Source organism: Poecile atricapillus, chromosome 23, assembly GCF_030490865.1.
Source record: "Poecile atricapillus isolate bPoeAtr1 chromosome 23, bPoeAtr1.hap1, whole genome shotgun sequence".
NCBI lineage: Eukaryota > Metazoa > Chordata > Aves > Passeriformes > Paridae > Poecile > Poecile atricapillus.
In genome coordinates, this window is record NC_081271.1 from 454623 (window position 1) to 569534 (window position 114912).

General features: G+C 49.2%; 1 protein-coding gene across 1 annotated transcript; it reads left to right on the forward strand.

Annotated features, from left to right (window-relative positions):
• The first annotated feature begins 10362 nt into the window (after positions 1-10362).
• Positions 10363-110933, forward strand: KCND3 (potassium voltage-gated channel subfamily D member 3). The gene is made up of 8 exons (XM_058855983.1): positions 10363-10421; positions 15674-16858; positions 85664-85826; positions 99348-99449; positions 104737-104829; positions 107304-107360; positions 108222-108469; positions 110713-110933. Exons 2-8 carry the CDS (start codon positions 15750-15752, stop codon positions 110894-110896), a joined length of 1956 nt encoding a protein of 651 aa, XP_058711966.1. The 5' UTR covers positions 10363-10421; positions 15674-15749; the 3' UTR covers positions 110897-110933.
• Positions 110934-114912: the final 3979 nt, after the last annotated feature.

The window sequence follows — 114912 nt, forward strand, 5'->3', positions numbered from 1 at the left end:
CCACTGGAACAGGAGAAACACCACTGGAACAGGAGAGAGAAACACCACTGGCACAGGAGAAATGCCACTGGAACAGGAGAAACAAACACCACTGGAACAGGAGAGAGAAACACCACTGGCACAGGAGAGATAAACACCACTGGAACAGGAGAAACAAACACCACTGGAACAGGAGAGAGAAACACCACTGGAACAGGAGAGAGAAACACCACTGGAACAGGAGAAACATCACTGGAACAGGAGAAACACCACTGGAACAGGAGAAACACCACTGGCACAGGAGAAACACCACTGGAACACCAGAAACACCACTGGCACAGGAGAAACACCACTGGAACAGGAGAAACACCACTGGAACAGGAGAAACAAACACCACTGGAACAGGAGAAACACCACTGGCACAGGAGAAACACCACTGGAACAGGAGAAACAAACACCACTGGAACACAAGAAACACCACTGGAACAGGAGAAACACCACTGGCACAGGAGAAACAAACACCACTGGAACACAAGAAACACCACTGGAACACCAGAAACACCACTGGCACAGGAGAAACACCACTGGCACAGGAGAAATGCCTTTTATCCACGGATGGAGGCTGCAGCCAGGGTCTGCAGGGAACCAGGGTATGCAGGGAGCCAAAGTGTGCAGGGAAACAAATCCTGCAGGGAACCAAATCCTGCAGGGAAACAAACTCTGCAGGGAACCAGGGTCTGCAGGGAGCCAGAGGAGGTTGGGTGCTCACAGGGGACTGGGGACAGCGCTGGGCCAGCACTGCCCTTCCCTCCAGCTGAGCCAGGCAGGCGGGCAGAGCTGTGCCCTGCTCGTCCTTCATCCTCAGGGACAGGACAGGGACAGGGACAGGGACAGGACAGGGACAGGGACAGGGACAGGACAGGACAGGACAGGGACAGGGACAGGGACAGGGACAGGGATGGGACAGGGACAGGACAGGGACAGGGACAGGGACAGGGACAGGGACAGGACAGGGACAGGGACAGGGACAGGACAGGGACAGGACAGGGACAGGACTGGACAGGACAGGACAGGACAGGACAAGGACAGGGACAGGACAGGGACAGGGACAGGGACAGGGACAGGACAGGGACAGGACAGGGACAGGGACAGGGACAGGACAGGAACAGGACAGGACAGGGACAGGGACAGGACAGGAACAGGACAGGGACAGGACAGGGACAGGGACAGGGACAGGACAGGGACAGGGACAGGGACAGGGACAGGGACAGGGACAGGACAGGGACAGGACAGGGACAGGGACAGGAGCAGGGACAGGGACAGGGACAGGACAGGGACAGGACAGGGACAGCTGCCCCCACGCCGTGTGCTGGGGCTGGCACAGGCTCCAGGGCACTGCAGATCCCCCCTGCCCAGGGCAGGAGCTGCCCCAGGGGCACGGAGTCACTGAGGCTGGAAATGATCTCCAAGCTCCTCCTGCAGCCTTTGGCCAGCACCCCCTGCCCACTGATGGTGTCACATCAGCCCTGGTTTTCACATCTTGCTCCTCATTCCTCTGCTGCTTTGCTGCCCTCCTACCCAGCACAATCCCAGCACTTTTATTTGTCTCAATATGAAGCAGGAAGGGATTTCATAAATCGCTGGATTTGGCATGTCTCATTTGGAGAACACTGCAGAACAAACAGATGTGAAGGGGGAGCTGCCCAGAGGTTACAGCAATAACAATAACAGGGTCAGAAGGTGATTTCTGACCGTGCCTTGTGGTGCCTGAGCCCAGCAGGGAGATGCTGGTGGCACCAGGGGACGCAGTCCCAGCACTGTGTGACTGCAGTGGGAACAGCTTCACAGAACTGTGCAGAGAGGTTGGAAAAGACCCACAAAATCATCAGCTCCAGCCTTTGACTGAATGCCACCGTGCCAAATAAACCATCAGCATCGCCCTGAGGAAAAGGGAGATGCCAAACACCAACTTCTGCTTCACCACAGAAAGGTTTTAGGATGATAAAATGCTGTTAGAGAATTCCGAGGAACTCGTAATACATTGGCCACGTTACAAAAGCGTTTGGGTGATGAGCTCCTGAAAGGAGACATTAATCCACTGGAGTGAGATAATTGTGGGTTCACTCTGGTACGTGCTCTTTCTGCATCTGATGACTAATTATCAACATCTAATAGGAGAATGTTATCTTTAAATCATGGAAAGGGTGAATGCTTTTACGTGATGCTGGGGACTGCCCACATGCAAAGGCTGAACATTTCTTTTATTGCCATGTTTATCTGTTTTTATCTGTGTTGAGTAGAAAATATTCTGCTTTAAAAATACATTGTGGCTTCTTTGATTTCCTAAATAGATTTATAATTATCTCCAAATTGAACACACTCAGCTTCTGTCCAAGTAATTGCCAGGCACTGTCCTTCGCAGGAAGTGCAGCCCTTGGCAGATTTTCACGGGGCTCTTTGGATGCAGGAAATGAGGGGGAATGAGATAAATCAGTGCAGCTCTGGGGTGAGGGCACACACATGGGCAGGCACTCACAGAACTGCTTTGGGTGTTCTTGCCTCAGACCTGACCCCAGGAAAATTCAGGACTGCACTGGACAAGGCTGGAGCAAGGGCTGGGGACAAACTTCAGCTCCTCAGGGTGGCTTTTCTCTCCCACATCACTGAAAGCTCTACAAGATCCTGATCCCACAGAAACTCTTTCCCTGAGGTGTTGCTATGCCAGGAATAATTACAAAACCTCTCTCACTTTGCTGAATACCCTTTTATACTTCTAATAATGTCCTTGTACAGCAGAAGTTACCTCCTAAAAACCCTTTTCCAAAAAGACACTCAATATTAGTCAGACACACAAAGAAGTAGAAGAAGAAAGAACAGAAAGTTATTCGGTCTCACCATAAAATTCTGAGCATTTGAGTCTTTCTGTAATTTTGGGTCAGGGCTGTGTCTCCCATCCCATGGATCCCATCCCATCCCATGGATCCCATGGATCCCATCCCATCCCATCCCATCCCATCCCATCCCATCCCATGGATCCCATCCCATCCCATCCCATCCCATCCCATCCCATCCCATCCCATCCCATCCCATCCCATCCCATCCCATCCCATCCCATGGATCCCATCCCATGGATCCCATCCCTGAGCCTCCAGCAGGATCCTGCCCTTGAACCTTCCCACAGCTCATCCTGGATGGGAAATGCTCCATTCACACCAACAAAGGGGCAGGAAAAGTGGAGTTCTGGGGAGGGGAAAGCCAGAATTGCTCCCAGGTAATTCTGGCCCTTGTTGGGAAGAGCTGAGCTTCCTGGAAGAGATCCCTCCTTCACATGATCACATCAGTGTCACAGCCCAGCTCCATCTGATCTCCCTGTGCTTTTCTGAACTTTTCCCAAATTATTTATATATATATATATATATATATAGTGATCTAAGGTTTAATCCTTCAGTGCAAGTGGCTCACAGCCAGCTGCTTCCATGCCAAGTTTAGGAATAATTTGTGTAATTCTCATAACTTGTGAGAATGTTGTTATCTTGTCCTCAAAAGAAATAAAGCAAAATAACTACAAGGTAGAACAAAATAACATAAGCAGGCTTTGATTCTGCAAAAGGTGGGGAATTAAAGCTCCTGTGTTTAAATAGCACTCAGTGCTGTTAAATGAAACACACTGCCAAAGGAAAGGTTTTCTGAGAGCAAATAAGAAAAGAATCACATCTAAAGCAAAGGTGTTTGTGTCAGGGATGCTGCAGAGCCCCAGTGGCAGCGTTCAGCAGGGACATTTCTGGAGCCAGGAGTCGGCCAGCAGAGATGGCAACAGCCAATTTGTGGTTTGCTGGAGTTTACACTTGTTTACTGCCATGGAAGTAGAGCAGACACTGAGCTAAGAAACTGGGAGGGAAATTGAGCCAAGTGTGTCCTTGTCAAGAGAATGGTTTGAGTCTGGTCTTTGTGCCTCTGCTGTGGGCAGGCGGCAGAGCTGAGGCTGAGCTGGGAACGAGGAGGAGCAGCAGCTCCTGCAGCACAGCCTCGCTTCAGCCTTCATTTCAAGCTCACACTGGACATCTGAGTGCCTTTTATCACAGAATATTTTAAAAGGAACAACATTTTCTGACATAAATGTCTCTGCTAATGACGAAGACCAGAAGTAGCTTGTGGCCAAAGAATAAATGTTTTTCTAAAGCTTAGCAACAGCTCACGCTCTGAATGTCATCATCCTCCGGGAAGCCTGTTGCTGTATTCTCAGGATCAGGTGAAATTATCCCGAGCCCTGCTTGCAGTTTTTGTGGCTGTGCATCTTATCCCTCTGTCTGAAGGTCAGATGAGAATCCTCCACCCCTACTTTTGTTCCTGAAGAGAAGCAATGAGTGGAGGTGAGGAAGTGGTGATTACTTTCTCCTAATAGCACATTTTGTTACTGTAGCACTTGCGAAAACTCCTGGAATTTAAGTGGATGCAGAGAAAAAGGCTCTGTGCCTCTGGGCAGGGCAGATTGATCAGTCCCTGAGCCAGATTCCCTTCTCTTCTGCTCTGATATTCCCTGCAAGAATCTGGATTTCCATGGAATTGGGCTCCAGAGGGGAGATCTGCACTAAGCCTCACCCCTGCAAGGCTCTGTGTCCACAAAGCAATTGTTGGAAATGTGATCCCAGCCCCTGGAGCAGCCAGCGGCTCAGAGAAGCGATGCATACTCTGCTTTACACAACATTCCTGCACTAATTACAGCCTAAAGTCCTGCTTATTGCCTGATTTCATTTTGTTGTTCAGCCCTGCATCCTCTGCCAGGGGCTGAGTGCCCCCAGCCTCTCACCCCAAAGCAGCCCCAGGAGGGACTCCTGGAAATCAGCAATCACAGGAACTCAGCGAGCAGATTTCCCCCTGCCTTGGCCTGTTTGAGTGCTTTAGATGATTTATCTGCTCAGAGGATTATTTTTGAGCCTCCCTTTGCCAAAAAACGTAAGCCTTATCAAATGGAAATCAGAATCTATTGTTCGGATCAGCAGCCTGGATCACAGCTCAGGTGGAAAGCAGGTCACACAGAATCAGACCTTTCATGAATATTTATCTTGCTTTTCGTTAAGCTTTACAGCTGCGGCTCTGATCCTGGAGCCAGTGAGTGCCTGCACAGAGAGCTGCCTGTTTCCAGCCCCTAACGCAGCCAGGGAATAAGGTACAGGATTATTTGGATCTAGAACATATGGATAATAGAAATTAATTCCTTTCTTTCTGCTGCCATCTGCAATAGCAATAAAGGAATTGTCAGATCCAAGTTCCTGATTGCCTGTGTCGTTCCTCCAGGGTGATTTAACCCTCTTTCTCAGCTTCCTCATGTAGATGAAAGTTGTAACCCAACCAAATTTGTTGCCTTTGCAACAAATAAACTGTGGGGAAAGGTTCTTCAACACTTTGAAAACTGAGAAGATGAGGAATTTAATCTGCCTCCATTTCTGCCATCGATAGAAATAAAGAGTTGCTTCTCTCAGTCTGAGAAACTGAACAATGTCTGCAAACTCAAGAGATCTCCAAACTAAAAGTGGCATAAACTGAGCGATTCCATCAAGAGCAAAGCCATCATTTGGATGGAACCCCATTTAAATGTTATTACATGGACTCATTGCTGGCCATTTCAACATTTGCTGTATTCCTGTTGGATCTGTTTGTGTTGTCCTGCTCTGTCATCCCAGCCTGTGCTGGGTTCTGCACCTTCTTCCTTGTACACAGGGGTGGGAAATGCATTATCTGAGCATTCAGCTACAACAATAAAGGTTATCTCATCTAATTGAACAAAGGAGCTGCTGTAACTCCTTCCTTGGTGAGCAATATGAGTTTTCATTACAGAGGATTTCCTGCTCAGAAACATGAGCACAGTGATTTGGACAAATCCCATTCTTTGGATGTGCCAGCTTCTCCCCTCACACAAACCCAGCATTACCAATCATTTGGGCCTGAAGTTTGCTGTGAGCAAAGCCAGTTGTATTTAACAAGATGTGCCAATATGTCCTGATTAACCTCCTGTCTCCCTGCAATAAAGGTAACATCATTCAACACCGGAAAATCTTGCATTTTGGGTGATGTGACACATTTTCCTAACAAGCCTGGCAGTTGTGTCTTTTTACATGAAGAGCAAGAGCACCTCCTGCTCAGATAGATGTTTGCATAAATATCCCTTTTGAGCTCCTTGAGAGGCTTAGATGAGAGATTTTCCATTCATGAAGAGCTTCCTTTAGCTCTGGACTATCCAAAAATACTGACTGAATTTACTTTCAAGCTATCAGCTACTGCTGCTGCTGTGAGCAAGTTTAAATTAATGCATTAACAAAAGCTTCCTTTCTCTCTCAAAGGTCTGTACTGAGGATTAAGATCTGAATTCCAGGTTAGCCCTTAATGACACACAGATGCACCTTCCCTTTAGCTGGGAGACTACATCCTGCTAGAGCAAGGCAGAAATAATGATCTTACTGGATTCAATATTAAGAAAAATCAGATTAAGTTTGAATTCTAGTTATAGAATTTGTCTGCAGGTAAAGTTATTTTTAATCTGTTCCAAGATAAAGGAATAAATTTATTTCTGCCTATTAGAATTCTCATATATAGAGAGGAGTTTGGTATGACAAATTGGTTTGGGGCTAAATCCACCTCTTGGGGTTTTTTTTCCTCAGCAATGAGTGGGGACCATCCACTCCTGACTGGCAGGAAATACTGGGAGAAGCCTGTCCATGTGTGGAGGTCCAGGCTCACCTGGTGGATGAACATGGACAATCTCCCTCCCAAATTTCTTCTCCCTTCCCCCATATATAATAACAATAAAAAGGAATGATGATAGTACAGGACTCATTCTCCAGACAATAGCTAGGCAGGCTGTGTATTGCTTTATGGCTGTTGACTTGATTTAAAATGCACTCTTAAAAATGAAAGAACAACTCCTTAAATTTGCAGTAAATGTATGGTTCCCCAGATCTGATTTACTGGTTACAAGCCACCAAAAAACTGCAATTCCAATTTATCGTGTTGTTTACTGTGGCAGCAAAACCCTCAGCGTCACTGGAGCTCTGGTGAACATTCCAAAGCTGATCATTTAACATTGATCATTTATTTGGGGTGCTGCTGTTCTTCAGCTGGGCTCTGCCCTTGCAGCATTGCTCTGGGGGTGAGGGACAGCTCTGGGAACCTCACAGGGACCCCTGGACATCCTGCTCTGCTCCCCAGGGACCCCAAATACATCCCCAGCCCTTCTCATCTCCCTCTCTGCCTCCTGCTGCAAAAGGGGCCTGACAGTGACTCCTTTCCCTTGGAGGGCTTTTGAAGCCAAGGTCCCCTTAAAAACTCCTGAGGGATGCTGAGAGAATCTGGGATATAATTGCACACACATCTCTAGCAAATATTCCCAGTATTGGTCCAAGAAAATTAAAGCAGAACCTTATTATGAGAGGCCATTTCTTAGGGACACTTTCACGATTCAATATTCTGGTTTTCCTTATAAGGAAGCCAAAATAACCCGAAAGTTGTTCAAAAAGTTTTACTAAAAGGTATTATTGAGGCAGTAGAACTGAAGGACTTTTCCTAGAAGAGAGAAAGGAAAAGGCAGAATGAGAGAGCAAAAGGGAAAGAGGGAAAGAAGAGAGAGTTAAAGAGAAAAGAGAGAGAAAGAAACAGAGAAAATGCATAGATAAAAAAAACAAGACAGAAGAAGGAATATTTTCACTTCAGACTATCTGCAGCAAGCTTGCTTTTGACTTTCATACTCTATTTAAAAATACAAAATTGGGAGCATTGAGAAAGAGCTCCCAAATTAGCTTTTTAATAGAGATGGGAAGTTAAAAGGGGCCGAGTCATGGGGGAAAAGCGATTCAGAATCACAGCCAGGGCAGCCCTGGCAGAGAGTGAGGCCAGAGCACGCCCCAGAGAGAGAGGAGTCAGGAAGTTTTATGAAGTGGTGACACTGTAAATCACAGAAAAATCTCTTATAGCAGCAAAAGCCAAATGACATTTCTGGTTCTGCTTTCTTCTGAGCATCTGCAGAGGGAAAGAGCAAGTGGAGATATAGGGAGGGTTTAAAAGTGGAAAGCAGTTCTAAGGACATCTAATAAAGATGGATTCAGGATGCTTTGATATGTTCAAATTCTTACAGCCACTGCAAGTTTCTCACCAAAGTTTTAGGATTCACTTTGCACACAACTGTTCAGTCCAGCATACAACTCTTAATATCCAAAATCTAAAGATTATGATACACTCTGGGAACTTGTTAGCTCCTCTGCAGACACTGTAATGCAGATTACAAATGTTATTGGGGGAGGCTGCCTTTGGGGAGGGCTACTCAGGGCCTGACATTCAGAAATTAGTGTTGTTTTTTAATAATTGCATTGAATTGTAGGAAATTAGACCCTGAATTGGATGGATCTGCTTGAGGTTCAGTTGTACCTTAGGACAAATTTCACCACTGACCGTGTGGTTAAGCATTGGAACAGGCTGCCCAGGGAAGTGGTGGAGTCACCACCCCTGGAAATGTTCCAAAAATGAGATGTGGCACTTTGTGATATGGTTTAGAAGGCATGGTGGGATTTGGTCACAGGCTGGACTTCATGATCTTGGAGTTCTTTTCCAACCTCAATAATTCCATGATAGGGTCCTGGTTTCAGAGTTTCCAGAACCAGATCATTGATTTGTTGAAATGTTGAGGATTTGGAGATCTTTCCCTATTTTTATTTGTTTGTTTGTTTGTTTTTTCTCTAAGAAGGTCTTGGATTTAGAGCTCTGGAAAAACGACCCCTGGTCACTGCTGGCTGTACCAAGTCCCTGTTTCCCTTATTTAAAGTACCAGAGGCACCTCAAACCCCCCAAGACACAGCCCATGCTCCCAGTGATGCACCTGCAGGAGCATCTCCTGCCCCTGGCAGTGCAACCCTGCAGGACCCCTCCTTTCATCCCCCTCTTCCCCAGCACAGGGAGCCGGCTCCGGGTCCCCATTGTGGGGCTGCTGTGGCCACCAGCCACCCCCAGCCTGTGCTGCCCTGCCCATCGCTGCATCCATGGATTCCATCCATCATCCATCCATGGATTCCATCATCCATCCATCCATGGATTCCATCCATCCATCCATGGATTCCATCCATCATCCATCCATGGATTCCATCATCCATCCATCCATGGATTCCATCCATCATCCATCCATCCATCGCTCCATCCATGGATTCCATCCATCATCCATCCATGGATTCCATCCATCATCCATCCATCCATCCATCCATGGATTCCATCATCCATCCATCCATCATCCATCCATGGATTCCATCCATCATCCATCCATGGATTCCATCATCCATCCATCCATGGATTCCATCATCCATCCATCCATCCATGGATTCCATCCATCATCCATCCATGGATTCCATCCATCATCCATCCATGGATTCCATCCATCCATCCATCCATCCATCCATCCATCCATCCATCCATCATCCATCCATGGATTCCATCCATCCATCCATCCATCCATCCATCCATCCATCCATCCATCCATCCATCCATCATCCATCCATGGATTCCATCCATCATCCATCGCTCCATCCATGGATTCCATCCATCATCCATCCATCCATCCATTCATCCATCCATCATCCATCCATGGATTCCATCCATCCATCCATGGATTCCATCCATCCATCCATCCATCCATCCATCCATCCATCCATCATCCATCCATCATCCATCATCCATCCATCATCCATCATCCATCCATCATCCATCCATCATCCATCCATCCATCATCCATCATCCATCCATCATCCATCCATCATCCATCCATCATCCATCCATGGATTCCATCCATCCATCCATCCATCCATCCATCCATCCATCCATCCATCCATCCATCCATCATCCATCATCCATCCATCCATCATCCATCCATCCATCCATCCATCCATCCATCCATCCATCCATCCATCCATCCATCATCCATCCATCCATCCATCATCCATCCATGGATTCCATCCATCATCCATCATCCATCCATCATCCATCCATCATCCATCCATCCATCCATCCCGGGGGTCCCACACCCGCTGCCCTGCCCAGCGCTCCATGCCGAGCTCCGAGCTCCGCTCCCGGCGCCGCTCGCTCCGGGTGACACCTGCCGGCGGCTCTGCGGGCGGGCGGCGGGCGGGGACGCGGCCGTGTGCGGGGAGCCCCCGCCGCCCCCCGCCCCGCGCCGCCGCCCCTCCGCGCCGAGCTGTCCCCGTGCCCATCGCCGCTCTCCGCCGCTCTCCGCCGCTCCCCATCGCTCCCCATCGCTCCCCATCGCTCCCCATCGCTCCCCATCGCTCCCCATCTCTCTCCGCCGCCGCCCCGCGCCCGCGCACTCGGCGCAGCCCCGCGCTCCGCTCCCGGCAGCCGCATGGCCGCGGAGGCACCGGGCGGGCGGCCGCGGCCGGGAGCGCCCTGCGGAGGTGAGGGGGTCCCCGGGGAGGGCGGGGGGCGGAAAGGGAGCGGCCCCGGGGGGTGCGGGGGACACCGGCCCCGGGGGATGCGGGGGACACCGGCCCCGGGGGGTGCGGGGGACACCGGCCCCAAAGCTTCACCTGCGGGCGGGGCGGGGGCAGCGGGTGCCCCCGGCCGCTCCCACTCCTGCTCCCCTCCCGCCCCTCGCCGCTACCGGCCCCGCACAGCCCCGATAGCCCCGCACAGCCCCGCACAGCTCTGATAGCCCTGATAGCCCCGATAGCCCCGCACAGCCCCGCACAGCCCCGCACAGCCCTGATAGCCCCGCACAGCCCCGATAGCCCCGCACAGCCCGTTCCAGCCCCGCACAGCCCTGGCGGCCCTCGCTGCCGGAGGGAAGCTCGGGGCTGAGCCGCCCGGGAGCCGAGGCGATGGCGAGGCAGGCGAGGCAGGCGAGCCCCGCTCGCTCGTGTGCGTTCTGCTCTGACTTTATGGAAAGCATCAACTATCGCTGCGGCGCGTCAGTCAGCGCCGGGAGCTGCCCGGCAGAGCAGGGCAAGGCTGGCTCGCTCTGATTTGGGCTTATGGTTATTTACTTAATGGAAACTCGACAGCAAACAGATAAATGAGAGAGGCTGCCGGGTCTCTGAGCGTGCCGAGTCCAACTTCTGACCGTGGATGAAAGAGGGATGCTGAGGTGGTGTGGAGACAGGACTGGTAAGAGCTGCCAAGGAGCAGGGCAAGCCAGAACAGCAGGACGAGGGGAAAAGGGAAAGGTGGTGGGAAGGGAGAAAGGAGAAGAAGATAGGGGAAAGATCGGTTTAAATCCGAACGATTTCTTTTTATTCCTGAATGTAGCCTCCCGCCCTGGCCAAGGTGTTGGGTGTAGGTTTGTGATGCTGGAGGAATCGCTCGTTTTCTTGCCCAGAATGAATCCCTCCTGCCTTGTCCCCGCCTGACCGGGAGCCAGCAGGGACACGCAGGGAGCTCCGGGATAGAGCCGTGAAGTTCATCCCATACTTTCCCCCCTTCATCTCCCCCTTGGCACATTAGCATGCAGGGTAGGCTCTGGTGTGTATTTAACGACTCCATTTGCCGGCGCTGTCAGCTCACCCCGCCCTTCTCAGCCGCCTCCCGGAGCAGCCGGCTCCAGCCCCGGCCCGGCCCGGGGGTCTCCGCTCCCCGGGGCCGCTCCCAGCGGGGCTGGGGCTCTCAGCGAGGGCAGAGCGGAGAGCGGGGCTGGAACGGGAGGGGGCAGCGCCAAGCGAGCTCAGGCGAGAGACGCGGAGAGAGCCTCCGTCTCGGCAGCGATGAGCGAGAAGCTGTTTAGTCATCTCTCTATATATACTTTCACAATGATGATCACATTTACTGATTGCTTCTGACTGCAATTTAGAGAGGGAGGCAAGAGGCAGGCAGCACAGTTCACCTTTTATCCTGAGGAGTGGCTGCTCCCCCTTCCTTCCCGTTGCCCACATTTAGCCCTACTTTGGGCGCCGGGTGTCTTTCCTCTCCAGGTAAGGCAGCGCTGCGAGCCGCCAAGATGGGGCTCTCCGGGCTCGCTGGGAGGGAGGGAGGGGAGAACTTTGCATGCATTTATCCTACGCCTGTTGCTTTTGCTCCTAAATCTCCCCAACAGACGGAGGGAGTGAGTGTTTTGCAGAAAGTTTCATTTTCTGGTGTTGCTGCGGAGGGGAAGGAATGTGTGACTGACAGAAGACACCGAGGCTTTGGCTGACATATTTTGCTTTAAAGCAAAGGTCCCTTTGCTGCCTGAGCCTGGCCCAGCAAGGACAGGAGAGGGAAGAAGGAATGATCTCCAGGCTCCTCACTCCCATTAGCAGTGTCTTCTCAAGAAACTCGCAGTATGTTTATCGGTCCGATTTCAGAACAGCCCTGGCTGCTTCTAGAAAGGGACACACTGAGATTTTTGCTTTGTCTCTGCTCTGTTGAGGTGATGAAGAGACATTGATCAGTGTGGTATTGCCGTGGGAGCTGAAGTGGTAAGAATCCATCCTTTATTTCTGGACTCTCTAGGTGAACAGTCCTTACTGTTCTCTACCAAGTTTTCCTCCTGAGCTTTCCTGAGCTCTCAGGGTTTGCTCCAAACCGGGTGAGACCTCGGTGCCCCCGGAGCGGCCGCAGCGGAGCCAGCGCTGGTCGGGAGGGACCCCGAGGAGTCCTGGGAGGGGACAGGGGGCTCGTGCTCAGCCTTTTCTATCAAATTTCCTTGGCTGTTTCATTGTCCCCATAGTTATCTAAAGAAAACAGATTCTTTTCTCTACAGATACTTTTTTAAATCAGGAAGAAAATGATTCTATTTTGTGCACCAGGTCTTCTAAATGTCATCAGCAGGGTGCCGGTCTGCTGTGAACCAGTTCCTTTTAAATTACACGCAGAAATGATGGTAATTAAAATTAGAAATATGGGTATAGCTAAATATATGCTTGTTAGAATTAGAGTGTGTCTGTTTTCTATGAGAGCTCCAGAGACTGTCAACAGTACATTAGATTTTGAGTCCAGCCAATTGCTTTCCAGCCTAAACAGACTGGTTAGCAGTCACCAAAATCCAAGCAGGCAGAAGAGGAGGATTCTTTCTACATTCTGGAATTCTGCATTCTAGATAAATGAGTTACTTCATCTTTTTTTGATTCAGGTTAGGTTGTGCAGGTCAGAATTATAAATCCAGTCCTCTCTCTGTCTCCCAATTTTCTTTCACTTCCTTCAGGGAGTAGTAGAGTTCCAAGGACTCATGGACAAGAAAAAGCAAAACCTCTGCATTTCACTTCTCACTCTGGGTCCTTCAGATAATTTACAGCTGAAAAAGCCTCCTCTTCCGTGTGTTTTGAGGATCAAATGGGACAGATTCAATGTAACTCTGAGAATGAAGCTGGCTGTGCTCTGTTGTTCTAACCAGCTGCATCTCTTGGACCCAGAGAAATGGGAATTAAATTTCCACACAAGAATTCCCCTTTCTTTCTCTTTTGCTTTAATCTCCTGTCCCTTTCATAGCTGAGATATTTATAGTTTCCCCACATATACTGCCAGCATGAAAGGACCCATTTTATCTTTTAAAAATTGATTTAAAAATGTGTAAGTCACTTATGAGTTACCAGTGCTTTATTGGAACAATTATATGTGAAGTATTTATAGTGCCTCAGCAGCTAATGTAGGTAACCTGGAATCTACAACCAAAGTTATCAAAGTACAGAAAAGGTTTCTAACGTGCTTCCCCTGAGAAATCAGGGGAGATGAGGATCCAGTGTGCTGAAACTGGTCAGGTCACCAGTCAGTCCTGGCAGAAGGACTCTGGTGACGGTGCTAAGGGAAATTAAAAGCCAGGGAAGACAGTTTGCCAGCAGGGAAAGCAGGAGCAAGATGCCTTTTCTTGGTTTCTCAATTATTTGCCTGTATATATTTGGTGACTAATGGATGAAACAGTTCTTATTTTGCTGCCTCCTGTTCTTAAGTGCTTCATGGGAGTTGAAAGATCCACCACTGGTGGTAGAAGGCTGCAGTGTGAGCCCACGGAGCCCCTGGAGATGCCCTTTCAGCTGAGGGTGGGGGAGCTGCTCAAAGTCACGCAGAGAGAGTTTCTGGTCCCCAGGGCGGCCGGGCCGGCGCCATCCGCGCAGGAAATTCCTCCTTTGGGGGAGAGAAAAGAGCGCTGCTTTAACTCTGAACGATTCTTCAGAGGGAAACACTGGGGGATGTTTGCTCCAGTGCCATGTAGAGAAGCAAAGTGTCTCCTTGGGATAAGCATCACTATGGGTTATTACATGTTCAGTAATTACCGAGGCTCTTCAGCAGCAGTTAGACGCTCGCACGAGGGATTTCAATTGTCCTTTAGACACTCAAATTGCACAGGAAGATGCTCCACATTAAGGTGATGAATGTTAATTTGCCCCAAAGAGGAAGAGCATTTCTCTGAGCACTTCAGGCATTTTCAGCACGGACTGATTCCATCATTTTTTATTCAGTGTTTTGATGGCCCATTGGAATCAATAATGCTGCAGCCTTACCGGCTGGAATGGCAGCTTTCATAGAAGTTCAGAACTTCAGAGTAAAACTGCCTACAAAGATACAATTGGGCTTTGAGGCAGTGGAATCAATGGAATTGATAAATTGGCTTTTGATAGGGCTCCTAATGCACCTTGTATGACCTTTCTTCAAATAATTTCATGGTAGAATTAGAAAAGCACTAGGGAAGTGAAAGTAAAAACAAGTTAAAACAAAAGTTAAAGACTGTAAGAACTCTGACCAAAGATCAAAAAGATAAATTCATGGCTAGATCAGAATGCAGAAACTACTCAAACTTCAAGAGAATGTTGGCCTCTGGTGGCTGAGGATCTGGACAACTTGGGATATTCCTCATCTGAAAATCCAAGCGTACAGTGAACATATTTTGTTTCAGCCTAGGAGTCCTTCAGTTCTTCAGCTGAAGGATTCTTCCCCTGCAAGCCAGGAAAAAAGCAAAGCAACTTCCTGCTGGGAAGAAATTCTCCAGCTTTGGAGCCTTCCTTCATTCCAGTGTTCTTGGTATTTGTTACCTTAATCCATCAGCCTTCAGACCTGGGATTGAAGCTTACGGGTGCTCAGGTATTCTGAACAAGGTTTCCCCAAAATCAGAATTTTCCTCTGCTCCAGTGGAGGGCTGCAGTACTTGCCAAGAGGAAACCCCACCTCTCAATGAAGGAGAGCAGCAGAAAACTGCTGCTGAGGCCAGGCCTTGAATTAAAGATGGAAGATAGCTGGTGAAAACCAGGGAAATATTTCCATTTCTTTCTACTAAAGATGTTCTTAGTGCAAGATTCAGAACATACTGAACTTGTTTAGGACTGGAAATGCAGCTAAGCCCAGTCATGGGTTTTGGTGGTGTACGATTCCACTGCAGGCTGATTTCACTGGAGTTCCCAGCTCTTTCTTGACAGCTGTAGTTAAACTGATGAGCACAGGAGGCTTACACCTGGGGAATTATGGATTAGTCTTGTTTGTGAGGAAGCAAATATAAATTACTGTGTTTATGCTACTTTTAAAATGCTTTTAATGAGGAATCATTTGCTATTCAAAATTTCAATCTATAATAATGCCATAACCCCGCTGAGCTGATTATCATGTGCCTTGTTCGACATCATTCTTCACCTGGGAGGTGAGGGTGAGCCAGTGGTGTGAAACTCTCGTGTCTGTGCTCGTCCTGGGCTCTTCCAGCCAACGGGGCAGGCCCCGTGTGACTGTGTGCTGTGTTCTCTTTGTGTTCTAGATGGAACTGCTCTGACTCCCAGCAGGTCCCAGGAGCATCCCAAGCCTCATCTCCAGTAACACGGCCCGGGCTCACCATGGCAGCAGGAGTGGCAGCGTGGTTGCCCTTCGCCAGGGCGGCTGCCATAGGATGGATGCCGGTGGCCAACTGTCCCATGCCACTGGCTCCGACGGAGAAGAACAAGAGGCAGGATGAGCTGATCATCCTCAATGTGAGTGGCAGGCGTTTCCAGACCTGGAGGACTACACTGGAGAGGTACCCGGACACTCTCCTGGGCAGCACGGAGAAGGAGTTCTTCTTCAATGAAGACACCAAGGAGTATTTCTTTGACCGGGACCCCGAGGTCTTCAGGTGCATCCTCAATTTTTATAGAACTGGCAAACTGCACTACCCCAGGTACGAGTGCATCTCTGCCTACGACGAAGAGCTCGCCTTCTACGGGATCCTTCCCGAGATCATCGGGGACTGCTGCTACGAAGAGTACAAGGACAGGAAGCGGGAGAACGCGGAGCGGCTGATGGATGACAACGACTCGGAGAACAACCAGGAGGGCTCCATGCCCTCGCTGAGCTTCCGGCAGACCATGTGGCGAGCCTTCGAGAACCCCCACACCAGCACCTTAGCCTTAGTCTTTTACTACGTCACCGGGTTCTTTATCGCCGTGTCTGTGATCACCAACGTGGTGGAGACCGTGCCCTGCGGCACTGTGCCGGGTAACAAGGAGCTGCCCTGCGGGGAGCGCTACGCCGTGGCTTTCTTTTGCCTGGACACGGCGTGCGTGATGATCTTCACCGTCGAGTACCTGCTGAGACTCTTCGCGGCGCCCAGCCGCTACCGCTTCATCCGCAGCGTGATGAGCATCATCGACGTGGTGGCCATCATGCCCTACTACATCGGCCTGGTGATGACCAACAACGAGGACGTCAGCGGGGCCTTTGTCACGCTAAGGGTTTTTAGGGTTTTCAGGATTTTCAAGTTCTCCCGCCATTCCCAAGGCCTGAGGATCTTGGGCTACACTTTGAAGAGCTGTGCCTCCGAGCTTGGCTTTCTCCTCTTTTCCCTCACTATGGCAATCATCATCTTTGCAACTGTGATGTTTTATGCAGAGAAAGGGTCCTCGGCAAGCAAATTCACCAGTATTCCTGCTTCCTTTTGGTACACTATTGTAACCATGACAACACTGGGGTGAGTATTACTTTTCCTTTTCCTGAGCAGCAGGCAAGCATGTACTGGGAGCTTGACTTCAGCTTCTTCTCAGCGTTTTCCTGGGTGCATGTTCGAGAAGGGGCTGGAAGCGTTGAGGGTTGATTATTCTTTGCCTTACAACTTGTGCAATTTGTGTGCAGTTGTATAAACCAGAAAAAGCACTTACACCCACTTGACAAATGCTCAGCACCACGGTAAATGAGTGCAGGGGGAGCAGAGTGGTGGAGTAGCAGGTTGTGATTCATTCCTGCAGGAGGGAAAGGCTGACCCGACTGCAAGGGCTGGGAGAGAGAGCTCTGTTCTCTCTGACATTGGCTCCAGCAATGTTCACACAAAGCTGCTGATCTATCTGTTGTGTCTCGTTGCAATGTCACTCCTTGTTTCTCCCCTTGGCCTGCCAGCAACTACAGATTTGCTGAATTCAAGTGGATGTTGTGGGTCACTGTACTGGAATGCTCAGTGATGGCCAGGACATGATCTGGTTTTTACTTAATCCAGCAGGATTGGGGTTTCTTGTCTGTGTTTAGCTGTGAGTCTGAGAACTGGGCGTGCTGTGGTGGTTGCAGTAGAATTTCAAACATTCCCATGGACAGGTACAAAGATAATGAAATCAAAGCAAGGGGAATGTAGCCTGGAGGGCACTTTTCCCCCTTGGATTTCATTTCTGTCTCACAGATATTGCAACTAAGATTACAGATTTGTGCTTCTGCTGCTCTGAACTAAAACCTCTGCGAGCAGAATGGCCAAACCCTCACCCTGCCAAGGTTATGTAGAGGAAAGTGGGCATTGCAGGCTGCTGCTTCAGGCACATAAAGCCAGGAGCGAGTGCAATCTCCTCTTCCCACACATCACAACAGTACAGGAAGTTTAGAGTTACTTTGCAAAGAGTTTTCCCACTGGAGATTTCACACAGTGTAATATTCAGATGTAGACAATTCTCCTCCTTGTAACACAGTGACCACTTTTTCTCTAAACTGCTTTTGATTTTAAACACTTCTCTGTGCGTATTACACAGGAACAGGCTCACAGTAGCACTTTTTAATTATTAAAATCATAATTCAGCTGTCAGAAAGCCGCCGAATCTGGGCATATGACAACTGAAAGCCTGAATTTCTTCATTAAGTGCAAATGTAGAACCTGTTTGTCATAGTCACCTACAGATCTCTTATTCTTCCTTTTTAATAACTAAGCAAAGTTTGCAAGTTTATGGAAAAAGCTGTTCCTTACTCTGGGAAAGGCAGCACTGGGAAATCAGAGCTGGGCTTTGCATCCCAGCACTGCCCCACGCTGTGGCTCAGCTTTCCGCATTCTGACTGCTCCAAACTGGTCAGTTCCCCTCTCCTGACCCCACCACTGCATCTGATCAGCTTCAGAGGGACCCCTGCCTTGGGTGGCTCCTTCCCGTGTCTCTGGACAGGGGGAGATGTGTGAAAATCCAGTTCTATTTTCAGATTCCCGTTTAATAATGATCCCATCCAGCCCTGCACGGACACAGCCTGCACCCGTTCACGCCTGTGCTGTCACAGCTCTGACAGGAGCCTCGGGGCCAGGGGCCATCCTGGCTGGCTTGGGAAGGGCTCCAGTACGTGCAGAATGTGCTGGAGAGCAGCTGGGGCTCTGCTCCTGCCTCGGTTTGGGTCCCTTTCCCTCCCTTTCTGAGCACAGGGACAAACCCAGTGCTCCCAAGGACCTCAGAGTGTTCTCAGCTTGTAATCACAGAAATCATAGAGGAACAAGTGCTGGGAAGGAGCTGACATGGATTTAAGAAATCAGATATTTAAACATGGCTTTGTCAGGGTTCATTGTGAGGGGACCTATAAAATGCTGTCAGTTTTAAAACTGAGACTCCTGGTATTACTGGTTTGGGTTGTTTGACTGATTTTTGGGTTGTTTCCACCTTCCTGACTCCCCCTGTGTGGGGTGAGGGTTCACCTCCTGGAGTTCACCATCTAGGGCTAACCCTCCTGGCCCCTTCATCTCCCCAAAACTCCTTCCAGTTCTGACAAACTGGCACTTTCAGACAATATTTCATATACATCTTTCTCCAGAAGTCTTTTCAATCTGTTTGGAAGGATCTTGTTACTAACGAGAGTCCTGGCAATTCCAGCTGCACAGAAATGCAGCCAAGGTCTCCAACGTGCTCCTCAAGCCATCAGATCCCCTCCTCTGGCCACTTCACTGCTTGGATTTCAGCAGCACTCAGAGCTTTCACAGAGATCTTAAATATGTCCTGCCTTTTGCCCCTAACAGTTCAGCCAGCATCTAAAACAAGAAGCTATGAAGCACCACAGTTTTTAACTCAAAACCATAGATATATATCTATATGTAGTTTGTTTTCACCACCAATGTGTTTAAATCCAGATAAGTGAAGGTTTCCCCGAGGCTGGAATGCCACCATTGCTTTGACAGAGAGCCTTAGAGGAGTGGTCAGGAATGTGCAGGAAAACTTTTTCCCTGATCCTAGGATTAACTCCATTTGTGTAGAACAAAAGTTTACTTACAGCAAACAAGCAAACAAAGCCAAGAGTAGGAGACCATTAACCCTCGCACTGTACTGTGCATCAGCTGCTCTCCCAAATTCCCAGGTATCTTTGGGATACAATTACACTTCCAGACTGACCCATAAATAAAAGGCAATGCAAATGCATTTCTTCTTGAAGGTGAAGCCCAGCATCAATAAATAACCACTGGTTTTGGTGGGGTTACCCTGCAAATCAGTTTAGAGAAATTTAGGATGACTTGCAGGCTCCTTAGGCACTTAACAGGGAGCCAGGTACAGCAGCTTTTCTGGAGTGGGAAACAAAGCAAAGGAATTAAATTATACTGACCCTGCATCTCCAATCCCTCTGCTGTGCTCATCAGCCCTGGTTTAACAGAGGCTGTTTTTAATTTAACACAATTTAAATTTTGCTCAGGAGGCTTTCTAATGAAAGCATTATTCTTGGGTGCATCTTAAATCAATCTGAATTACTGAAACAACTATTCAAAATTAATTCAAAATCAGCTCTCCTATTCATGCAGAAACATTTTTCTCGAGAGGCCAACAGCTCCCCATCTCCTCTCGACAGCCCCAGTGCCACGAGCTCTGCCTTTGCCAGCCCCTTGCTGTGTCCTGCAGGAGCTCCTGAGCCCTGGCCCCCAGCTCAGGGGTGCAAGTGCTGCCAAGAGCAGCAGGGGAGCGGTGCCAGGCCCATCCATGGCCCTGTCCTGGCTTTTAGATAATTCAGTATGCAATCACTGGGTTTACATCTCTATGGAAATGTGTTAATGAGAGTGAATTTGGTTCCCTTGGTACCAGTGCGTTGGTTTTCATGGAATCACAGAACAGTGAGGGTTGGAAGGGACCTTAAAGCCCAGCTCATTCCAACCCCCAGCCATGGGCAGGGACACTTTCCACTAGCCCAGGCTGCTCTATGCCCCACCCAGCACTCAGTTTAATTCACTTTTAGGGAGCGATATGGATGGGGAAGCCTCAGGTTCTGCTGCTGCCCCTCACGTGCAGCACAAACACAAAACCTCTGTCATCCCACTAAACCCCATGCCAGTTTTGCCCAGAGAAAGTGTTTTCTAAGCTTTTTACAGCTGTTTTCATTTCATCTGACAGCAGCACTATGTTTCAGACTCCTAGGCAGTGTCTATGACCTGCAGCAGAGGCATCAAACTGCAGCTGTGAAAACCTGAGTGCCACAGGCTGGACATGACAGCCAGGCCACCCTCAGTGCCCCCGAGAGGGGAAGGGAGACCTGGGATGGTTTGGGTTGGAGGGACCTTGGAGCCCCTCCAGTGCCACCCCTGATAGAGCAGGGACACCTCCCCCTGTCCCAGGCTCTTCCCAGCCCCGTCCAGCCTGGCCTTGGGCACTGCCAGGGATCCAGGGGCTGCTCTGGGCACCTGTGCCAGGACCTGCCCACCCTCCTATTGCTTCCCAATATCCCATCCAGCCCTGCCCTCTGGATGCCATTGTGGGAAGACATTTCCCCTTGTCCTGTCAGTCCATGCCCATGTAAAATGTTCTGCATTTAAATTCGAGCTCATTTAAATGAGCTCTCCTTTAGGCACTGGAAGGTGCCGTAAGCAAGGAATATTACTGGGGGGAATTGGCACCGAGACATTTGGGCTGTTTTTGTCAAGAAAGCAGCAGCAGCACAGCCTGAGCACTCAGTGAGTGCCACAGAGGCTGGTGCTGGGTTTGGTTTGTCCTGAGGGATACACTGTGGAGCTTTCTCTCGCTTAGAAAAGCTGAGCTCCCACAGCTCAGCGCCCTAGGGGTGCTCGTCAGAGAATCTCTCTGGCTGACTGTCGCCTTTACAATTTGCAAAGGCTTTTAGAGCCCTATCCCTCTTTCAGGATGGGCTGCACTGGTCCATGGCTTTCAAAGACACAGCTCAGTGCACTTGGACAACACAGGCCCATCTGTATAATTCATTTAAGGAACCAGGTTAACGCTGGAAAGTCGATAAAACAGCCCTGCTGGCCTGGTTATGTCAACAGCCTGATCTGGAGCAAGAGCTGGAATTTCTTAGAAGGTTTATGAGCTGGGTGTGTAGAGAGCAGGGGTTTGAGGGTAGGGTCTGTTTGGTTTGTCTTGGCTCAGTTTTGCCTCTGCCAAACGTGGATCAGAGCGAACACGAGCGAGCGGGCGCCCTGAGAGAACATCAGTCTCTGTTTTGCTTATTTCTTGGTTTTTCTCCTCTTTGCTGGTGCTCAGCCGTGGCCAGGAGAGGGGATGGAGTGTGAGCGGTGCCATGGCACGTGGGGGCCGTGGTGCCAAAGTGCTGCCAGCTGGGCTGAGCCCCGAGCACGTTCCAGCGCTCGCTGCCAGCACCGTGAGAGCAGAGCGAGCTCTGATTTCTGCACAGCACAAGCACTCAGGCTGATAGTAACCTTCATTCACCCTCCTTCACACACACTAAGAGCAGTGTGCAAAGGAAGGAAAATAATAAATCATCTCTGGAGCGCTGCCACTCCCGGCTCCTCGGGAGAGATTGGTGTTTGGGCCAGGAGTCACGGTGTGCGTGTCAGGACTTTGGGAGCCTCCATTAAACTGAATCAGGAAAAACTTCTCCAATAGGAACACCACTTTGCATATTTAACATCACCAATGGCAAGATGGATGAGATGTGGGGTGTTTCCTTTGTGAAGGAAGGTGCTGGAATTTCATCACTCACCATTTCCCACACGGTCAACAATTCCTTATACCCACGGGCCAAAGAACTGCTGGAATTTAATACACAGAAAGTCCAATCAAGCCATGAATTGATGGAGCTACACAAAGAGGCCATTTCCTTGAGCTTTCATTCTCTTCACTCCAGCTTCATCTTATACAAAACGTGTATCAATTTCCTTCTCCTAATGGATTTACAGATATTGTGTGTGAAATGTCTTTTTATCAGAAGCTACAGATGGAACCTTTTCCCTTCACTATCTTGATATAAATCTCAGGCAAGCATCTCATTTTTAAGCTATTTGCATTCACCAGAACCCCAGAAGTATTAAAATACCTTTATTCATTCTTAGAGCAAGTGGAACACACTGGATGCTTTTTTTTCTTCTCCTAAAAAAATTATCCATCCTTACGCTTTTTGTGGCTTTGGATATTTGTAACAGTTGCACGTATGTGCAAACGCACCATTTTTAATGTGCAAGACAAAATAACTTGCCTTCAGGGTAACTCATTGTGTGAGAAGTGAATTATTTTGAATAAGGCTAAGAAATGGTGCTGACTAAAATTGTAACGTGACTGCTAAATTTACCAGTGGAAGCCTTGGCAGGGATGCATCTATAGCAACTGATTTACAGATTTTTTTCTGATCTCCTCTTTTTCCCCCCCCCCCTTTTCTTTCTAACCTGCCTCACAGTAAGTGCCTGAGAAATACAGATTAAAGATAACATTGCATTTTCATTGGAGATGAAGGGAAGTGATTGGCGTGCTGACTGGATCTGGGCTATTTTTAGTCTCATAAAACGATAATTTCATAAGAGAGCTGACCCAGTAAAAGTAATCAGTTTACAGACATCAGCTGGAAATAAGGGACAGAGCAGCCACTGTCAGTCCGAGAGCAGGGAGAGGGGAAGTTAAAGGCCCTGGAACAAATTAGCCCAAATGAATCAGGTTCCTCAGCTGATTACAGCCCACGGGTGTGTACAGGGAGAGGAGCACAGGGAGCAGCACCATCCTCATCCTCACAGGCACATCTGGCCACCACATCCCCACCCAGCCCTGCTGCCTTGGCACAGGTTTAGCACGGGGCCCCCAGCCTGAGATAAACCCCAACTTGTTTTAATGGCAGGAAAAGAACAGGAGAAGTTTTTTCTGCACTTTCTTCAGGGATCTGTGCTTTCAAGAGCTTGGAGCGACAGGACGAGAGGGAATGGCTTCAAAATGCAGGAGAGAAGAGAGGGTGGGGAGGATTGGCACAGGGTGCCCAGAGCAGCTGTGGCTGCCCCTGGATCCCTGCAAGTGCCCAAGGCCAGGCTGGAAGGGTCTTGGAGCATCTGGGACAGTGGAAGGTGTCCCTGCCCATGGCAGGAGGATTCAATCAAGATGATCTTTAAAGTCTTTTCCACCCCAAACCAATGTGCGTTTCTGGGGATGGGGACAGCAGTGAGCAGACACAGCCTATTTCCAGGTGTGTCCCAGGCATGTAATGGAATCACCTCATCAAAAAATAAGAAAAAAAGAAAAAAGAAAAAAAAATACAAAAAATGTATGATAAAGAAAGAAACTTTTCCTGAGCATGAGCCAGCACTGCTCCCCGGCAGCTGCCCCACGCCCAGCTCAGTGCCACGGTGCCCCTGACCCAGGGAACTGATCTGCATTCAGTGAAAGGATGAACCATTTACCCCGGCCACAGCTCCCTGCCCTGCATTCAGTGAAAGGATGAACCATTTACCCCGGCCACAGCTCCCTGCCCTGCATTCAGGGGAAGAATGAACCATTTACCTCCACCACAGCTCCCTGCCCTGCATTCAGGGGAAGGATGAACCATTTACCCCGGCCACAGCTCCCTGCCCTGCATTCAGGGGAAGGATGAACCATTTACCCCGGCCACAGCTCCCTGCCCTGCATTCAGGGGAAGGATGAACCATTTACCCCGGCCACAGCTCCCTGCCCTGCTCCTGGGCTCTGCAGGGACCCGGGGCCGGAGCTGCCCCAGCTGGCACAGCACAAAGCAGGGTTCCTTCCCCCCAGCTGGGACAGCACAGGGCAGGGTTCCTTCTCCCCAGCTGGGACAGCACAGGGCAGGGTTCCTTCTCCCCAGCTGGGACAGCACAGGGCAGGGTTCCTTCCCCAGAGCTGGGACAGCACAGGGCAGGGTTCCTTCTCCCCAGCTGGGACAGCACAGCCCAGGGTTCCTCCTCTCCTACAGCCACAGCACAGCCCAGGGTTCCTCCTCTCCTACAGCCACAGCACAGCCCAGGGTTCCTCCTCTCCTGCAGCCAGAGCAGGCAGTGCTGGCACTGCCCGTGGCCAAGGGGCAGCCACAGGAGCAGGGCCAGCCCCGGGACGCTCCCAGGCTCAGGCCAGGCTGCTGGCAGCGCTGTCCCACCCTGAGCATCGCAGCTCTGTAGAAGGTGAAGAAGAAAAGAGCTGCAATTTGGTCATTTACCGATTGCCTCCCACTCTCACTGCTTCACCACCTAGCACAGAAATTCTTCTCTGCCAAATCCCACCACATCCATTGTGAACTGGTTAATATTTTCCTCCAGTGAAGGCAGACAGATGAATGTTTTTCCTGCAGACCAGAAGACAGGCAGCGTTCAGCCAAGCTCTGCCTTCTCCTGGACAGACAATGCCTGCAGAAACAGATTGTGTCTATTTAACTATTTACCACTGCTACATTAGAACACACTCAAGGGCTGTAATTCACCTCTTAAAGTTACAAGTAAGTGCGGAAGAGTTATTTTAAAATCAATATCTAACAGAATGCCATTGTTCCAACATTTAAACCTGCTGGGAAATTACTGGGAGGCATGTGGCAAGTCAAATCACTGCCTGCCAGAGGAGGAAACAATTCATTACTCCTTCTAAAGGTGCGAGCCTTTCCTGGCTTTTTCCTGGCTTTTCATCCTGCTTCGCAGCCTCAGAGTGACGCTGGAGCATCTGGCTCTTTCCTTCCCTCATTCTTCCCCGATTTTGTGCTTTTCTTCTGCCTTTCCATCGTGGACTTTTTCTGTCCCACGTGGGGCCGTGCGGGTTTGGGGCTGCCAGGGCACTGTCCCCGCTGTCCCCGCTGTCCCTCCTGTCCCCGCTGTCCCTCCTGTCCCTCCTGTCCCTGCAGATGCCGAGAGGCAGAGCTGAGGCTCAATCTCCTGTCCCCTCTGAACTCCTCAGTGGGGAGCAGAGCAGAGCCGGGCTGGGCTCTCGGAGTCACCTCCCCAGCCCTTCCTGCCCCGTTCCGGGGCGCTGCAGCAGCATCGCCTGGGGAAGCTCTGCTCTCATCTCCCCCTGCCATCTGCAGCAAAATTAAAGCACAGATCAGCTTTGGCTTTTTGCCCTCAGGGCTTTGTGAAATTTGGCCGATGTACATGCCCAGAAAGCCCTTGAGAAGGGCTGTTTGGAGTCCCGTGCAATGAGGACCCTGGAAGCTGAGCTGTGCTGTGGAGCCTCCTCAGAAAAAGGCCGAATAATTCAAATAACGAGTCCTGGACACACGGAGGGAGGCAGCTGCTGCTGGATGTCCACCAGGCTGGGCTTTGCTGCACTCCTGCCAGTGACAGCCTGGCACCCCAAAGCTCCCCAGCCTTGTCTGGCTGCTGGGGTCACTTGGAGCAGCTCCTGGTGACCAAATCTCACCCCCAGTGCTGCGAGGAGCCTGGGTTTGTGTCCCAGCCAAGCACCCTGAACGTGCTCCCTGCTGGATTCCTGGTGTCCCTGGGGCTCCCTTTGCCATCCAAAAGTCACAAACTGCTGCTGTTTTTCCCATCCTGCCTGCAGATACAGGGCTCCATATCAGATGTGAAAACAGCAGATGATAAAATCTTGAGTCATTTTCAGCCTTTAATATGTAAATGTGCAGCCTTGATAACAAGATTGCACCCCACCACTAGGCAGCCCTTTTTTCCTTTTTTACACCAAGGAAAACACTTCTTACTATTATTTAATTTTACTTATTTTATTATGTAGTTAGAATAATGGAATCCCTGAATGGTTTGGGTTGGAAAAATCTCATCAATTCCCACCCCCTCCCATGGGCAGGGACACCTTCCACTATCCCAGGTTTCTCAGAGCCCCATCCAACCTGGCCTTGCACACTTCCTCAATTCCATGTCTGTATGGTCCACATCCAGTTTTGGGGTGTAATTTGGAGACAACATGTGCACAGTTTTCTCTGTATTTGTATAATCTGGAGCAGAAGGAAGCCATCCTCCTCAAATATTAATTACAGTCACTGTGGTAAGAACAAACGCAGCACCTTATTTATCAATGGAAAAGGATTGTGCAAGCCAGCTCTTCTCAGCCTGGGCAGAAATAAGCTGTCTTCAAAGGGAAAGCTAAAGCAAGAGAAAGCTGCTCTGAGCTGCTTCCTCCTGAGTCCATCGACTTTGGGGCCTTAGTTTGGGTCAGGGATGCTCTGTGGGAGCAAGGCCAGCCCTGTGTCCCTGCTGCAGTTTGGCTCCCAGTGCAGGGCATGAGGACTGATCCCTTCTGGATGAAACACCCCTGGCAGGGGCACTCCAGGACCCCCAGTGTGCTCCCACTGCTGCAGAGCCCAGTGCCCCCCCTGCAGTGAATCCTCCCTGGTGTGAGCAGGGGCTGCTGCTCTGCTCCTGCCCCTGCTGACCTGCACAGAGCGGGTGAGAGCTGAGCCTGTCCCTGCCAGCCAGCTCAAAACTCATTCTCAATCATAATCCTGTTCCAGTGGGGCTTTTTTGATGTTTACATCATTTCTTGGGCTGTGTCATCAATATTAATGTGAGAAGAGCTCCGCTTGCGTCTTTCTGCCTCTTGTGAGGGAAGATGGGAACAGGCTCTGACACCTCCGTTACTCCACTGCAGCAGAGCCTTTTTCTAGTAATCAGTGTCTGAAATGAGTAGAAACAGCACCTAAATTTACCACGTTGAGCACGAATCAATGAAGCATTATTGCCAACACACATTCTTCACTGTCACACATCTCGGTTGTGCTGCTGGTTCAGGAAGATTTAAAACCCTGTCTCCCACCCCGCTTTGCACCTGCACCTTTTTACCAACCTCACTCTCGTATCTCTGCATAATTAACCAAAATATGAAATTCCCAGCTTCTGCCATGCCCGTGTGTGCTTCAGAACTTCCCCCAAGACCACAGGATTGTGTGCAGATGGGCAATCACGGGCAGCTCGCAGGAGGCAATCACAACTTTTACTTGGTGCCTCTTTCGTTTTCCTGCCTACTTACATCTGCCCAACCGTCTGTTCATCAATCCTGGGAGCATCCATCACGGCACAGGATGAGTCCTACTGAGTCAGACACTCTGCTTCAGTTCATGAAATGAGCTGGCAAGATATTCTAGCCTTGGCACACTCGATACAGAAGATTTCAGCCCTCTTAGATATTTTTCTGCTAGAGAGGAATAGCAGGACAGATTAAATAATAGGAAGAGTCAATCAGCAAAGCAGCTGTGGAATGAAAACACGGGAAATGGATGAAATTGGGTAAAAGTCATCCCTCTAGCTAAGGGTCAGGACGAGTAGTAAGCTGGGCTGAAGGGATACAAGAATTTGGGCTGCAGAGGGCTGAGCAGAATGAATTCCACCACTAATGAGCTTAGTGAATAAGCTCATTACCTAATGAGCTCTATTGAACAAGCTTGAATTCCTGCCTGGGGAAAGCCCTGCCGTAGATCAAACATAGGTAAACATCTCCATCAGTTTACACACACAGGCATCTCAAGCTCAGCAGCAAACTCAGGCCACTGGCAGAGCCTTTCCCGAAGGTGTGGATGTCAGGAAGGATCAGAAAAGCAGCAAAGAGCAGAGGCTCTTTTCCAGTTCTGTCCTTTCTGCACAGTTTGTGATCTGGACGAGGAGGCACCGACACGACTCGTTCCCACACACACGTCCTGGCAGCTTTCCTTCACCTTTTACCCCACACCTGCCCACCCTCCTCCTAAGGCACTGCAGAGCTGCACTAGGAAGCCTCCAGAGGACCAAAACAGTATCAAAAAATGCTCCTGAAATGGTTCATCTCTGTGAATCTCCATCTAACACCCCAGCCTTGTTTTGGTGCCTGGGGAGATCTGTCAGAGCAGATGCCAGTTCCGAGGGTTTGGAAAAGACCCAAAGGAAATCTCACATCCACGCTGCCTCATGGACAATTTATTACCCGGAAAGGCAGGAGTCAAGGAGTGCCTGTAAGGAATGGCCCATCATCCCCACCCGCTGCTCAGGGCAGCTTTCAATTCTCCTGACTTGGAAGTGAAAAGGGAAAATGAGATTTCAGAAAAGGAGATCTACAGATGAAATCTTCATTTTGACTTCATAGAACAACATTTGCATTTATTTTTACCATTTCTTCTTAGATTTTCAGCACATACAGAAATATTGTCTAAAGTACTCATTTCCTATAGATGTGCCACTCCAAAACCCTGGCACTGTCCATCATTTGTCTGTTACCATCTGAGCAGGGCTAAAAAATGTTGGAGGAAGAAGAGGGAAGGAAAACACATGAACTTTCCAGTAAAATACAATGGCTAGTTTGGTGGGAGATAAAGATTTTGAATAGAAAATCAGTGTTCAGGCTTTAAAATTATAAATCTTTAAATCTGTGCACGCATGCCCTGAAGTGCACAGCCCAGGGTAAACAAATGCAGGCAGCTCTCTGTACGTGTCAGGATATATTCACATGATTGCAGCAGGAAAGTCTGGCACCAAATGTACTGTGAACTGAAAATGAATTTCAGCAGCTTTTATGATTCATTTTTTGTCAGAAACAAAGGCTGTGGCTGGAGCTGCTCATGTGCCATGTCCAGGGGTTCCTGCAGCACAAACCCTGCGCTCAGGAAAGGCTGTGCCTGTGTGTCCTTCCAGGGGGGTTCTCAGACACCCCCTTGGAATTCCATCTGTGGGATTCTCCTGGTGCTGCCCATTCTGATCCCGGGGAACAGGGGAGTCACACCAGGGACAGCGAGGGCTGCTGACAGGAAAAGCACCCTGGAACGGGCCAGGTGGGCTTGGGAGACTTTGGGAAAGCACCGTGGCAGGAGCTGCCTCCCGGGACAGCCCCATCCCATCACTCCTGTTTGCCAGGCTTCCCCAGATCCCAGCATCACTGCTCTGCTGCTGAGGCACTTCAGAAAACTGCTGGCTAGAATTTCTGTGCCATTAATAACTGCTGCCTTGGCAATACCACAACAGAGTGGGCAGCCAGCATATCCACCACCTATAGCACTTGAGTGTACAGCAAATTAAATCCACCCGTTAAATCACCACAAAGCCAGAGAAATGGCATTTATCTGAACATCCCTGGAAGTCGAGTGCTCTGTTTGCAAGGTGAAATACTCAGGATGAAAACCACTGGTGACCAAAAGCAAGGGAGACAAGGATTTCACAGAATCAGAGTATCCTGAGCTGGAAGGGACCCATGAGGAACATCAAGTCCTGCACCCATGGCAGGAGGGCTGCAATGAGAGGAGCTTTTGAGATATCCCTTCCAACCCAAAGGGTTCCATGGCTGTGTGAATTCCCAGCTCTCTGGAATGAATCAGGTCACTGTGCACAGTCCCTGTCATCCCTCACCTGGGCTGCTGCAGCTCCATTTCTGCTGCCAGCCAGGCGCTGTCCCCAGCACACAGCCCAGAGCACCCAGAGAGAGAAGAGGAGGTGCTCACCCTGCGAGTGGGGCAGGAACCAGCTCCAGGGCCTTCCTTCCAAACATGTGTGCAGTCTAAATAAAATATCAAAGAACTCCACCTCCCCTCATAGAGAAAAGGACAGAATGGTGAAAAAAATCACACAGCATTTTAGATGGCAGAATGGAAGACGTTCCACAGGTCTGAGTTTTGTAGTAGAGATCATGATTTAGCAAAATGCTAACAGGAGTGGTTTCTCTCCCAGACGCTGATTTATTATTTAATACTAAAATACTATAAATAACAAATCTGCAGAATCATCTTGCCAGGGAAGGGAGGGACGTGTGGAAGAGCCCCACAGATCCCAGCAGGCTGTGCCAGAAGGGTGTCAGGGGCACAGAGTCTGTCCCACACCTGCCATGCGCTCCCAGCCACTTGTGCCACTCTGCTGCCCTTTCCTCAGATTAACCTGGCCTCTGAGTTATTGCTTTTAACAGATTATAGTCACACTTGGAGCCAGAAGGGAAGCCAGTTCATCTGTGCACCAGGCTGTGTTTTGGGTCCCAGTCAGACTCTGCTGTGGCCCAGGCACTCGGGCATCCTCCAGGATTTCACCCAGCAGCTTATCCAAGTGGAATAGATGCACTTTGTGACAAGTGCTGCCACACAGGATGGAAACTGCTCAATAACAGCAAAATCAGCTTGTTTAAGTTACAATATAATGTGAGGTTTGAGCTTTCACTCTATAATCCATTTTCAAGTACTCTTAGATATGTTGCTCTATGGTAAAATTGGATTTTTAGCAAAAATATAGCCCAAATGCTCAGCATAACAAATTGTAATCACAGTCAGTTTGCCATCTAAGATGCAATGCATCCTCTAGATCTTTTTTTTCCACTTATCTTTTAAATACAATTTTCTGTCCCACTCTGTTGAAGACCAGGTTAAATCAGTGAAATAGAAATAGTGTTTTAATATTATATCCTGTGGCAAAAGACTAACATTGCCTCTAGTCAGGAGCTGTAAGTGATAAACCAGATTTCATGGAACTCTGCAGCTCTTTGAGTGTTTTTTTCTCTGCCTGTCAGTGGAACAAGGCACTGGACCCCTCTGACACCACCCCTGACTTCCATCTACACGTACAGGATAATGACTTCAAGGCTTTTTAATTGCATTTGCTTCCATTTCAGAAGAGTTTCTTGGTTTTCTTAAACAATCTGACCTTTCAGAGGACAGGGTGCCTGCCTGCCCTCAGCTGCCACCCAGGTATTCCCAGGGCCAGGTGAGCAGAGAACAGGCCCTTGAAAATGGGGATTCATAGCAACCTTTAATATGTAGTGCTGAGGTCCCATGGACAGAGTGTGTATCCAGAGCCCTACAGGGATTCACTGGGGACTAAATCAGATCGAGAGGATATCAAAAGGCTTCTTGAGGATTATGTGGAAGATGTGAAAAGCAATCACACTGCCAGATATGGTAAAACATAGCCATAAAATGAACACTGAAAGCCTGAATGATTTGGCATTGAAGCACAGGGATTTTTTAAATGCTATTATTCAGATATGGTGGAAAATTATATCCCTCTTGCAAACAGCCCTCCAATACTGAGTGGTGGGAATAAAAACACAGATCTGGGGAAAGACACACCAGAGGGACAGGTCTCCTCTGCCCTGCCCATCTTTCCCAAATTCTTTTCCTTTCCTGGTATTCAAACTTGTGCATAATTCAAGAGGAGCTCAGTCTGTGCTGCCCAGACAGGGAAAACAACAGGACCTGTCTGTATTTTGCTCATAATTAGGTTCTGAAAAGTATCGGATATGGGAACTTTACAACTAAATCATCATCAGTTCTTAGTACACAGACACAAAGTTGCTCCTGATGTGCTGAAACACTCCGTGTTTGATCTGAGAGTGATCAGCTCAAAGAGGAATTTGGCCTCTCCTGGAGGCACCTGCACTGGGCCAGATCTGTCAGGGCTGCTGTGAATGGAAGGGTCTGAATCCTGCTCTGAGGGACACATCAAACCCACCAGGACAGGCAGGAAATGAAGCCTGATTTTCCAGAGATTTGGCTGATGAAGAGATTGCGTTCAGCTGTCAGGGAAAGGCCTTTTCCTTCTCCCCACATGCCCCCCGTGGTCACAGATCACTCAGCAGCGTGGCAGGAGGGCTCTCTGAACTAAAGGGATATTGGCTTTTTGCCCACTGTGAGTAATGGGCTTTGTCAGGAATGATCTATTTAAAAACCAAGCCCTGCTCAGGGTTGTCTTTCTGACAGACACAACCATTCTTGAGGCATCACTGCAGGGCTGGAGCTCTCAGCAGGGCCCTGGAGCTCCCAGAGGGGGACTGGAGCTCCCAAAGGGGTCCTGGAGTTCCCAAAGGTGCCCTGGAGCTCCCAGAGGGGGACTGGAGCTCCCAAAGGGGTCCTGGAGCTCCCAAAGGTGCCCTGGAGCTCCCAAAGGGGTCCTGGAGCTCCCAGAGGGGCCCTGCAGCTCCCAGAGGTGCCCTGGAGCTCCCAGTGAGGCTCTGGAGCTCCCAGTGAGGCTCTGGAGCTCTCAGAGGGGCCCTGCAGCTCCCAGTGAGGCTCTGGAGCTCCCAGTGAGGCTCTGGAGCTCCCAAAGGTGCCCTGGAGCTCCCAGATGTGCCCTGGAGCTCCCAAAGGGGCCCTGGAGCTCCCAGATGTGCCCTGGAGCTCCCAGTGAGGCTCTGGAGCTCCCAGTGAGGCTCTGGAGCTCCCAAAGGTGCCCTGGAGCTCCCAGAGGGGCCCTGGAGCTCCCAGAGGTGCCCTGGAGCTCCCAGTGAGGCTCTGGAGCTCCCAGTGAGGCTCTGGAGCTCTCAGAGTCCTCACCCGCCTGTGCTTAGCTCAGAACTGGGAGCTGCCCAGCACGGAGGGGCAGTGGAGCACAGCTCAAACCATTTTCTTCTGTCCCACTTTGCTGTTTGTGCCAGTGCAAGCTCAGGGGTAAATTCCTAAGCCTAAAAGACTCATTTTTAGGGAGTTAGGGAAGAAAAGAGCAGCTACAGAGAAGAGCTTTCAAGGGCTGGTGATTTCTCCTGTTGCTTCTTTGCATGAGATGCATCCTCCCACATGCTGTTTTTTCCCTCCAAGACACACAGTGATGTTGTGGTGCTGTTTTGGGGCTGGTTTTGAGGGCAAGTGTCTGTGCTGAGCGTGGTGGGGGACCTGAGCACGGAGCTGGCTCCAGCAGCTGCCAAGGCCGTGCCCTGGGACGGCTGCAGTGAGATGATTTCAGAGACTGATGTTCCCCCAGCTCACTATTGACACATGGGATGGGAAAATGAGATTTGCTTTGGCACCTCATTCACTTCTCAATCCATCTTCTCTAGTGCTTTTCTCCCCTCCAGCCTGTACATGGAAAGGTCAATCAGTTTAATTACAGATGTGGGACACATCAGCATCATTTGCAACCCAAAGTGTGCTCATGCAGCTCGAACTCTTGCCCGGTCCCACTCACTTTTGCACCAGATACAACAGCAACAGGTTCTTTTGCAGTCAGGAAACCTCTCCACGTATCACTGGACTGATAACAAAAGGAATAAATAACTCCAGAGAAGTGAATTTTAATGACATTTCTGTACCAAGTCTGTCAGAGTACGCTACAACCATTTATTCAAGTTCACTGCCTTCCTAGATAAACACTGACATCTCTATTTTGCAGGTGTAAAATCCAAGTCAGAGAAAGACTGAACTTCTCCTACACAACCCACACAACAGAGAGTTCCCTGCTGCCGCTTTGGGGCAGCAGCACATTTCTCAGTGGAGCAGGGGAACCTGTGCACTCCCTCAGCCCAGCACCTGCACCAGAACCACGGCCTGGCAGCTCTCATCAAAGCATCCCCTGTTTCTGTAAAGACCTTGATGTCCACAGAAGGTGACCAGAACGGGTCACCTCCTGCAGACAGGCAAGGGGTGGCACTGAGATTTTCTGATGTGTGTTCAGAGAGTCAGTCTGGCACCTTTCCACCTGTAATTTTCTTGCTCATCTCTGGAACATCTGTAAATTCTGCTGCCCAGGTGGGTCATTTTGATACCGCTCATTTCGGTTCTATTCTCCCACATTCATGACCCTTTGAAGATCAGAGGCACAAATCCATTAAGGATTTATTTATTGGGGTTGACTGAGACTGGTGTGTTGATTCTATCCCTTTAGAGAAACCCACAAAATTCTACAGGGGTCAAAACAAACACAAATACACAACCAGCAGCTGCCTCAGCCTTCCAAAAGGATTTTGTAGCATTCCAGGAACTTGCACTGCAGTATAAACTTCACTTTGAAATAAAGGACACTTTGTGATTTTTAATTGCCTCCTAACCTTTCATTAATTGGGCTTTATGCAGTGAGCAGCATCACAATAATACATCTGCAACCTCTGTGCAGAATGCAAATGGGCCACAATGAGGAGAGAGCACCTGAGTGTTCAAAGCCCCAGCCACAGCAGGAGCTCATGGTCTCACCCACCACAACAGAGACTTCCTAATTATCCAGTGGCCTTTGTTTCACTGGAATTACTTTCAGAACATCTGAAAAGCGTTCCCGATGCCACAGATTCTGGCATTTTCTCATCGGAGAGGCACAGAGCAGCTCTACAAAGTGATGTGTTTCGGCAGCTCTGAAAAGTCACATTTGAAATTTATTTCCATAATAATGAATCTAGTGAACAATTTTGTCAGAAAGACTTATTTGCATACTTCACATTTATGTTTTCACGTAGTTTCTGAGCTTCCCATGAACAGCTCTCTGTGGTGGTAAAAGCAATAATCCCAAGGGCAGGAATTTGTTTCTGGCCTCGGCTCCATCTGTGCCGTGACACCCGAGGGGCCGATCCTGCCGGGGCTCAGCACGGCCCTGGCCCAGGCTGGAGCTCCAGGAGCACTTGGACAGCATTGCCAGGGGTGCACGGGCTGGGACTGCTGGGGTGTCTGTGCAGGGCCAGGAGTGCGACTCTGATGATCCTTGCAGGTCCCTTCAGGACATTCCGTGGCTCTGATTCCATGAACCCCAGCTACAGGAACACAATTCCTCTTCCTTCTTGGCCATCCCATCCTGCCCTTCCCGTGCCTCCCTGGAGCAGCTGCCAGAGCCCCTTGGGACCGGGATCCCCTGGGATTGGGATCCCCTCAGGATTGAGATCCCCGCAGGATCAGGATCCCCTCAGGATTGAGATCCTGTCAGGACCGGGATCCCCTGGGATTGGGATCCCCTCAGGACTGAGATCCCCTCAGGACTGAGATCCCCTCAGTACCGGGATCCCCTCAGGACTGAGATCCCCTCAGGATCAGGTTCCCCTCAGGACTGAGATCCCCTCAGTACCGGGATCCCCAGGTTTGGGATCCCCTCAGGACCGGGATCCCCTCAGGACTGAGATCCCCTCAGGATTGAGATCCCCTCAGTACCGGGATCCTCTCAGGACCAGGATCCCCTCAGGACTGAGATCCCCTCAGGACTCAGATCCCCTCAGTACCGGGATCCCCTCAGGACTGAAATCCCCTCAGTTCCGGGATCCCCTGAGGATTGAGATCCCCTCAGGACAGGGATCCCCCCAGGATTGAGATCCCCTCAGGATTGGGATCCCCTCAGGACTCAGATCCCCTCAGGACCGAGATCCCCTCAGGACCGGGATCCCCTGGGATTGGGATCCCCAGGTTTGGGATCCCCTCAGTACCGAGATCCCCTCAGGCCCAGGGCCCGGGAGCAGCCGGTCCCTGCCATCCCCACCCAGCCCCGCTGTGCCAGGGGAACCCCCGGTCCCTGTCCCTCCCGTGCACTGCAGCGGGCTCCGCTGGGCACTTTTAGGGGTGAGGGTCCCCAAAGCCCCGCAGAGCCCGGGGGAAGCTCCCAGGAAGGGGCTCCGGGCAGTGCCGGGCTCTGGCTCCAGAGCAGCACCTGAGGCCTCTCCCTCCTCTCCCTCCTCTCCCTCCTCTCCCCGCAGTGCCCGGCTGGAAACATTTCCCAGCAGAAACCTGGTGTCTCTTGGGCCTCACAGTGCCATTTGCTCTAATTCTTGTTGACATTTCGTTTCACACACTATTAAATGACCCCCTTCAGAAGGATGAAACAGAAATTTGCTTTAGAAGAGGGGAAAAATAATGTGTGCTTTAGGACAAAACAAGCTCCTGATTTATTTTCCTGATAAAGTTAACACATCTGGTGCAGAGCAGCTAGCCAGCCTTACCCAGTGCTGCTGTCTTGGCCATAATTCTGTGTTTGGGGACTGTGGCAGCAAAGTCTCTAATGTCACAGCGCTTGCTTCTGTGATTATCGGCATTTTCACACCATCAAACTGTTCTACCCAAAGCAATGTCTCCCTTTGTTTGTGAGCAGAGTTGAAAAGCTGTCTGTAAACAGCTGGGGTGGTACCTGCAATTACACATGCTGGATAATGGAAGGGCAAGTGGAAGGGAACTCCTATGAATCATTTTTTATGTGAATGATTTAGCAGTGACTCTCTATCCATCACCTCTGCCGGTCCGGGGGTAGGCAGGTGTCCTGATGTGCTTCACACCTTGCTTTGGGCGCTATAAAATGACCTCAGGAGATGGAACAAGGCCCTGAAGGCGGCTGTGAATCTCTCCAGGGGGAGTCAGTGGGGTCCTGGCAGTCTGGGGACACGAGGAGGGGATGAGGGCTCCGAGGGCACCGCACACAGAGCACCCCACGAACAGATGTGAGCAGAGCTCCTGGAAAAACACAGCTTCCTCCGGCTTTCCATGGGCTTTAGCTCCCTACGTGCTACATTTATCTTTTATGGTGATTAAAGCTCAGCAAAGTCATTAATGCTGAGACTTCCCTCACTACATCACATTCAGAAATAGACTTTTTTACTTGTTTAAAGAAAATAACCCCCTCTTCCCCCTCCAAAGTGCTTTTCCTAGGGGAAATGCAATACTGAAAGCCTTGGGAAGGAGTCCATTTGTTTATGGCCAATCAACAATTTAATGAGTGCTGGAAAAATACAATTTATAGGGATAAAGGAAGATCACTATTGGCAGAAATCCCCCAAGATCATGATGGGATGCACAGGAGCAGCTGGCAGGGGATGTCCCACAGCATCAGCCTGGGGCTGCAAAGGTGGGGATGGAGAGGGTGGTGCTGTCCCCACCCACACCTGAGCAGAGGGACAGAAGGACACAGGGACAGCCCCATGGCCAAGCTGCACTCTCACTCCTCCAACTGCAAAAAACCCTAAAAATTAGCCCTGGGGAAAATTGTTTTGAAAAACAGAAGAATTTTGAGGATGGTGTGAACTTTGACTTTCTCAGTTTTTAAACTAGGATTATGTCATATAATATCCTTAAAGATATTCCCCAAGGCCAGTCACTTTTACAGTGAATAATATCAAATCACTCATTTCTTCCCATATAATATACTACTGCCTTCTAAATTTGCCAATCTAATTAGCCCTTTCCCCTAACACTCAGTATGATTAAATCTGTATCAAAACTTTCTGTGCAGCACAGGAGGAGATACACCTGAGCATTTTCTAAATTTAGCAGGGGACAATATTTAATGGGTTATTTATGGATGCTGGAGTTGCTGCATAAATGAGTTCAGATTTGATTTCTTCAGCCTCCTTATTTTTTCCTCAACTCCCTCAAATTCTGTATCAAGCAGATTAGAAAGAAGAATGGAGAAACCTACCTGGAACCATCTATCAAGGATCTTTCAGAACTAAGTTAACAATGAGCACTTTATGCAAAAAGAGGAGGAAAAACTGGATTTCTTTATACTTCAGCTTCATCATTTCCTGAGCTGTGTCAGACCAGAGACATTTGGACTCATCTCAGTCTCCATGTGTTTTAAAAAGGGACAGCTTAAGAGCTGGAAGCAATTCCTGAAGATTTTCATTACTTGCACATAACTTTGATGTGAGTTTTAGGAAGATTTGCAATATTTGGGGTGGTGAGAAGGTTGTTTGTGTGCTGTGGAGCAATAGCTGGTCCCCAGGAGCAGAACTCAGGGATCACCTGAGGGCTGCAGGAGCACAGGGCAGGAGGAGAACAGCGGCACTCGGAGCTGCCTCCTGAGCTTAGCAGGGAATTTAAACTGGCCAGGCAAAGCAGGAAGGATGGGAGACCTGACAACATCAGCTCCAAGGGCAAAAATCTGTAATGGGCTCTCTTCCAAATCCCTTCAGTGACATTCCTCGGGCAGGTAGCCAGGAAACCTTCCCGTGCTGCCTTCAGAGCACTCCACAAAAGCCTTTGTGTGCCTCTAATGGGAATATTTCATTGCCAGTGCAGGAATTTACCTGAATCGTGTTGTAAGGGTTGCAAGTCGGCTCTTGGCCCATTTAACTGCACAGCCCCTCTTCCCCTGCAGTCCCCTGGCAGAAGGATGAACAGATAACCAGTGCATCTCCAGAAGGACAAAGCATCCCCAGCAGGAGACAATGAGGTTGTTTCTTACAAGGATTTGAATGACTTCAATTACCCATTCCCATTCAGGGGAGGGTGAGGTTTGGGATTACTTTGGAGCAATCAATTGTGCCTGATTGGTTTTATTCAATAAAAAGAGATGGGAGAATCTATTTTTGTTCCCTTCAGGCAATACAAGCTCACAGGCTTGTAAAATCTCTGTGCCCCCTTCAGGGCTGTCGCTTGAACAAAGCCAGGGCACGAGCTGGAGAAAGGAGAAGCCAGTGCTGGGAGTATTTTGGCTGCTTGCTCCTGACAGAGCAGTTTGTCCTCGCTGAATTCAGGGGCTGTGCCAGGGGGGTCAGGGCTGGCACCTCCCTGTGCAGGTGAGGAAATGGAGGCAGTCTGGCAGTGGGAACCATTCCTGCTCCTCTCCTAAAGGCAAAGACAGAGATGGGACAGTGGGAGGTGGCCCTGGCAGGGCAGGGGAGGCACTGGAGGGGCTTTGAGGTCCCTCCCAGCCCAGTCCATCCCCTGACCCTGTGGCTGGCTGACCCATTCCCAAAGCAGAGTCACTGCAAAACCCAGCCAAGCTCAGGTTTGACCTCCAGACAAATGAAGTTGTCGGGACTAATTAAAATGCTCTTTTTCTTTCTCTTCTGTCTGCTGGTCAATAAGATAAACACAGGCCAGAGGAACACAAAGAACAGGCTCTGTGCACTCTGGACTCTCAAAGATGCTTTACAGCACTAGACAGCAAACACAAAAGCTGAGCTGATGTTTCTTATTTCTGGGTCAATGTGTGTCCTTCTGGTGCTACTTTTGGCATGGAAGAAAAGAAATGCTTCTGCCTAAACAGTTCAGAATGGCCACAGGACTTATAGCAGGTCCTCATTAAAAGCTTTGTAGTCCTGTGACTGGAAGACATGCCCTAGAATCCCTTTTGGGGAGGTAGGGGAGCTCTTCTGGAGTGAAACACGGAATGTTGGAAGCTGTGGTTGCCCTCTCATGAGAACAAAGTGCCAGCTCTCTCCATGCTGGATCCTCCTGGCACTCCAGCACATGCCCTTGGGTGGGTTTCAGTCCTGCTGCCCTCCCCAGCAGGCTGTGGGACAGAGCAGCTCTGCTCAGCTCTGGCTCCAGCCCTGCCCTGGGACCTGCCCAGGCATCACCACGGAGCCAGGAGGAGGAAGCTGCTCAAAGCCCTCCCCAAGGAAATCAAAGTGCTCTTGTTGGAGCCAGTTTCTGCAATGGAGAATGAGAGATGCTGCATTATCAGTGAAGTGTAAGATACTGTGAAATATGGATGTGCTTTTGCAGCTCCTGCCCAAGCTGAAGCTCTCTCTTAGCTCAGGGTAACCTCCCAGTCTGCTCCTACATTGGCTTTGCAAAGAAAAGGAGGGCACATAAAAAAAAAAAAATGAAAAAGACCCTTTTCCCCCTTTACTTAAGTATCACCTGAAGGTTTAAATGTAGTAATTAAAAGTCCCTCTATGCTTCTGCATTAATTTTTAAATATAGTCATTAAAAATAAAATAAACCCTTAGCATGATCTGTCTTACATAACTTCCTCCACAATTTAAAAATAACTTGTACAACTTTCTAGTACTCAGTGTGCATCACAGCAATTATGAGAGGCAGGTAACAGTGAGCTCCAGCCCTCACCAGAACTTCACCCCAGGAGAACAGGACCCCACAGGGAAGGGCTGGGGCAGCTTTGTGGAGAGACCCCAGCCCCCAGAGCTGCCCCCTGCCCCAGCCAGGCACACGGAGCTGGCTGCTCCTGGTGCTGGGCTCTGGCAGGTCCCAGGGCTCTGGGGCTGTCCAGCTGCAGCTGCACATCTGGACTGGGGGATCCCCCATTCCTGCAAGCACAGCTTGGAAGAGCTGCTTCTGTCTGGGGCTGAGAGAGCAGAGCTCTGCATCACAGCCTGGCCCCTGCCCTGCTGACTCACCAGGGAACCCAAAATCAGGGTCAGTCTGGTCCAACAGGTATTAAAGTCAGGGGGAAAGCTGGTTAAAATCCCCAAGAGTGCAAATACAAAACGGAGCTCTCTCTGTTTGTGCTGGAATCACACAACACAACACAGCACTCTGTAAAACCTCCCTGCCTCGGCCCATCCAGCTCTGAATCCTCTGCTCTGAACCAGGCCAGGACACAGTCTGAAGGCTCTTCTGTTCCAGATAAAGTTCCTGAGAAATTCTCAGGAGCAGCCAAAAAGCTGGAAGCCACTAAGAATTGCAGAGTGGAAAGGAATGACCATGTGAGAGTGATAAATGCGCTGGAAAATAAGGAGAGCGAGGATATAGATCAACACGGGTCCATAAATCATGGCTCACATGATGAATTTGTTATGCCAGCTCTGCCTGTTGAACTGTTAAAGCAATGCTAAAATATGATTGAGGCACATGTGAGAAACTCTAGGCAAGTCTCCCAGGCCTTCGTCCCTGTAAATTATTACAGCTGTACTCACCTAAGTTTACATTAAATTAGGATCCAGCCAGTTTTAGCTACAGAGAGAATTATTAGTGAGCATACATCAGGCAGAGCATTATCAGGGACTCAGGCACACAGTTCTCTATTTCCCATCCCAAGTTCACCCAGTACCTCAAGCTTTCCTCTCCTGAACACACACACACCTGCCCAGGTGAGCTCCACTGGTGGCCACAGAGCGTGGCAGGGCACCAGGGGACCCTGAGATCACCCCAGGGGTGGCACAGCCTCCCTGGGCAGCCCCCAGCCCCGTCCCAGCTGCTGGAGGGGATCCAGGGATGTTCTGGATGTTGTCCCCAGGCCAGTTTGCTGTGTCACTGCAGGGCTATTTATAGAGCCAGGCTGCATCCAGGGAACTGGGGGATGTTGACTAGTATTCATCCATGAATAAAACATGGCTATTTCCCTGGCTGCAGGAGCTAAGAGCTGCTTTACATTTAATGTTTCACTCTCTGATCCGACTCGGCTGCTCAGGCAGTTACTTGTGCTTCAGACACTAAGTGGGATTTGAAACTTGGACTGAGAGAAAACCTCACAGAAAACAAACACTTTTGTCAGGCAGCATCAGGCCTGGCAGACTCTGCATTCTTGCAGATTTAAATCAGAGATTAGGAAGGAAATCCTGGCTGGCAGGATGGGCAGGAGCAGCCTGGGGCAGGGGAAGGGGTCCCTGCCATGGCAGGGGTGGGATGAGCTGAGCTTTGGGGTCCCACCAGCCCAAAGAAGTCTGGGGTTCTCTAGAGTTAAGGGCATTAAAGCAATAATTTATCAAGGAGCTCCTAGACCAGCTCCATGGGCAGGCAGAGGGAACAGGCAGGGGATTCACCAGCCTGGGCACAACATCTCTTCCTGCTGCTCAGTACAAACACACATCCTGTCACCTGCAGAGCTCCACGTCTGACCCAAGATCTCTCCCTCCCTCCCTCCCATTAAAAATTCATGCCAAGTTTCCCACAGTGACATCTGAGACGTGAAATGGCAAAAGGAAGGTCAACGTGGTGGCCACGTTTCTCCGTGCAGCTTTGAAGTAGGTCAGGTAATATAGGACTTGGCATCGCTCTCAGAGTAATCATAACTGGAATTAAATTTAGATTTCAATAATGAAGGTGCTTGAAAAAGTCAAAACCCCAGGCCTGTTTTTGTGGCCCCCCTTTCCCTCCTGCAGGAGCCACCTGTGGCTCTGGAGTCCCCTCAAAGGGCCAGTAACACACAGATGGTGCCAATTCACCCGGGAGGCTTTTTAACATTTTGCCAGTATTTTTGTCAGCTTCCCTGGACAAATTGTCCCGTGCTTATGTAGAACACTTCCATGGCAACTTTCACTGTCAAATTTCAGATTATTTATAACAAACACAACCTTCAAGTGCCTCTGCAGGATGAATAAACACCAGCAGCCTCTACTGCTGCAGCTTGGGAAGGGAGAGAACTGCCCAGCTCTGCTCCCCAGTAGCACAACAACCCAGAGAAAGCTCAGGTTCTCCTGGTATTTAAACCTTCATTACTCAGAAAATCTCATTCTCAGGTTCAGAAAGGCTTAGGTTTAATGTATACTTGTCATGGCTCATGAAATTGCTTGGTTTCAGTTGGACTCACTAGAAAAAAATAACAAAACAGCGGAGGAAGTTCATTTCCCAGTGTTTCAACCCATCCCACATCAGAAAATCTGAGAGCAGAAAGCCTGACCTAATGAGATTACCCAGGTTACTATTTCAGGGCCAACTGCACTTGGGAAGAACAGAAAGAAAAGCCCATTACTGACTGATAAATAAAATAAAACTCATTTTCCACTGTATTCTGTAAATCAAAACACTCAAAGAACCTCTGAGGCTATATTAAAGCCAAGAAAAACGTAACATGAAATCAATGTTAAAGGCCATCTCAACATCCTTTTATCTAACCAAAATTGTAAACACACTGCTCCATTCCCAAAGCACAAAATCCATTTACACTTTGCATACTTGAAAAGAAGTCTAATGCATTTTGAAAACCACAGACTTAACTGCATGTTTCTCCCATTTAATACAACGCAGCTTAATAAGATTTGCAGGAGGCACAAAAGGCAAATTGAGCCCTGGAGTTGAACACACAACCTCAGGTTCCCAGCAGAGAGGCAAACCTGGTGATGGGGAAAATGTAACACCAGTAGGGATCAAAGCAGGATAAAGGACCATCAGAAAAAGGAGGGAAAAGTCAGGAAATACAGATTGAACTTCTGGAAATACTCCTCTGAACACTTAGCAGATGATTTGTAGCAATGACAGAGAGTCTGTTTCAAAAGCAGTTCCCAGAAGGATTTTATTTCTGGTGGATAACTGCATCCCAGAGCTCCCCAGGTCAGTTTGGCTGTGGGTAACACAAGCAGGCACAAAACTCCAGGAGAAAGCGGCTTTGGCTGCACAGATCAGCGCTGCTCTCCCCAGCTGGCCCATCCTCAGGGAGATTCCATCTCTCCCTCCTGCTCTGGCCACTGTCCAGCAGCACTTCCACCCAAGTATTGCAGGCTTAAATTTCTGAATATGATAAGAGAAAAATCCACCTGGGCATGAGCTGAGAAAGACAGGAAACATCCAAGCCTTGTAGCTGTTTGAAGTCATCCCTGGAACTGGCCATCCATGGACATATCCCTCACAATTATCCAGTGGCTTTTGATCTCTTCACTGGCATCTGCGTGTCCTGCAAGGGCTGCAGAAGCTCTGAATAGTGAATTTCTCATCTTAAAATCCTCCTGAAACTCTGCCCTGTTCCCAGCACTCACACAGGCTCTGTGGAGCCCCTGATGCTGAAGCACCAACTCAGGTAACGCTTTTCCCTCTGCTCAGAATTAGAGGCAGACATTAAGCTTGGTTTAAAGTGGTGTGTACACAGCAGAAAGCTGAGAGCTTATCCACAAGTGGTCTGAGGCATGGCACAAACTCAAATGACTCAACACAACAGATGCTCTTTATACCTGTCTGACTCTCTGCACAATGAGTGCTTTGATCCAAAGCTTTTATGGCAAAGCTCGAGCCAAAGCTCACTGGGGAAAACAGAATCCTGTGGACTCGAGAAAGCCTGGATCAGGCTGTCAGATGGAGGAGCTGAGCACTGCTTTTGGGGTCAGGAATGCAAAATGTGCATGTTCAAAATTAAAAATATCCCTCCTGTGCAGTCACTGTGATAACTTCTGTTAATTCTCCTCCCAAAACACCTCCTAGCACTGGGCTGGGAGCAGAGAAGCCCCCGGGAAATCTCTGCACGTGGCTCTGGACAATCCCCAAGGAATGAGCCCTGCTCTGGCTGCACAGAGCATCAGTGCCCAAGGAAAGGGGAAAGGCTGGGAACAGATTTCCATGAGAAAAACCAGACAGTGACTTTGGAGGAGGCAAGGAAATGACCAGGGATAACTTTTGTCCTTTTCTCCATTACTGCAGTGTGCCCACTCCTTGGCTCTGACACAAACATCTGAAGTGTGCAAATAAATCCACAGAAAACTGGGATCCCTGCTGAGGAAAGAAACCTGGTGGGGCTCCTGCACTTTGGCTTTTCAGTCTCCCGAGCATTTCCTTCTCTCACCCATCTCCATCCCGTACCCAGCAGGTGTTTCCATGGCAACACCATGTAAAGCCATCCTTCCCTCTGACACGGGAGAAATGTTGAATGGCTGAAAAGAACTGGCTTGGGAAAACCTGGGAATTCAACTAAAAATAGGAAAGGCAATAATGGAAGGTGAAGGTGGAAAACTGCCCGAGGGCTCCAAAGCCTTGTGGTGCAGCCAAGTGCAATTTTCTGCTTCTCCTTCCCTCTGCTGAGAGGAAGCTGAAGGAGCTTTGTTTCCTTCTGAGATGTGGAGCATCCCTGGCAGCTCTGTCCCTTCATTCAAGCCTCCTCTTAGCAGAAATTCTCCTACTTCTGTTTTGTCACATGGAAACGGTTCTAAGGGACCCAGAGAGCAAGGAATGAGCAGCAGAGCCCCAGATTCCCCCCTAAGGAATGGCTGCACTTGAAAGGTTATAACTCTCCCAGTAAATCAGTGTAATTTGTGCTCTGATGTCCTGCACGGCTGTACAAGTGACAAATCAATCATTATCCAAACACCCTTTGATAATCAGTGTGGTTCCATTAATTATGATAAATGCTTTCAGCAGCTACAGTATGTGGATGCAATGTGTAATTGCTTGGGAATTGTATTACCCTACTTTTCTACTCACGTCCTCAAGTACAAAGTCTCTGAGAAAGTGCCACACTCCAGCAGCTGAACGCAGAGTTTACACAATCCACCCTTCCAAGTGTTTAATTGGAGCAAATGCACAGCCCATTAGTATTACTGTTATTAAATATTAAGTAATATTCCTTGAAAAAGACCCATTACAGCTTTACAAACTACAAATACGCAGGAGGAGTGTCTGAGTCTCCTGACCCTGGGGATTAATTGCAGCAGTTGTTGCACAGCAACGCAGCACAGGCGATTAGGACCTCACCTAATGAGGAACACTGCATCCAATTGGAATTGCAGGGAAATTTAGCCTGGCAGAAGGCAATGACCCAATTCCAGACCTGGCTGGGCTGCAGGGCTGCTTGTGCTTAGAAAGAGCATCTGGAGTGAGTGGGAAAGGGCAATGGATGAGGAACGTGAAATTCCCATGGGCCTTAAAGACACGAGAGGGGAGAGGGCTGAGAGGCTTCCAATCAAAGTGACAAATTCAACAAACAGATCCATGGCTGCATCCCCACAGGACAAACCTGGGGATTCAGTGCCACAACACCTCGCTGGGAGCACAAGTTCAGCTGCCTCTCCTGAAAGAGCCAACATTTCTATCAAAACCAGGAGCTCTTGTCAAAATAAGGCAACACAAATTTAGAAAAGGCTCTAATTCTTTTGAATTCATAGAGAAATGGCCCTGCTGGCAGGTTTTCCACTTGCTCAGGGTCTCTTTTTTAGGAGCAATTCCCATTTGTCACTGTGAGTGACAGGATGCTGAACTGGGCAGATTTTTGGAGCGGCTGCTGACGAGGGCACCTATGCCTGAGTTTACATTCCCCCCATCCTAATGATCACAACGAGTTGGATCTTGGATTTACAAGCTTTAAGGGAGTTTTTCCAGGGAATTTGGTAAAGCAAAACAGCAACAAATTGTCTGGGAAACCAAAAGTACACGTTTGAGTGCTTGTACAGCATCTGTGCTATTCCTGCAGGAACTGTTGCAGGGGAGAGGATCTGAAGGCCAGGTTTAAGCTGGAAAGGTCTTGTTTCTTGGAAGAGTGAAAAAAAGTGGGCATGGAATAAATATTTGGGCAGACAGAGGAAGGGAGGGAGGAAGGGAGGAAGAGAGGAGTGCAGGAGCAGTGCCAGGGCAGCTCCTCACTGCTCCTCACCAGGCACGGACAGGGAGCAGAGAGGATGGAGCAGCTCCACAGGAACCTGGAGATTGCAGCACCACGGGAAATCAAAGCAAAAACAGCGCAGGAAGGGGAGGAATTGGGATCCAGAGCACACCAGCAGCCACAAGGAAACTCCTGCTGTGCTCGGTCCAGATGGGAGCAGCAAAACAACAGCCCCGGGGCATCCTGATACCCCGGCAGGAAACACAGCCACGGACACCGAAAGAGAAATCTTTACAGCATTAAGATAAGCAACAGTTCTGCCTAAATGACTGCTTAGAGAGGATTTTCCCCCAGAATTTGACTTGTAAAGACACGACTTTCATTAAAATAATGAGGGCTGTTTAAATTCTGAGTCTAAACATCCTATTCCCAATGCTTAGTACTTCAAGACATCCATTTTGCAGGGTAAAAGATCCTTATTTGATGCACACAGAGAGGGTTTGCAGGGGGATATAGAAACACTCATATTTATATTTGCAGAACAAAACAAACCACTTCAGAATAAAGGAGCCTGAGTAGACTCGAGCCTGAGGAGGCTCCTGAGGCACCTCCATGACATTCCTTCACTTTATCCTTCAGGCTCTGGCCAGAGCCTTTTCTCCCCTTCTTTACACAAGTTCTCCCGAGGAATTTGTGTACTCAGGTCCCCAGTGATCCACCAGTCCCCGTGGTCTGTCCCCACCTTTCCCTTTCCTGCCTACAAGGAATTCACCTCAGCACAGTTCTAGGAGTTACATCACTTTTTTAGCACAGAGGGGTTTAACCCTGCATTTTCATCAATTTTCCCTAAACCTCCTGGTATTAAAAGATCTGAAAATAAACCCCCCTTTATATTTGGTGTGGTTTTCGAGTCTAATTTAGAAATGGTTAGAGAGGAGCTTTTATTTCCTTTGTAGCCTTTATATCAGTCATTTTATCTGATATATGATAAGCTCAGATGAGTTTAAACTGATTCATCCTATTTTGTAATGTTTAAATGTACTTTGCTGAAGCTCCATCATAATGTCACACACTTTTAAAATGAATAATTCATCCTGCCCACCTTTTCTGAAATGCCAAAAGGATACTGTGCCTTTCCAGAGAGAAGCAAATACCTTCACTAAAGAGTACACAAGGAAACAAAATAATTTAAGAGCAAATAGCAGGTGCAGCACTGTGAATCTCGATAGTGTGAGTGCTGCGGGATGGCAGCGAGAGCCCAGCGGGAGGAGGAGGAGGGAGCAGGGAGGGCTCTGGGCTGCCCCAGGGGATCCAGGCAGTGTCTGGGGCACAGAACAGCCTCTCCAGCACAGCCTGGCCAAGGAATGGCATTGACTTCATCCCCTTGAAATCCCCTGTTGATTTCATACAGCAGGGAGCAGAGCTGGAGAGCAGAGATTGCCTCTGCCAGGAGCCACCCCAGCCTGGGCTCAGGGGTGCTCACCTGCACAGGAGGAAGCTCCAGGGACACCTTAAAGCCCCTTCCAGGGCCTCAAGGGGCTCCAAGAGAGCTGGGAAGGACCTGGGACAAGGCATGGAGGGACAGGACATGGGACTGGGGCCCCTGCTTTGGTCACAGCCGCTCATCGGCCCAGCAGGAACACAGCAGGTTCTCCTGAAAATGTCAAATAAATGGTTTTGCCCCGGGGTAGCAGTGAGGGAAAGGCAAGAGGAGGGAGCAGGGCCGTGTGCCAGGACTGCTGGGTGCAGAGCCCAGCACCACAGAACCCTCCTCAACACCACAAACACAGAGCTGAGTGCCTAAATCTTCATTTGTGTTTCATAAATATTTGATGGAAGGGTATTTTTACTGGACCACGGAGAAGGCAGGAGATGAACTCTGCACTGGAGATACTGAAGGCATCTGATTGCTTTGCTGAGCACTTGCAGCACCCCTGGGAGCGCTGGGTGCCATCACTCAGAGCCAGGAGCAGCAAGGCAGGGACAGGTCTGTGTCCCACAGCCCTGCTCATGGGGAGGCTGCCAGCAGAATCAGCTCTCCAAACACCTGATGAGTCTGGAAGAAATAAAAACCAAAGCAAACTAAAAACCCCCATAACACGCTGGAGTAATTTTCCAGCAAGAGGCCCATGCTGCTCATCAAACATTGAAGAGCAGTCTGTGAATATCTGTAAAAATGACCTCATTGTCATTCTTCAAATCTTCCCTTCGAGCCTGGGAGCTCAGTGGTGCTTGCAGAAGAACACCAGACGAGTCTGGAGCCCTGTGGCCACGTTTGTACCTCCACACCCTGGTTTCCCTCCCAGCTGGTTCAGTGTGGCCAAGGACGGTGCTGGCAGAGCCCATTCCCCTTCAAAAGCTCCTTCAAAGCACCCTGTGCAGGGAGAGGGAACAAAGAGCCCCATCCTGCTCCATCACCCACAGGGGACTGTGCTGGTTCTGACACCAGCAGGGGCACTTCCACTGTCCCAGGGCGCTCCAAGTCCTGCCCAAGCTGCCTTGGACACTCCCAGGATGAAATATGAAATGTCCACAGCCCTTTCCAGCAGTGAGCTCTTGTAAATGAGGGAGGCAGAAATTCCTGTGCATCCCAGGAGTTCTCAGTGCTCTGCATCCCGCTGTTCCAGGTGGCAGCTCTGCTCTAGCCCTGCTCTAAGTGAAAAATGAGCTGTCTCATTTCTCTGAGGGCCAAAACACCCCTGGGAGGAAAATTAAATCTCCTGCAGCTCCTTTGGGAACACAGCCCTGCTCCACAGCATCCTGTCGTCTCCATGCTTGTCTGGTCCACTTAGGAGGGAAGTGCTGGGGACCTGACTTCTGTCCAGAAGTCAAATCTAAAAGGAACCATATGGTGGAGATTTAAGCATTTGGCTTCTGGTTAAGCTTAGGAGGAAGAGACAGCAGCGAAGTTTTGGATGCCAGTGAAAGCTCAAGGTCCAGCCACAGAAAATCCATTCCTGGGGAATAAGACTTATTTAATGTAACGAAATTACCCTTCCCTGGCTTCACATTCATTGGAGGAAATTGCTTGTGCTATTTATCTCTATGTCCACGATGGCACAGTGCTGTTCTGAACCTGAGCAGCCGATCAATGGGAGATGTCCCATTCCTGTAAAGCCCATCCCTCACACCCAGAGCCTTATTCACGAGAGAAATTATTCAATTATTCAATTATTCATGAGAAATTTATTAATTTTGGATGTCTTGCCAAAGCCTGGGCACCCAAATGCCCGGTGGGAGCAGCGAGGCAGAAAGCACCGGTAAACAAACAGAAGGTGGCCATGGGAGATCAGGAATTCATTAACAGCTTTTAGGGCCAGAAGGGAAATTGTGATCACCCTGGGGCTGGCAGCAAGAGCCAAACACCCACGTACTGCAGGTATGTCATAGCCAGGATGAGCTCATGATTCCTCTGCTTGCTTTTGAAAATCAGTCATGTTTTCCATCGAGTTCAGCCCCCATTTCACCATCATTATTTTCTGGGTGACTCAAGTGACTCCTTTTCTCCATACAAGGCTTCTAGGGATCTTTTCCTTAGCTTCTAAGAGATATTCTCTGCTTCAAAAGCACAAGGTGCAGGAGGAGAGGATTTAGGAGTGGAAAGGCCCCTCTGTGCAGATGAAAAGAGGAGCCCATGGTCTGCTGAACTGCCCTGAACTCTGCTCCTGATGCAGCACAGCACTGATTGAACAGTGCTTACAGTAAAGGAGGCACTTAAATGCTTTCCTGGATGATGGCTGGGACACTGAGGGCCTTGATGGATCCAGCCCAGCACTTCCCTCTGGCACTTAAGTCACTTTTGTTACATTTTGTTATAATTCTGTCACCTTATGAAGAATATCAGGCTTTATCTCTTACTGGCTGTCTCCAAAACGAAGCCAAATGAAACTCCTTAATGAGGTCTCAGTGCAGAAATCTTCCCCCAGTCCCCGTTCTGGGCCCCTTTGACCTCCCATGCCCATAAAAAATGACCCTTCCCACACCTCAGGGCTGTGCTCTGGTAACACAAGAGTTTTACATTGCGTTCTTATTCCCTGGAACATGACTGAGAGCTGAACCAAGACGAGGGCAAAAGGTCTGAAAAAATCCAGTTACAGCTTCTTTGTAAGCGATGATTCCATTTAAGAAAGTCCTGTTCACGAGGGAATAAAAGATCCCCTCCATAGGAACACATCGATTTAGAAAGGGGGACGCAGTTTTCCTGACCCATGGCAGGATTTACTGTCCCTGTGGTCTCTTGTCACACCAGTTTAAAGCTCATCTGGTGCTGATGGTTTCAAAGTGAATTTTTGGGGTACAAAGATGCAGTAAATGAGCCCCAGTGCCAAAGCAGGGCTGTGATTGTGAGCTCCAGGCTCTCGTGCTCTGAGCCCACGAGAGCAGGGATCTCTCTCTGTGCCTCAGTGAAGGTTGTGAGTCACCCAGCTGCTGCTCAAGTAAGTTAATAAAAGAGAGAGGGAAAACATCCTGTTTTGTTCCTAATTCCTATCATTGACTAAGATGCAGCTTAATTAACCAGCCCTCTGTCCCTGTAGGACAGTCCATCACCACTTCCAGTGCAAAACACAAAGAATGCCCTGAGAGGGACCCCAGGGATCAGCCAGTGCAGCCCCTGGCCCTGCACTGACACCCCAAAATCCCACCCTGGGCATCCCCCCTGGAGCCTCAGGGCTGTTCCCATTCCCTGGGGAGCCTGGGCAGTGCCAGCTCCCTCTGGGGGAAGAATTTTCCAGAAACATCCAACCTAACCTTCCCCTGCCACAGCTCCAGCCATTCTCTGGGTCCTGTCCCAGAGAGCAGAGATCAGTGCCTGCCCCTCAGTTCCCCAGTGCTCCTGAATTCTGCTCTTTATCCTGAAACACAATGACATTTTTACACTGTCACCACAAGAGCTGACCCTGCTGCCAGTGCTCTGGACAGCCATGGCACAGATGTGGTGAGGCAGAGTGTGAAACACCGCTCAGTTCTGCAGCTGCTGCCTCCCTCCCTCCCTTCCCCAGCCATTCCAGCTATCCAGGCCCCGTGTGGAGCAGAGCTAATTCTTGCTGAATCATTCCAAGGCCTTTTTCCTGCTTCTAAATTCTCCTCCAGCCAGCTGCTGTGCTGCCACAAGCATCAGCACTCGGCATTTCCCACCCAAACCATGGAGCAGGCAGCTCCTCCCCTGTCAGGTGCTGTCAGCTCTGCCCTGCTGCCCTCCTGAGCTGGGACAGCTGCGAGGGAACAGCTCTGAGCACCCCTCGAGTGCTCTCAGACCTCACAGAACCCCAGAATGGTTTGGGTTTGACCCTGAAAGCCCCTCCAGTGCCACCCCTGCCCCGGGCTGTCCTGAATTGGGCATTCCCAATCCCTGCAAGCGTTTACAAAACCCATCCCAAACACTCCCCTCAGAGCCTGGCTGCAGGTGGGAGCACCTGGAGAGGTGCTGCAGTCCAGGAGAACATCTCAGCTGCCACAGCACCGTGCCAAAGCTTCTTCTGCTGCCCTCACCTTCTCCAGGTGGTGCTGGGCACCGGCACCTGCCAGCCCTGCCCTGCCAGTGACACCAGGGAACACGGGGAGAGAAGGAAAAAAAGCCTCACAGTAACCAAAGCAAGAGAGAAGAGGAGATTTTTGTGCTTGACAACTAATGAATAATCATCCCAAATTCCCTGCTTCACCCTAATCCCTGCTGAGTCACCGGGTCCCTGTTGATACCCGGACTGGGTGACTCCTCTCTCAAAGCCTGCCAGGGAATTTTGCCATATGGCAGCAAGAAGATTTGATTAGTTGACTGTTTCCTATTTGTTTTAATTAGTAGTTTATTAGCCATATGTTAAACTGCACATTTCAACCACTCAGCAGTGCTGTTGGAAGTCAGGATGGATCTGGATGGGGTTTCTGGTGTCTCCTGAGCCACGTGGGGATTTGCTTTGGGTGTGAAGTCACCTGGTGGCAGCTCAGGACTCTCTCCCTTGTCTCACCCTGCCTCACATCGTCTGATTTCATCTCCGTGCTCGGGGTTGGTGTCAGCTGCCACCCCTGGCAGCCCCAGCAGGTCCAGAGGCATTCCCAGGCTGTGCTGAGAGGGAAGCAGGAGCCTCCCAGGGCCCTGCTCTGTCGAGTGGAGGATTAACAGGAGCCTGAAACCTCGGTGCTAATCACACTGCGGTGCTTGCACCTCTTTGTTCCTGCATTCCCATCAATCAGCCATATAAAACTTAATGGGAAATAGATAAAGAAGGTCATAAACAGCAACAGCAGAGATTCATTTTAAACCTCACTACAATATCCACAAGGACCTGAGAGCAATTTTCCCCCAGCACAGGCTTTTATTGCAGATTCTGGCACCAAGGGCTGCTGCTGTGAGTTCCACCAGCACACAGCTCCTTCTAAGAACAGCTAAACTGCTCTCAAGCAAATCCCAACCACCATCCCACTCCTTGACTGGAAGCCACTGGAAAGGTACCTGCAGCAGTGACTAAAAACAGTCAGAAAGTGCTGGGCAGCTCTGGGAACATCCCAGAGCCCTTCACCACCATCAGGTCTCAAAGCAATTGCACTGAAACACCTTTAGAGTAGGATTTCTTGGTTCCCATGCAGTTTAGAAATGCAGATTCCTGAGTGTTGGGGCTGATCTTGTGTCCCTTTCTTTCCCATGAGCTCAGGGTCTAAAAGGCAGTACCCTCACTCTCCCCAGGATGTGTTTAATCAACAGGTGTTTGATGCACACTGAAATGCTCAGGATTTGGAGACACAGAATGAGTTCCTCCCATCCCACACATCTGCCTGGCAGTGCAGGGCACTCAGTGATGCTCCTGCAGCCCGAGCTGTGCACAGGCAGAGAGAGAACACTCCCTCCAGGAGGGGATGAGGAGATTCATGTTTACTCAGGCTGCTGTATGAGAGATGATAATGTCACTGGTCGTTAGTAAACACTGACAAATGTGACAGAACGTGGAGCTAATCCTTGGAGCCTGCTGGAACCAAATCCTCTGTCTGATTTGGTAACAAGTGCAGATAGAAACATGCTCCCTGGCCTCCGTGTAGTCATATTAAATATTTAAAGTTACTTACTGAATACACACAGGCTCTGAGCTTCCAGCTGATCGTGGAACAGGCAGGTTCTGGGGGAGAATATGGAAAGGCAGCCACGCCAGCAGCTCCAGCTGGGTGTGAGAGACTGGGAGCTCCCCCTCCGCTGGAAAGTGAGACAAATGAGACTGCATTAGAGCATCAGATAAGAAAAGATGTTCCCTTTATTAAAAAATAGCAGTACATTCTTTACATTTAGCATAAAACCTGCTGTAATTACCTAGCAGTTGGAAAGCAATTTGCAACAGGCTTTATTGTTCAGCATCTGTACCAAATTCTCAGGGAAACATCCACCAGGGAATAAAGGAAAATGAGATGTGCCACAGTAACTACAACATTCAAATGCTTGCACAGTGGAAATTTCAGGGAGGCTTAAACGAGCTCCAGTGCAATTCCACTTCTGTGCTTCTGTTTTTGTTTTGTTACTTAAAGGGCTCTGGGTTTGACTCCAGCTTTTTCTGCCCTGTGTACCCACGCCCACCAGGACTGCTAGAATCCACACAGAACCAGTGGGGTTATCTTACAAAAGAAATACAATTGTCAAAAGAAAAACCAAGTCTTTTGAAGCCACAGAACAAGAAACTTTCTGGCAGTACCACCAGGACTTTGGTATCGATCAAGCACACATCTCCCTGGGTTAAATCTCTACATTAAAGGGAAAGGTAACAACTGATGGCCCAAAAATTCACCATCCCAGAGTAACTGCTTGGCCAGGGGACAAAACTGGAGCTCACACAAGGCTTTGGGATGAAGGAAGGGAATTTTACTCCTGCTCAGCCTGAAATCCAGCCTCACTTCCCCACAGGTGAGACAGGCAGGAGAGCTGTGATGGAAATAAAGCACTTCAAGTTTGTACCAGTTTTTTTTCAAAAAGCAAAGGTTCCAGTTGTGCATTTCCCTGAGGCAGGAGAGCCCAGTCTGGAGCTGCTCCATCCTGGGCTGTGCAGGGAGCCCCCTGCTCTCCAAAGCACCTCCCAAGGACCTCCCTTCTCACACAGGGAGAACCAGGAATTTACCAAATGCCTGATTATTCCTTCCTTCTTTCCTTTCTCCCTGATTAAATAACATCCCTCCTGATTTACTTCTGGACATTCAAATAAGGCAGGAAGGTGTCTTTGAGAGGAAATGAATATTCTGTTCTGCTCCAGCCCGAAGCTGATCAGCAACACCAATCCCACCCCTTTTGGTTTTGAGGAGTAGCCAGAGCTCGGAATCAGGAGAATCCACAAATTCCCTGAGTTCTGCTCCCATGGAGAGTTCCAGAGCTGTGTCCTCCCTGCTGGCTGCCCTGCCCAGGGGCCGTGAGCCCTGGAGCCCCAGGCAGGTTTTTATTGCCCCCATGGCCAGGATGAGCTGTGCACGTGTCTGAGCTGCACAGACCCAGCTGGGACCGTGGATCCCGGTGAGATCACGGCTGCTCAGGACACAAAACATTGTTTTTTTCATGCTGGGAGGCAGTTCCAGACCCAGGAGGTTCATGGCTGTGTCCTCTCTCATCAGAGCAAAGCACACTCCAACACAGAAATCAAAGCAAAATCATTCCCTCGTTCCAGAGCAAGAAGGAACAATTAAAGTGATGCTGAAAGCAATGGAATGATCTGTGAGTGAAAGGAGGCAGTGTCCATGTGATGGCAGAGGGATGAGCTCTCTGCTCTGTGGGTCGGAACAGAAGCCAGGAATAATAAAGAGCAAGGAGAATCAGACAGACATTTACAGAAATCCCAGACTTTATTCAATGAATTATTTAAAATCTATTTCTGATCTGGCACAGGAGGCCACTCCATCTCTGGAATGGAGCAACGGGAGCCCCATCACTTCTGCCATTCAAAACTGATGAGCAAAGAGTCAGGAAACACAGGGCCACGGTCTCACACACAATTCCAGTGGTGATTTGGGAACCCTGGTGTCCCAGCCCAGCTCTAACAGCCCCAAGATCATCCTTCTTAATTAACAGAACACACATCTGCCCCCACACACCCTGAGAGCTTCCCAAACCCCACAGCCCCAGCAAGGGCCCAGTTCCCAGCATCTGAGGGAGGGCAGAGCACCTGCAGGAAACACAAAGTGCATTTCAGGAGCAAGGTAAACACCTGCAGCCCAGCTTTCCTGCTCCACTGGGTGAGGAGGGATTGACCCCCACCTTTCCTGAAGTCATGGAGCTGTTTATTCATTCCCTGTTCATCCTCTCTTTGCATCCCTGCCCTACAAACACCCTTGATCACGGAGCTGGCTGTCAGGGAGGGATGCAAACACTGACACCTGCTGTGCCTGGTTCAGCACATTCCCCGTGCCTGGGAATATCCAAAGTGCCTGAGGTGGTCTGGCCACTGGGAGATGTGGACACAGCCAGGGACTGGGCAGAGCTCAGGAGCTCAGAGCTTCTCCCACTCCCCTTCAATGGCAGCAATTTCACCTCTCTGGGAAGAAGGGAAAAAGCTTCAAGCATGAGATTATTACATTTTGTACATTACACCCTGATAGAAGCTAAAAATAGCCTCTGACGGTTGCTAAGTGCGTTTCAAATGGTTTTCCTTAGAGGTAAAAATGGGATTTGTTTGAAAAAGAGAAAGGTGGGGTTTGCAACATCATTTCTTGGTTAAGAGCTGAACAGAAAATCTCCAGCTGTGGGAAGGCAGGGAGGCTTTGCCATTCCCTTCCTGGGGCTGACAGAGTGTCCAGGGCTCTCCATGGAGAACACTCCTGGAAGCTCCTGGCACTCCTCATCCCCTCCTTTACACAAAACCCCAGAGCTCCTCCTGCTCCTGCCGTGCCCCAGGACAAAGAGAAAACTCCTGTGATATCCAGGAGCTTCTCTTAGGGAAGGGGAAGCACAGAGCCCCTCATGAGCCACTTTTCCTACTCCTGGCTGGAGGGGTCGGGGCTCTGGGACAGGAAAATCTCAATTTTAGCAATAATGGGCCCAGGTGCACCCAGCAGAGCCAGGGTGCAGCAGCTCCAGCCCCGAGTCCCTTCCTGGAATCCCTGGGCAGCAAAGCCAGGCTGGGGCAGGTGAAGCCTCCTTGCCTTTCTCAGGGTCTGAAATACTGAACTGTTTCACAACACTCCCATTCTCATTAAAGCTCTGTGGTTATCATTTTCTAATTAAGAAAATGAACTGTTATTATAAAGATTAAGAGTTGTAATTGAAAGACATCTGATGTCAGAACAATTTTTGAGACACACTCCAGGTATTAAGAGAGCCATTTCCTGCAGCAGGACCGAGCACTTGCTAACAAACCTACTTGGAGGCAAATAGCCTGGAGATAATTAGAATTACAGCCTTGCAAGCAGCACCAACACGCTGCTGCAAAGGTTTGGGTGCTGCTAAAGCTCGTGCAGAAACAGCCACAGGCAGGGAGAGAAGAGGTGGGGAAGGACAATGACCAAAAGCTTGAGCATCAGATTTCTCTGAGACCTCACAGCTCTAAAAATGAGAATTACTATCCAAGGGGGATTAAAATGTGCAGAAAAGTAAAAGAATGGTTCAAAGAGAACAGGTGTTAAATTAATAGTTCCTTATGCATTGATGTGGGAGCACATGTGCTGAAGGAAGAAGGAAAAGATTAGCAACCTCATTTCTTTTCCTGAATAACTTTTCCATGACAAACTCACTGTGTCCTTATCAAGACAATTTTAAAAAAAGAAAAAAATAAGCCCATGATTATGGCTGAGGAAGAAAGACAATTTTTAATCAATTCTTCTAAGGACAGCAAAGGCAGCAGGAGGTGAGTGTCCCTCTCCATCCCAACAAGGGCAGTGCTGGCACTCAGAGTGGCTCCTGTGGGCACCAGGAGAGCGATTCCCACCCTGCAGGAATCCAGAGCACAGGGAAAGGGCAGCAGGAAGGGATCTGGGGAGGGATCTGGGGAGGGATGTGGGTACCCAAACCCCCCAGCCTGTGTGCAGGGCTCCCTTTGCTTGTCCTAACAATGGGTGATGGATTTTTGTGTCCAGGAACTTGCCCCGTGCCAGAGTCAGAGCAGAACATTCCCTTCTCAGTTCCCCACACCCTCACTGGGACTTCAGTTCAACCCCACTGGATCCAAAACACAATGGGAAAAGACAGAGAAAAATCTACTGCAACAAAATGAATTTACCTCTAAACCTCCCATTATCAGATCAGATTTATAAAAGAAAAGCAGACAATTAAACCCAACTGAATGTTTCACAAACAAAATCACCCAGGCTCAGAATTTGCTTTAAAATGACAAAACCCAGGAAATTACAAACTTGTGAGAGACAATTTATCCCAAGCACCTCTGCACAAAGGCCTCGCAGCATTATTAATGACCCACTTTGGCAGCAGCTTCCTTAACTTTAACACACTTTTCCCCTCTTGCTGTAGAATTTGGGACATTTTCTATCAAGCAGCAGATAAATCTGAGTCACCAGGAAGGTCAGAACGTTTAGGGGAAGGCAGTGATGTTTCTGTGACGTGCTGGGTAATGACCTGTGACAGGTCCTGCTCCGCTGGGCTCCAGAGGCACCAGGAAAACCTCATTACAGCAGAGCCCAGGTAGCCTGAGAAACGTCTGCTGATATTTATTTCTTTTATTTAAAATGAAAAGCACTGTGACTTTTCATTCCTGACAGAATTCTCCATTTCCTATGCAAGTCAGCAAATGATAAAATAGCAGAATATTCACCAGTGTCAAACAGAGGATTTCAGCAATAAGCTTCAGTGCAATGTGAAATATTGTAACAATTATTCCTTGTGATCAGGGTGTTAATCTTCCTTTTTCAAATCAAATCTGAGGTTATCCAGTATGATCTTGCCAGATCTTCTCAAAAAATTCCTATTTTGTGAGTCCCTGTGTTCACTGTGATCCAAAACCAGTGACATCATTTAGCTCAGAGCCTCCCATTTCCACTCTGTGCAGCTTTCTGACTAAACAAAATCTAAATTTGTGGGCATCTAAAGATGCCTTAGCAATATCCATGCATACATATAAATAAATGTATTTGTGTCTATGTGAATATATCCAGGCTTACATCTAGAATCACACATTTGGGTTGGAAGGGACCTTAAAGCTCATCTCATTCCACCCCCTGCCACAGCAGAAACACCTTCTAAACAGACAATAAATGCAAACTTCATTTAAAACACAGCCCCAGCTCGAGTTCCTTAAACTGCAGGTACCTGGGGACACTGACAAGACTCCTGCATGAGCCCAAAGCAACAAGAAAAATAAAAATGTTTAAAACATGTCCAGAAATAAATACAGACGAAGGGTATTTTTACTTCTAATACCTCGTGCATCTGGATTTAAGAGTCTGGGTAATGTGATGAATTATTAACATGCTAATGTAAATGTAATCAAATCTCCTGACTCGAGTGTACAGAGATCACCACAGGGAAATAAATAATGAAATGTTTCATCTTCTCTGCTCTCAAGTACCTGTTCTGCTGGTGGGAGTGTGGATCAGGGGGTGGGATGGAGAGAAACAGAGAGAGAAACAGAGAGAAACAGAGAGAAACAGAGAGAAACAGAGAGAGAAACAGAGAGAAACAGAGAGAGAAACAGAGAGAAATAGAGAGAAACAGAGAGAGAAACAGAGAGAGAAATAGAGAGAGAAACAGAGAGAGAAACAGAGAGAAATAGAGAGAAACAGAGAGAGAAACAGAGAGAGAAACAGAGAGAGAAACAGAGAGAAATAGAGAGAAAAACAGAGAGAGAAACAGAGAGAGAAACAGAGAGAAATAGAGAGAAACAGAGAGAGAAACAGAGAGAGAAACAGAGAGAGAAACAGAGAGAGAAACAGAAACAGAGAGAGAAACAGAGAGAAACAGAGAGAGAAACAGAGAGAGAAATAGAGAGAGAAACAGAGAGAGAAACAGAGAGAGAAACAGAAACAGAGAGAGAAACAGAGAGAAACAGAGAAACAGAGAGAGAAACAGAGAGAAAGAGAAACAGAGAGAGAAACAGAGAGAGAAACAGAGAGAGAAACAGAGAGAGAAACAGAGAGAAACAGAGAGAGAAACAGAGAGAAACAGAGAGAAACAGAGAGAGAAACAGAGAGAAACAGAGAGAGAAACAGAGAGAAAGAGAAACAGAGAGAGAAACAGAGAGAGAAACAGAGAGAGAAACAGAGAGAGAAACAGAGAGAGAAACAGAGAGAAACAGAGAGAAACAGAGAGAGAAACAGAGAGAAACAGAGAGAAACAGAGAGAAACAGAGAGAGAAACAGAGAGAAACAGAGAGAAACAGAGAGAAACAGAGAGAAACAGAGAGAGAAACAGAGAGAAACAGAGAGAAACAGAGAGAGAAACAGAGAGAAACAGAGAGAAACAGAGAGAAACAGAGAGAGAAACAGAGAGAAACAGAGAGAGAAACAGAGAAACAGAGAGAAACAGAGAGAGAAACAGAGAGAGAAAGAGAGAGAAACAGAGAGAGAAACAGAGAGAGAAACAGAGAGAGAAAGAGAGAGAAACAGAGAGAAACAGAGAGAAACAGAGAGAGAAACAGAGAGAGAAACAGAGAGAGAAACAGAGAGAGAAACAGAGAGAAACAGAGAGAGAAACAGAGAGAAACAGAGAGAAACAGAGAGAGAAACAGAGAGAGAAAGAGAGAGAAACAGAGAGAGAAACAGAGAGAAACAGAGAGAGAAATAGAGAGAAACAGAGAGAGAAACAGAGAGAGAAACAGAGAGAGAAAGAGAGAGAAACAGAGAGAGAAACAGAGAGAGAAACAGAGAGAGAAAGAGAGAGAAACAGAGAGAAACAGAGAGAGAAACAGAGAGAAACAGAGAGAGAAACAGAGAGAAACAGAGAGAAACCAGCGTGCTCAGAGTGCAAACACTGCCCTTCCCTCCAGAGAGCACAGAACGACAGCGGTGTGCCCAGAGCCTGGAGCCACCCCTCTGCCCCCATCCCATCCCATCCCATCCCATCCCATCCCATCCCATCCCATCCCATCCCATCCCATCCCATCCCATCCCATCCCATCCCATCCCATCCCATCCCATCCCATCCCATCCCATCCCATCCCACCCCTGACACCACCTGCACCCACTTCAGGTCATTTCAGCTCCTTTCAACTGCTACAAAAACCAGCAAATATTTGCTTTTATGACCCATTTGACTCCGCTTCAGGAGTTTTGGCACAGAAGGAGCATTAAGGAGCTCAGTAGAACTTGTTACTCATAATAGTCCTTTAATTCCCTCAGCAGCGTGGAGCAGATCCCCGTGCTGGCCGTGCTGGGACAGGGATGTCCAGGGCCAGCAGCTGCTGTGGCACAGAGCCTTTCCTGAGGTGACAGGAGCCCAGAGGAACCCTTGTCAGAGCACTGTGCACATCCTGAGAGTCACCCCAAGCACACAAACCCTGCTCTGTGCAGCAAGGACGAGCAGAGCTATTTCTGGCAGAGCTGTGGAGATGTTTCCCCCTGAACTCTGAGCACTGCCAGACACCGCTGACTCTCACTGCACAGACAGCGAGTGGAGGAAGGAGGGAGTTGGAGAGAGCCCAAAAGATTTCACATCTCTCAGTAAATCCCTGCGTGAAGTGGCAACATCCGACTCCTGTCAGTGTCTGTCCTGCTGGGGCTGTGCTGGGCTGGGGAGCAGAGCTGGGCTGTTCCTGCTGCCCTCCCAGCACAGCTCAGCCTCTGCTGCTCTGGAGCAGCCCCTGGTGAGCCAGGCAGGCCCAGGGCTCAGGGGGCTGTGTCTGCACAGAGCTCCAGGGCTCCTGTGGCTCACAGAGAGCCAGAGCACGGAGCCAGAGCTTCATCACCATGAGCTGTGTGGGGTGGGAGCAGCAGCTCCTGCCCCCCAGCCTGGCCTGCAGTTCTGCTCTGGGACACCCCCGGCTCCTGATGCTTTCCAGGGGAAGCTGAAGGACAGGAGAAGTCTCCTCTCCTCTGCTCTGCTCTCTGGCAGAGGGAAGATGTGGATTTGCCCAAGGTCACACAAGAACCGAGAGCATCAAATAAAAAGCAGGAACAGGGGCACCAGCCTGACCCCCCAGTGCCCCCCAGGACTGAGGCTCAGCACTCAGAGCACGGTCCCTGCTCTCAGTGTGCCCCTCTCAAGGCACAGAGTGACTCCAGGATGGGCTGCTCAGTCACACAGGGATCTCCAGGGCTTGGGAAACTCTTCCCTCAGGATAATCTTTTACACTGAGCTGCCAGCCCTCCTCCAACACCAAGCAAAATGCATTTCTCGTGCTGGCACTCAACCCTCTTCAGGCAAGAATGCACAACGTGCAGACTGTGACTTGGAAGTCTGGGTTTGTGTTTTTGGGGGTTGGTTTGTTTGTTTAATTAAAATGTTCAAGGCCAGGTTGAACTGAGCAATGTGATCTGTGAGTGGCACCCCTGCCTGGGCAGGGATTGGAACTAGAGGAGTGTAAGGACCCTTCCAACACAAACCATTCTGTGATTCTGTGCTGGGAGAGATTAATTGTATTCAATCCACCTCTCTGGCTGAGAAACAGCTTTTCTACAAGCACCCCCATGGTCACAGGTCCTGCTGCCTCTGTGTGCGCCCTTCACGGCAAAATCAAACTGCAGCGATCAGAGAGATTAGAAGATGATGAAAACACACACAGAGACAGAAATACAGCATTTCCAACATCCCCAAGTAATCCCCAGTCCTGCCTGGCTGCAGACTCAGTGAAACGTAGCCAGGACACTCATCCTCATCAGCACTGCCTCCCTCCTCGGGAGGACAGAGATTTGGTACACCTCGCAAGGGAGGTGCAGCAGAGCTTTAAATAACCTCTCACAAACTTTCCTTCCAAAGAAAATTACAAGTCAGTTAATGCCAGGCTAAGATTGATAAAATAGGACTGCCTTCTGCACTTGTGTGAAAGGAATTAAGGAGTCGTGAAAGTTTTTGGCAGCCAGGAGGAGAGGGAATTCTCACTTCTGCTTTTACTGAAACTGTTCCCAAAGCGAGAGCTGGGTCCTGGTCACATCCATGTGCAATAGGAAGAATTCAGCACAGGAACTTTGTAGCCAAAGGCTTCACCTGAAGTCCTGTGGGGAGTGAATTTTCCTGCTGAGTTACAGCAGGACGTCAGGGTTCAAATCAGGTACCCACAGCCTGGTGAGACATTTCACCTCTCTTTGGCCAGTTAATTTAAAACAGGATTAATAATTCCAGCATGATTAGAATTTTATGAAGCTTAATTAATTAAAGGTCATAAAACACAATGAGAGCAGCATATGTCAGAGCCCAGACAAATTCAGAGTCCTGTGTGGAAGTCCTGCTGTGTTTGAGATGTACAAGCAGCTCTGCAGGGCTCAGCCAGCAGCTGAGAACTCCCAAAATCATCCCGAGGGGAGAAGAGGAAACCCACAAAGCTGAAGTGTGGATTCCCAGTGGGAATGAGCAGTGTGATACCTGAGGAAGCACCCAGCACCACGGGTGGGTGTTCAGTGGTGAACAGGGTGGATTTCAGCTGCTGGGATTCCAGGATTTTCCAGGGCTTTTCCAGCCCTACCGAGTCCAGGACTGTGTGGGCACAAGGAGCTGTGCACACCCCGGCCCGAGCAGGCACACACAAAGGAACTCACTGTTCTCCAGAACCTTAAATTACTAAAAAATGCACCAAATCCCCTTAAATATTCCAAATTAGGGTGGGCAGAAGGGGCTGTTCAGGATTGAAGGAGGATAAAGAGAATAAAATGCAAATCTCCCTGCAGTTTATCCTTATGACTAATACCTATCACAACAGATTCGTTTGGGAACACGCCTGTGACGTTAAACTCGTCAATCCTCCCCACCTCTCCAAGCCTCTGCAGCTTCTCCAGCTCTGGATCCTGCTGTTGGGAGCCAGAGAATCATGGAATTGTTTAGGCTGGAAAAGACCTTTGAGGTGACCCAGTCCAAGGCTCAGCCCAGTGCCAGCACCACGGTCACCACTGCAGCGTGGTGTGTCCCCCAGTGCCACATGCCCACGGTTTGTGAGCACTGCCAGGGCTGTGACCCCAGCAGTGCCCAGAGCAGACTGTTCCAGTGCTTGGCACCCCCTTCCCTGAGGACATTTCCCTTCATTTCCAATCCAAACTCCCCTGGTGCAGCTTGAGGCTCGAGGTGCTGCTCTGCCCCGCAGAGGAGCTCCGGCTCCGGCTCAGCCCAGCTCCTGTTTAAAGAAGCTCCTTGGTTGGGAAAGGCTCCAAACCTCTCAACAGACCACTTGTGTCTCAGCAAAATTATCAGGAGGGATAAGAGTGCAATTTCTAACTATAAAAACCAGCCTGCATTTGAATAAAGCCAAGGCAAATCCACGGATGTCTGGATTCCCTTCCCCAGGCCAGGTACAGTGGTCATTTGGGCATCTGCTTCACTACCAACCCCCTAAAAACAGCTTCAATCCTGTGAATCTCTCTAAGGACATTAGACAGAGAATGAAAACCGCATTGAGATTAGATTTCCATCTCTCCACATCTACACACACGACAGCTGGGATTAGTAAATGAACAGACCACTGAAGGAAGGAGGAGGATTAACAATGGAAAATAAAAAAGGTCGATAATCAGTGGCAGCTCTTTGGAAAAGAGACTTAGGACAAATGGCACAGGCAGCTTCAATTTACTGACCTGGGCGAATGAGAGCTGCAGAACAGGAAAATGAAAGAACAATCTTCCCTAAGCTGAGGGGCTGGGCAGGACATCATCCCCTGAGCAGGGGAGCTCTCTGCAGCAGCCCCTGGCAGCTCCCATCAGCCCAGGGCCCCCCAGGCTTAGCATCCAATTCCAGCTCTTATTGCAGAAGTTTTAATCTCCATTCTTATGCAAACAATTGGAGGGAATGATGGATAGATAAATAAAGGAACAAATGAATAAAAGTCAGGCACAGGAAGGTTTCTGGTTGGGAGGAGCAGCACAGACCTGTCAGGGGCAGTCGTGGGGAGATGAACATGACAGAGGTCACCCCCTGCTCTGCCGGGCTGCAGAGCAGCTCCAAATTTGATATTCCAGACACAGCAACAGAGGCAGTGACTGCTCTAACAGTCAGCACAAATGTAGAGGGAAAAACATTAAAAAGGAGCTGTTCTTCATTTATGTCCAGACAAAGGAGATCTGACCTATGAAGTCAAAATTTATGAGTGAGATAAATAGGCTGGCAGTGGCTGGTTTGAGCAGAGCCAGGCAATGCAATATAAAAATTCACTCACTGTACAGAATCCCAGCATCACTGGGTTGGAAAATCCCTCCAGGGCCATCGAGTCCAACCCAGGAGCCAACCCCACCCTGTCCCCAGCCCAGAGCAGCCACATCCAGGAGCTCCCCAGGGATGGGGCTCTGCTCCTCCTCGGGCAGCCCCAATGCCTGAGTGCCCTTCCCAGGAGGAAACTCCTGCAGAAATTCACCCAGGCACCTGTCTGGACTCCAGCACAGATCTACAAGAGATGTTTAGAGATGTTTTAATTGTTTTAAATGCACGTTTCTGGGTTTGTGGATGCTCGGTTCCTGCAGCATTTTCATGTGCTACAGAACCAAGCACTGCTTGCAGTCTGAGGCTGTTGGGTGAAGCAAAAGCAATTTAGAGACTCCCTGGTCTGAGGACTCCTTGTCTGGGGAGGTTTGGAGGGGGAAGGAGATTCCCAGCACAGCTCCTGCACTGGAGGGAGTGGCCAGGAGGAGGGAGAAGTTCACCTCACCCCGAAATCACCGAGGAGGGATTAAAATCCAATGTCCATGTTCAGTCTCCCATCTCCCAAACTGTGTTTAGGAGAGAATAACTCCTGCACTGACCTGAATCCTATTGAAGGAGATCCACCTTCCCCCACTCCCTAAATTCCCACTGCAGGTCTCTTTTGGAACAGCTCCCCACAACACTGACAGAACAGAAATTGCTTGGCTTGCTCAGCTCATGGAAGGTGCTTCCAGCCTGTCACACTGGTACCTTTACTCATATTAAATCATTTCCTTGCACCAAAAGGAAATTAAAGATTATTTTATGCTATTAGCTTTTAGTCCATTTACAACTTTCTGCATTAATATTAAGATACACAATCTAATTTTTGTTCAGGCTGTAAAAACTACATGAATACAAGATATTTGAAAATTATCTAAGAACTCTGCTCTCCGAGCAGCTCCCGAAGAAGGTGAACTATGAGGTCTTGGCCTCCCATTTGGAGTCTACTCGAAAACACATTCACTGCTTGTTAGCAGATTAACAGATGAGACAGAGGGGAGTTAAACATAGGCAAGGTGTGAAAACTAATTATAGGCTTCTGCATCAGGCTGGGAGTAAGAAGAGCCAGCGTTAAGTGCCTGCCCTGAGAGGTGATATCCATCTGCTGGAGGAGAACCAAGGCAGAGCTGAACCCGCTTTTATCTCAGGGAATCCATCTGGGTCTCGTTCTGTCTCCACTGAGCATCGCTCACCGGCCCTGCACTCCGATAAACTTCCCTGTCCCCAGGTTCTGGAGGCAAACCCTGCTCGAGAGCTGCTGGAAATTCCAGCCCAAAGAACAAACAACCCCCACACAGTCACAGTCCAGAGTGAAGTTCCCCACTCTTCAGGCGTATGAAGCAAAAACCCCATTTTATCTGAAACCTTGAGCCCTTTGAGCAGGGGTGGGCAAGAGGAGAGAGCTGCTGCACAGCCAGGAACAGCCTGGCAGGATTTCCTTGGGAATCAGGGAAAAAACCTCAGTGGGAAACAGGTTCCAAGTGTCCCAGAGCTGCTCCTTGCTTCTCCTCCTGTGCCTCCTGTTGTGTTTGGCTGAGGCAGCAGCTGGGGCTTTGTCTGAGTGAAATCCAGACAAAGGATGAGGTGCCAGCACCAGGGGGATTTGTCACATCCTCAGAGGCAGCTTCTCCTCACCTGTGTCTCACTCCTTGTCCATCTCAGGATCCCAGCACTGCCCCTGCACAGAGAACAGTCACTGATGGAATATTATGGGCCCAATACTGAGTTTTTTCTTCATTATTTTCTGATTGGGACAAAGTTTTGTTGTTGTGAACCTGGTGCATCGTGCTGCAAACGCAATGGGAGTGTCTGTATCACAGTGACACTGTTCAGAAATTCTTCATCTATTTTAAACCTGCATAAATAACTGCACAAACTGCAGAGCAATGGGAGATCATTCCCTCCGGGGCTGTGTTTCCTTCCCTCAGCCACTCCTCTGGTTCCTCAGAGACAAAGCTCCAGTGTAGGAACTGTGCACCAAAGGAGATCAGAAATAGAAGAAATGAAAGGATTTTTCTTTCTTTTGAACACCCCAACCTCAGCAGAGTTTCAGTGACAAGAAAAGCACTTCTGCCGTGGAGGTGCAGTAGTTTAGCAGCAGTAATTCCATCAGTCAGAGGTCAGGACTTGTGCATTTCTGGAGCTCAGGGCTGATTCTTTATGCATGCACAAGAGCTAATTGCATCCAAGAGAGCTCTGTGCCTGTTGGTCTGGAGGTGTATTGCCATATGTTTGGTGTATACTTAATTAACACGGTGCAGCTGCACTGCTTCCATCTGTATTATAGATCACACTCCTATTACAGATCCAGGCAGGAGTCCCACAGTTCATATTTATTAAAATAATTGCCCCAAGATTTAGGTGGTTGGAAATACTCAGCCAAGCAGCCCAGCATTGCTTTGCAGAAGGAAAATGATCCAGCCAGGAATCCAAAGGGAGTGGGATGAGGACTTCAGGGGCTGCCACGTGCGGGCAGAGCTCAGCCCTGCAGACAGAGGTTAAATCTGAGCATTTCTTCCAGGGGCTGCTTCTCCAGCTCTGCAGTTTATTGAAGTGTGACTTGCTGGTATATTCATATTCACCATCAGATTCGGGGCTTTTTTTAGCTCCCTGCAATCTTTTTCTCTAGGCATCGGAAATTTAATTTTAAAATTCGATTTGTGTAACGCATGCCCTGGTCTGGAGTATCTGAAACACCTGTGGTTAAAATTCATCTGCCTGTGAAAATCATTCCAGGTGCAGGAGCTGAGTAAAGGTGCAAAGTGCACACATGGATTTCAGTCAAGTTTCAGTGCCAGGATCTCTTTCCCTGCTGTACAAAACCAGCTTGCAGCAAAACACACGGAAAATACAGCGAGGTACAAGAGCAGAGTGAATGCAGAACACAAATACACAAATGAAATGGGACCTAATGGCAATCTTTAGATCCAGGACCTAATTAAAGTCTTTCAGGAGACAAATACAAGGACCCAGAGGTGTGGGCTGGGTTTGATAAGGAGGGGACATTCAGCTTTTTCTGTGAATGTTCTTGTCTTGTCCAGCCCTGCTCCGAGGAAGCAATCTGACTAATTAAAGTCCAAATCTGTGCAATTATAGACAGCAACGCATGGCTGAGAAATAATCAAATTTACTTTTCTTATCCATTCATAAAGTCATCAATGCAATTGTGCAGAGCTGGCTCAGCTGCTCGTGGGAAGGTGAAGGTTTCCAGTGAGCTGTTGAGCACAGAGGGAGGCTCCAGAGCTCCTGCACACCCTGGGGAGGGTCAGCCTGTCCCTGCCTGTCCCCACACAGGGCTGTGCCCAGGGCTGGGCTCTGCTGGGAGCAGGACTGGCATTCCCAACCTCCCCTGGCAGGCTGGAGCAGCCCAGCAGCCAGCACTGGGGAGCTGAGCTGCCCCAGAGGGGATCAGGATGGATTCACCAGCCCAAACCACGCCAGGGCTCTCGGGCAGCAGCATCCCAAAGTCCTGGCTTATGGGAAATGTGGGCTCTGTGCTCTGTGCCACTGCCCTGATTCCCCAAGGAAGAGCAGCCAACGACCATTCCCAGATTTCCCGTGAGGATTCCACAGCACCGATAAAACGTTCCCAGTGGTGAGGCCTCCAAAAACTGCAGCAGGTGCCCAGAGGGGAAGGTGTTGGTGTCCAGAGCAGGCTCCCAGCAGATCCAGAAGGTGCAGGAGCTCCATGGGATCCACGACTGTGCCCAGGACACACAAATGTCCCTCTTGGCTGGGGCAGAGCCCGCAGGGAGCCAATTCCTGGGGCTGTGTGTGAGCAGCAAAGGCAGGCAGGTGTGCAGGGCCAGATTCAGCAGAGCTGTAGGGCTGGGGGTGCTGGGGGGAACTGGGGGTCCCTTGGAACCCCCTGCAGCCACAGCCCTGCTGCTCTCACTGGCACAGACATTTCAAACTTGGTTCATGGCTGGGTTTGAATTGTAACAGCCCTGCTAGAACTGGAGGGCAGAGAGAGGTTTGGGAATGTGCTTAAAGAGCTCATGGCTCTTTCTTCTTAGGGGTTTTTTGCCTGTTTTAAGGGGGCTGCTGCTGGAAAACAACGGTGAGCACAGCAACAATATCATCAAGCATCAAACAGAAAGTGCAGGAGAGGATGCAAGAGAAGGAGCATGGCAGGTTTTGCCTGAGAAGTTCAATGCAGTTGCATTGATCCATCCAGCAGCCACAGCTCAGAGGCTGCTTTGTGCATTTGAGCTTTACAGAAATCTCCAAATCCGCAGGAGCAGGCTTAAGGGGCTTGATCCATGTGTCAAATCCCCGAACTGAAGCAGCACCCTGATAGGTCTCAGTTATCCTAAACAGCACAGAAGGTGGTTACTGTCACCCCAGAGGGCTAAAGCAGATTTTTGAAGGAATAACTTTATTTTTTTTCCCTTGTTTTGCATTCCCTCCCCTGCTGTGTGCAATGGCATCAGACACAGCAGCAGAAGCTCCACGATTTTTGGGCACGGGAGTGATTTCTGCTCTCTGGGCCAGGGCTGTGGCAAAGGCTCTGCTGGGAGCACCCAGAGCCCTCCTCTCTCACACCAGAGAGCTTCTGGGCTCCTCTCACAGCCCCTCTGAAGCAGCTGCCTGGGGTTTTGGGGTGGATTTTTTTGGTTTTCTCTTTGCTTTCAGGTAGTTCAATGCACATCAGCAGTGTGAAATAGAAACACAAGCCTGGTGTGCCCAAGGAACTCAAGTAATTTAAAGTGCAAACCAAACCCTCCCCTTTGGTGCAGGTCTCTGCTCTCGGGTGTCCCACAGACAATCAAACAGAACAAACTGCTTTACACTTGTCCTTCCCCTCTTTAACTTGCCATTTTAATTAACTTTTCAGTCTTTAACCATCCCAGTGCTTGTACTTGTGCATTGTCAGGAGAAATGGAATCACAGCTCGCAGCACATGGACACATTTTCAGTGGTTTGTTTTTATACCTGAATTCTCAGGCAACTCCGAGTCATGGTAGGAAATTTCATGCTGCACAAAGCTGCTTATCAGCATCAAAAGAACTGAATTAAGATGGCTGGGAGAGGAAAAGAAAGAAAAAAAAGATTTTTCAAGTAATGCTGATGTTCCAGTAAAGGAGCATGGGAGGTGGGGTTGCTTTTCCCCCTTTCCTGGCCCCTTTGAAGTGCACCCGAGTCTCAAAAGCTGTGCAGGAATAACTTGGCTGTTTGTACACAAAGAATGCCAGGGAAAGTTTATAGCAGCAATCACCAGCTCCTGCAGGATCCTCAGCACAGGAACATTAATAAACATTAAAGAGGAGCGTAAGCTCAGCATCTTTCTAATTAAGAGTGGAAGAGCCTGGCAGATGAGGTCAGTCCCCAGATGGGGTTGAAGGGCAGTGTAAGCATGAGAGAATAAATTCAACATAAAGGTCATCTATATGGATTAAATGATCTGAACAGACAATTCCAGAGCCGTCTTCTGCAATTAATATTTAATTAAAAATAGAAACACTATAAAGTTTAGCTTTTAACCGGCAAAATTATTTCATGTCCCATAAAACCTTTAAATACAAGAGCAGGCATCCTCTCTCCCCTCACAGAGCAGGCTGCTGTGGCTGAGCACCCTGAGGAAGGGCATCCCAAGGGCGTGTGCACCTTTAAAACACTTGGAATGTGTTCCCAGTGACCAGAGACAGCATTTGACAGCTGAAGGGCTCTTTCCTTTTCATTCAATTGAGAATTAAATGCAGCTTCTAATCAGATCTTCATCCAAAGCCTGAATGAATTTGGTGACTGGGCTGACCCTGGTGGGCAGGTTCAGAGGGGAAGGGGCTGGAGAAGAGCCCTGGGGGTGGTTCCAGCACAATCTGCAGATCTCCAGCCCCAGCCTGACCCCTCCAGGAGCTGCAGAGGAGCCCAGAACCAGCAGCTCCTGCAGAACCAGTGGTGGCTTTTCCCTCTCCCTGGACCTCTCCTCAAAGTGCCTCCAGCACCTGCTCAGTGTGATTTGAAATGTTCTGTCTCCTCTGACTTTGCTGCCCCAGAACTAGGCCACCACGAAGTCACCAGAGGAATATTTGTTCTTCAGCTCTCGAGTCCTCTGTAACCTAATTCTGAGTGTTTAACCTACACCACCAGAAAGAAGCTGGAAAAGGAGGTTCAGGCTCATCATGTGAATTCTCACCCTTGGAGAACACAAGAAAAAGTCACTTTGTTTCTACAAAGTCCTTTCACTTGGGCTAAGGCTGGAGAAATTCAGGTCTGGTTCCCAGCTCTGTCACCCATTTCCTGCTCCATTTTCCAGAGGCTCACACTCTCCAAGCTTCAGTGCCCTGGAAGTGGAGATAACACCGACTTGTTCTCATATGAGCTGGAGATATTTCCTACAGTGCTATGAAAATAAGAACTAATCCAGTTCAAAGTCTTGTCTTTGCTTCCCTCAAAGTCAGCTGTGAAATTCCCTCCACTTCAGTGGTGCAGGATCAGAGGGCTTTTCTCTAAATGTTTGATAGAGCTTCCTCCCTTCATTCCTGGGACTCGGGGTCCTGCTGTTTATCTGTGCTTATTCCAGGGATTTGTCATTGTTTTCAAGGGTGCAGAGGAGCAGGTGAAAACCCCAGGGCTCTGATTGCCTGGAGCTCTTTGCCTCCCTCCTGCTTTTGAACAGCATTGAGCCCTGACCCTCCCCAGCCACATTTTCTGCTTCACCACAGCTTTGCTCAGGGACACTCCTCAGAGGAGCCTTTGCCACTCCAGTGGTTATTCCCTGGCTTTGAAAGCTGCTGCTAAACCTCTCTGAACCTGCAGCAGCAGCCTGGGTAATCCTCTGTGGAAGGAGGCAGAATCCTCAGCATTCACAGCACCATCCATCCGTCCATCAGGAAGTGAGAGCAGGCAGGGAAAGGCAATCAGCTTTCCTGAGATTCTAATGAGGCAGCACAATTAATCTCTTCACTTCTTACCCAACCCCTGCTGCATATATAAATTAAATCAGCAGCCATATAGATATATATTTATATATACACACAGGTATATGAAATACCCCCTGGCTTGAATGGCTCTTCTGACTTGGAGATAGAAGGCAAGAGGTTGAAAATCTCAGAAAACAACACATTCTCCATCATTCCTCTGTGACCCAGGGATGATTCTCATGCAATCACATGCATGTAAAAAAACCCTTTTGAAGTGTCTCATATTTTTGTTACTAATTCTGGTCTGCAAACAACTGCCCAGTGTTGCTGTTGAAATATGTCAGAGCTGTTAAATGCCTGTATCAATAATAAATGGGAGGGCTTGTGCTAGGACTGAGGTCTGTCTGCATCAAGACATAGACAGGGCTATGTTTTATTAATAACAATTTGAAAACCACAGTGAGGTAGGAAAATGGCTCCTGTGGCAGGATTTTAAACCCCTGCTTCACAAGCAGAGCAGCCCAGAGTGTTCTCTGCAGGATCTTTACCCCTGAACCCTTCCCTGGGGCTCTGTCCTTGGGGAGAAGCTGCAATTCCCCCCTGGGAAGTGGCACCAGGACGATGCCACCCCTGTGCTGGGGCTGTGGCCTGAGCTGGCACCACCTCAGCACTCAAACTGTGCAGAGCTGAGCGAGCTTTCTGCTCTAAAACACCAACTCTGCCGTGGGATCTCCAGGACAGCTGCAAGAATCATCCTCTGATTTCTATCTGTGGGTAATTGTGCTACAATTATGGGAAAAAAATATTGTGTCATGGAAGTGCATATGGTGGTTATTTCAGCAGAAATAGCCTCGTGCATTGCTAAAAAAGCATTTTCCAGCCCCTCTATGTACAATAGGCAGTGACAGACTGAGCCTGATTTACATCAAATGACACAAGCATCAAGTTCTTTTCAAGGCAGTGAAAGATTCCAGAACAGCTTTATGGAAAGTGCTCAGCCAGGGGAGGTGAGTGTTGCACTGCTGCCCTGGGAGCTCACAGCCCTGCCCCACAGGCTCCCAGAACAGCCAGACTGAAACAGGAGCTGCAGCTCCTGTGAGCACCCAAAGCACCACCACCTGGGACAGCTTTTCCTTTTTCAATTCAGAATTCAAAGATTCCCTCCCCATCCAACAGGAAAGAGCAGATTCCACAGCTCAGGAAGGTTCTGGGGATTGTCCTGCCCTGCACACACTCACACATGCCCTGCACCCATGGGCACACGGATGGAGCTGTGTATATATATATTAACACCTTTAATCTGAATTCCTGCTGGTGCTGCACGTTTTCCCAGTAGAATGCTTACAGGTGATGAGGTTACCCTGCAATTTTTACAGATTACACCCCAGACTCAATGAGATACAGGAGACAGATATATAGATATATATGGATGGATAAAAAGTTCCAGATAAACACAAAACGTGAAGCTCAGCAGGCAGAGCCCTGATCCCTCTGCAGTTTGGGAGTGTAAATGTTGTGTATCATGTGCATAAAGCAGAGCCCTGATCCCTCTGCAGTTTGGGAGTGTAAATGTTGTGTATCATGTGCATAAATCACAGATTTATGGCAGGCTGAAGAGAGGGGCCCAGCTTCCAGGGGCATTGATCACTCCACATCCTTGCTCTGGCTCTAAATTTGTCAGGGTACAAGGAGGAGTCATTTCCAGCAGGACTGGGAATAGAATCCAGGCTCTGTCCCTGACCCAGCTCTGCCAGGAGAGGAAATTCTGTTCCCACCAGGGAATTGCTGTCACCTTGAGCCGAGGGGGCTGGGGAGGAGCAGCCCCTCCTGGGGCTGGAGCCCCTCACCTGCAGCTTCTGCTTTAAATCCAAACAGGAATTCACTGAAATCTCGGTGCAGACCAAAAGTCACCCTCTCCTGACAGGAGCTGCTTGTGTGAGAAACACGTCTCAGGATTCTGTGCGAGCCATGAGCAGCCAGGTAACCACAGCAGCTGATATCAGCACTGATAAATATAGACACTTCTTATATAAGAAGGGACATTCAGGTCACTCATTTTTTAGGAAGATGTTCTCATTGATTTCCAATAGGAAATTCTGATCTTAAACATTGTATAAAATGGCATTTTGATATTATTAATGCCATGTACTGAATAATACGGATGCTTAATCTAAGTGTAAATAATGATTATGGAAATAGTGACTGGACAGTGTCAGTGCAAAGGGCAGAGTCCCTCAGACAAAGAGCAGGAGGGAACACTGGGATCAGGGGAGGAGAGGATTTCACTCTCAGGAGGGACAGGAGGAGGAAGGAGCTGCCCAAGGTCACGAGTCCCATCCCTCAGAGCCTCTCTCTTCACCCTGCAGGTGACACCCCCAGGGCTCCTGTGCCCATAAAGCTCCCGGCAGGAGGAAACAGCAGGGAATGGGAGCTGCCTTTGGGCTAAATCCCCTGCTAGAAATTACAACTGAAGGGCAAACATGGCAAGTTTATCAACTAAATATATCTTAAAATAAAAGGATTTGGGAGCACTGTCATGATCTCAGTGCTTACATCAAGCACAAGCTGTGCATATCTTCATATTACAGTTGCTGGTAGGAAAACAAACTGGATTAGCAGGGTTTAGTGCTTAAGCAGTCTGTTCCACCAGCAAGGCAAGGAACTTTGGCTGTTCTGGTATTACAGATGAGATTTAGACAGGACAGAGAAAAGACAAGGATCAGACTGTTTTCCTGTTCAAAGCACAACGATTATACAAAATAAATAAAATTAAAATCACAAAACCCTCCCAGCTCACGCTCATAAATGCCAGCAGGGCTGGGGGTACGTGAGCTCTGTGAAATCATCCCCAGTTTTACCCTCGTTTTCCTGACACAGCAGCAAAGCTGCCACTCTCACTGAGGGCAGGGGAGTTTCACCTCTCTCCTCAGGGGACAGAGTCAGTACAGGAGATAAAATTAATAAGCAAAATCATGGGAATAAGGCTCATTTTACTGGGAGAACTCTGGTTCCATTAAAACCTAAACCCACCCATTCATTTTAACAGGAAATGATTTCATTTTATAAATAAAAACAGCAAGAAATGTTCCCTCCCAGCAGAGCAGCAGTGGCAGTCGGGATGCACTGGGCAGCAGCCAGAACCAAGCCCAGGGGATCAGAAAGGTTGGAAAAGACCTCAAAATCCAACCCTTTAGGAGCAAAGAGCCACAGCTGCACAAGTGTTTGATCCAAGCCCCCTGCATGGGATGATTTCTAAGGCCCCTTCCAGCCCAAACCATTCTGGGATTCTGGGATTGTATCCTGAACTTCAGCAGCTCCACAGGCTGGGGAGGGACATCTTCCCTTCCCTTCTCCTGCCTGTCCTCCCCAAAATGAGGAAAAGGTGATTCCCCCAAGAGCTGCTCAAATCTGAGATATTTTTAGAAGGCATTTTTGATCTAGCCCTGGATAAAGGAGGGTTTGGACTTGCAGGGGCTTAACTGCCCCCGGGATACAAAAGGCACAAAATGTGCCAAAATCAGAGGAAATCCATGTTCTGAATCCAGCAGCTTAAAGCTCAGCCACTGATTTTCCTAAATCAGGAGGAGGCAGAAATCAGCTTTGCTGCCCCTCTGTTCCCACCAGCCTCTTCTCCCAGGTGAGAAGCCACAGGACAAGAGGGAACAGCCTCAGGTTTTGCCAGGGGAGGCTCAGGTTGGATATGAGGAAGGAATTCCTCCATGGGAAGGGTTGCCAAGCCCTGGCAGGACGGGGTCACCATCCCTGGAAGGTTTGGCAGGGTGGGCACGGGGCTGCTGGCTGATCTTCCCAGCCTCAGCCATTCCCTGACTGCTCAACACCTCCCATAAAAACCCAAATACCCCTAAAAACAAATCCCTGGAGCTCAGCTCTCCCTGCCCTGGTTCCCTGGGCAGCCTGTGAGGGGCTGTCCGTGGCTGGTGTCCGTCTGTCCCAGTCCTGCAGGCACAGGGACAGAGCAGGACACACTGCCTGGATCCCAGCATCCCTCCTCCCTCCACAGCAAAGAGAGCCAGAAAAAATCCTGCTGCAGACCTGGGCTCCTGGCCCTTTCTGCTGGGGCTTTATGTTTTGCTTTGACTTGGGTTTTGTTGGCTTGTTTATTCTAAAATCACCTTGGGAAATGAGGCTGCTGCACATGACTCCCATGGATAAATCCCAGTAAAGGTGTCTGTGGTGGCTGGAACCTGCAGGGAGGATGGGGAATCAGGAATTGCCAGAGAATGAATTCACAGACAAGTGTTTTATGGAGGCAGGCTCAGCATCCCCAGTGTGGGATCTGCAGGGAAAACTCAACTTCCCAAGGTGCATAAATAGCACCAGGAAGGAAAGGACATCTCAGGAATGCTCACCTTCCTCAGGGAGATCTGAGGGAAAATAAAGGCTGAGGGGGGAAAGGGGAAATTCTTCACAGCAGACACGGGACTGGAGTAACAGATGATGGTTTAAATCTCAGATTGTGCAAGTAATGATGAAAAATCTTCTAGGACAGGAAGGGAATTAGAAAATAAAACCTGCTGACGGGGAAGCTGTGAATTTCCCAACTGCTCAAGCCGTGATGGGAAGGGCCAGGCAGGGGATTTAGGACTAGACAAAAGATTTACTGGTGGAAGCTGCAAAATGGTGATTTCACTGTGTAGTGGTGGTAGCAGAAAGCAAAGCAGACAACTGAGTGATTCATTTTCTTGTGAAATACTTATGAATGTGTATAAAATCTGGCTGCTGGAATGCAAAGGTACAAGGAAAAGGGCCTGAGGTATCCAGAGAGACAAGAGGCATCGTTCAGCTGGGTCCTGAGAGGCAGAGCTCAAGTGATTTATTCTCATAATCTGCTCCTATTCTCACACACTTGGAGAAACAAAGCAGGGTTTGATTTTGGTGATTGTCCCTTCGTGTACTAATTATTTTTATTAGCAAGTTAACGTCCAGCACAAGCTGTCTGCTCTCCCATCCGGAGATGGGAAATTTTGTTTTCTAACAAAAATCCAAAAGCTTTCAAGTGAAACTGGCAAGTGTGAGCATAGTCCTTTAGTCCATCTTTGAAAAAAACTCTGAAATAGAATAAAATATTCACCCAGCTCTAGACTCAGAACACTTCCCTGGAGGTGTGATCTGGCAGTGTGTAGGTGAATTTCATTTCTTACCAGAAAAAATATCTGTGTGTTATTAAACCTGCTCAGAAGAACAAATGGAGAAGATGCTCTAAAATCAAGACAAAGATGGACCCCAAAGCCTGAACTGCTGGAGCCCCAGAGGGCTGTGGCTCCTCACGTCCCCCCCTGCACCCCCAGATCTGCTCCATCCCAGGAAATCCCTCAGTGCTTGGGCTGGGAGGGACCTGCAGGACCATCCCATCCCATTATCCCATCCCATTATCCCATCCCATTATCCCATCCCATCCCATCCCATCAATCCCATCCCATCCCATCCCATCAATCCCATCCCATCCCATCCCATCCCATCCCATCCCATCCCATCCCATCCCATCCCATCCCATCCCATCCCATCCCATCCCATCCCCATCTCATCCCCATCCCCATCCCATCCCATCCCATCAATCCCATCCCATCAATCCCATCCCATCAATCCCATCCCATCCCATCCCATCCCATCCCATCCCATCAATCCCATCCCATCAATCCCATCCCATCCCATCCCATCAATCCCATCAATCCCATCAATCCCATCCCATCCCATCCCATCCCATCCCATCCCATCCCATCCCATCCCATCCCATCCCATCCCATCCCATCCCATCCCATCCCATCCCATCCCATGGATCCCATCCCATTATCCCATCCCATTATCCCATCCCATTATCCCATCCCATTATCCCATCAATCCCATCCCATCCTGGGATCTCTCTCTGTCCCTCTGCTCCAGCCTGGCCTGGGCTGGGACAGGGACCTGGGACATTTCCCCCCAGTGCCCCAGACCCTGCCCTGGCACTGGGAACCCACCCTGAGCGAGCAAAGGCTCTGCTCATCCTCCTGCTGCTCCCAGAGGAAACGGGATAAAATCAGGGGATGGTTCAGAGCACTTGGCTTCCACCTGAACAAAAAGATTCTCTGATTTGGCTGCCACACTCTTATTAGAATAAACTTCCTATGGCAGTGTGGTGCTTAAAGCTCACCCTTTTGTAATAAAGAAGATAAAAGAGATAAAAGATGAAAGAGTGGAGAGCATAAGAAACATCTGTTTGTTTTCACTGTCTTCTGTGGCAGCCTCTGCTGCCCTGCACTAAGTGATTTTGCAGAGGGCACCTGGATTGCTCAGGGATTTATTATTTATTTTTGTATTCTGCTATAAATGAAATGAGGGGGGGAAATCGATTTCAAGGCTTCCAAAAATTCAAATCTTATTCATAGAAAAGAAAGCAGAAGGAGCAGAACAATGAGAAAGGAATGCTGAAGTCACCTGGCTCTTAGCAAAGCCTGTAGCTAACCTGGCATGTGTGATTCCAGCCCAGGAGGAGAGGAGACAGGGACTGGGAGGGATGGGATGATGGTTCTGCACCCATCACCCAGCCCTTGGGCAGCACAGGGCTAGAGGAACATTAATATTTATTTAAATGAGCCCATTAAGGAGCAGTCATTAAGCTCCTCTCCCGAGGAAGAACAAAGGCTGCACTGAGGAGGGAACACCTGGCTGAGGTCTCAGCTCTGGCACTCCCTGGGTGCCCCCTCCCAGGATTTCCTGGGCTCTGGTGCCTCTGCTGAGCCCAGCCCAGCTTGGCTGACCTGAGCCAAAACCAGAGCGGCTTCTGGAAGCTACAGAGTGTCTGTGGCCAGATTTGCAGAATTCAATAGGTGTATAAAGATGCAAATAGCATTAGATACACACCAGTGCTTCAGTGATCCCTCTGAGGAGCTCAATTAACCCTGGGAACCCAGCCCTGCCCGCTGGGAGAGCGCTCAGACCCAGCTGGGGACACAATCCAGCACAGGTGCCCAAACTGGAGAGGGGATTTTCACACCAGGGACAGGACACAGGGAATGGATTCCCAGAGCCAGGGGCTGGGATGGATGGCATCTAGGGAAGGGATTGTTCCCTGGCAGGGTGGGCAGGTGTTTCCAAGGGATCCCTGGATCCCTGGCAGTGCCCAAGGCCAGGCTGGATGAGTTTGGAACACCTGGGACAGGGGGAGGTGGCCCTGCCATGGCAGGGGGGCACTGGATGGGCTTTAAGGTCCCTTCAACCCAAACCATCCCAGGATTCTGTGAAATCCTTGAAGCACAACACGACCTGTCCTCGCTTCCCCCGGTTCTGCTCTGCCTGAAGAAAAGGCTCAGGCGCTGCACAAAACCCTCCCTGCCCTGGAGGAGAGATCCAGAACCTCGAGCTGCTTCCCCAGCATGCCTTGGCAACATTTGCAATATTATTTGGGATTTTACTGAAGGGCAACGAAGCCAACTCCTTCCAAATCTTCCTGATCTCAGTAATATCCTGGGCACACAGAGCCAGCCCGCAAGGAGCAGCCCCGTGTTTGAATTCCTGCATTGACATTTGGCCCATTATTAACAGGATTTGTCCCTTACATTTCCAGTCTGCACTCAGAGTTCCTGCAGAGCTTAACTGCAGGGTGAGCGTTCAGCTGCACTGGAAAATGGCTTTGATTTGCAATGCAGGCCAAGTAAATCCTCAGCTCCTTCTATCTGCTACTGTCTGATGACAAATGTCACGTTATGGGGATCACTTTCCCTTGGGAGGGACAGAAGTAAATAATCAGGGAACATGAAGAGCTTGGATTGAATTTTACATCTCAGGAAAGGGAAACTTCAATCAGCTCTATCCCGAACTAACTGGAATTTTCCTGACCCTGGAATGCAGTGAGATTTTCAATATCACTGTTTGGAGGAGTCCTGGTCAGGGACAGAGGGACAGGGGGACAGGCATTACATGGCTTTTCTCTGCATAACCATTGCATTTATTGCCTATATTATCTATTCATATATTCTATATTATCTATTATCTATTATCTATTATCTATTCCAGTGCATCCTCTGTCCTGTACAGAGGTGATGTGCAATCCCTGCTACAAATACTCCATTACAACTCACTCCCTTTGCTTCCAGTCACCCCATCAACTTCTCTGAAACTGATTCCAAGTTCAACTTTCCCAGAGTCTGAAGCTTTCAAAAAACCAATTCTTAAAAAGCTAATTAGTTCCCCATAGGCTTTTTTTTTTTTTTTTTTCTCAGTAAATATTTCTGAGATTGCTTTTTGTATAATCAGTGTTAGCAACTCATTAAAATGCACAGTATGTGGATCATTTGGAATGTGACATGGCTCAGCATGGACACTCAAGCTGCTTAAAAAGACAGAAAAGCAAAAGATGAGGATAAAATGAAAGCAAAAAGCCAGCATTTCCTTTAAGCTGACACCAGAGTTAAGGATTTAAGACAGGGCAGGGAGCCTTCAGCCCTGCTATTAGGAGAAAAGTCTAATTGCTCAATGCACTGCCTGCCCTCTCCAGCCTGTCTGTTCTCCAGAAAGATTCCTTTTACAGAGAGTTAAGAAGAAAAAAAATAAATAAAAAATGGATTCTCTGAGCAGGTAATTGTGTAAGGTTTTCACTCTGAGTAATATAAGGATTCTTCTTGAATTAATAATGAATGAAGTAATTTAAAAGGCCTTTAGTGTGTGCAGCCAGAAATAAATAATGCCTTAATCTGGGGTATTTTATTCTCCATTAAAACAAACACTTTTTAAAAAGTGGGCATTACTGAGCAGCACTCAGTTGCTCTCATGCCAGATGCCTGAATCAGATGGACAATAATACTCAGGACTTTTTCCTCATATTTCAAGCATGTTCTTGATGCCTGAAGGCTGTGGAAAACAGGGAGGTTGGAGGTATCACTTTGGGTCACAAGGGGAAATTCCAGCTGCAGGAATGCCAAGGTGTTCCAGAGCCTGCATCCCTGTGCATCCCCTGCTTCCAAAGGCACAGCTTTGCTTTGTTCCCTTCCCCGCTGTCCCTTCAGCTCCATTCCCTTCCGAGGGAGCCCTGAACCCCAGACTGTTTCACTCCACACACAGGAACTTCACATAAATGCCTAAACAGGCATACGAGGGGAAAAAATCAGAAAATGACTTTAAAGTGGTCACTCTTTAGACTGGAAAACACTGCATGCAGAACTTCAACTCTTTTATAATTTAATTTCTCGTGTGATTTTTGTGTTCTTTGGCTAGAAAAGGGGTCGTGTGTCACTCACCCTAATTAGCAGCTATTAGTCTTGACAACACAACGAGCTGTTGTTTTTCCCCTGCCAGCACAGAAGTGCTGTCAAGCAGAGGTCGCTGCTTTTGGCCACGGAGGTGTCTGGGCACTGGGCAATAAATCAGGTGCTGGAGAGCTCAACAAATGAGTCACTCTCCAAATAGCCCCTCCAGCACCTCTGGTGATCCTGCATCTCCCTGCAGCACCCACAGCCTGGAGACAGGCAGCTGGAGGAGAATGGATGGAAGATCTTATGGCACAGGGACAGCAGAAGGCAGGGGACAGCTCTGTGGTGACAATGAAAGGGCTTTGCAGAGGCTGCTCTTTTCCAGCAGCCTTTTTATTGTGCCAGCTTTTCATCCTGGGAGGGGCACAGAGCTGGGGAGGGGCTGCTGGCTCTAAATCTCCACCAGCACGGAGCTGCTTTAGGCAGGGGAGGGGGCTCTGGGACCCCTGGAGCCTTCTGTCCCCCAGGTGAGCACTGCCAGCTCTCCCAGCCCGGCTCCATGGGTTCCTTTAGGCAGGGGAGGGGGCTCTGGGACCCCCGGAGCCTTCTGTCCCCCAGGTGAGCACTGCCAGCTCTCCCAGCCCGGCTCCATGGGTGTCTTTAGGCAGGGGAGGGGGCTCTGGGACCCCTGGAGCCTTCTGTCCCCCCGGTGAGCACTGCCAGCTCTCCCAGTCCATGGGATGGGTGAGCAGCTCCTGCAGCCTCCTCTGGACTCATCCCAGCAGCTCTGGGGTCCCCCAGGAGCAGCACAGGGGGACAGCACCGTCCTTGTCCCCAGCAGAGCTGTGCTGGGGCAGGCACCAGCTCCAGCCCTCCTGCCCTGCCCCAGGGGGTGTCCAGACCCCTCGGAGCAGCCCCAGACAGCCCAGGGGTCTCTGCTGGCTCCGGGGCCAGCACAGGAATGAGGGGATGCTGGATGAGCATCCCTTGCTCAGGCTGTGCTGCTCCTTGTCCAGCTGTTGGAGTGGCCAGGGGACATTGGCTGCCCAGAAGTGCAAATCCCAGTGGGGTTCCCAGCCAGGGAAAGCTGAAATAGCCCCTGGAGCTGGGACAGAAGCAATGCTCTGCCCGGTTCGGTATTTCTGCCTCTCACGGCATTAACAGCTCCTTGGGAGCTGCTTTATCTCTCTGACCTTTTGCCCGGGACAGGAGAGACAAAAGAAGATTCTGCTCCAGCCTCTAAACGTCTGCTTTTAGGACAATAGGGACAGAATAATATCATTATGTACTGTACAATGGACCATGATTTTGAAAGCCTTTTGCATGAAAGAGCTGGAATAAAGCATGGAATTAGCATGTAGCTCTCCAGGTGCAGGAGATCCCTTTTTACACTCCAAGCAATTCACTCGGCAATGTTGTGATTCACACCAAGGAGAGGAAAATGGTTCAAATTCAGCTGGAAGGTTTCAGTGGCATTGCCAGACCGGGGATATTGCAGGTGACAGCTCCTGTCCCTCATTTCATAGGTGCAAGTCCAAGGAAATGTTGCTAATATTGCTTTGAACCCCCAGTGAAATAATGGCTGTGTCACTTGCAGTGGTCCAACAGAAAAGCAAACATCACTCGTTCCTCTCTGGGCTCTGTGTGTGCTGGGTGAGCAGGAAATGAACAGCTGCCAAGAGGGTCTGGGGCTCTTGGATCTTTGGTTTCGGGTTTAATTCACCATTCCCCATCCCCCCTGCTGGAATCCCCCCACAGCTCACCTGCTTTGGGATGGAAGGCACCTTTCAAAAGCCATTTATTCCACCCCTGCAGCGAGCCAGGGACATTTTCATCTGCTCAGAGCCCTGTGCTCATGGGCTCACATCTCCAGGGGTGTCCAGCTGTGTTTTACACAGCCCCAGCAGCACAGACTGGTTGGTGCTGGGACCTGGGGGCTCCTGGTGCCTCCTGCAAGGCTGAGCTGTAAAGCTTTGGAGCAAGAGGAGCTGCAAACAGGCTGTCAAACGAGAGCCTTGAGCAGTAAATCAGCCGTGGCCAGGGAACTACAGAGCCTATTTCATGCTAGGGTTCTTTTACATTAAATATACTTATTTCTGCCTTGTTTGGAGCTGGGCAGCTCCCCAGCTGGGTATTCAACTGCGAGATCTGGCATGGTTTCACACTACTGTTTTCTTTTTCCCTGGCATAATTCATTTGGTAATGTTTTCATGGATGCTCTAGAAATTCTGCTGCAATTCCATCCCTCAGCCAAGCTGTGAGGGATGAGGGCTGGAGATGCCTATCAGCTCCAGCAGCAGCTTATCTTCAGCACTTGGATTCACTTTGATTTTTAGTAAAGCTGTGGTCAGCAGTTGCTTAGTAGGGATTTTCCAGGTAAAGTTGCCTTTTTGATATTGTTCTGGTTTATAAATTCATAATTCCTACTGAGTTTAAATGATAAAAGGACACAGATGTAGTCAAAATCGTCTTCCTCTGAGGAGAAACAAGTACTGGTGCTTCTGTAATGGTGAGAATTAGGAAGAGAGGAGGATTATTCCCTGATGGATTTCCCAGGACAGCCTGTACCAACCCTCACCAAAGGCAAACCAAGGGATAAGGTGAACTCAGAGTCAGTTGTAGGCTGCTCCTTCCTCCAGCTGCACAGAAAAGGTGACCTGAGAGCAACTGGTGGCAGGAATATTCCTTACAACAACAGCAGGCCCTGCCCAAGGAAACAGGAATGTTTGTGTGGCCTCAGGAACACGCTAAGTAGGTTATTTAATATGCAAAGGGTGGAGAATACTTAATATATTAACACACTGGTTCCATTTATTCCTCCTGGCTTGGATCAACTTCTCAGCCTGTAGGCAGTTAAAACAGATGGGCTGAATTTGGGTAACATTCAGACCTTGAGTTGGAGCTAAAAATGGAATTTCTTTGGCAAGAAAAGTAGGTCAGAAAGCTGAAGCCCCTAGTCCTAAAATGATGAAAGGCTTCTAATCAAGTGCTCCCTGTTACCATTTATTAAAGGGAGCAGGGGAAGAAAGATCTTTGGAGCCCTTTGCAGTGGAGTTTCAGTGAGGGTCCTGCTCCCTGCAGGATCTGTTTTGGTGGGAGATGGGATGGGCAGCGATTGCCAGAGTCCTGCAGGATGGGAATGGTTCTCTTCATGGGCAGGTAACGATTTACCCTGTGCTCCAGTCTTGGGAGGGCAGAGAGTTATCTCTGTTATCCCATCCTCAGTTAATGTCCCCACGCTGTCCCTGTCCTGCTGCTGCCTCAGGGCTCTGGGGGCTCTGGGGGCTGGGATTTGCTCAGAGCTGAGACTTTTCAGGGCTTGCTCTGCTCTCCATCCCTCCCAGCGTGTCCAGCTGCTGTTGGTGTGCCCAGCTCGAGGGGTCACTGCTCTGAGGGACCCTGCACCCCTTACCCACACAAAGGAGATCATTTCCCCTTCCTCAGTGGGGAGCCGAGCTACAGAAAGTTACAAAGATTTACTGGAGGTCACATTAAATCCCACCAACTCACAGCCTCCTGTTGTGTTTGTGCAGCTCAAACACCCCCTTAGACCCTCTGAATGTTAATTATTACCCAATTCCTCCATCCTCTCGCTGCTCTAATGAGATTATTGATGAATTGCTTAAAATGCACTTTCTAGAGAAGTTTTTTAGGTGACAAGTTGCCTTTTACTAAACAAATTAATGGGAAAGTTGAGTTCTCTCATTCCAGTCTGGGGAAAAGTTTTGGGTTTGAAATGCCTAATTAGTACTAACTGAAATCCAATAGCTGAGTTTATTTGGCACTGTACCTGATATAAATATGCCACAGGGCCATTAGTACCTTGTGGTAGCATCAGGACAGAAATAGTCTCTCTGGCAATTAATATTGCAGGAGCTGTGGATGTGGAGAGAGGAGCAGAACAATTGCAGCTCCAGAGGCTCGTTCCTGTCAAAGTCCCAGAGAGGCTCCTCCGTCAGTGCCAGGGGATGGACACAGAGCTCCAGCTGGGTTTGCCTCTGATGAACAGAGCTGAGATATTCCAAACTCAGGGCTGACATTTCCACATTGTCACAGGTCAGCCCAGAGCTGTTCCCAAGCTGTCCAAGGCAGCAGATCCCCGAGGGAGGATCCAGGAGAATCCTCCAGGGAGAGCTGCAGTGGACACTGAGTCCCCAGAGCCAGGTCCTGTCCCTGAGCCACCACTGAGCTCTTCTCCTCAGGAGCTTTGCAAATGAACTTCTCCATCTCCCCACAGAATCCTCCCTGCTCCCAGGGTTTGATCTCTCCTGGAGGTGTTTTAGAGCACCTTCTCTGAAGTCCCAGCTAAGGAGCTAACTCTCAGTCTGCATGTAAGAACAAAACTCCCTGAGACAGACTGTGTGCCAGACACTTCTTATTATACTCTCTGCAAATGCACAGGAGGGCTTTTTCTCCCTGCTCCAGGTCACTGAGATCATGTTTGAGGCATATGATTAATTTTCAGCCTTATTGTGTTAAGGGCCAGCAGGAGAAAAGTGAGATTTTTTTTTTTAGACCAGTGTTAAATGAGGTAGAAGAACTTGTCACTCAGCAAGAGCTTTGAAATGATCTTTGCATAAAGCAGCAGCTAAGAAGTTAACAGAGATGAAGAGCAATCTATTGATTTGAGGTGTTCTGAGGGGTTTTGATGAGGGTGAGGACAGGAGAAGGATTCTGCTTGGGATAAATAAGCCTTGGCTAATGGTGCCTGAAGCAGTTAACGTGCAAGGAGTGAGTCCTGCTCTTACTCAGCCCCTCATGCCAACAAGTTCTTGCACGGGGACAAGAAGTTCAGCTGATAAAAAGGTGCTTTGAAATGCTTGTTTTTCCTCTCTGATGTAAATTATTCTTAGCTGAACTCTATTCCCCTCAAAGCTCTTTGTTGGTCATGGACTGACATCAAATGTAAAAATAAAGTTTCAATTGTGATAAATCATTTCTCTTTACAACATTTGTTGCAGTGAGCACCAGAACATCTCAAAGATAACCACAGAAATCCCAAATACCCTCTGATAGCAACCAGGGGCTTCTCTAGATTTCAGTTTTCATCTTTTCTCCACGGCAGAGGGGCTCCAGCCCTCAGAGCATCTGCATGGCCTCCTCTGCACTCGCTCCAGAGCTCCACACACTCTTTATGCAACACAAATTACAGCACAAGATTGTTGGGTCCAACCCAGTGCAGAGCTTTGTATGAGTATTTCACAGCTGGTCTCATGTCCCTGAGAATTCACCTTTTACCAAATGCAGACTTTGAACAAGCCCCAAATTTCTGACTGTGCAGATGGCAGGGAAGCTGCTGGGGTTTGAAATGGAAGTGTAAATCCGTCCTCATTTGCACCTGGATACCAGGGAATGAAAATATCTGAACCTGCTCGCCAGCAGACGCAGGGGTTGAAGTTTGCTGAGCTCATCTGCACGGAGAGGTGGGTGCAGAAGGAGCGAGGATGTGAATTCCAGCACCCAGCACCTCTGTTCTGTGCCTCTCTTTGGTGAGCCCAGCTGGAGCGGGGGCCGGCACCGTGAGCTGTCCCCAGGGCCCTGCCCAGCTCCCCTCTCTGTTTGTGCCCTGCAGTTATGGTGACATGGTGCCCAAGACCATCGCTGGAAAGATCTTCGGCTCCATCTGCTCGCTGAGCGGGGTTCTGGTCATCGCTCTGCCCGTGCCCGTCATCGTCTCCAACTTCAGCCGCATCTACCACCAGAACCAGCGCGCGGACAAGCGCCGGGCTCAGAAGGTGAGTGAGCCCAGCCCTGGCCGGGCACGGCGGGACAGACACCGGGACAGACACCTGGCACTGTGGGACAGACACTGGGACAGACACCGGGACAGACACTGGGACAGACACCGGGACAGACACCGGGACAGACACCGGGACAGACACCGGGACACTGTGGGACAGACACTGGGACAGACACCTGACACTGTGGGACAGACACCGGGACAGACACCGGGACAGACACTGGGACACTGTGGGACAGACACCGGGACAGACACCAGGACAGACACTGGGACAGACACCGGGACAGACACCGGGACAGACACCGGGACAGACACCGGGACACTGTGGGACAGACACCGGGACAGACACCTGACACTGTGGGACAGACACCGGGACAGACACCAGGACAGACACCGGGACAGACACCTGGTCCTGTGGGACACTGGGCACTGTAGGACACTGGGCACTGTAGGACACTGGGACACTGTGGGACAGACACCAGGACAGACACTGGGCACTGTGGGACAGACACTGGGCACTGTGGGACACTGGGCACTGTAGGACAGACACCAGGACAGACACTGGGACACTGTAGGACACTGGGGCACTGTGGGACAGACACTGGGCACTGTAGGACACTGTGCCCTGCCAGGTGAGCTGGGGGCTCCCTGTTCTGGCACCTCTCGGGCCCTGCTCAGGCCATCCCCTCTAAACCATCCCCAAATGGTTCCCACACCGTGGCCAAAACGGCCCCCAAGGTTCTGGACAGGGGACACAGAACAGACAAAACCCCCCCAGCACCAAACACAGCACAAACAATGCAAAGGAAGTGCCTGAACTCACACCCTGCAACAGGCACTGATGGAAACCCCAGAACAAGGGGGCACTGAACTGCCAGTGCCCCCCAAAACACAACACACACCCCAAAACAGAACAAAATACACCATGGTAGCTCCTGCTTGGCTCTTCCCCAGCACCTGTGGTCTGAAAAACCATTGTCATCAAATTTCAGCTGCAGAACCTCCCACCACGTGTTTTAATGTTCCAGTGGCGTCCAACTCTGAGGCACATTTCACACCAGGTTAATGGGAAACCTCGCACACAGCTGGATGGACCCTTGTACAAAGTTCTCCTATTATATGTCATAAAATTACACCCAGGTGTAATGACTCCTCTAACCACATTTCTAGCACAAGGAAAATAAACTCATATGATCCCACAAAATTCCAATGCTGGCTGACCCAAAGTCCAACCAGGACAATTTATACATCCCACTTTGGAAGGAGAAGCTCCCATCAAATATGCACCACCTCAGGTGCTCATTCCTGCACATGCTGCACCGCTGGATTTTCAGCATCAGGAGCAACAGGGCTGTTATTACTCACCTTTCCTGCATATTGTCTGAAACAAATATACAGCTGTGTGCACATGAACCCTTAAATCATCCCCAGGAGCTGTTTATCCTTCTGCCTGCTTTGCTCCTTGCTGTCTCTGCAGTTTCAAATACACCCATCCAGCAACACGGGCTTATCAGCACACAGCCCCTCAGAGCTGTGACTGGAACACTGGGAATACACAAAAGCCCCTGGAAATGTGAAGGGATTACTGAATATTCCAAATTCTGAACAGTTTTTGCCAGTGGAAGCTCACTGAGTCACTAAGAGAGTATAACAGATTTACTATATCTCTATTTCAATCTGCTAAATTACACCACAGCCAGAATCAGGTTTCTACAACAACTGCAAACCAAAGGCCTGAGGTTCTTTTTCTCCCTATGGAACGCTGTCTGCCAGAAATCCAAGACTCAGGGGACCTGATGGAGAACAGTAGTAGGAAAATGTGTTATTTCTGCTTCAGGCAAGCATCTGGGCTGTGCCTGCTTCTTGCATCTCAGGGAGCTGACAGCAGAGAGCTCAGATACAAGACCTACAAAACCACAAAATTTGGCAGTCAAAACACAAAAGGGGAGTAGCAGAGAGACAGAACCGTGCAGGAATGAGCTGCAGCTGCAGAAAGTCACCGCTGAGGTTTGACGTGGCACACGTGAAAGGGTTTTGGAGGGAGAGTTGTTTGCTCAGTCACACGACACAAGAGAGACAAAAGGAGGGTAAAGGTATCATAAAGGCCACCCTGGGGATCAGTGCATTTGGTCAGTGAATTTCAGTCATTGCAGAGTGAATTGTCAAGAGTGAGGCTGCACCCAGACACGAGGCTTTGGGATTTCACCTGTGACAGGAACAGGTGAGGTGTCAAAGCTGGGGAAGGACAAGGATGCTCAGGGAGAGATTTATGGGGACAATGTTCAACAGCCCATTTCAAGAACTGAAGACTTTGAGAGGAAGCTCTTGTTCTGCTGAAACAGCACCAAAACAGAGACAGAAGCTGCTCCACAGCCCAGCCCAGGCACAAAGCCATGGGCCAGACAAGAGCTGGGGCACAGAGAGGCTCCAGAACTCACTGCAGCTCTGTGCTCCTGGACCCTCTCTCTGGGCAGCAAACCAAGGCTTCTTCCTCTGAATCAGCTTTTCCCTTTATTCATTGGCCTGTGATCCACTTGCTAACAGGGAAAAGTCCCACCACCTTTGATGCCAATATGATTGATTGCAGCTTTTATAAAGGTTTGCTGTATTGACACACACAGTGTATAATTTCCCCCCATTTGAATTTCTAATTCCCTTGATATTGGTGGAATTTCTCAGTTAAGGAACTTTTCTCGAGTCAGAAGTGTGAGTAATTTTCACATGATCAGCACTGCATGAATACTAAAAAGCAGGAAAGAGAGAGAATCACGTTAATGACAGTCCCTCTGGAGATGGTCAGGATGTACAGAGGGACATTAAGGATCTGCTTTGATACCACACTTGTTCCAGCATCGTCCCACACTGAACTGAATCCCATCTTCAGAAACAGTTAAAACTCTGCCCCCATCTCATTAAAGTTACAAAGATATTTGCATGGCTTTTCCAAGAAGGTTGGGAAAACCTCTTTGCTCTCAGTCCTCGAATATGAAGAACTCACCAGCAGAAGCTCCTTATAACAGAGTTTAGGAGACAGCTCTGAATCAGCAGTGTCTTCCTTTAGCACCCCAGGAACTCAGTGAATTCCTGATCTCTTTGAATTGTAGTTTCTTGGGCATGCATTAGGATAAACGCTTTGAAAGTTCTGTTTAGTTTGAGAATCATAACTTCTATGATCTACTGGTAGATTTCAAGATAAAGCTACAGACTTTATTTATGTTTTTCTATGAGCTCAGACTGAGGTTTTCCAGTGACAAAGGCAGAAATACTGTGCAAGCACCAGATTGGCTGGACTGGCATTCCCAGGTTGGAAAGGAGGGGTGAGAGAAGCACCAGGAGAACACAGCCCAGCCCTGGTGTCCCCTGGTTCTCATGTGCTCAGTCCTAACTTTGCCTCTCAACTCTTGAGGGGGCTCTGGTCTAGCAGGAAGAGGTATTTAAGTAGTGGGAATAAAATACCAGGAGGAGGCTGCTACTCATCAGCAGCTATTCTTCAACTATCTGAGGAGAAATGTTCCTTAAAAAGAAAAAAAAACCCACCAAATACAAAACCCAACCACCAGTGATCTAATCACTTTAAAGATAAATTATTCTTTGCCAAACCTGTACTGTGAGACAATGAATTATACAGAGATCTGGCAAATCTTAATTCATTGTGCTGTGGCATCAAATTCTGTCCTCTGGCATGCAGCAAGGAGCGGGTCAGTGTGAATGGAGGAGGAATTGATCATTTGTGACAAGGTTCATTTTGGTAAAATTGTTGTGTTTTTCTCCTTCCTCAACGACTCTTTTTTTCCCCTTTTTTGACTGATGTGCTAAGAATAGACCTTCCTGACTTTGAAATGATGCTGTTCTTTAGTGAATGTCACAGCCTTGGATTTAAAAGGGAACGTGACACTTTAAAGGCTTGACAATAGAACAACTTTGTAATTCAGATGATGCTGGAGGAGCCCCTCTCGCTGTGCTCGGTTTGCAGCAAAGATGCTCCAGGGAGGAGGAGGAGGAGGAGACGGGAGCTGGAGGACAACACCTCCCACCTGCCCACCCTGGCAAGGAGAGGCAGAGGAGCTCCTGCAGCGCTGCTCCTTTAGCAGCAGTGGGGAAGGGGAACAGGCCATGGTTTGTGAGCTGGAGAAGGGCTGAGCACAGACCCTGGGCACAGAGTTATTGTCCCCAGCAGGGACAGGCAGGGCTGGGGGTGACACGGGGGACAGCAGGGTTGTTCTGGATCAGAGGTTCAAAGGGCGGCCTCTCACAAAGTGAGGGACCACAGCATCAGGAAAAATGTAAATGTTCAGATGTTGGGGGGAAAAAAGAAAAACCCAGCCCTGCCTGAAGTGCATTTCTCACTGAATAGTGAGATTTGCTAAACGAGCTGGGATAGTTGATAATCTCAGGGGGTTGGCATGGCCTCGGTGCTGCATTTCACACGGGCCACACCGAAACTGCCAACAAATCCAGAGGCTGGGTAATCACAGGGCTTGGTTTCAAGCCTGCAGAAAATGTGCTTTTGACGACTACAGCCTCTCAGGGTGTTCAATTCATTTCATTTATTATCTGGTGCCCTTTGGCTCCCTGAGAACAAGCAATGTACTGCCAAGGCCTCGAGACAGACTTCTCATTCCCTCCTGCAGGCTGCAAGCTTCCAGGAGAGAGCCAAACACAGACTCAGGCAAGGCAAGGACTACCCAGGACAGAATCGTTTTGCAGAGCTACTCCCACGTAAAACTCGAATATCGAGCTGCAAACCGTGTCCCAGGCTGTGAGAGAGCAGAGGGGATGAACGGGGCAGGGGAAGTGGACACATTGTCTGGGGGATGAATGAAAGCATCAAGCACAGAGCAGTTCCAGCAGCAGGGAGAAGCTGAGGGGAGGAAGAGGATGGAGGGAGGGGATTGGGAGGGGATTCCATCTCCTCGGGAGATGCTGGCACACAGGCAGCTGAGGAAGAGGTAACTATGGAGATGCTTCAAAGGGGCTCCAGCCAGAAGGGAGGGAGAGCAGGGACACAAATGTGTGATTGCTCCTCCAGAGGATGCAGGAGCAGCCTGTGCCAGAGCCTGGGAAGATGCAGCAGCAGAGCTGGGAGAGGGGAGAGGGGCTGGGAAAGGCTGAGCTCTGGGTTTGTGTCATCCCCACAGCCATGAGGAAGGCAGCCCACACACCTGTCAATAACCAGGCCATTATAATAATTGATTTGCTACAGAGCAGGGGAGTCGGCTTTGAAATGTTCTGTGTTTCAGCTGACACCCTAAATTTTGGAGGTGGGTTACTGAACTTCAGAGCGTGGAAAAGAAGGGCCAGAAAAAGTGACTGGAGCTGTCTAAGGAGAGCTCAGCAACAGAACATGACTCAGTTCCAGCAGGGGATGGGGTTGGGAACTTAGGGGGAGAGAGAAACAATAAGGTTAAAACTGGAGCTGGCTGACATTTAAAGAACACGTTTTTTTTCAACCAGAATGAATCTGTGTGGAATATGTTTTTGTTGTTGTTGATATTTAACAGTCTTTGACAGGAGGAAAAAAGCTTTTTTATTCTTTTTTTTTTTTAAAAGATATTTCATTTTTGCCAGGCTAGGTACCTCTTTCTCTGTCACATCCCTTAATAGAGTTCAGGGGAAAAAGAAACCCAAACAAACAAGCCAACCAGGAATCCTGCCTCTTTTCTTTCATATCAACGAGGAAAGCAAAATAACATTTTCCATTAGTTCAGCTATTCCAAATTCCCCGAGTCCCAAATTGTGTAAGACAAGGAGCTGTCTCCTCTGAAGGGAAGGGCTGAAATCAGTGAGCTCCAGTTTATGGGTTCAGCCTCCAAAGCAAGCCCACACATCCAAATATTAAAGCCTGCTGTCAGCAGTGGCCCAGTGCCCAGCTGGAATGCCTTCCACACACATCCAGAGCTGCTCCACATTTATTTCCAGTTTCACATCAGGTCTCAGTCATAGCCCAGGACGTACAGGAACCCCCCTGGTCCATCCCCAGGGCTGTCCTGGGTCACCTCAGCAGTGTCAGGCTGTCCCTGTGGGGTGCCCAGGTTTTTGTGGCAGCCTCTGGCCAGATGGCTCCGTTCTGTAGCACAGCTGGGAGGATTTGTAATGGCTCATGCTGCCTGCTCCATCCCAGATGTCAGAGTAAATGCAGGCTGAAATGGCCTCCTCAAGGAGACCTGGATCAAAGCATTCTCCTCCTCTGGAATTGGCTGCTGGTGATCAGATTCTTTGCTGTTGCCTTCATCACCCAGTTAATGCCAAAATACCTGGCCTGGGCTGGGCACAGCAGCTCCCACCCTGGGGATTTGGAATTCACCGACAGCCCTGGGCAGAGTGAGCCAGGGAGCAGCTGTCCCTGTCCTCCCTGCTGTCCCTGTCCCCTCTGACAGCACCAGGATCTGGGCTGGGAGCAGCCTGTCCTCCCTGCTGTCCCTGTCCCCTCTGACAGCACCAGGATCTGGGCTGGGAGCAGCCTGTCCTCCCTGCTGTCCCTGTCCCCTCTGACAGCACCAGGATCTGGGCTGGGAGCAGCCTGTCCTCCCTGCTGTCCCTGTCCCCTCTGACAGCACCAGGATCTGGGCTGGGAGCAGCCTGTCCTCCCTGCTGTCCCTGTCCCCTCTGAGAGCACCAGGGCCAGGATCTGAGCTGGGAGCAGCCTGTCCTCCCTGCTGTCCCTGTCCCCTCTCTGACAGCACCAGGGCCAGGATCTGGGCTGGGAGCAGCCTGTCCTCCCTGCTGTCCCTGTCCCCTCTGACAGCACCAGGATCTGGGCTGGGAGCAGCCTGTCCTCCCTGCTGTCCCTGTCCCCTCTCTGACAGGACCAGGATCTGGGCTGGGAGCAGCCTGTCCTCCCTGCTGTCCCTGTCCCCTCTCTGACAGCACCAGGGCCAGGATCTGGGCTGGATCTTCCCCCAGTGCAGGAGCTTTGTCAGCACATCTCAGGAGCAGCCAGGGGCAGTTTCAGTGGGAACAGCAGCCCTGACACGGCTCTGGGTGATTCCAGTTCCCAGCAGGGAACGCTTTGCTCAGTGCTGAGAGCTCGCACAGGGAGAAGGGGGAGAGCTGGGAGCAGCTCCTGTCCCACAGAGTGAACATCCCTGAGCCATTCCCTTCCTCTCTGCAGGCTCCACACCATTAATTAGTGCTCATCCATCAGGGCCAGGACCTCGGCATGTGACACCAGATCAAACTCTGCTCATTCCTCCATCCCCTGAATACTTCATAGCTATTAATTAGGGGTGTGAGCTGTGTGAAAGATGTTATAGAAGTGATGTCTGGACACACAGATGAGAAGGGACAGACAGATAAATCACAGGCAGACAGCTGCTCATCACGCCTGGCTTCCCGTGAAGCACTGAGCCTTGTATTGGACTAATGGAGAACAGCAGCATCTCTGATAATGATGCAGGAAAACAGGAGGGTCTTTCCTTGCCACTTTTTTTAAGAAATAAGTTTCTAGACAAGCTCTGACACACCCTGATGTACACCTCACAACAATTCCACTTATTCTAGATTATTCCCACTACAGTTGGGCAACTCTTTAGCACATCCTTGGAGGAATTCTGACCCAAGCTCTAAAAATCTGTTCCAGCATTAATGCTATAAAAAAGCATTCATGTATGTAGGAATTTCTTTTACTATTATTTCAGGAAGGGAGGGAGAAGGGAAGAGAGGTGGTTTTGTCACTCAGCTGGGCTGCTAGTGTGGGAACTCCAGCAGACAAGAAGCTTTGCATTTCAGCCAAGTTGCTGCAACCATATAAAACATAATTCAAAGAAGGGAGAACTGTCCATAAGTCAGTCCTTACACAGAACAAGGTCTGGCTGGAACCCTTACGGGGTGGATGAGTACACAGACAACACACAGGCTGGAAATGAGAAGGAATTTCCTAAACAGAAGAAAGAATTTCTGAAACAAATGTCCTGTAGGGGCAAGAGCTTCACTAAGTCTGAGGCAGAGCTTGTTAAGCTCGAGATGAGAATGTACAAAAAGGAGTTTACAACAGGAGGGACCAGCCCCAGGGGCTGCCTGACCATCCTGCCAGTTTTGCATATTGTGACCCTCTGAAAATTCCCTCTTTAATCAGCATGGATATCTGTGACTGGTGGAGGCCCAGATCCATTAAACTCCATATTCTGTGCATTGTTCCACAAATAGCCTGAACACGATGTTCCTCAGTGTTGGAAGAGATTAAACGATAAAGTTCATTGGAAATGATGTTCTGTTGCTTTAATGGTGCCAAGGGTAAGGTAGCATTAAAAGGAGAGGCTCAGAGGAGGAGAGGGGAATCTTTCATCTCTGGAAAGTAATGAAGAGGCCCAAAATAAGATCGAGGTCTGACTGTAAGTGGTGCCATCAAATTATATAGGAATATAATGAGTTCTACACCACCTAATTTCCATATGCAGCTCTGTAACATTTCCCCCAAAGCAAAAGTGACAGAATATTTAAACTTGGCTCAGAAGCACTTTAATGTAAAGGTTTGAGAGGAAGTATAAATCCAAATGTGCACACTTTGTTTCTTGGGGAGAAAAAGAGAGGTTAAAAGGAGAAGAAAGTGTTGCTCTTAGATCCTGTAGCAGTGCTGTGCTCTGTTTAACTCTACAACCTGATTGTCACCTTTCCACCTTCCAGAATCAACCACATCCTTCCCAGATAGAACTTTAAGTCCAAACCCCAAACAAGCAACAGATGCAGACAAAAGCAAGAAAATCAAGCAGTTGCTGAATGGCTGCGATATTTCACCCTGAGAATAAAAACCAGATCCAAAACACTCACTGATGACTCAGGAGAGCAGCTTCATCTCAGCCTTAAAGCCCCAGCACTGCTCACCTACTACAGCAACCACCAGTAACATTCAAACTATCAAATATTGGGGAAGAAGCATTAAAACATGATTAATTACCTTGTGTAGCTACACTGCCTGCAGGTTCAACACTCCTCGAGGTTTAGCAGTGAAGGGAGACAGGACATGGACAGAGCAGCCCTCACCTGGGGAAAGGCTGAGGAGAGCTGTGGTCTCCAGAAGGGGCAGCTGCTTAATTCATGAGCTGTGCACGTGTGGAGACAGCCAAAAACCACACGGACAAACGGTGGAGGTGGCTCAAGATCCGTTAACCTCGTTAATATTTAAACACCTTCAGGTGTGTGTGGTTTGGAGATGCCCAAAAACCACACGGACAGAGGCTGGAGGTGGAGTTAAATCCGTTAACCTCGTTAATATTTAAACACCTTCAGGTGTGTGCAATTAGGAACTGTCCAAAAACCACATGGACAGAGGGTGGAGGTGGAGTTAAATCCGTTAACCTCGTTAATATTTAAATACCTTCAGGTGTGCACAATTAGGAGCTGTTGATGAACCAGCTGCACTCAGGGTGGAGGTGGCTCAAGATCCGTTAAATTCGTTAATATTTAAACACCTTCAGGTGTGCATCATTTGGAGATGCCCCAAAACCACATGGACAAATGGTGGGGGTGGAGCTAAATCCGTTGATCTCATTAATATTTAAACACCTTCAGGTGTGCACAATTAGGAACTGTCCAAAAACCACGTGGACAAAGGGTAGGGGTGGATTGAAGTCCGTTAACCTCGTTAATATTTAAATACCTTCAGGTGTGCACAATTAGGAGCTATTGATGAACCAGCTGGACTCAGGGTGGAGGTGGCTCAAGATCCGTTAACCTCGTTAATATTTAAACACCTTCAGGTGTGCGTGGTTTGGAGATGCCCCAAAACCACATGGACAAAGGGTGGAGGTGGAGCTAAATCCATTGATCTCATTAATATTTAAACACCTTCAGGTGTGCATTGTTTGGAGCTGTTCAGAACCAGCTGGACTCAGGGTGGAGGTGGCTCAAGACCCCTTGATCTCATTAATATTTCAACACCTTCAGGTGTTTGGAGCTGTTCAGAACCAGCTGCACTCAGGGTGGAGGTGGCTCAAGATCCATTAACCTCATTAATATTTAAACACCTTCAGGTGTTTGGAGCTGTTCAGAACCAGCTGCACTCAGGGTGGAGGTGGCTCTGCAGAGTTAGACCAGGGGAGCCAGGATTTGATTCCTGAGGTCCTTTCCAACCTCATCCTGAGAGTGATGATGCTGAAACCAGCTCTGGTGCACAGAGGGAGAAGGGGCTGCAGGGCCTGCAGAGAGTTCTGACATGCAGGTTCTCCACTCCCTGCTTGCTCAGGAACAGAAGATCTGGAAAGCTGAAGTTTTCTGGTAAATATGGAATTGTGTCATAGGTTGTTACTGAATAGGTTTTTTCTCCCACATAAATCAAGAGTGAGTGTTATCTCCATAAGAACTGGATGAAAATCATTAATAAATAATAATTAGGTGTTTCCTGAGCCTGCCATCTGGTAAGCATTTCTCCCAGCCAGCAGCTCCTGCTCCCTGCACTTCTCCAAAAAGCAACAAGATGAACTCAGGCTCTTCCCTCTCCTCTGCCAGCCTCTTTGGGAAGTGCAGACACCAGGACACTGCACCCTCCCCACCTGGGCAGGTCTTCACTGCCCTTCCTGCTCATTCTGAGCCTCCAGTTTCTTAAAAACCAGCAAAGCCCAGAAGTTACTGAGCCCTGCCTTCCATCCTGCTTGGAGAAACACGTGGGCTCCAAGATAACCAAATTAATCATTCTAACCTGTAAGTGGCTGTCATTAGTATTATTATTTTCATCATATAAATTATCTTCCAGATTAGGTCATATGCATTTTGAGATCCTGTGGTTTCCTAGCAACTCCTCTCCCCATCTCCATGCAGACACAGTGTGCCGTTTGCTTTTCCTTTTTTAGCCTCCTGTGCAGGGGTTATTTCAGTAACAGTGATCTCAGGCCTGGCCCTGGTGACCTTTAGTCTGTCACATTTTGGGGAGAAGATGAAAAACACAATCAGCCCCCCCAAAATGACATTTGCAGCAGAAGGCCAGAGAGCCACAGGCTTCCACCTGCCCATCTTCTGTGCCCAGACCAGGAGCTCTGCAGGACAGGGATGACAAAAACGTGCCCACGTGTGGTAAAAACTGGCACAATTTGGAAGATCTTAAATATTCTTTACTGTCAGGCTTGATCAAAGTGCCAGACCCCACAGAGACACAGGACAGGACCCCAAACACCAGGCAGAGACACTTCCCAAAGAATTCACATTTGTACACAGACATTCACAGAAAAACCTGAGCTGTTGTTTTAGAGTTGTTTCTAGTCCAATGAAGGAAACTGTCTGGAGGGCCAAACCAATTTTAGGCACCAATTTTAATTAACTTCTCTAGCTGAGTTAATCAAGATATCTACCAAATTTAATCACGATGGGGACCCGGAGTTGGGCGCTGTGACGATCCCAGCCAATCCTTTGTGTAAGGAGAACAGGATTAACTTCTGTCCTGCCCCATTGACATTTTTTAAAATAACAACGTCTGTTCTAAACTACAAAAGCTGTGGGGCTTAATTATTTAGATAGCAAGTGGCCCTGTTTCAAAAGGGAAAGGGAACAGACCTCAGAACCGTCTCCACTCCACATGGAGTACAGCTATTAATATTTGATCCCCTGCCAGCCTGGAGGCAAAGGGAATAATGTTCATTACAACAGCCTGAGACTGAATCCACTTTCACAATTGGCTGAAGATGAGGGTGAGCCTTTCCTGCCAGAGGTGGGGTAGGTTGGGCACTGGCAGTTCCTCCAGCAGAGGAGCTGGTGTTTGATCAAGCACAGAGAGAAATGGGAATCTTCAGTGGTGACCATCAGAACATCCCTGGAAAATCCACCACTGCATCCACTCCTGATTAGAGGAGAGAAATCACTGGGAGAAGTAAGGAACAGACACACAAAGGCAAATACTTGCATTTAGAATAAACAGTTTAATGGAGATGTAATTATCAGGAACAGAGGGACCATGCCATGTACCTGCAAAATGAAATATTGCTCATCCCTTATCCTGGCTCTCTCCCACGGCTCCCATTCCACAGCAGCAGTCCCCATGGATTTTGTTCCAGGCCACAGCCTAAGGCCGGTCCTTTCCAGGGCCGAGAGTGACACAGCAGCTCAGGAAAGTCTCCAGAAAAAGTGAAGATCCAATTTCACTTCCTCACTGTGTTCTCAGCCTGTGCCTTGGTGCCTTGGCCCAGCACAGAGATCTCACTCTCACACTGATCAGGAGGCTCAGCGTTAAAATGGGACAAGGGAATCTAGGTGAGGTATAGAAAATAAAGCCAATTTCAGATGTCCCCATTTTGGGGGGGCCAAAAGAAGACCTATTTTTCAGACTGGTCATGGTCTGTGTCACCCAGTTAAAGCTGCAGACTTTACCCTGTGCGTGTCTCCTCCTGAGAAATTGTCTGCTTGAGCACAAAGTCCTGAGGTTAAACAAATATTTCAAATATTTCCCATCCTGAGGGCCAGAGTGGCTCACACCTGGGCAGGGATAGAGCTCCTGAAATGGCTCCACTCTCTGGACCCACTGCAGATATTTGCCTCCTGCCTTTCCTCTTCCTACAGCGTTTACCCGTTAGCACCTCTAATTAGAAGGGAAAATCACGAGCTCCATGTTATTTAAGGGATTATGCAGCATTTTAAACCACAGCACAATGTAATTATTTTTTAATAGCTGCAGCTATTTCATGTATTTACTTTTAATGGTGTTTGAGTCATAAATTAACAGTAGAAAAGAAAAAAAGGCAAATCACTCGACAGAGAAGCAGGCAGCAACTGAAAAGAAAAACTAAAATGCTAAAAAGAATTATCAAAAATAATCAAAAAGGAAGAGGTAGGGTCTTAGTTTTTCTTGCTGGCATTATTCTGGACTGCTTCTTATCACCTAACGTGTCCCCCTGGAGATGTGTATTTTTGGACAGTTATTTTATCAAGTGCCACAGTTAATGAAGTCCCAGTGTCACTGCAGGGACACAGGTCTGGGCTCAGCACGAGCAGAGCAGGGGACAGAGACTGCCAAGGACAGAGCTGAGAGAGAAAGAGCGGCTTGAGGGTGCTGGGGAAGGGGAGAAATGGAGAACACCAAACCCTGAACAGCCCCTGTGCCCCGAGCACGGCCAGGACGGGGCTGCAGTGCTCTGCATCTCACCCCCAGTGACCTTTGGGGAGCACAGAGGGGCCTGCAGGGCCCCATTGCAGCACCCACTCTGTTTACTCAGCCCTAACTCAGTTCTGTTCTCCTCACTCTGTTTACTCAGCCCTAACTCAGTTCTGTTCTCCTCACTCTGTTTACTCAGCCCTAACCAGCCTGTTTCCCCATCCCTGACTCTGTTCTGTTCTCCCCACTCTGTTTCCCCTACTCTGTTCCCTCATCCCTAACCCCAGTGTCCCCAGCCCTAACCTCAGTGTCCCCAGTGTCACTCTGTGTCCCTGACACTGCTGCTGTCCCCAGTGTCACTCTGTGTCCCTGACACTGCTGCTGTCCCCAGTGTCACTCTGTGTCCCTGACACTGCTGCTGTCCCCAGTGTCACTCTGTGTCCCTGACACTGCTGCTGTCCCCAGTGTCACTCTGTGTCCCTGACACTGCTGCTGTCCCCACAGAAAGCTCGCCTGGCGCGGATCAGGGTGGCCAAGACCGGCAGTTCCAACGCGTACCTGCACAGCAAACGGAACGGGCTCCTCAACGAGGCCCTGGAGCTGACGGTGAGTGCTGAGCCCGGCCGTGCTCCGTCCCTGCTGGCTCCTGTGCCCCATCCCTGCCCACTCCTGTGTCCCCATCCCTGCCCTCTCCTGTGTCCCCATCCCTCCCGCTCCTGTGTCCCCATCCCTGCCGGCTCCTGTGTCCCCATCCCTGCCCTCCCTGCCCGCTCCTGTGTCCCCATCCCTGCCGGCTCCTGTGTCCCCATCCCTGCCGGCTCCTGTGTCCCCATCCCTGCCCTCCCTGCCGGCTCCTGTGTCCCCATCCCTGCCCTCTCCTGTGTCCCCATCCCTGCCCTCTCCTGTGTCCCCATCCCTGCCGGCTCCTGTGTCCCCATCCCTGCCCGTTCCTGTGTCCCCATCCCTGCCGGCTCCTCTGCCCTCTCCTCCCCTCCCTCCCCGCTCCTCTCCCCTCGCTGCTCCCGGGATGTGCAGGCACAGCTGGAATCCAGCTGCTGCACCTCAGGGCAGGGCAGGGCAAAGCTTCCCCAGCTGCTCCTGGGGCCGGGAGAGGCTCCGGGGGCCGGGGGAGGCTCCGGGGGCCGGGAGAGGCTCCGGGGGCCGGGAGAGGCTCCGGGGACCGGGAGAGGCTCCGGGGACCGGGAGAGGCTCCGGGGTTCCAGCAAGGAGCAGCTCCTCAGCCCCTCTGAGCCCCGGCTGTGCCGGAGCTGCTGGAGCTGCACTGATCTACCCAGCCCACACTGTAAACATCCACTGCCTCCCGTTCAGTTTTTAGGAGTCCAATATCGACTGTCTGATCCTCTACAGCAGGACAGGAAAATATTCCCTGGCCCCTGTTTCGGTCACTCTGGTGCTGGGTTTGTTTTTAAAGGCCTCCGGAGGCCTCTGGCTGCTCAGGAGGAGGAGGAAAGTGTGAAGTGCTCGGGTTGCTCAGCAGAACCAGCAAACACGAGATGAGGTTATTGCATTAATCCTGATCAACGCCAGAGCAGGTATTAGCACACTTCATGGATTTCATTTCAAATAAATCAGCCTTTCCTGCACGTGGAGAGCAAAGAGAGAGAGATGAAGAATGATTGAGCCCCAGAGCGCCCTAGAACTGATTTGTGCAGCATCACTTGGGATCTAATCCTCAATTTCACTCTCCCTGGGACACATCCCTGCTTTTGTGCCCAGGGAGGAACAACAGAGCTGGGGGAGAGTCTGGAGAACAAGTTTCTGAGGAGCAGCTGAGGGAGCTGGGGGGCTTTTCCAGCCTCAAAGATTCTGTAAAATCAAGCTGAGAAAGCCTTGCAGCCCCTGTGAGAGCTGAGAGCTGCTCCCCAGGCTGTGAGCTCCGTGCAGCAGCTGGTTCTGGCACCTGGGATGTGCTCAGGGCAGCCTGGCACAGACAAACCCGACCCTTCACACCTGGACTGTCTCTAAACTCCACCCAAACACTTCACACCAAGTCCAGGTTTGGAAGCTGGGGGACAGAGCAGTTCTGTCCTCCCAAAACAAGTTGGATCCCTCTGACTGCACATCCAGCGCTGTCTCCTGCTCTGCCAGTGGCAGCCTCGCTCAGGAATCTGTTCCTTGGACCATCTGGCACTGCTGAACAGCTCCGGAGAAGTTTCTGTACCGAGGAGAGGCCTTGACTGCTCACACCTATCCCAGAGCTTTATCCCCACACAGGGAAGTCAGCTCTGCTGGGATTCTGCTATTTCATTACCCACAAACACGCAAAAATTTGACTAAAAATTCTAAATCTCCTTCTCAGCTTCAGGTTTCTGGTCTTTAAAATTGCCAGGAGAGCTTAGCAGGATCACTCAGTTTGCTCTTGATCTTCCAGCCTGTCATCCCAACAAGGATCTCCTCACTTCTCTTGTCAGCCAGAGCTCCCTGCCAAGAGCACTCAGGGAAGAGCAGCTGACACACCAATGCTCAAGCCCAAAATGCGCGAGGCTGAGAGAAATATTTGGCTGAATGGGTTCATTTTCTGGCACTCGCCCAAAAATAAGTGGGAAAAGGATCATTTTGGCTACAAAGCTACTGTAGACACAGGAAGGAAAACAGAAACGTTTCTAAAGAGGTTCTAGAGGGTTTTTTTTTTACCCATTAATAACTAAATTTAGGTCTATAGGAGCTCTTACAGCAGATTTTCACAAGGTTTTCTGGCTGTAACTTCCTTCCTGGTGGGCTTATAGCTCTAAATCATAGAATCCCAGAAGGGTTTGGGCCAGAATCAAAACCCAACACGTCTCTCCCTCCCCCAGTAGAGACACTAAATAATTACAGAACTGCAGAGAGTTCTTCCCTACAGGTGAACATGACCAGCTTAACTCCATAAGACAAGATTTAATGTCCTTTCATTTCATGGCCGAGCAGCAAACTCTTCTAAAGAGTACAAAATGTGAATGACAGCAAGTCTAGACAGCCAAATTTTTTAAGCTGTAAAAACATAAAGGAACAGGGCTCGTGTAGCTGCTGTAATAGGCACCAAAATATTATCTCCATACTGTGCATATTTGTCAGTGAAATTAGTGTCAAACTGCTTCCCTGCTCAGGTCCAAGGCCTGTTTTGACACCTTGCCCAGGATCTGTGTGAACAGGAACGGGACAGGCTGCCACAGAGCTGCCTCATCCCCCAGCAGCAGCTCCAGCTGCAGCTCCTCCATCACCAGCAGATGTTCTCTGCCACCCCCAGGGATCCCACAGCTCTGGGATCACGGTGACAAGGCCAGCAGGTGACAAGTGTGGCACTGGTCACCGAGCAGTGACAGCCCCACGCCGTCCCTGGCTGGGCTCTGCAGCCAAACCAACAGCCTGGAAAGGCAGGAGAGCTCAGGATTCCAGAAACTCCAGAAGGTGAAGGTGTGCTTCCACCAGCACCAGGAGGGACACACTGACACCACCTGCCAAGGGTCTCCAGCCTGGAGCCTCCCAGCAGAGGGAAGAGGAGGCAAAGGAAAGGATTCATGCGAGGACAGCAGCAGGAAGGAGATCAGCTTCCAGCGACAGAGCGCACTCGTGCTCCACAAACGTGTGGATTTGTGGCATTTGCCATCTAGACACGAACTACTCAGACTGGTTTTGTCTCATTTAGAGATTTTTTTAGTGGGCTTTATGTCAAAAGTGCTCAAGGGATGGTGAGATTCTTCCCATGGCAGCAGCCTACATATCCTCTTAGCACTAATCTCCTTGTACAGCTGAAATTCCCTTTTAGCTGCAGTGCCAGGAGGTGAATATCCCAGGAACAGGAGGCTGGGAGCTCTGGAGCTTTTTCACAAGCCCCAGATAAGCACTGGGCAGGGCCAGCCCAGCCCCTGAAGCAGCTCAGCAGGGCCCACTGATGGAGCACCACGATCCAGGTAAAGTGGAAGAATTTTGGATTTCAGAACTGACACCTCAGTGAGCTGCAGCCTCCCCCAAAGCGACCAGCAGATCACTGAACGTCCTCCAAGAGCCAACTGAGCGGTAACTGGCATCAGATCCTGGCAAAACTGGCATCCCTGCCTCTCCTTCCCCCACCAGCTCTGCCACTGCAGCCAGACCCTTCTGCTGAAGACACAGATTTTGTTTTCCTGCAGTAACACAGGAACCACTGATGCACAACCCACGTCTGTAGGATCCCTTTCCTCAGCACCATCCCAAAATGCCGAGTGCCTGGGATGTTGGCCCTGGCCCAGGGCAGCTGTTCCTGCAGATCTGGTGCCTCCTTTCCACCTGGGATGGCCTCGGGGGTTCCTGCTCTTTGCTTCTGCAGACTCTGAGCTGACTGAAAAGAATCCCAAAGAAGATGAGGTCCAAGTCCCAGTCCCTGACACTCGAGGTCACCCCTGGTCAGTGCCATCCCCTGGGCCCTTCCCAAGGCCAGCGTGTGCCGGGAGGCAGAGGCAGAGCTGGGCTGTGCTGCCAACTCCTCACAACTGCCTTGGCTCTCCTGCCAGAGCTGCGGAAGCTCTGTCTTGGCTTTCAGCTCCCATTTCCATTTCCTCTCAGGCAAATCCTCATAAAAAGATACTGTTTGCAATATGTGCTCTTGCTCTCTCTTTTCCCAGTGTTTTAGTGCAGCATCATCTCTGCTTTAGGGCTTCCAAGGAGCTCCATGGGAAATATTCCAACCCAGACTCCAGTGGAGTCAGTCTCAGCAGGAGCCAGCAGAACCTGCTGGATGTGTCACCTCACCAGGAGGATTGTTAATAAGAAAAATGGAACTGATTTTTGTTTTTAGGCCACTTCTAAAAATACGTCTGGGAATGTTCATCTTCCAAAACAACAGCAACAAAAAATCCATAACCTGCCTAAGATGCATTCCCACAGGAATCTATTAATTCTGTGTTCAGGAAGTCGGCTTCCTTAATGTACCACTTCAGCTGTGTTTTGGCACCTGTCAGAGTTATTCCTTCACTTAAGGATCCCAGCAGCAGCCAGGATCCAGAGCAGGTCCTTGCAGGGAGCACACAGGGGTGTGTTTAGGTGCAATGCTTTAACCACAGCTGAATTTGATCCTCTCGAGAGCAACAAGCAATGTCCTGGCAGGATGTTCTGCCGAGATTTCCTCTCCTGAGCAGCGGTTCAAACCATGCACATCCATTTTTTACTTCCAGATTTAGCCATTAGGGAGGACACCCCTTACTTCTGAGGCACTGGGAACATCTGGCACCACCCAAGTGCTGCTTTAATGCACCCCATGGTCTGTGGAAGCGTTCATCCTCAGAGACACACCACAGATTAACGTGTGCTGGAGCCACAGGCAGTTTAGAGACTGGAAACTCAAGCAGCACTGAGAGAATGTCCTTCTGGCTGGGGATGGAGTGTGCTGTCCTGCTGTCCTGCTGTCCTGCTGTCCTGCTGTCCTGCTGTCCTGCTGTCCTGCTGGCTGTGCCCCAGGAGAACACGGACCCAGCCCAGGCACAGCCAGGGGAGCAGCACAGCACAGCCCCAGCTCAGGGCACATCTGCTGCCCTTCAAAGGTCACGGCAAGCTCAGGCTGAATGGCTTTTGGAAAAGTGCAGCAGCACAAAGTCTTTTCCTCTTTGCTCTCTGATCCCTGAGCTTGGCATCGTGAGCCAGCAGCTCTGCCCGCTCCTCCTGCCCGGATAAAGAACTCCTAGAAACACCCAGGGTTTGAGTCCAGCCCGAGCCCACCGGGGTGGACAAGTGAAATCACTGAGAAAAAACCTGAGGAAGCTTCCTAAGAGTCAGGAGATAGATCTGAGAGCCGGCAGCACTGGAATTGTTGTGTTTACCCCTGTGCCAGCTCCTGCTGGTGCTGCTGGTTCTGTTTGTTTCCCTGCTTTTACACCCGCTCTGGGTTTTGCTCCCCTCCTCTCTCTCTGTGGCTATTCAGGGATCCACCGAAGAGGAGCAGCACATGACTAAAGGCACCTCTTTAATCGAGAGCCAACACCACCATCTGCTGCACTGCCTGGAAAAAACAACCGTAAGTACCAGCACAGCTTCCCAGCCGGGCTCCGGGGGGAGATTCCAGCCCGGGGGCTCGCAGGGACCCCCAACCCTCCCTGCCAGGGCTGCTGCTCCCCTGGGCTCCCCACAACACTCTGCAGTGGGTTAAATGTGCTTCTGCTGCATTGTCCTGGAAAGAACAATTCCTGTGCAGAGGGATGAAGATGGGATTAGCTGCTCCCCTCAGTCCCCACACCTGTAATTCATCTGAGCACACACAGATTCCACAGAGAGGTCAGGCACATCCTAGAATAGGAAGTTTCATTTCTTCAGTGCTCCTGAAAGAGACCCAAAGTGCATTTCCCTGGTGCTGAGCAGCACTGAGGGACAGCTCTGCTGCCTTGGGAGGAAGATGCTGCTGGGGACTCCAAACCACAGCCTGGGAAAAATAACCTTTAGCCCAGGGGATGGTTGAGAGAGGATGAACTCTGTTCAGGGGTTTAAGGGTTGCACACATCTTTTCTCATCTCTGTCTGGCTGCAAGGGCAGGTGATTTATCTCAAAGCCAGTTTGTACAGCATGACTTTTCTGTTTTGTTTTCTTTGGTGTTGGGAGTCAGAGTTTGACTTTGCTTTACTGACTGATTGTGTATGCAGAAGTCTTTGGGAACATTTCAGATATTTATTTGATACATATGTTTTGCTTCCAGGTTTATATAAAAGGTTCTGCAGTAAAAGAACACATTATCTAGACCATGATTCATTCTAGGGAGAATGAAGGGAGGTTAACACTTGAAATATTCATGCATTTTTCTATCTGCATCCATCATCAAATGTACTTTTGATTTCTGACTTGCAAGGGTTTCTTTTAGACAAATCACCTTCACTTCCATAGTTTGGCTTGTGCTGGAATAGCACCACTTAGGCCTCAGAGATACACTGGAAGAAGCTGAGTAATTAATTACAGTGACCTGAGCCCAACGAGCTCTAAAGGTTCCTGTGCCAAGGGCAGTGAACTGATTCTTCCTGTATCAATCACTACTGAATTTGTTTTATACAACTCATGCTGCCTTTATTTCAATGTTACATTACCAGCAGATATTTCACAACCTGACTCTTCAGTTTAAAACTTTCTGCCTAAAACCTTCAGTACCATGAGCCACATTTCACAAAAACACTTTCATTTGGAAACGTGAACAAATTGGCTGAAGCAAACAAAAGCTGCAGGGTCTGCTCCTTTAGAAAGGTTCACTGAAATTCTGAGCTGTGCCTGGGCAGGTGAACATCTCTGGGGCTGCACAAGATGCTCCATCACTCATGAGCTGAAGGAACTGGCCAAAGTGTGCCCTAATTTGGGGCATGGTGCCCTAATTAGTGGTGTGGTGCCCTAATTAGTGGTGTGGTGCCCTGTGTGTGTCAGCCCACCTCACCAGCAAAGGCTGATGGCTCCAGCTCACAAACCTGCTCAGACAGAGTCACAGGAATTGACAGTGTTCCAAATGCTCCTCTTTTTCAGCAAACAGTGGCAATAACAGTGATACTTGAATTTTGGTTAAAACTCAGCAGGAGAATCTGCACAGTGGGGTTTTCCCTCCTGTTTCTCAGCCAGTTATTGCCATGGTGTAGCACCAAATCAAGCAGCAGGTTTGGATTCTGGTCTGGAATGATCAGAAAGTTCGATGGGTTTGTGTGGAGATCTGTACTTCATGAAATCTGATCAAGGACTGTGCAACAGAAAATTTAAATTGCAGTAAAAGCATTTTTAAACACTGAAGAGTCATTTTGTGAGCAAGTTGCAGGAATGGAATGAGGAATGTACCATGGTTGCAAGCTTGTTTCAATGGGCAATTCACCTTTCCTGAAAGCAGGCAGAGGATTCTCAAAGTCCATTATTTATTGGCCTGGTCTCTGGGTTGTCACTGGCACACACTTCCAGCTGAGAGGCTGTGAATGGTCCCAGATCTGCTGTGTCAGATGACAAAGTGACCCTGGAGCACTTGTAGCTGCCACAACAGAGATTACTTTGTCATATTCCCACAGCAGATGGAGTTTGTTCAAACAAAAGGAGGATTTTCCCCCTCTCATTCCAGCTCCCAGATTGAGTCTGGACATTCACATGCTGTATTTTCCCCAAGTGCTGAGTGCCTTGTCCCAGTCCTTCAACCCAAACCCTTCTTTGGGGTTTGATCAAACCCCACAATCCATTGGTGACACAACAGCAAAACAATCCCAATCTGGGATTTGTGAATCAGCAACTGAAACCTTCTTTGTCTTTGCCTTTGGCTCTCAAAAGATCAAAGTGATAAAGTTGTTCTGGGTTTTGTTGTGCTTCCATGAACGGAACACTCAAAAGCTGAATTGTCAGAAGGATTCTGGTTGAGGGAGGTTCTGTTGCCCATTCAAACTCGAGCTGGAATGCTGAGGCGAGAGATGCAGTGCTGGGATTAACTTCTGAATGCTGGAATGGACAATGAATTGTGTTTTTATCTTCTGTTGGCATGTTGTCCCGTAGGGATTGTCCTATCTTGTGGATGATCCCCTGTTATCTGTACGAACTTCCACCATCAAGGTATTTCCTTTTCAATTCGATCTGTTTTCTCTGTGGTCTCTGTGACATGTCTGGACAGTGTTTGCTCACTTCTCGTTCTGCTCTTGTCCTGGGGTGTTTGTGCACGTGGCTCCCTTTGGCTTCCCAGTGCTCTTGTTCCCTGTGAGAGTTGTTTCTTGTTCCAGTCATCTGGTGGCTGCCTTCAGCATGGTTGCTTTTGTTTCCCATCTCTTCTGAAGCTGACAGGGACCAGATGAAGTCTGTTCACTCTACCTGGGTGTTCACAGCCACACATATGAGTTCTTTCTTTCAGGATTTCTTGTTCCTTAGCACAAAAGCTCTTTACAGATTTCTGAATTTCCTTCCCCCTGAACACTTCCCCCTCTTCACTGCCGTGTTTATTCCTCCTGGCTCATGCACTGCAGGGATGCTTTGAACCCTGCAGCCAAAGCAAGCACTAAGTTCTATGGCCAGGTGATCACCAAATAAAATACAATCCTGTCCCCGGGCACAAAGGAAAAGGAGAGTGAACTCCTTTTGGGTTTAATAACCATGTGGCATTCCAGACTTTCTGAGACCATTCTGGAATCCAGACAAAAAAATGAACAGAAATTCAAGCCCTATGGATTTGAGCCCAGCAGATTGACCAGCTCAGCCTGTGTGAGCAAGGCAGCAGTGGGGCCCCCTCGCTTTGCTCAGAGCAGCAGCAGCTCCTCTCGCTTCCCTGCTGACACAGGAGAGCAGAACCTTCCCTGGCTGCAGTGAGGGCAGAGCAGTTTCCTTTTGAGACCTGCCCGGTGCAGCCCTTTCCGTGGAGACAGAGAGCATCTCCCCCAGCCCAGGCTGCCCCCAGGCACTGACAGCTCTGCTTCTCCCTGCCAGAACCACGAGTTCATCGACGAGCAGCTGTTCGAGCAGAACTGCATGGAGAGCTCGATGCAGAACTACCCCTCATCCCGCAGCCCCTCGCTCTCCAGCCACCCCGGGCTGGCCACGTCCTGCTGCTCCCGGCGCAGCAAGAAAACCACGCACCTGCCCAACTCCAGCGTGCCGGCCACGAGGCTGAGGAGCATGCAGGAGCTGAGCACCATCCACATCCAGTGCAGCGAGCAGCCCTCCCTCACCACCAGGTACGGCCAGGGGCTGTGCTCAGTGGGGCTGGCAGGGCTGCTGGGGCTGTGTCCAGCTGTGTCCAGCTGTGTCCAGCTGTGTCCAGCTGCAGGGCTGTGTCCAGCTGTGTCCAGCTGTGTCCAGCTGTGTCCAGCTGTGTCCAGCTGCAGGGCTGGCAGGGCTGTGTCCAGCTGTGTCCAGCTGTGTCCAGCTGTGTCCAGCTGCAGGGCTGGCAGGGCTGTGTCCAGCTGTGTCCAGCTGTGTCCAGCTGCAGGGCTGGCAGGGCTGTGTCCAGCTGTGTCCAGCTGTGTCCAGCTGTGTCCAGCTGCAGGGCTGGCAGGGCTGTGTCCAGCTGTGTCCAGCTGTGTCCAGCTGCAGGGCTGGCAGGGCTTTGTCCCTCCCAGTGAGGAGCCAGGGGAAGCAGCTCCTGGCTGTCCTGGGAAGAAGCAGGTAAAGCCAGACCCAGGATATCAGGAGAAGGTGGATATCAGAAGGTGGAGATCAGGAGAAGGTGGAGATCAGGAGAAGGAAGGTGGATATCAGGAGAAGGTGGATATCAGGACAAGGTGGATATCAGGACAAGGTGGATACCAGGACAAGGTGGATATCAAAAGGTGGATATCAGGAGAAGGTGGATATCAGGAGAAGGAAGGTGGATATCAGGAGAAGGTGGATATCAGGACAAGGTGGATATCAGGAGAAGGTGGATATCAAAAGGTGGATATCAGGACAAGGTGGAGATCAGGAGAAGGTTCTTCCCCCCAAGGGTGGTAGCACACGGAACAGGCTCCCCTGGGAAGGGGCACGTTGGTAAAACCAGAGCTGTGGGAGAGCTGACGTGTTCCCCCTGGGACACTCCACTGATTTTCAGTGTCCAGAAGTCTAAATTGCTACTCTAAGCATCACTGGGAAGCAAATAAGAGGGATTTCACAATGGTGTCTTAGTAGCTGTGACCTAAAATAGCCATAAAGGACAAAGGTGAAGTGTCCCTTAATAGAAAATGTTTAAAATTTCATATTATACATGAATTGCTGAAAAAGAATCATTTATTCACCATATAATTCCTGCAAATAGTAAATTATTTGCTAAATCCCCCTCAGCCCATGAAGTTTTTTGTGCAGCAGGGCTGGTTCTGAATGTCCCATTCCTCTTCTCCCCACTCCTATCAAAGGGATGTAGAAACAAAGCTGCCTTTAGGGCAGCAAGTGATTACTTCATGCCAGACGGGCACTTCAGAGCATGAATTATGAATGAATAAGCATAAAACAAGTCTCCAGCTATTTCAGTTCCAATATGACAATAATTTAAACCAGCACCTGAAGCAGTAATTCAGGGGAATGTCAACTGTTCTGGGTGCTAAATCAGATGCTGGTGATATTTTAAATGTCAACACTTATTTCACTGGCTTACCAAACTGGGCAAGGATGGAGACAGAAAAAAAAAAAAAGCTTTTGAGATATTTTTTGTGTGGAGTTCAATCAGCTGGGTGTGCTGGTTCCCACTGGCAGGAGCAGCCAGGCCCTGGGGCTGCCCCACGCTCAGGCTGTGCCCCAGGCATCGGAGCTGGTTCTGTTCCTGGGTGTTTGAGGATCAGAATCCATCCATGATAACATCCTCATTGTTATCTCAGAATCCATCCGAGATAACAACAGCAACAGCTTCCCCACTGCCAGCTCCGCTTTCTGAAAGGACGGGCCTTGTGTTGAAAATGAACAAGTTGGGCTGCTAATAGCAGACTCCTGGAGCTGTGCAGATGCACAGAAATCAACCTATCATTTTCCCTCCGTAATTAATTATAGGATGCAATTGATGCAGATCTAATAAGAATGCTCCCAGCTGTCAGATCCTTGAAACTGCTGCAGAGAGAAATAAAATAGCAAAGATCAAGGGACGGTGAATATGAAAGAGGTATTTGAAATGCAAGAAAACATTCTCAGAAAGAGCTACCTGTGCTCTGAAAAGATGCACTACACAGGACAGCGTATTTAGACGTCCTTTTAAATAAACTAGAATTATGCAAGAAGGAAATGGAAACAGAGCAATTTGCCCCATGAAAAGCTGTCTCCTACCCGGGGGAACATTGCCAAAGCTCGGTGCAATGTGTGTAGATGTAAACGGTGCCTTGCAGGAACGGGAGGGGCGTTTAAATGGAGCCTTTGATCATTTCAGCTGAATAAGATCCCGATTAAGAGCCACAACCGTTCCCATCCCTTCTCCCGCCTCACGTCGAGAAACGAGCCGAGCACTAAATTTGTTTTCTAGTCGTTCCAGCCTCAACATGAAATCGGACGAGGGGCTGAGAGCGAACTGCAAATCCGCGCAGATCACCACGGCCATCATCAGCATCCCCACGCCGCCAGCGCTCACCCCCGAGGGCGAGAACCGGCCCGGCCCCGGCAGCCCCGCCACCAACGCCCCCAGCATCGTCAAAGTGTCCGCGCTGTGAGCGCTCCCGGGGACCGGGACAGCGCGGGGACAGCCGGGGACAGCCGGGGACAGCCGGGGACAACGCGGGGACAACGCGGGGACACGGCCGGGACAGCCGGGGACAGCCGGGGACAACGCGGGGACACGGCCAGGACAGCCGGGGACAGCCGGGGACAACGCGGGGACACGGCCGGGACAGCCGGGGACAGCCGGGGACAGCCGGGGACAGCCGGGGACAACGCGGGGACACGGCCGGGACAGCCGGGGACAGCCGGGGACAGCCGGGGACAACGCGGGGACACGGCCGGGACAGCCGGGGACAGCCGGGGACAGCCGGGGACAGCCGGGGACAGCCGGGGACAGCCGGACCCGCGGGGCCAGCAGCGCTGGGTGAGCCAGCACGGCCGGAGGAACGAGCGGAATATAACACTGTGTATCGCAGCACCTTTTTAAAGGTTTTTAATGGATAATATTTATTCATGAGGAAATGACTGAAAAGGTGAAAAAAAAAAAAAAAAAAAAAAGGATTTTGTGAATTTTTGGGTTTGTTTTTTTTTTTTTTTTCCTTCGTGGAGCAGAACCTTTAAACCAACCAAAATTTCACTTGTTTCGTTTTTGGTTGTTTTTTTTTTTTTTTCTTTTATAGGAAGAGATTTAGACAAAAGAAGCCACCTGTCACAGCAGTCCCCTGCATGGCTGTGTGTGTGTGAGAGTGTGCAGAGAGCAGCTCCAGGGCAGGGCCAGCACCCCCTGTGCACACACCCCACACACACCTCCCACCCTGCAAAACATCCCCATTTAGACTATTTTGTATCCGCCTTTCAAGTCAATACAGTGCAATTGCAAACAGTGTGTTTGTCTGCTAATTATTGTCTGTGGAAACATATTTGTGGAGAAAAACAAAAACAACAACAACAAAAAAAAAAAGGAGACAGGCTTTAGTAGAGTTTTAGTCCCACCTGGGTATCTGCTTTCTATTTTTGTTATCACTTACTTGTAAGAGTGTGACTAGACTACAGCTCTGTATTTTTAAAAAGGAAAAAAAAAAAAGGTAGGATTCTTTTTTAATACTGTACACACAAATGGCAAAGAATGAAAGCACTGAACTCAACTGCATCAAGTGTTCATGAGTCCAACAGAGGTTCCTTGTAATGTATGCCCATGCTTTTTACCTTTTGGTTTCTCTATAGAAATTCCTTTGCTAGCACTGGACGTGTAACCCGTTGTAAATAGTAGCCAAATACTGTCTGGATTTATACTTGATAATTAACCCCAGAGCCAAATATCTTGCATGGACAGAGAGGTATTTGGCTTTTTCACAGTCTTAGGGCTCCAGTTGGCCCATCCACGGCTTCTGGGCTGCATTGATTTTGGGGATAGACCAGGTCAGCAATTTCAGCTCTCCAGGCCCAGCACAGGATCCGCTTGAGAAGGGGGAGCAGGACTGGAAATGGAAAACCTTTGCTAATGTGTGGTACAGACAGCATTTTCTATTCACATGTAGTTTGGGAAAAGTCTAATCATGAACTAACAGCTAACCAAAACCTGAAGAACACTGTGTGGTACTGCCAGGTACCTCATCCTGGGACCCCTCCAGGGAGGATTCACCACAAGGAAATCCATGGACCTGAAGCACAGCTGATTCCCCCTGCCAAGGGGAACTCCCTCCTGCCATTCTGCCTTCCTGGAGCCCCCTTTTCCAGGGGGATCCACGAAGGGCAGAGTGAGGAGCATCCCCCACCTTCCCCTGTCTGGCTGATCCCATGCACAAACCTCGCCAAGGCCCCAGGGAAAGGTCCCGTTCCCCTCTGAGCAGGGATTTTACCATCACAGTTAAAAGAGTGTTTGAGGCTGCTTCAGCAAAGGGATGATTTATTTTACCATCCATCATGACCTCTCCCCATGTAATATTTATATGCACATATACACACACATAGAACTAATTACAGACACATACATGTATAGATAATTAATGCTGATTACACATACGAGCTGCACCCTGCTTTGGCAGCACTCCTGCTGTGAGTGAGCTGATGCATTAACTCAATACCCTCCTTAGAACCCTCCAACATCCCAGGACCAGCAGGCTGAGCCTCCAGTAGCTGCACCAGCTTCCAGTCATTTATTCCAGTGCTGTAATATGTTACCCAAAACTATGTTTAGTCCTGTTTTAAAAGATTAAAACGCTCTGCCTTTTGCTGCTTCCTGTAGGAGGTTATACTGCAGTTAATCTTACCATTACTGAGGTTTTTTTTCTCGATGTTTCAATTTAATTTTGCTGTATTTTCATTAACTGCCATCACCTGAGCACCCCTGCCCTTCTAGATCAGAGGCCTTGCTCTCCACCCCTTGCCACCCCTGCAACCTCATCTCCACTGGCACAGAGTGAGGGTGAAATTCCCCCTTGCTGACAGGGGAAAGGAATAAAAATTACAAAGAGTCAGGGACTCCACGTGGATTCTTGGTGCTGCCTTTCTTACTCCTGATTTAGTGTGGAGTGCTGAACAGGGCACTTCCCATCTCTGTACCTGTAAATAGCCATGGTGGCAGCCCTCTGCAAAGCACTACTGGGGCTTCTAATCGCTGTCAATCCAACCTTTTGGAAAAGAGAGCATAACATTCAATTTTTAGAGGTTAAAAAGAAGGAGAAGGCCAGTTCCAGGAGTTTCTGGCTGGCTGCTTGGGCTCTGATTGCCACGGCCTCTGTTCTCTTCCAGAGGACAGGAATTGTTTTCCTTGCTGGGGAAGCAGGGTTTGTTCCTCTGCCATGGGCTGGGCAGGTGCTGCCCCAAGCTGTCAGCTCCTCAGCACAGGCTCTCAGGGGATAAAAACAGAATTAAGTCTGAGCCCAGAGGAACAGGGCTAAAAGTATTTTCAATGGAGGCATTAGCCCCCTCTATCCTCTGAAGTCACCCAAGTAAAGCTTCTGAAAGCACCTGGAATTGTGTTGTGGAAAACCTGAGCGGGGCAGAACGGCTTCCCCAAACTTCAGAATCCTCAAACAGCACCGAGAGCAGGACAAGGCACCCCTGGGAGCTCTGGAGGCACAACTTCACCTGGAGGATGTGGCTCATGCCCCCAGTGCTCCCAGTGCTCCTCTCATTCCTTGCAACTTTCTATAGTTTTAGAAAAGTTCCTTTAAAAGAGATAAAAAGGGATTCTTTGTACAAAAAGCAAGTGGAAGAGCATTATTTTTTCAGATTTTCCTAAAGCAATATTAAAAATATCATTTTTCTAAGCATTTTATTTCCTTTCCAAAGCTTTTTATTCTGAAGGAAAAATATTTTCACTGATTTTCAGCCTGTCCTATCAATAGATTTCCTCTCTTCTCACCTGGCATTGAGCTGCTAACAGGATTCACTCCCAGCTGGCAGCAAATGATGAAAAATACCTTTCCCACATAGGCTTTGATTTCCATCTACTCTTTCCAAAAGCCACCTTTTGCTTTCATTTTCCTTAAAATGACAACCTAAGTAACACACGTGGCTTTAGTGTGGAATAAAGCTCATGGATAATTCAAAATACATCTTTCTTTAACTGGCCAGAAAGACCAAATTTAACCAATGCCACTTGTTTAGCCTAAACCTGTTGCTAATACACCTGTACTGCAACCCAGCATTTGTCATTCTAGTGTAGACAGCTCAAGGTGTGTGCATGAAAATCAGATTAATACCAGCTGAAGAATGCAAATTTCCTTCAAGATTTTGCTTTTTTTTAGTAAAGAGGTTGCAAACATGTTGCATCTTACATGTATTGTAAAGAAAATTTAGGAAATTAAAATTTATGTTTAATTTCTGTGTTGCAACATCCCTTGGACTTTGTAATGTTTTAATTTGTTGGACTAAGGCAGTTACAAAGTCAGCACTCGTGGAGAGCTGGTGAACATCAGTAGCTTTGAACTGCAAACTTAATTCTGCTTTTAAAGCTAAGTGAATAAAACACCTTTTCCACATCACTCACCCATCCAGTCTATCTCAGTGTTTTGTTTCAGAACACTTTTCTCCAACACCTGGAGCCAACTGCAGTAGACCCATG

What these genes read in the sequence shown, in the direction of transcription:
- KCND3 (XM_058855983.1), top strand. Translation starts at nt 15,750, where the DNA reads ATGGCAGCAGGAGTGGCAGCGTGGTTGCCCTTCGCCAGGGCGGCTGCC. An exon ending in GTAACCATGACAACACTGGG is followed by an intron (nt 16,859 to 85,663) that starts GTGAGTATTACT and finishes TGTGCCCTGCAG; the next exon opens with TTATGGTGACATGGTGCCCA. An exon ending in CAGCCCTCCCTCACCACCAG is followed by an intron (nt 108,470 to 110,712) that starts GTACGGCCAGGG and finishes TTTGTTTTCTAG; the next exon opens with TCGTTCCAGCCTCAACATGA.